We start from the raw sequence: 144,179 nt of genomic DNA on the forward strand, positions 1-144,179 counted from the left end.
CCCAAGGCCCAGGCCATGAGCCCCTGGCAGGGGCTGTAATTGGTGCCCCCCAAGCTGAGCAGCTCAAGGGACCCAAAGTGACACCATGGGCTTGGGGACACAAATCCACAGCCAGGCCCCAGCAGAATGCCTGGAAAGGCATTCCAGACGGGAATTTAAATGCTACATTTCCTCTCATGTTGAGGAGCAGGTTACTTCATCCCTCATTTGTTTGCCATCTGTCATTACTTCAGGAAAAATGTGTGTGTAACTCATCACCCCACACGCCCGGACAAGATCCCAAATCCAGTCACTGGGAGATGCAATTTCAGAATAATTACTAATTATAATGATGCAATTAGGGGGAAATTTGGGGGTTGCAGTTGTTGTTTCAGTTGGTAAAATCGGGGATAACCCTCCAGCCCTGATGGTTTTTTGTTTTATTTTGTTTTTTTTCTGTTTCTGCCCACACAGCTGAGTGCTCACATCTGTGATAGGAGCAGCTCATAACCAACGGCCACAAAAATGGGCCGAGAATATAAAATATCCCTCTGTTGGCAAAAAGTGTTCTCAGCTGCATTTGGGGTTTAATTTCCCTACAATTTGGGAGTGAAATTCTGTAGGTAAACCCCCATCATATGGGGATATGCCAAAGAATAATGGGCTGCTCTTTGCTCACCTGAATTCCACTAAGGGGAAATATGGTGACTTTTCTGATAGGAAAAAGAATGGCAAAAGCCTAAAACCCACTATAAAAGAAATGCAATGAACCATAATGTAACTTCTGGGTTTAGCTACTCCTCTACCAACAAAAAGGAAACACAGAAAAGCTCAAGTTATTGCCTATTTTGAAAATTTAGTTAAAACACATGAGCATTTTTGTAATCTCCTTGGTTTTTTTTATGGAATAGCCATGAAGATTGTAGTGTGTCACACACTGAGGCCAGAACATCTTTTCACATCTTTTAATTCCACCATTTAAATGTGAGAATCCTGCTGGACTGAATTATGCTCTGGTCAGAAAATTCTATTAAATTTACAGGACCAGAGGCACATTGTGATGACAATCTCCTGGGGACTTTTATATTTCATTGAGTCGATTCTCACTGGGTTTAAACAAAAGAAAATTCTCAACTAGTCCATGGGCTATTGAAGTCACCAGGTAACCCCTGTGCTGTCTGGCACACAGGAAAAGGTTTTGGGGTTTTTTAATCACCCCAGTGTGTTCAAAGAGAGAAAATCTCTCTCTTTGAGAGTTATCAGGAGTGATATTTGATAGCAGTCCCTGTGTTGAGCAATGGGGAGGCACCACCCCGAACCCTGAGGTTAGCATTTGTATAGACCATAAACACATCCATAAATTATTATATTAGAAGAATGTAAATACAATATTATATATTTGATTTTTAATAAGGTGTAAAACACACCCATTTAAAATTTTCCCTTTTGCCCTGTTTTAAATCTGATTTTCTGAACTGTTTTTAAAATATATATTGTATTTGGATCCTAAGGAGAAAAAATTGACAATATATTCTGGACTTGCAAGAGCAAAATGGGGATTACAGATCTACAGGAACAAGGCATGGAATAAGAAAATAAAGCCTCAGGAGAGACTTAAATTGGATATTTGGAGAAATTTCTTCACTGAAAATGTTGTCATGCACTGGCAGAGGCTGCCCAGGGCAGTGTTTGAGTCACCATCCCTGGAGGGGTTTCAGAGATGTGCAGATGTGGCACTTGGGGACAGGGCTTGGTGCACTTGGCAGGGCTGGGTTAATATTGGGACACGAGGATCTTAAGGAGTCTTTTCCACCCTAAATGATTCTGTGATTCTGGTGGGGAGAGCACAGTGCAAGTGACACAACAGAATTCAGGACTATTGACACAATGCAGATGTAGGGGGAGAAAAAAGAAAAAAGGAAAAGGAGAAAGAGAAAGAAGCAGTGAGATTTCATCAGCTGCACTTGTGGGGGAACATTTGTGGTGGTTTGTGTTTTGAAGGGCTCCTGGCTGGCTACAAGGGCTGTGTGCTCAGAGCTCATTTCTCATTGTTCCTGTGTGCCCTGCCTTGCTCTGCGTCTGGGACAATTCCACTGCCCAGCCTCTGCATTTCTGCCCTGTAATTAGGGGGGAAAATTGTTTATGTCATTTAACTAAATTTTCAAAATAGGTACTAACTTCTGACCTTTCCTGTGTTTCATTTTTGTTGGTAGAGGATGAGCTAAACCCAGAAGTTACATTATGTTTAATTGCATTTCTTTTATATTGGGTTTTGGGTTTTGCCATTCTTTTTCTCTTTAGAGAAGTCACCATATTTTCCCTCCTGGGTTGGAAAGCCCATGTGGATTTCCCAGTCCCACAAACAGCTCCTGCTGTTCACACTGAGGGGGTTATCACTAAAATCTGATTTTATGCTCTCTGGAAGGGATGGACACCACTCTGTGCCAGTGCCAAGGCAACAGAAAGTTGGTGCTTCCAGGGGGATTGATGGGCAAGAGTTCAGTCCCAAATCCTGGTCTGCCTCACACCATTTCAGCTGAGACACAGCACAACCCCACAAATTCAAATTTCACGTCTTCTCACTTGACAAAACTGCTCTGCTCTCAGTTTAAAGACATAACAAGGAAGAATTTAATATTAGATTTGCTGGAGAATTTAATATTAGATTTGCAGGAGCATTTCCTTACTCCCATAAGGAAATGCTAATTCTGCCATTCCTGTCAAACCAGAACTTTAATGTAACCTGATGTCCTTAGGAAATGAGAAATGGATTTAGGGATCAGAATGTGAGCCCCAACAAGGATGTAGATTTTGCCATGTCTCCTTCACTCCTCAGTTTCCCAATGTGGGAAGTGCAGGGTGACAAAATTTAGCTGGATCAAGCTTAAGGAATGGGATACAGCCAATCCAAAGGAGGCAAAATAGAAATCCCTCCTTGAAGCTTTCTGTCCAGCCACATAAATTACAGTAATTTCTAAATTAAGTTCTTGAATAGACAGAAAAAAGATGATAACAGTCAATCCATCTGCAAATGACAGGACACAGGAGAGGAGCAGAGAACCAGGTGGAACATGAAGTGTCTGTGGTTTTCTGCAATCCATCCTGCAAGTGGCAGAACACAGGAGAGGAGCAGAGAACCAGGTGGAACATGAGGAGTCTGTGGTTTTCTGGGTCCCAGCCACTGCTCAGAGGGATGCAGAGCCAGGCTGTTGTGTTATTGTGCAAATAAAAAGGCAAAGAGGGGGGTCTGCCTTGTAATGGAAACTGTGCTCAGGGGCCAGGCACTGCTGGGACTCCAGATGTCAGGAGTTTGCTCAGCATACCACAAACCAACATGAAATGTGAAAAATGCAGCTGGAACAAAAGGTTAGGCTGCCTCTCTCCATGCTGCAGCTCCCAGGATGGGAAGAACAACAAAGTCCCCTGGCAGCTGGGGCTGCTCAGAGCCTGCTCTCCCCACGGCCAGGCCCTCGGCTCACTACACAAGCAAATAGGGTTTGTCCCATCCCAGCAGTGCACAAACAGCCCCCTGCCAGGGCAAAAGCATCCTCTGATTTCCCTGCAGCCTGCTCTGTTCCCAGCCCAGCACCCCTGTGTCCCAGCCTGGGAGGAGAGCTGAGGGAGGCATTGCTGAGCTCAACAAACAGCCCTGAGAGCTCTGCTTTTCTTAAAGCTGCTGCAATTTTCCTCCAGGCTCGTGTTCTCCACCCAAGGGTCAGACTGGCTTTTATGGGGAATGTTAATGGTGGCTCCAAAGGTGACCAAAGGCGGCACCTTAGGAGAAACGAGCCTGAAGGGCCTGAGAGGCCTCACCTGGAGTGCTGTGCCCAGCTCTGGCCCCTCAGTTGGGGAAGGACCTTGGGACACTGAGCACATCCAGAGGGGACAACGAGGCTGGAGAGGGGCTGGGAACACAAACCCTGTGAGGAGCCCCGGAGGGAGCTGGGGGTGCTGAGCCTGGAGAAAAGGATGCTCAGGGCTGCCCTCATCACGCTGCACAGCTCCTGAAAGGTGCCTGTGCTCAGCTGGGGCTGGGCTCTTTCTCCAGGCAGCACTGACACAACCAGAGCACACAGCCTCAATCTGCACCAAGGGAAATACAGGGTGGATATCATGGAAAGCATAATAAAGTTCTGGAATGGCTCCCCAGGGAGGTGGTGGAGTCCCCATCCCTGGGTGTGTTTAACAAAGCCTGGATGTGGCACTGGGTGCCAGGGTTCAGTTGAGGGGTTGGGGCTGGGCTGGACTCAATGATCTTGAAGGTCTCTTCCAACCTGGTCATTCTGTGATTCTGTGAATTCTGAGTGTCCACTTTTCCTCCATCTTCATGTTCTCCACCCAAGGGCCAGGTTGGCTCTTATGGGCAATGCTATGGATGGGTTCTTCTGACCAAAATTGGTACCTGGTAGAGAAAACCTTGGGAGAAAACAGCCTGCAGGACCTGAGTGTGCACCTTGCTGTCCTGGTACTGCTCTGATCCTCCTGGATCATCCCTTCCAGGATGATTTGATTTTTGATTTTTTCCATTATGATCATCCCTTCCAGGAGAATGAGCCTTATCCCATTTCCTGCTGTTGGACTCAGTTCTTCTCACAAAGACTGCTCCCTAAAGCCTGGCCCATCAGCACAGACCTAATTATTGGTAAAGATGCAGAAAAGACAATATTAGGGATTGTCCCACTGAGAAATCAGGTATTGAGGTGAAAAGAGAAGGACTTGGGTTCTCTGCTCTGAAGGACAGTGAGATTTCAACACTTCAGCTCTGCCTCTAAATGGAACAAAGCCTTCTCGTTTTTAAAATCATATCCTGAATCTGGCTGTTTAAAAAGCCTCTTCTCTTCCAATTCCAACAAAAAATAATTAAAATTCAAAAGAGCACACTGAAAACTGTGAAATATAAAATCGAGGCAGGTAAGGAAGGAGGAAATGGCAATAATTTTTATTGTACCAGCTGTTATTACTGGTAAACAACAGGGCTTGGGGCATACAGCTCCTGCTTTAGGCCTGAAACAGAAACAGTCTTTGAATCCTTTCCAGATGCATCATCTGGCCTAATAAAAGATATGAGGTCTCCCAGCATGCCTTACCTCATTCATGTGGTGAGGCCTCTTCTGCTACAATAAATAATAAGAATAGGATATTTCTGTAAAAAAATTACATTTCAACAGTGTTAGAACCCCTTTCATCCAAACATCTCTCAAGAAAAGATAGCTGGTTTTGTCAAACTCTCTTTTTCAGCAGGCACTGACTTTCATATTCTGAATAACAATTAAATTTAGGAGAAGTTATCAGTGTTCCACAATAATACATAAGCATTGGCAAAACCCGGTGATAACAACTTTTATTTGGCAGCAACCAAAACTGGTTGGAAAAGGGTCAGAAAGAAGAATAAAAACAGATCCAGCAGAGGCATCACATAAAGCCTAAGGTCCTATAACAGGCAGGGCTGAGAAAAATGGTTGTTAGAAGAGTCAGCTGGCAATTCTTGCATCTCCAGCTGAATTTGGAGTCCCATATCTATGAGCCCAATCCAGTCCCCAGTGATCAGAGAATGCTCAGAGACTGAACATTAAAAAACCCTCCAAATTTAGGGCACTTCCCAGTTTCTGTTGGGTTTTATATTGGGTTTTGGGCAATTTATTGTTCGGTCATCATTGGTGACTGAACATTAAAAATGCCCCAAAATTAAGGCATTTCCCAGTTTCTGTTGGGTTGCTCTCCATACTTTAAAATATCTATGTTTATTTTTCCTGGCTTTCCTGGGATCCCGGCCAGGACAGGGATCTCTGCTGAGATCTGGTTGTTCTTCCTGACCCTCTTTTTATGCTCCATCTCAGACATCAAAGCCTTGCACACTCTTCCCACCAGAGATCCAGGCAAGTGTCCTGTTAAATTTTAACCCTGCCTAGACCCAAATTCCAAAAAGTCATCAGGGACAAAATCAACTCTCCTTCTGTCACCTCCTCCAGCATCAAATAATTTCAATATTACCCTCAGGTGGGCAGCAATTTATTCATTATCTGTGACAGCCTAAGGAAATTGAAGATTATTGGGTTTATTTATCTAAAATAGGAGTGTACACTTTGCTGAAGGGCCACAGGACAATACTGACAACAAGAGGAAACACTTGGAAAAGGAAATGGTTCTGGAGAGAGTTGCTGGCTTTGGGAAAGCATTTCCATTCTGCCTTCTCTCATGTGAAGGAGGGTAGAAAATGGAAACCATGTCCATGTTCCAAGGCATTTCAGAGTAAAACTGTATTTTCTGTGTTTCTGTGTTTCTCCAGGATGGAGGGATGGGGGAAGGACAGATGGGACACGAGGACAGGGTGTCCCCTCTGTGTCACAGAGCTCACCTGGGCATGGCTGAGGAACCACCGAGGGTCAGGACTGAGCTCACAGGACAAGTGACATCCAGTGGGGTTTGCTCCAGGCCATCTGCCCAGGGATGCTCCTCAGGAGCAGCCTCACCCTAAACCTGATCCTTGAGGGGGATTGCAGCCCAGTGCATCTTGGAGGGACACACAGCAGGGCAGGAACAGCCCAGGAGGTTCCCAAAACCACTGATGGGAACTCCCTTTGATGCCTTTTTGGGGCTACCTAAAAACAGAAGCTAGTCAGAATTAAGGGAATAAAAAGCAGTTCTGTTTATTGAAGGGCCTGCAGGTACATTTAGGGCAGACAAAGCCCCTCATGGCCTACACCCAAAATGCACAATGGCTCACAGGTTTTTATACTTTTATAAGTTTGGTCCATTTGCACATTGGGGGTTAATCTGCCAATCCCAGCTGCAGGTAATGAAGTCATTGAGCCCAAGTTTGCTCCCCCCAAGTCCCTTTTGTTCCCATCTCTGGGCCCTGAGGCAGTGAGGTGTCCTTGATTGCCAGGCCTGGAGAGGAATTGTTGTGTCTGCCCAAAATGGGAAAGCTGCAGCTGGCACTGGGTGTGGGGTTTGGAGTTACACACCAAAGAACTGCAGGAGTGCAAATAGATGGAAAATAGAAAAGCTAAAATCTCTTTTTCCAAAGGAGGAGAGGGAATGGGCTGGACTTTGTTCAGCAATGGGAGAAGTGCAGCTCAAGGGCAGCCCTGCCTGCCATGCAAAGGGATTCCCAAAAACAGCTTTAAAGTACTTTAAAACACTTTTCCTCTCTCTGATCATTCCTCACCCTGTGTCTGACACACTGAGCAACCCCACCTGTTTTTCTTTGCAGAGTTCAGCGGTTTCAGCTCCCAACTTTGTTCCTGATTGTTTCAGTTGCCAGTGAGTTTGGAGATGGCTTTGCCACTAAAATTGCCTTGGTGGCTTTGTAGCAGCTGTCTGTTCAGTGGTACCATGGGAGTCCTGGTAAATGTTTAACCATAGGGTTCCTAATAGGATTTCTAATATCTCATTACTTAGGGCTTAGATCTGCATTTCCAGCCCCAGTAATGTACAGACAAGCAATCCTCTTATCCCAAAGCTTATATTACAGGCCTCCAGACTGCACCTATTTCCTCAGGAACAACACGGAAAGAAAATATTCACTCAAATTTTCTTTCTTTTAAACATCAGGACCAATGAGGATGAACATCCAGCTGGAGCAGGTGGGGTTTTGACTTGTTCTGTGTTATCCCACCTACATTCTGAATTTCACAAGTCTCAGATTCACCCTTAGAGCCCTCAGTGCCTTCTGTACCTTTCTGCATGTACAGAACCCACATTATGATCCCTTGAGAATGGAGAGAAACAAATCATTTAATGAAATCATTAGCTCCAAAAGAGCTTAGGGAATATGTCCTTTTGAAAGCCAAATATCCCCAAAGCTGCTTTGCTGGAAGTAAAGCCCAAATACTCCCTTTTTACAAAGGGATCCAGCCCATATTATTGAGGAGCAGTTCACCAGTTAGATTAAAAATGGTTGTTTGCAATGGATTTGAAATGACAGACCATTAAATGCTTGATTGCACACTCAAAGAGAAGGATGAAGCACTGCTAACTTTCTTATCTGTGAGATCTAGTGAAAAGCTTCTGAGACACAAAGCTACATAATCTGCTTTAAATAATTCCATTAATTTGAATAGCAGATGCCTATCTAGCCTTTTAAGATAGCTCTGAAAAATTCCAATTTTGATTTCAGCATTTTGCATTTGTTGCAGTGGAAAATGATTTCATGTTTCTCCCCAAACCTAAACCAGGGTGTCTACACCAGTTCTGCATTTCTTGAGCCTGTTTTTTGTTATCTAATTTAACTGCTCTGTGTTTTCCCAGGAGATGCTGACTGGGGAATGAACAAGAAGCATCACTCCCAAAACTCAGAGTAATCAGAACATCATCCTCCCAAAAATCTGAGTGCTTCCCTGCTCCTGGGCACTTCTCCTGAGCTCCAGGAATGCTCTCAGGGTGCCAGGGCAGCTTCCAGAGCAGCTGTGCAGATGTGAGGCATGATGCACCACAAGCACCACGTGGACATTTGTTCTGGTTTGAAAGCAAAACCAGTGAGAGACTCCAAGTCAGAAATACAATTTATTAGGAAAAGGGAAAAGAAAACCAAAATACATGCTGTAGCCCCACATTTCTCTTCACAGAGAAAAGCAAGGCACAACTCTTCCCAAGAATATCCTTATCATTTGCTGTGCCTGTGTTTGTGCCAAAGTAGAATGCAATGAGGAGATTGTTTACCCAAAGTGATGGGGTTTTGTTTCCTTGTCCTGTCAGGGCCAGGTGTGTGTGTGTGTGTGTGTGTTGGGACTGTCAGGTGACAGTCACGAGATTCAGAGCAGTGTGTGCAGGGTTGAGTGCTTGGCAGACTCAGCTTAAATGTAATATATTAGTATATATAATTATTATAATATTGTGACTGTGTTCACAGGGGTCCGAGGAAGAGGGAAGGGATGAGGATTTGACTCCATGTTTCAGAAGGCTTAATTTATTATTTTATTATATATATTACATTAAAACTATACTAAAAGAATAGAAGAAAAGATTTTATCAGAAGGCTAGCTAAGAATAGAAAAAGAAAGAATGATATCTCGGACAGAGAGTCCAAGCCAGCTGACTGTGATTGGCCATTAATTACAAGCAACCACATGAGACCAATCACAGATGCACCTGTTGCATTCCACAGCAGCAGATAATCATTGTTTACATTTTGTTCCTGAGGCCTCTCAGCTTCTCAGGAGAAAAAATCCTAAGGAAAGGATTTTTCAGAAAATATCATGGCTACATAATATAATTATATATATAATTATATTAATATATCTAGTATAGAATAATATAGTATAATAAAGTGATTAATTAGCTTTCTGATAAGATGGAGTCAGATGCACTATTCTCTCCCCTCATCAGGGGTGCCCTGTGAATTCTATATACATGCAATAGTACAAAAGAAAAGCCAAAAAGTACATGCAAAAGTACAAAAGAAAATGTCAGAACACAACCTGACACCCTGTGGGTCAGGGTGTTGGTAGCAGTCCAGTTGGAATTGTGGCTGCAGCCCTCCTGGGGTGTCAGGTGTGGTTCTGCTGGAGCAGGGATCCTGTAGAAGGGTGCAGTCTTCCTCTAGGATCCAGTGGAAAAGACAACCATCCCTCTGGGAATCCAATGGGAGGACTGACTGCTCTCTCCCAAACCCCAGATTATATCCAGGTGGGGATGCTTAGCTCCTCCCCCCTGGGTGGAGCATTTCACAATGGGCTGAAATCATTCTGTGTATCCATTAAACAGAAATGGCTTGGGCTGAAATCATTCTGTGATATCCATCAAACAGAAATGGCTCCTGCAGGGAGCTATCTCTGAGTCATGCCAAGGCATTGATGGGCCCACTATCAGGAGATAAGGAAAAGCAATGCCCCTCCTGGTTCCAGCAGCTCTTGAGGATGGGAATAGAATACATCTTAATATTGTAATCTAGGACATTTTTCCATCATCAGAACATCTCCATTGGAAAGCTGATGATTGCTGCTGTGTCCAGGGCCTGGCAGGACCCCAGAATTGCTCTTTATTGTTAAGTCTTGTATTCTGCCTCTCCTTGTCTACATGGATTTTCTTACTACAGTGATGCTGAATTTAAATATTCCCATGGATTTGCTCACAGCCTTCAGATTAGCATTTCTTGGGTTTTTTTCCTTGTACTGTTCTTGCAGTCTGTTCTTCCAGCCGTTTGCTCCACATAAAACATCTCTTACCTTATTTGTATCATGCCCCCAAGTACTGAGAGATCTGGAGAGGAATTCACAAACTCCTGACATCCAGGGAAAAAAACAAAAAAGGCAAAAAAACCCCATCTCAACCTTAACAATATTTTTTCTTAACTACCACGTTCTCACATTTGTTTTTCCATCACACATGCATTTGTGTGTGCAGCTGCTGAGGTCACCAAAGGGGAAACTGAAATATTTTTAACTGCTGAATATCTCCAGTTCCAAATTCCTTGACTTAAAGGAAACCATAGGATGGCAAAAGGGGTGAAGCAGAGCACCAGCACTGCAGGTGACACTGGTTTAGTGCTGTTGTTTCTTAGCACACTCAGAGCTCTTGGGTGGACCCAACCTCAGGACAATTTTCCTTAAGGGAAGAGCATTCAGCAGCTTTTGCTGCTAAAACTGGGTTATTTCTTTGATCAAATAAAAATTTCATTAATGAAACTTGGAGTTTCATCTTAATCTGGGGTGAGCCCAGGCTACTTCCTACAAAATAATGATGGATGGAAATAGATTTTAAAAGTGCTTTGATTTTTGCTGTCCCGGATCCTGTTGGACACTGGGAGTAGTGTAGCACACAAAAACAGCCTAAACCATGAGCAGGACTGGCTTCCAAGGACTGCTGGTATTTGCCAAGGTTTCCAGGGCAGCTGCACCTCTCACCTTCCTCAGATTCACCGCCAGAGCTCACAGTTCATGATACAAACACCATCAAAATCAAAGAGCTCCTCACTGGCACCTCTCACAAATAAGATGATTATTTGCTGCTACTTCTTGTTTAAGAAGCTGCCAGCACCTCTGTCCTGGCTGAGATTTTCCACAGAAGATGTTGGCAGGTAGGGAAGGGTTTCCTTCTCCACAAACTCTTCTCCTAATGACACTGTGGCGGGGCCAAGCCCAGGAGGAAAATCAAGGCTGGTCACCTTTGCTAAAAGCAGCAAACTCAGCCCAGGAGGGAAATCAAGGCTGGTTACCTTTGCTAAAAGCAGCAAACTCAGCCCAGGAGGGAAATCAAGGCTGGTTACCTTTGCTAAAAGCAGCAAACTCGTCCCAGCACTGGGAGTTTGGAGTGTGAGCTTTCCCAGCAGTGGCACTGCAGCCACCCACCCCTGGAGTGACAATCCCTGGCTGATTCTGCCACCTCTGAGGCCAGGGGACGCTGAAGTGAGCTGGGAAAAATCCTTGTCCAGGGCAGCACTGCCACAGAATCCTCCTGATGCTGCTTCCCACAAAAAGCAGGCTCCCAGTCAGCCTCAGGAAAAGGGGAAAATGGGTAATTTATTTCATTTTAGGGGAGGGTGGATAATATTTCTTGTGTTCTGGGATGAGATTTCTGGACAGCTGGTGTTAGACATCATCCATCACGTGCTGAAGAGCATTTTTAGGAGGTGGGAATAAACTGCTGCAGACATTAACCAAGAGGAGCAGGTGCTTGACAACATTTAACCTTCTCAGAAAGCTCATGCATTTGCCAGCCCATTTTTTATGGCTGCTGAAGGCAGAGACAAGCAGGAGAATGGGGGAAAGTCAGCAGAGAATTAAAATATCATCAAAAGAAGGTTTGAAAGGAGCCAAAATCCTTCTGAGCACCAAACATCGCCGGACAGCAGGAGCTATAGTTGATATATATTATATAAATATAATTTGTGTTCCCTTTGAATCTTCATATGAAGCAAGAAGACATTTGCAGAAACAGCTGTGCTGCCTCCATTCCCTTCCCTCATCCTTCCAAGGAAATCATAAATCTTTTGAAGTTACAGCTTTGGGTTTCCAAGATTTTTGTGTGTTCCTGCCCACTGGTAAGGGTACAAATAATTACAGTGTAAGACAGAATATGTTTATGTCTCTGAGGGATAGGATCAATCCCAAACTCTTTGACTTTCAAACCCAGAATCACATTGTTCATTTTTATCTCAGTTATCAGTCTTCAAACAATCCAGTCTCATGAGGATTTTATGCCAGCTCATAAAAAGTTGAAAACAGTTTGGAATCTCAAACATATTTTTGTGTTCGAGTTCTGTGTCCTTTCTCTTTCCATGAATAGCTAATTAATGTTATCAGCTTTGGTTTTTTTAACTTATCTCTTACCTACAGGACTTTTATTTTAAGTGTTCTTATCAGAGCAAGGCAGAAATCATCTTTGCACTGGCAATCTCTGTAGTGTGGTGAAAACATTTCTATTTTCCTGCTAAAAACAAATTTTAATAATGTGTGCTCTGATTTCCTCATATAATTCCTAACAACCACTTTGCATCTGAACTTTTGGGAGGTCCTTATTCCAAAAGACATAAAATAAAGACTGCAAAACTTTTTGGCTCTTTCTAAAATGACATGGGGTCCCTTTTCAAAATAATTTGGTAATTTTGGGTACTCAGTTTGAGAGACTCTCCAGGTTTCCAGAGCACTGTGCTCAGCATTTTCCAGAGAGAAATCCTTTTCCCATTTACTGAGCACAGGCACCTGAAATCACAAATTTCAGCAGTCTTGGCTTTTCTATCTCACCAATAATTCAGCTTGCATTACAGCTACTGCTCCACTGATTCTTCTCTGCCAAGAATTGGAATAAATGCCCATTAGGGATTGAAATTGGTTTATGGAGTGGAGTAAGGACAGAGTTTTGGGGGGGAACTCCATCAAGTGGGATTTAAGCAAGTGGAGAAGCCACGGAGTAAATGGAGCATCCCCAGCCTGTCCCATGCTGTGGAATTGCCAGGAGCTGGAGAAATCCAGAGGGGCAGTGCATTGCTAAGAGTGCTGGAAATGAGACTCTGGAAACTGCCTGGAATTTCCACCCCCATGGCTCTGAAATCCCTGCTGAGTAACCCAAACCATCCACACCATCCCTGCTGGATCCCATGACCTGCAGCGTGCAGTCCATGAATTTTTAGGGTTGCAGGAACATGGTTTGGTGATTTTTAAATTACTTTAAAGTTGTTAATGACAGCAGAGGAGGGGTCACAGCTGTGAGCAGGAGCTGCTGCGGGTGAAGGGAGAAAGATGAAACAGGCCTGGCAAGAGCTGGCTGCTTTTATGGTGTTTGTGGTGAAATTCATGGCATTTCTTCATGGCTTCTTTGGTCTTGAAGACATTTCTTTCCCCACACACTCAGCTGCTGGGATACCCCCATCAAATCTGTGTTTTAAGTGTTTGAACTCCAAGCTGAGTTGGAATCCCTGTGTGTGGGAAATGGAAAACCAGAAACTTCCAAAGACACTGAAGGGTTTGAGCTGCAGCCTTGGGAGAAGCTTGGATTGATGTAAAAATAAAATACACAGATATTAGGCACAAAAATCATAAACTGATGGTTCTATAGTTGTAAGAATGTGCCTTAAGTAAGTGAGCAGCTGTACTGCTGAGATGGTGAAGGGTTTGTAGTGTAGGGCTGGGGTTGTGTGGAGTGAGCTGAGAGTTCAGAATTATAACAGAAGCATTTGTGTGCACGTGAGACAGAAGCCATTGGACAAAAGTATCCACAGTGCAGCAGAAGTGAGTAAAGGTGATGGGTTAGAAAAGCAAAATAAACCCTGTGGCAGCTGTCATTGGGTTAGAAAGTTCTGTATTACCTTGGAACAAAAAACTTGTGACTGCTCTTGAGCTATGGCCCAGTGTTTGCTCCTCTAAAACCTCACAGCCCCTGAGACTGATGTTTGTCTGAGCAATAAATAGTTTTTAGCCTGAAAATAGTTCCATCCCTTCATTATTGGCAGCAAAAATAGTGGGTAGCAAGATAGCAAGAAGTGGTTGAGGCTAAGGGAGTTGTTGGGGACTTGTTGTATATTGTATTTTTGCATCAATCCAAGCTCCTCCCAAGGCTGCAGCTCAAACCCTTCAGTGTCTGTGGAAGTTTCTGTTTTTCCTATTCCCACAACCTACCACAGCCAGTTGGAGTTCAAACATATAAAATACAGATTTGATGGGGATATCCCAGCAGCTGAGTGTGTGGGGACAGAAATGTCTTCAAGACCAGAGAAGCCATGAAAAACTGCCATGAATTTCACCACAAACACCATAAAAGCAGCCAGCTCTTGCCAGGCCTGTTTCATCTTTCTCCCTTCACACACAGCAGCTCCTGCTCACAGCTGTGACCCCTCCTCTGTTATGGACAATTTTAAAGTCATTTAAAAATCACCAAACTGTGTTTCTACAACCCTAAAGATTCAGGTTGTTTCTGACTCTATGGGGATCCAGCATGGATAAAAAAGGGCAGAGAAAATACTCAAAAAACTTATGGGAGGGTTTGGAAGTGTTTGAAGAGTGTTAAATCAGGTTTACAACCTTTAGCAGGGCTTGCCCCTTGTTGTGCACAGCCAGTTTGTGGCTGCCACGTTGTTCATGCTCCATGAAGCCTGCACAGGCACAGACACAAAGATTTCTGTCTGCAAATTCCAGTCAGGAGTGCTGCTGCCCTGGGACAGCTCCTGGTGTCACTTTGGGACAATTCCTCACACATCTGTGCCACACTTGCTCCTTCCACACCTCAATCTTCCCCTGTTAGGATGGGGCAGCGATGAGATGGTGCTGGGGAAGAGAAATTTCCTTTTCCAAACTGCTGCTGCTGCTTTTCCATTTCTGCCACGGGGCTGGAGCGCATGGAGAGCAGGAAATTACAGGGTAAGGATTGGAGAGACTTTTAAAAATTGATTTTTTTTATTTTTTACCATCCATAGAAAAGCAGTGCTGGCTGTCAGTGTGCTTTTAACATTAACCCCTGCTGGGATATGTATTCCTGAGTGTGTGCACATGTGGTGTTTGTTTGAGGGTTTTGCGACACATGAAATTATTTTTAATAACTTTATACAGACAGGAAAATGTGTGACACTGTGCTAATGGGACCATACAATCACTATCATCAGTAGAACACAACTCAACAGAGAAATACAGAATAGTTGTTTATTCTCCCAGTGAAAATCAATTCTTTTGTAGCTCTTTAATTGCTTTTCCCCTCTCCTTCCTGTTCTTCCAGCTAAAATTGATTTTAGAACTGCTTTTTCAAGGGGGCTCCCCTTTATGGCCAGTAGAAAAGAGATCATTACAACGGTCATAAAATGTCTACAGATATCCCATTTTTGGGGTTAGAGTTAGATCCCAACATAAACTGAAACTGCAAACCCATTGTGGAGGACGTCAATGTCTTTGCAAGGATACAGCTTGGAGAACTTCAGGGGAGGACAAAACCCACTGTGCCACATTTTTGCAAAACGAGAGCGTCTCACCCTCTCCCCAGGAAATTAATCAGAGTGCAATCAAAATATATTTCCAGCCGCTGGAGTTCACTTCCTCCCTTGTCAGTGTTGCTCACATAAACCTTGAACTCAAAGTGGTGTTGGCTGAGCAGCCACTCTCAGGAGCTGCATGAAGTGGCAGTGCCTGCTTTTATCCCTGCTCTGTGTGCTCCTGCTGGCTGGGATTGCCTCACACAGAAATCACACGTGTGGGAGGGGAAACAACACAGCACAAATCCCCCTTGTAGCTGATATTTACTGCAAATCAAGCAGCAACTTCCTGAGTGTCAGTGGGAATGATGCCTTGGTTTTTTAGCTTTTATATATTTAATTTATTTGCACTCCTGCAGCTCTTTAGTGTGTAACTCCAAACACCACACCCAGTGCCAGCTGCAGCTTTCCCATTTTGGGCAGACACAACAATTCCTCTCCAGGCCTGGCAATCAAGGACACCTCACTGCCTCAGGGCCCAGAGATGGGAACAAAAGGGACTTGGGGGGAGCAAACTTGGGCTCAATGACTTCATTGCCTGGAGCTGGGATTGGCAGATTAACCCCCAGTATGCAAATGAACCAAACTTATAAAAGTATAAAAACCCCTGACCCGTGGTCCATTTTGGGTCTATTTCTATTAAAGCTTTTCTTAATATTCACACAATAGTTATCTTTTTTTGTGAGACCTAATCAGTTCATTATCCATCTATAGCACTCAGCACCAGGCTCTGTTTGGCTTTCCCTGAAGCACAGCCCCTGCATTTCAGCACCACATTTCAGTACCACAGGATACCAGGGAACTGGTCCTGTTGCTTTCTGGTGTTTATTGCCTTGGGGGAAAGGCCAAATCAATTCAGACACAAAGCCCACGGCACAGAGGGGATTTTAAGGGACTTGCTGCCTGTGAAAAATGCCAATCACTTGTTTTTGGAATTTTAAAACTTTAATAGTAATAAAACGGTTATAAAAATAGCAATAAGTGAGGCAGTGGTGAGGCCTCACTTGGAGTATTGTATCCAGTTCTGGGCCCCTCACTTTAGGAGGGACATCGAGTCACTTGAGCGTGTCCAGAGGAGGGCAACGAGACTAATAAGGGGCTTGGAGCACAAGCCATACGAAGAGGGACTGAGGGAGCTGGGGTTGTTCAGCCTGGAGAAAAGGAGACTCAGGGGCGACCTCATCACTCTCTACAACTTCCTGAAGGGTGCCTGTGGTGAGCTGGGGGTCGGTCTCTTTCTCCGGGCGACAACAGATAGAACAAGAGGACACAGTCTCAAGTTGTGTCAAGCGAGATGTAAGTTAGAATTAAGAAGGAAATATTTCACAGAAAGAGTGGTCAGTTACTGGAATCATTTACCCAGTGAGGTGGTGGAGTCATCATCCCTTGAAGAATTCAAAAAAAGACTGGATGTGGCACTTGCTGCCATGATCTAGTTGAACTGTTAGAACATTGACTGGACTTGATGATCTTATAGGTCTCTTCCAGTCTTGAACTTCTGTGATTCTGTGATTCTGTGATATAATTAGAGTAATGATTATTTGGACAATTAGGATTTAGGATAATATAAGACAATAAAAAAAAAGAGCTATGGATGTCCAGGAATCTCCATCTAGGAAAAATAAACCTGAAAAAGGACCCACATTAACAGAGGATTAACCCTTAAAAGCAATAACCTGTTGCATATTCATACACCTCATACATGATGCATAAATTCCATTCAAACACAGAATTCTGTCTGGTCAGTGTCAACTTCTTCCTCTTAATCCTAACAGCGCCTTCGAGGTGGGAAGAAGTTCATTTCTTCTGATAGGAGAGCAATAAATTTTTTTTCTCTGAAAGATTTAGGTGTCCTGTGGCTGCTATCTCAGTGAGAGCACCTCATTCCTCCCTTTAAAAAAAGTATCTTCCATAGCATAGTTTCTGTTTTAACCTTATGTTATAACCTAAAACTATATTTACCACACTACTAAAGAGAATTAATACAGCATCACTTTCTAACATAACACATATAATATTCATTTGAATATTTGCAAAAAGCCAAGCATTTTTCACACTGCCAAACTTTAGAGCGCAGCACCATTGGAACAGGGGGCTGGTGGAAATGCAGAGCCTGCAGGTGACTTTAAAAGTTGTGTATACATTCTAGTGGAGGAAAAACCACCATATAGTAGGAGTAATAAAAAGAAATATCAAAATATTTGAAATATTGCACTACTGAGCTAGAACTAATGAATTTGCCTGACTATCCTGAGTAGACATTGCAAACACAGTCACAGTGCCAGCAGAAAACACAAAATGCTGGCAGGCTCCTAAAATGGCAATAAGTCTATTAAATGGCTCTGCATACAAAATCATTGTCAATTTTATTATTTGTATTTAATATTTAATAATATGACAATATCATTGTCATTTTAATATTTGTATTTTCAAACTGACATTAAGGCTGACACATGGGTGAGGGTAACCAGAAGGTGATGGCAGAACTTCCACTGGGGAAGGGTTTGTCCTGGTAATTCCAACATAAAGCCTGAATTAAATCTCTGATGGTTTTTAATCTCTTTCCAAACAGATATGCTGGAGTGTTTGGTTGATAACTGAGGGTATTTTTAGCACTTTTAGCATTCCTCTGGGTGTCTAGCATTGCTCTGAGTGTTACTCAGCTCTGCACATCAACAAGTTCACACAGCACAGCTCGTGTGAGTTCTGGGGAAAAAGAGATTGGCACAGATTTGAGGACTCCCTTTTCCAAGATTTAAAGATTTGTGATGTGAGTGATTATTTTAACTTGGGACCTCATGAGGAGATAAGGGGGGGATGACATTGCCTCAGTTCTTTGTAGAGAAGGATCCAAGTTTTGTTTGGCTGAAGAACACAGACCTCATTGAGAGTCCATTTATTGTCCTGGTTCAGTTTTCTGGTACTTTCCAGAGATCTCCACTGACTTGGTGGCAGAAATGTTCTTTCTATTTCTCTTATTGACACAGCTCCCCCAAACAGTGCCTCAGTCCCTTAGATTTAACCCCTAGAAATCCCCTTGTCTCAGAAAATCAGTCCCTATGCTCAGCTATGTCCTTGGGGATACTGCTGCTCTTCCAGCACACTGGTTTGAAATAGAAACTCTTACATTTAAAGTTTATAATTCTTTACATCACCTGCCTTACTGTATCTTAAAAAAACAAAAAATGCAGTGATGCTTTGAGACAATAACTCATTTTCCTTTGCTTTCCCTTTCCCTTTCCCTTTCCCTTTCCCTTTCCCTTTCCCTTTCCCTTTCCCTTTCCCTTTCCCTTTCCCTTTCCCTTTCCCTTTCCCTTTCCCTTTCCTCTTCTTTTCTCTTCTGTGATGATATCCAACCCTTTGAGGTGTGAAATCTAGGGGCACATTTTTCAGTCCTGCATTGAACAAACACCACCTTCCTCTCCAAGGTGCACCACAAACTTGGATCTAGAGAAGTACTACACGAATGAGGGGAGCTTTGATTTCAAGCTCCTTGACAGAGGAAATAAAATGTCGCTTCTTGCATCCTTAAACCTGTTCAAGAGCAGGTGGAGAGTGGATCTGGTGCTTCTGCAGTCATCTTTCAAGGATTTTAATGTTTTACTTCCCCTCTGGATGAGCAAGAAAGCAAAACTCATTCACACCAGGGAAACAAACCTCATTCACACCAAAAATATCTATATTTATCTATATCTATATCTATATCTATATCTATATCTATATCTATATCTATATCTATATCTATCTGTATATTTACATCTATATTATTCATATTTATAACTGTATTTATTTTATTTTTATATTATTTATATTTATATAATTTATATTTATTTTAAATTTTTATTTTATGTATATACAAAGTTTAAGTTTCTCCTCAGCAAATCACACTGCCTGAACACAGCTTGCTATCAGTTGCACAGCCAGGAGGAAATGCTGATGAGATTCAATTAAGTGGTACAAAAGAACTCTCTCCATTGACTCAATGCATTCCTGAGCCCATTTCCCAGGGATGAGATCCAATGAACCCTCAGAGGGCAATAATCAATGAATTGAGCACAAAGCCCTTTGGGTTCCTCCAGTTTTCAGTGTCTCAAACAGTTGTTTCTGAAAGATTTTGGGGGAAATAATAAAGAAGGGTCTGCACCAGCCCAAATCCTGGCACAAGCACCCTGCAATCAGGAAATTGTGTATTTCAAATGATGTTCAAAAAAAGTATTTTGTCTCTGAGGTACCACTGATCCCTTTGTGCTGTTCACTGATAACCTAAGAAGGGATTTAAAGGTAAAAAATAATCAACCCTATGTGGAACTGTTCTCTTTTCCCATGACTTTGAGGAGAGTGTTCTCCCTGTGCTGTGTCCATGAAAATTTTCTATTTTCCTGCTGTGAACCAATTTTATTGATATTTTAAAGGTTTTTCTGCGCAGAATTCATGTGGCACTGGGGCTGTGGGACATGTGGCTGTGGCCACCTCTGTGTGACACCTTCCTAGACAGCCACAGCAAGGTCCCCTGGCTTCCAAAAAGTGCCCAGCACACTGTTCTAGCAGGAGGGGGAAAAAATAAAACAAACACAGCTTGTCCCAAATTAATCTGACACGGTTTGCAGGATGAAAATAATGTTAACTGCATTTGGAAAATCATCTCCTGGCTACATCAGTAAACTGCAGAACGAGTTTATTGAATGCAAGGGGCTGCTTTGAAGCAGAGTGTGTGTTGGAGGAGGAAATTTTGAAAACTTTTTTGGCCAGCAGGAAAGGCTGGTGCTGGCAGCACATCTCCCAGGCATTGTCCCTGCTGGAGCTGGCTTTTGCCACTTCCTCAGCCACACAAGGCCTCTTTAGTCCCTTCTCTCCCTTGGCTCAGCGCTCTGATGAGAGGTTCAAGTCTTTTGTCCCTGCTATACTTAGTGCCTCTCCTTGTGTGCAAGTTTTATATCCCTTCCAGATGTTGTCCAAGCCCAATCACTGCTCTCTGCAGCCAAGACAGATGTAAAGCTATTTTTTAAAACACAGTCCAGGCCAACTTTCTTTCTTTGAGATGTAAAAATACAACAAAGCCTTATGAATGCCTTTTAATGCTTTAGAAATGCAGAAATAAGTGCTGTAATAACCATTAGATTATTTCTCATCATCTGTCAAGGCCAAATCAGAGCTCCAACAGAGTCACTGTGGCTGGGCTCCAGCTCAGTCATCACCAGGGACCTGCTCCAAAAACCATTGTCAAAGTCAACAAGAAACTTTCTCCCACTGAGTTTGGGGTGATTTGGATCAGGCTTCAAACTGCCCGAGCTTGCAGAGGCTGCCTTTGGTCCTCCCAAAGCCTAAATAAACACAGAGGGTGCTGCTGGTGGAGATGTTAACTGCAGAGAGCTCCACAGCACTGCCTGGGGAGTTTGGGCAACCAGGGCTAGAAACAGCTCAGTTCTTTCCTGAACTTTTCAGCTCTTTCTTTCTTTTCTTTCAGTTATCTCCTCTGGCTGTGTCCCTTTCTGCATCCCCACCTCAACAGCTCCAGTTCTTGCTGTATCCCAGCCCTAACAGGTCAGGTGATGGCAAAAACATTCATACGAGGGATAAGGAGCAGCAATTCAAGTGTAACAGCTGAAATAAATACTGAAATAATACTATAATACTGAAATACTGAAATAATGCTGAAATAATATGAAATACTGAAATAATATGAAATACTGAAATAATATGAAAAACTGAAATATCGAAATACTGAAATATTGAAATACTGTAATATTGAAATACTGAAACACTGAAATAATACTGAAATAATACTGAAAAAATAAATACTGAAATACTGAAATGAGATACTGAAATAATACTGAAATAAACACTGAAATACTGAAATTAATACTGAAATGCTGAGATACTAAATAATACTGAAATACTGAGATACTGAAATAAATACTGAAATACTGAAATATTTAAATACTGAAACAATACTGAAATAATACTGAAATACTGAAATACTTCCACATCAGAGCCAACTGTCCCAAAGCAGCAGAGAGATTTCATTGCTGCCTGACCCTGTGAGCACAGGCTTGTGCTGCTCTTAGTGTCTACAGGTGGAACCCTGTCTGTCCCCTGAACATCCTGATTTAAATTCCTTTGTGTGCTGCAGAGTTCCTTAAAAATATCTAAAAGGATCTCCTGTTGCAAGGAGCTCCTGGGAGGGAGAAAAGTGTGGAGTTTCCCCCAGATTATTTACAAATGTGCCAGGCTTCTCCTGCCGTGTGGGCAAGCTGGTGACTCACAAATCTCAGGGAAAATGTTGGATGGAGGCAGGTCAGGCTCTGTGGGGTGTGCCTGGGTGCTGGCTCCCCTCAGGGACATTTTGGGGTGACATGGGCTGGCTGCAGGTGTGCCCGTGTTCACAGGGGTCTGAGGATGAGGGAAGAAGTGAGGATATTGACTCCATGTTTCAGAAGGCTGATTTATTATTTTATGATATATATTATATTACAACTATACTAAAAGAATAGAAGAAAGGATTTCATCAGAAGGCTGGCTAAGAACAGAAAAGGAACAGAATAACAAAAGCGTCTGTCTTGGACAGAGAGTCTGAGCCAGCTGGCTGTGATTGGCCATTAATTAGAAACAACCACATGAGGCCAATCCCAGATGCACCTGTTGCATTCCACAGCAGCAGATAACCAATGTTTACATTTTGTTCCTGAGGCCTCCCAGCTTCTCAGGAGGAAAAATCCTAAGGAAAGGATTTTTCATAAAAAGACGTCTGTGACATGCAGATGCTATGGAGAGAGGGAGAAGTCTGGAGCATCCTGCTGCCAGCTCAGTAAGAACACCTCAGATCCCACTGGGACAGGGCTGCCCACAGGAGCAGGAATTCAGTGTCACCTGGGCAGTCTTGGCAGGAAAAGTTACCCAGGCACTGCAAGGGAATATTGAGGGTTTGAGGGCTGAAACCTTACCCATATTTCAGTTAAAAAATGGGTGTAAAGTGGAAGCTGCTCCCTGCAGGCCTGAAAGAAGACCTGAAGCAGTGGCACTGACAAGCATGAAACACCTCAACCCTGGTTCTGGCAGGATTATTAATAATCTGTGAGGATTATTGTTATCTGTGTTTTGTTTGCAGCAGTTTCCATGCTGCTGAACCCCCCAGCTCCAGTGCTGTGCTTGTGATGCTGTTCTAGGTGACACATAAACAGACTGGAGCTTTGATCATTCAATTTGTCAACTGCTTAAACAATTCCACAGTGTCATCTTTCATCCCAAAAGGTAGCTGCTTTTTGTGCCAAAAGGAAAACACAGCCTTGTGCTCAGTGTGGGTTGTTCCTTGGTTTTGCTTTTTGCTGCTTTTGATGTCTGGAGGTCAGACAGGAATGTACTCAGAGCAGATAAAGATCATGCCCTCAATAAGGGACCAGATTCAAGCAGTAACAATTAGACTTTTTTGTTGATAATTTGCTAAATTGTCACGGCTGGTGGTCATTGTGGGTTGCAAACCCTCAGGTTTGAGGTCAGTGGGGTCATAGCCAGCCAGGATTTGTGTAGGGGACATCACCTGAGTGAGGATGGAAGAGCTGCAGATCTTTCTCAAGTCACTGAACTGCACTGTGACATCCAGCTTCAACCAGATCTTTCCACTGGAGCATGGCACAGCTCTCCTCACAGGTGAGGCTTAGAGGGAGATTATGGCTCTGCCTCCAAACCACAGCACAGACTTCTCCTTTCCCAATTCCCCCTGGCACAACCTGGGACTGTGTCCTCTTGTCCTGTCCCTTGTTACTTGGGATAAAAGACTGATTCCATCTCCCTTTATTCAGGAAGTTGTAGAGAGAGGTAAAATCTCCCCTGACCCTCCTTTTCTCCAGGCTAAACCACCCCAGCTCCCTCAGCTCCTTCTCCTGAGACTTCTTCTCTAATATCACAATGACAGGATTAGTTTAGATTTTTAAATCTCTCATGGATCAGACCAAACTGAATTCAGGTGGGCTTGAAATCTACTGAAATGCAGGTCCAGGACAATTTGAGACCCAAATGCAGTGGAGTTTTGGGGGTTTCGGTCTGCACCTTGGTGGCTGTTAGTGTCATTTATTCCCTCAACTCCCTCACAGAATTGATTTTCTTCATGATGATTTACTCTACCAAACTGGAACTCTCCAGTAGAAATACATCTAGACTCAAGCATCAAAAATGTGAGAAGTGGTCCCAGGCATGGCTGGCAGTGCCAGGTCATGGAGTCTTGACCTTTTCCAGTGGTTCTGACCTTTTCCAGTGGTTCTGATGGTCCTGACCTATCCACTGCAAACAATCTCAGAGGCAGAAGACAGCCAGCCCCACTGCAGTGCCACCAGAGCTGATGGCATGTCCAAGCCCAGAGAAAAGCATCTCTGAGAGAAAAGGAAAAGGAGGAGTCAAATTGTGCTGAACAACTCTGAACAACTGAATATATCCTGTATTTTTAAAAAGCTGAGTCAATCAGCACCCACGCTGAACCAAAATGCAAGGACAATGGCACCATGATGAAGACAAGGACTAATCAAGTGCTAATCAGGAGCAAAATCTATAACCCTGAAGTAATGATAGGAGTTACTCATTGCTGCTGTAAAAATCAGCTCAAATATCATGAGCTATTACCTTTCCAAGGCACATGGGCAAAGAAAATTCCTGATTATTATGGTGGATTACAGGGCAATCCAATTATTATTCTCATCATAAATACTCTTTGTAATTAATGGGCAACAGAGTTAAACTCTGCTGACATGTTTTCTCCATTAAAACTTGCAAGCAGGTCATTGAAGATTTTGAGTAATCTGACAACCTCTGCACAATTAGCTGGGTTTGGAAATGCTAATTAGCTCTTTTTAAGCTCAGATCTTTATGTCTTAATAAACATCAGTGTTTAAGTTCCTTTTGCTGTGTGATTATCGCGAGTTAAACATTGGTTCACATATCATCCTTAAATTCACACTGAGCAATGTGGACATTGAGGAAATAAGCATCTGGGATGGGTTCATGATGCTTTGGTGGGGAAAATAAAAGTAAAAAAACCCTTTCAGCCCCATTTGGGGTGGAAAGGAGGAGGTCAGACCCTCTGGACTCAACATGTGTTTGACAGTGCAGTGCATGTGCCTGGTTTTGTTGTTGATTTGGTGCATTTTAACACAAAATTGTGAGTGTTACCTGACTTTCCAAGCTGTGTGCTCATGCAGTGAGGCACAGGACAAGACAAGATTGAATTCATCACTGGGATGGTTGCTTGAGGAACCATCATGGAACACTCTCCAGCAGGTGTTGCCTGGGGTCTGTGCCCTGGGTCTGTGACATTCCTGCTCAGTTCCATGTCTCCTCTCCCCACTCTTCACCTTCCCTGAGTGCCTGGGTTGGCTGGCTCAGGTGATCCCACCTGGCCCTGTGAGGGAGCACCAGTGATCTATTAAAAATATGGATATTGATATAGTACCGATATCTAACTATGATGGACAAAAACTCTCTAACAGTTTAGAGTTAGAAAGTGTATGTTTATTGTGGGATAACTCCCAAACACACACCAAATTTACAGGTGATTGCAGAGTCCTTTTATCTATACAAGTATTGAATACCCAAAATACAAATGCATATTCGTAACTTTGGTAAATCCCATTCCTTGCTTCTCATGGTAATTAGTTCAAAAGCCATTAAGCATGGTAATTAGTTCAAATGCCATTAAACATGTGTAGTTTGTTCCTTGAAATGGGTCGGTGGTCCCTTTCATGGGGAGGGGTCCCAAAATGAGGAAGTAAATCAAGTCTTCCTCCTTCTGACCTTTCTGCCTTTTCAATGCAAATATGACAAATGAACCCTTGGTAGAATTCCCACTCCTCATCTTCAATTGGTTTCAGAACAGAGGAGGCCACAATTGTCTTATGTTTCTACAAGTAATTGTCTTATGTTCCTAAAAGCCATTTATCAGTTTCTATATTCTTCATTATAAACCCAGCTAACCAAACATTGTGCTGACAAGCAATCAATTATTAGTTAACTACTAACTCTTAACTTCATCAAGGCCTACCCATTTATTTTGATTAACTCCAATAAAGCTTATCTAACTAAAATCTTAGCTCCTCAAAAATCTCTAAATTCCTTAAAGTTTACGTCTCACCCAACTGAGCAGGACTCCAGAAATAAGATCATCCTGGTCACATTTTTGAGGAGGCTCGGTGTCTCCACAGGTTCAAAACACACTTCCAGGCATTCCTGTTTGAAATAAATCCCACACTGGTGACCCAGACCTGGGCAGAGAGCCCTCAGCAGCTCCAGCCTGGCCATTTTCAACTTCTCTGGTCAACTTTGGTTCACCAGGGCTGGGGGGAACCAGCTGAGGGCACCAGATCCCTGCACTGGGGCTGCCCGGCACCATCTGGGGGAGGATGGGGGAAAATGGGGTGAGCTGGTCACAGGTGTCACCAGGCCCTGTGACAGGGGGTTAGCCTGACACCAGCCCCACAGCCTTGAAAGGATCCAGCAGCCCTGAGGGGACCCTGAAGGATCCAGCAGCCCTGAGGGGCATCTGCTGGCCCCAAGGGCATCCATCAGCCCCACTGAGCATCTGCCACTCCTGGGGGACCCCGCCAGACTGGAGGGGGATCCATCAGCCTTGAGGGGACTCGCTGGTGCCGAGGGGGATCCATCAACCCTGAGGGGGATCCATCAGCCCTGAGGGGACTCGCTGGCCCAGAAAGCATCCAGCAGCCCTGAGGGGCGTCTGCTGCCCCCAAGGGCATCCATAGGCCCCAAGGGCATCCATCAGCCCTGAGGGACATCTGCCACTCCCAAGGGGGATCCATCAGCCCCAAGGGGACCTGCTGGCCCAGAATGATCCAGCAGCCATGAGGGGCATCTGCTAACCCCAAGGGCATCCATCAGCCATGAGGGGACCTGTCGGTACCGAGGGGGACCCATCAGCCCTGAGGGGATGCACTGGCCCAGAAAGGATCCAGCAGCCCTGAAGGGCATCTGATGGCCCCAAGGGCATCCATAGGCCCTGAGGGGCATCTGCCACTCCCGAGGGGACCTGCCAGCCCGGAGGGGGATCCATCAATCCATCAGCCCTGAGGGGACCTGCTGGCCCAGAAAGGATCTATCAGCCCCGAGGGGACCCGCCAGCCCGGAGGGGGATCCATCAGCCCTGGGGGGACCCATCGGTGCCAAGGGGGATCCATCAGCCCCGGGGGGACCTGCCAGCCCCGAGAGGGATCCATCAGCTCGGAGGGGACCTGCCGGTCCAGAAAGGATCCATCAGCCCTGAGGGGCATCTACCACTCCTGGGGGGGACCCGCCAGCCCTGAGGGGACCTGTCGGTGCCGAGGGGAGTCTGGCAGCCCCGAGGGGACCCAGTGGCCCAGAAAGGATCCAGCAGCGCTGAGGGGCATCTGCTGGGCCCGAGAGCATCCATCAGCCCCACTGAGCATCTGCCACACCCGGGGGGCCCCGCCAGACCACAGAGGGATCCATCAGCCTTGGGGGGACTCGCTGGTGCCGAGGGGGATCCATCAGCCCTGAGGGCACTCGCTGGCCCAGAAAGGATCCAGCAGCCCTGAGGGGCATCCATAGGCCCCAAGGGCATCCATCAGCCCAGAGGAGAACCTGCAACTCCCGGGGGGACCCGCTGGTGCTGAGGGGGATCCATCAGCCCCGAGGGGACCCGCCAGCCTAGAAAAGCTTCAGCAGCCCTGAGGGGCATCTCCTGGCCCCGAGGGCATCCATCAGCCCCGAGGAGCATTTGCCACTCCCGGGGGTGGGATCCATCAGCCCTGAGGGGACCTGTCGGTCCCGAGCGGGGTCTGCCAGCCCCGAGAGGCATCTGCTGGCCCCAAGGGAATCCGTCAGGCCCGAGGAGGGTCTGGCAGCCCCGAGGGGACCCGCCGGCCCCGAAAGGATCCAGCAGCCCTGAGGGACATCTGATGAAGGGGGGATCTGATGAAGGGGGATCCATCAGCCCCGAGGGGACCAGCCGGTGCCGAGGGGGGTTTGTCAGCCCCGGGGGGACCAGCCGGTGCCGAGGGGCGGTCCGGGGGCGGGCAGGGGCGGTGCGGGCCCGGCCCCCAGCCCGAGCAGGGAGGGCGCGGCGGAGCGGCGGGCGCCGAGCTTTAAATGAACATTAATATCGCTCGGGGAGGGCAGCGCCGGTGGCTCGGGACGGGCGGCGGCGGCAGCGGCGGCAGCGGCACCTCCAGCTCCTCTTCCTCCTCCTGCTCCTGCTCCTCCTCCTCGGCAGGTAGGCTGTGCGCTGTGACCGCGGGCTCCAGCAGGACCCCGAGCCCGAGCCCCGCGGGGGAAACGCGCCCGGGATGCTGCGGGATGCAGGGATGCTGCGGGATGAAGGGATGCTGCGGGATGCAGGGATGCTGCGGGATGCAGCGATGCTAAGGGATGAAGGGATGCTAAGTGATGAAGGGATGCTGCGGGATGCAGCGATGCTAAGGATGCTGTGGGATGCTGCCGGGGCTCAGAGGGGGACGCGGCAGCCCCCGGGGGATGGAGGCTGAGCCGGCAGCTCCTCGCAGGGCGGCGGAGCCCCGCGGGGAGCGGCGATGGCCGGGAGCTGCCGCCTGTTGCCGGAGCTCGGGGAGGTTCCGAGCCGGCTCTCCGGGGCTCCCCGAGCCGTGCCGCGCTCCGCGGAGCCTCCGCCGCTCCCTGCGCGCTCCGTGCGGGCTCCGCGGGCGCTCCCGGCACCGCGGGGCTCTCGGAGCCGTGGAGAGCTGGAGCGGCCTCGCCCCGATAATAAAAGTTCTTTGCAGAAGGCGGAGTGGTTGATTTTCTTTCGTTTGCTCCCCGAACGCGTCGCGGTGCTCCGCTCGCCCGTGGCTGCGGGAACACCAAGTGTCAGCCCAGCGCTCCGCTTCTGGCTTGTTGGGAATGGGTTTAAAGCTTTAGTTTGAATTTCAGGGCATTGGAGAGCTTCGCTCGGTTGCTTTAGAACTGTATTTTCAACGGAGACGAGTGAACTTTAAAGAAAATCAGGTCAGCCATAGATTCCGGGCATCAAACCCCTTCAGGTCCCAGAAATAGCCACAGAAGTAGCGTGACCAATTCTTTCTTCATGCACAAAGCTTTTTCCTTTTTATTTTGGTTGGAATTTCTGACGGATACCACCGGAGTTCATCAACTGGATCTTTTCAGCTTACTTTAATGAAATAAGCACGCTTTCCAAGCTTGCATTTTGATGCAATTATATTAGTCTCCCTTGACTATACGAGGTTTGAGTTTCTAATAGAGCTTGTAGTTCTTAAAATAACAGTAATCTGTTTAGCAGAAGGTTTTTCTTTGTGCATTTTTGGGGTTTAGATTTATGGCAAGGTGAGGAAGAAGATGACTGAGAGGGAACATGGGTATGAGCTGTTATGGGGTAAAGAATACGCTTGGATATAAATGGAAAAGGTTCAGGGGGAACGTTTTATTTCAAATATTCTGCACTTGAAACAAGGCTGTTCGTAAGTTTTCGCATCTCTGACAAAGTCTCGAAACCAACATTGACAAATATTTATCTTGCAGTAAGTGGGTCAGATGATAACATCTTCCACTGGATCTCTTACTTCTGTATTGGACAGCTTTGGTTGCTAAGTAGCTCTGAATTGCTAATCCCAAAGTCAATGATGTCATAATGACATCATCACATCCTTTCACCTGATTGATTCTCAGAAGAGAACAGTAATGAGATTTGATATACATGTCCCATCTCTTTAATATTCTTCCTCTGCTTCAGGGGATTTCCTGACCTGCCTGGCAAATTCCAATGAATCACACTGAGCTCTAGTAAAAAGACGTTTCTTTTGGAGACGAGGTGGAACATTAAAGGGACAGTGGCTCCTCCTGGTCCTTTCAAAAGCTGAGGAACTTGGCAGCTTGTGTTTCAAATGTGGAGTTCTGGATGTGGAGGGCAGCGATTTAAAACTCTGGACTTAGTACATTTGTGTGCAGGTGTGAAAGTGGCTCGGGTTTCAAAGAGGATCAAGTCACGTAATGTGTGTGAGTCGGAGTGCTGGAGGTGCTGCAGGGGGCACAGAGAAAACAGGAGCTGTTTCAGCTGCCAAAATAAATTGCAATTCTAATGGTAAATGCATGAAATCTGCCAGGAATTGCCATGTTAAGAACGGTACTGAACGGTTCTGAAGACAGCTCAGAATTTATTTCTCTCTCTAATTAGGCAGCATAATTGGTAAGTTTGAAGGATTGTAACAGCAACACTGCCATCGTAGGGAACTCCTTGTAAGTGAGTTTTAAATCTTTAGAGTGTATGGAACGTGTGCAGAATTGATGGCTTTAGTTCCTTCTGAGGTTAAAGGCACAAATGGTGTCATTTGCTGATGATCAGCAGGGACTGCTGGTTGTCATAGCTGGTTTGCATTGTGTGTGTCCACATGAGCATCATCTGTGTGAACTTCAGGTGTTTTCCTCCTCAGTAGCTTTGTGATAATGAATTTCTCTACAGACAGCGAGTTTGACAGATTCCAGACAGGGCAGTGTTATATTTCAGGTATGCAAACCTTCCTTGGAGAAAGGGAGAAAGGAAAGCAATTTCCATTTGTTTTGTGGTTCTGTTGGTAAAGTGAAAATCTGAGCCTCTCTAAGAACATTCAGAGCCCAGCCTCACTTGATTGATGAATACCGTGGGCTGCTAAAACATATTTCAGAAGTAAACAATGATTTGTTGGCGTGGATGAGTTGGTGTTAATGTATTTACTGAAGGCACTGATTGCTGATTTTATTGCTGCTCCAGAGCTGCAGTGTTGGTGGCACTGTTAAGTCTAACACAGTAGTAATTGAACATGAGGAGGGGGAACGAGTGGGAGGGCGGTGGGGGAAGATGTTTTTGGCTGTGCGTTTGAATCTTTTCACCCTCTAAGTGCAATCCAAGCTCCAGATGCAAAAGGGAAATTTCTAAATAATCTGCAAGAGTTCTGCACTCCTCGTACTACACGCAGTGACAAATTTCCACAAGCTTTAGATTCTCTCTGGGATGACTCAACTACGAACAAGTGATTTGGAAAAACAATATTATCTCTGAAGAGAATCCTTGGTGACAATTTCTTTTCAAGTTATCTTAGGATTTTCTACTTACCATGATCTCTTCTAACTCATGCCTGCCTTGAACGTTGGAGACGAGAAATGAGTTTGGACTTGGGGATAAATCTGTGCCTCGCAAGTGCACGTTGGAGGGTCAGCTGTGACATTTGCATGGTTGTGCTTTGGATGTGCTGCCACATTTGGTTACATAAAGCAGAGCCTGCCCTGAGCTGGCAGGGCAGGGGTGATGCTGCAGCATCCCTGAGCTCTCTGAGCCGGTGACAGAGGGGGACAGAGCTCTCACACACGGGCTCAGCTCCTGCAGAGCTCAGACCAGGCAGCTGAGTGTCTGCTTGTGCCAATAGCAATGAGAAATTCAGCCTTTAGGTTTTTAAACCACAATCAATGTGCTTCAGAACCCGGCTGAGATGTTTTGTCCCCCTGGTTCCTGCCCTGTGGCTGTCAGGGTGAGGAGAGGCAGCGTTTCAGCCCCAACTTCTGCTCCTGTCCTCAGCTCTGTGTGAGGATGGAACCAGGCACCAGCTGGATTATTTGATTTACCTTTCTGCTTTTCAAATGTAGATCTTTAAGGGGAAAATAATATCAATAACAGCTTCACCTGTGTGGGCCTTTTCTAAGGGCAAGGCTGGCAGCTGGATATTTGAGATGTGTAGTGTGATAAGTGAATTCATCTGCAGCTGGATGTTTATTGATGGAGGAAAGTGACAGAACATGGACAAGAATTCTCCCTTGTAAACTAGGAAGTAAAATAATTAATAATCCCAGGAATCTGCAGCAATCCCAATGATCTGCAACAATCCTAGTGATCTGCACTAATCCCATTCCAATGATCTGCAACAATCCCAATAATCTGCAGCAATCCCAAAAATCTGCAACAATCCCGTTCCAATGATCTGCTGCAATCCCATCCGAATGATCTGCAGCAATCCCAATGACATAAAACACCCCCTGAAATTAATAAAATCACCCCAGATATTATATCTAACATTACCCAGTAGCTATGAAAATTCTATTTAAGACTTAAGTTAAGGAAACTGAGGTATTAATTTTTCCAAAATTTCTTTTCAGTTCAAAGTGGGTTCTGAAAGGATTTGTTGTCCAAAAATAGAAATTATCTAAAAATTATTCCTACAGTGAATTGTTAAGATGGAATTTTTTTTTTTCCAGTTTTGATCTTTGTCTACAAGTTATATTTCAGAAGGACAGTGATGTTGAGAGCAAACTCAGTACTGATTTCAGTCTGAAGTGCTTAGAGTAACCTTTGTGTAAACTGGATCTTTTCCGTGCAAAATGACAATTATTTGAATGTTTCACTAGAATGATGCTGCAATGAAAAACATTCAGTGAGAAATCAGTACTTTTTATACCAGTTGTAATCAGGAGTTTATCAAGTGCTGCCTACGCAGCTGAGGTTCATTCTGTAGTGTTACCAAATTGTGTAACAGGACTAAAATCTAGGATGGAAGAAAAAGCCATGTTAGTGGTGCATAAATACATCAAAAATTTTTCTTTTGAAAAATAGATGCTTTCATTTACCAATCAATGCATTCCTTTTAATACAAACTACAAATTCCAAAGGAAATTATCCCTGTCTGAGCCTGAACTCTGCTTGTGCAAGGAATTCTGATTCTTTCCCCTCTGTCTTTCTGAAATAAAGCAGACAAAACCCAAACTGCAAACTCTTTCTCCAGAGAGGTTTGCTCATCACTCCACAGCAGTGGGTGAAAAGTTTATGGAAACACTTCTAATGTGAAATATGACTTCTGTGATGCTCTGGGAGACAAAGGGTGCCTCCAATAATCCAATTAGTGCTGAGTTTCTGAGGTCCCCAGAATGAGGCAAGAGATGAGGAATCTGACTCCATGTTCTCAGAAGGCTGATATATTATATTATATTATATTATATTATATTATATTATATTATATTATATTATATTATATTATATTATATTATATTATATTATATTATATTATATTATATTATATTATATTATATTATATTATATTTATTATTTATAATACATTATATTACATTATATTATGCTATGCTAAAACTATACTAAAGAAAGAGAAGGGTACAGACAGAAGGTTTAACAAGAATGACAATAAAACTTGTGACTGACTCAGAGAGTCCAACACAGCTGGCTGTGATTGGTCATTAAATAAAAACAATTCAAATGAAACCAATCAAACATTCACCTTTTGGTAAACAATCTCCAGCCCACATTCCAAAGCAGCAAACACAGGAGAAGCAAATGAGATAATTATTGTTTTCATTCTTTTCTGAGGCTTCTCAGCTTCTCAGGAGAAGAAAACCCAGTGAAGGGATCTCTCAGAAAATGTGACAGTGACAAATGAGTTACTCTGAGTTTTCTGATAAAGCCCAGGGAGCCACTTTACTGTTGGTTGCTTTGGTCTGGGATTTTTTTCCTGCCTGGAAAGCAGTGGAGACTCATCTGGAGACTCATTTTCTTCCTGGGTGAGTGGAGACTCATCTAACAGCTGCCCAGAGAGAAAATCCTCATTTCTGCCAAGGTGATATTGCTGTGTAACACCTCCCTTGATTCCAGCCCCTCTGCCTGCCCCAGGCCAGTGTGCCCAGATGGAAGGAGGCAGCTGGTTAAAAACAAAAATCCCAGGAATGAAACACAGCCTCCTGTACAGCTGGTTAAAAACAAGGGTCCCAGGAATGAAACACGGCCTCCAGTGGTGGCCACAACAAGGGGGGCACTGTTTGGTGCCCTTCTCCTCCTGGGCTGTTTGGAAAGGCCAAGGAAAGCCTGAGGAGATGCTCAGGCACTCACAGCAGCACAAATCCCCATCATGGCACTGCTGCTGCCCAGCCTCGGCGCTGGAAATTTTGCATTCCGCATCTTTGTTGCCTTCTGTAAATGTTACAAATAGCAGGAAGGGATGGATAAAACGACACAGATGCTTTAATTATGATTTGATTACAGAGCAAGCAGAGGAGTCTATTCTGAGGAATATGCAATTAGAGAAAATTCTGAGGACTATCTAACCTTCCGAAATTAAAATTAACTGGGATTATTTGAAAGGGGTTTGAACATCTCTGAAAAAAAGAGATCATTCCTCAAGGATCCTGCTGCTCTTGTCTGCTGGATCCTCTCTGAATTGGCAGATGGGCTTCAGGGTAACACAATGTCATCTTCCTCAGCTGCATGTGCTGCTTCCTTCACCTCCCAATCCCATTTTATTCCCATTTTAGCATCACTTGCTGGTCACCTACAGGAGGGTGACACAGAGCATGGAAGGAAACAGCCAGCCCTGGGTTGGAGCACACAGAAAGGGAGAGAAGTTTGAGCATTCCTGGGTCACCAACAGAGTTTCTCCATCACACCAGCAGGAAAAATGGAGCTGTACACACTTGTGATGCATGTTCCAAAAGGGAAAGCGTGGATGGAAAATTCCATGCCTTTTCCTCTGGCAAATTATTGAATGGAAGGAAGTTATATGATTAAATATGTTAAGCTTCTCTGTGGGCTTAAATGGTACAAATGGGCTGGATTTAATTCCATTGATTCTGCTGGCTGTCGAACACGAGCAGAATTCCAAATCTGTGCCAGGGCTGAGGAGCAGGAGTGTGAAACCACTGAAATCTCATCCCTGCATGGGGATCAGGGCTTTCTCTGCTGCCCTGAGCTGGGTCAGCAGCTGCACAGGGCTGGGAGCAGTGGGTGAGCCTGGGCTGGGGGCACCAGCAGGGCACCAGGCTCTGGGGCTGTGCCCTGCACCCAGACGCTGTTGGGATCTTTTGCTTGTCAGAGTGACCCCAAGAAAAGTCAGAAAGTCTCTTTTCCCAGCCTGAGCTCTTGAAGAATGAGTCGGAGCTCTTCATTTCTCGGTCTCAGGGTTGTTTATTGTTTCTTATCTATAAAATTCTTTCTCCTGTCCTGCTGAGGTTCGTCCAGCAGGACAGTTCCAGGCACTCTGCCTGCCCCTGGGGTGGTGTTATGTCTGTATACTAAAAACTACATATACAATGTTTACAATAACTTCCCAATACCTGTCACCTATGTCAGACAGTGAGCTTCTACTCTAAACCAATCTAAAAGTGCCAACATCACAGCAGAAGATGGAGGCCAAGAAGAAGGAGAAAGGCTGGACACGCCCAGTTCCCTCCATCTTGCCTCCTGAGCTCCCATTCCAGAAACCCCAAAATCCACTTTTCCACCCCATGCTAACTTCACTATTATTCTACCTAAACTCGCTGATCTTCATCTAAGGTTGTTAATTTGTTCCATGGGTCAGAATCAAACCCACAGGTGTTCTGGGCTCTGTGCCGGGGTCTCTGAGCCCCCTGGCAGGGTCTTGGCCATCCTGGACAGCCAGAGGGATGTTCTGGGTTCCCACAAGCCACGACCCCTGGCAGCAGCACAGACCTCTCGTGTTGCTCTTTCTTCCCCTCAGTGCTTGACACATTCATGAGCCAGCGGTAAAAGGGCTTTTTTGGGGCTTCTTTTCTGCAGAACCTTTCCGTGTTTGCTGTTTCTGTTTGAAATCGTGTGTGGAGCACAATGTCAGCTCTCCAGCCTGGGGCAGCAGGGCCTGCCTGGACCCTCCTGCACTCTGCTGGGCTGGAATGCTTGTTGTGGGGCTGGGGAGGAAAGGAGAGTGGCTCCCACCTCAGCCAGCCCTGCTCCTGCACTGTTTGAACCATGAGACACCAGGAAATGGGGCTTTGGTGCTGCCTGGATGCTCTGGGGAGGGATAGGGTGCTGAGAGGGGCACAGCTGCTTCCCTCCATCCCCAGTGGGCATGGCTGACCTTGGCTTTGACCCTGCTCACCTCCAGAAGACCCCAGAGCTGCCCTGACAGGGAATGTGGCTGTCAGAGATGCTGCTCAGGGCACTCAGAGAATCGCTGCTCCTCCCAACAGGTGCTGAGCACATTTAAGCTCAGCTTAATTCAGCAGCCTGTCAGGCTCCTTTGTCACTTGTAAGGACATTTTCTGGCTTAGTGCCTTATTTATTTAATTATTTATTTATTTATTTCAGCATCTCTTTTTAGGAGCCTTCAAATCCTCCAACTTCAAAGCATTTGTGTGTGTTCCTACTGACCCATGTGTATTTCCCAGGGATAAACCCCAGGCTGGCAACTTAGGGATGATTTTTCAAGGGTCTCTTTAATAAATGAGGTTATTTATTTTCTGCCTGAAATTCCCTGGTTGGTGACTAAGGGGAACTTTGTATTAAGCTGTGCAGAGCATAATGATGTTGCTGTAATGCTTTGATGTGGAAATGCTTAAATGCCCCCCCCCCAAAAAAAAAAAAAAAGAAATGAAATGGTGTTATTGATGAGGCTTACTTAAGGTATCTAGGGACAGTTTATATCAAGCAAATATAGATTATACTATAAAGATTATAGATTTTGATAATAGCCCTTTAAAACTCTAATAGCAGACATCATAAAAAGGTCAAAATCAAATTATTTTCCTGGACCATGCTGCTGGTGCTTACAAGCTGAGCCCTTTTTCAAAATAAAGACCTGTGTGATATCAATTAGAGAGGCACTAATATTACAATAGATGTGCAGGGAGATTTGATTTCCTAACACCTATTACAAAGCTGCTCCTGGTGAAGATCCTGCCCGGGCAGGCTGTTCAATGTGTGGCAATGAAAGGCTGGGGTGGATTTGCAGCACGTTAGTCTCGCCTAATGAAGGAGGTTACATAAGAGTCCCTTCCCCTCAGCTGCTGGAGCTCTATTTCCCATGCCACTTCTTGCTTTCCATGCTGCTGATAGATTAGAAAAACCAGACTTCACTGCATTTTCTTCTTTTCTTCTTGAGGCTGATTAGCACAAAGCAGCTCTGAGCCGTGGCTTGGGCACCAGAGATTGTGAGAGCCTCAAACCGCCCAAATAATGGAGCAGGATGAAGGATGCTGGTTGCCATGGGAACAGTGCATGTGCCACACAAGATAATGGCAGTGCTGTGGTGCAGGGATCTGTGCTGAATATTGATTTGAGCTCCCCTGCATTCCTTGGGAGCGCTGGGCTTTGCTGGGTGTTCCACCTGGCGAGGCAGAGCAGCTCATCAGCTGGGCTGGGGCAAGGGAGAGCTTCCTCCTCTGGGCAGAGCTGGATTTTCCACGGCATGGGGGAAGGAAGAGCAGGAATTCCTGGGGAGAATGATCAGGGTCACAGCCTTTCCTTGTGGAGCTCCTGGGTGTTGAGCTGCAGTTAATGAAGAGTTGGATCTGAGGTGCTGCAGGGCAGTGCCCTGAATTAAAGGGACAATAAAACACCCCTGAAGCTGAACTTTCACCTGTGTGATGTTCCTTGTGGTGGCTGTCACCTGGACAGTGTCACTGTTCCCCTCTGTATCCATTCATGGTGGCACTGAAAAGTTCATTTTTGTCCCAGCTTGTCAAGGACGAGTCTAATTAGTGATAGAGCTGTGCAAAATTGGGGGATTAAGAAACATCAACTCATTGGCAGCCTATTATTATTATTATTATTATTATTATTATTATTATTATTATTATTATTATTATTATTATTATTATTACTATGGCAGTATGGGCCATTTCCCCAAGCTGGGGCAAGGTAAAAAAAAGGGTTTAACTTTTTAACTTGGGGGAAGGTAAAACACTGAAGTTTTAATTTGGGGGAAAGTGAAACATGAAGGTTTTCATTTGGGGGAAACTAAAGCAGGAAGGTTTTAACTTGGGGGCAAGGTAAAGCATGAAGGTTTTTGTTTGGAGCAAGGTAAAACATGAAGGTTTTAACTTTGGGGAAAGTAAAACATGAAGGTTTTAACTTAGAGGAAAGTAAAACATGAAGGTTTTTGTTTGGAGTAAGGTAAAAGATGATGGTTTTAACTTGGGGAAAGTGAAACTTGAAGGTTTTCATTTGGGGCAAGGTAAAACATGAAGGTTTTAACTTGGAGGAATTCCCTGTGAGCAGGATCACACTCGGTCCTGTTTTTTAGGTGAGTTTGGGATTCTTGCATTAAAATGAACAAAGCAGGATTGGTTCTGCTGTAATTTTGCAGCCTGAAGTTCTGGCTCCTGGAATGACAAAGAAACTCTAATTTTTGCTCCTCTAGCCCAGCTCCTCAGTAACAAAAACCAGCAAAACTTCCTCAGTGCTTTCTCTGTTTGGCAAGAGGCAGCTGGGGCCATTCTTGCTGGGCAGGATTGTGCAGATGAGGAAAAGCAAATTAAATTCCTCTCCTTTTCATGTTTTCCCCTCCAGGAAGGGTGATGCCACAAACTCTTGCTTACTTTCAGCAGGATTGCTGGCACTTGGCCACTTGTTAGAGGAAATATTGTGTAATTATGGACTTTAGCGGGTTTTGGGAAATAATCTGAATTTTTTCACACCTGCCTTGTGCTCTTTGGACCTCCTGGTGTTGTCTGGATCGGCCTTAAAAGCAGTGGACCTTTAGGAAATGTGAATTTCTGTGGCAGCTCTAATAAGATGCTTATCTTGAGGCAGAGATGGTGAACTTTAAAAATATCTGAGGTGTTATGTGTCAGAAATGTGACTGGGAGGACAGATTTAGAAATTCTAGGCTGTTGTGCCCTGTGGGCACGATTTGCAGGTTTGTGTGACTTTGTTCTTCAGCACAGGTCATGTCCAACGTGGTGCTCAGAGAGCCATTCAGTTTATTCTCTCCTGCTGGTTTTGCCTTTAAATCCTGCCACCACATCCCAGCTGAGCTCCCAGTTTTATTGCCAAAAATTCCAAAACCTGATTGTACATTATCAGCTCCTCTGGATTTCTGGGGTTTTGTACAGCCAGGACAAACTGAGATATAATTTAAGACATCTTTTGATAAGCAGGACACCTGCTCTGTAATGTACCAAAAGTTATATATTAGAGCACCTAAACACACTAGAGGGATTTGGTATGTTTAATTAAAGCCATTAGGGTCTGTTTTTTGTTTTTTGTTTTTTTTTTGTTAGTTGGGATTTTTGGGGTTTTTTTTGGTAATGTTTTAATGTTTTCTGAGTTTATGTAATAATTTTGCAGGTGAAAAATCTTAGTCTTTTTTAGAAACAAAATCCATTTTGGATTTAGGGGGTGAACTAATTAATGAACTTGGACATTAGGGCATGGCTTTAGATATCAGTAAGATTTCTGCCTGACTGAAACTTCCCATGCCCTGTGACCCATCCCTCCAGGTGCAGCTGCTGTGCACAGCAGGATTGGGATTTCTGGCCACCTTTGCCTGTAAATGCACAAATCCACACCCGGCACCATTTGTGTGTGTGTGAAAATGTGTTCTCCCCCTCTCCTGCCCTCTCCTGGCAGTGGTTAAGATGATTTCTGGGGTTCTGGAGCTCTCCAGCTCATCTCCAAGTGAACAGACTGAATGTCAGATGGAGATTGTGCTCTGGCCCATGCTGTGCACCCAGCTGGGAGTGGTTTGTCACCATAACGAGGTGACAATGTCGTTCTGAGCCAACCTGCAGCAGTGGCACAGCCATTGAGTGTCACTCGTTTGTTTTTGGGCTGTCTGGGCTAGTCCTGGGCAAGCAGCATCTTAAAGAAAGCTCAGCTTTAGATATGGGGCCAAGCAGAAATGTCCATAACCACACACAGCAGCCTGGCTGTATGCCCGTGGGGTTTTGTGGGGTTTTATGGGGTTTTATGGTGTTGATGTCTGTCAGCCTCTGCTCTGCACCCAGGAATTTCCCATACCAAAATGGTGCAACATTTGATAAAACCAGTGTTTATACTATGATAACTTCTCAACTGCCATTTTTCTGAAAAAGTAGACTTTGAGGGGATAAATCCCAAAGCCACGTGAAAGGCAGGGAACCTGGTGCTGCTTTTCCATGGAAAACCACCCCAATGCTCCCCTGACCCCACCTGAGCCCTCAGTGACCTCTCTTGGCTGAACTCCTCTGCCCTGGGAGGCACTGCTGATTGCTGCTGTCAGGAAAATTAACCCACAAACACCAGTGGTTTATGTCCAAAAAGAAACAGAGGAGTCCTTTGACTTTATCCCAATAAAGGGAGAGGCCATGGGGCACCCCCTGGGGTCTCTCCAAATTTTGGAGGACGCAGCCTCCTTTTTATCCCAATTTCCTGGCTGCATTTCCCTTCTATCTTTCCCCATTTCTGAGGTACTTGAGAGGCACAGACTTCCCAAAACACCTGATACCAGAGATTTCCCTCTAATGCACAACCCTTCCCTTTTCATTTTTAATTCTTACAGAATTTAGGCATTTCTCTTCCCCATTGTTTCTTTCATCTCTCAATGTCTAATTTCATTTATCAGCAATCTAAAGTTTATTTGTAAAAGCAAATATCTTTTTCCATTCATCAATCAGTGGAATCCTTCCCATTGTTTCTTTTATCTCCCAGTGCTGATTTTATCCACCTCCAGACCCACAGCTTGTTTGGAAAAACAAATCTGTTATTCCTCTCACTGGGGTGTGGTGCACAGCATTCTGTAATTCCCCCCCTGTTCACTGCACTAAAATTGGGATTATAAAGTAAATTACTCCTTTGTGGTTGGCCAAGTTTTAGGAGAGCAGATGTGAGAAAAAATGTGGCTTCTGCCCCTTTCCCAAACCACAAAAGCTCTGTTTGATGGCTGGAGCACAAAATTGTCCCAATGACCAGCTGTGGTGTTGAGAGAGGAATAAGAAGGAATATTTCTGGGGGAAACAGCAGGGAAGGGAGGCAAGTGTGTACCTTGGATAGTGTAGGGGGATAGAACATAAGAAAATAAAGATAGTGTAGAAAGTAATCTCACCCCTAAGGAACTACAGCTGGGCCAATTATCAAAGATCAAGAACAGGCCTGACTTTACCAGGCCACAGCTGTGACCAGTGAGGAGAAGATGCTGTAAAAGAGTGGAGTGGTGTTGAGAAGGGAACCGGGGTCAGTGGCTGCTTTGAGAAGGAGAAAGAGTCAGTGCTCTGAGGAGCTACCCATGAGAAACACTAAGAAGGTGTGAAACTTTTGTTATAAGGAGACAAGAGCATGGAACCCCTGCAATGAGATGCCAACAGATCAAGGGCACCTTCAGTCAGTTCTGGGATCCCACCAGGCTGGGTGGGATGTGTGTCTGCCAGAAGGCAGGGAGCTCTGCAGAGGGATCTGGCCAGGCTGGATCCATGGGCTGAGGCACAACAGGACCCCATGCTGGGCTGTGCCCTTGAGTGACAACCACAGCCAGTGCCACGGGTTCCATCCCAGAGCTGGATTTTGGATGGAAAAAGCAGTTTGTTGTGAGGGGATAGAATGTAAGAAAATAAAGATAGTGTAGAAAGTAATCTCAACCCTAAGGAACTACAGCTGGGCCAATTATCAAAGATCAGGAACAGACCTGACATTAACAGGCCACAGCTGTAAGCAATGAGAAGAAGATGCTATAAAAGAGTGGGGTGGCTGGGTGAGAAGGGAATTGGATCAGTTGGCTGCTTTATGAAGGAGAAAGAGTCAGTGCTCTGAGGAGATGACCATGAGAAACACCAAGAAGGTGAAACTTTTGTGATGAGGAGGCAACAGTATGGAACCCCTGTGATAAGATGACAAAAGGGCTTAAATAAACCAACAGGAGTTTGCCCTGCTTGTGAATCTGGCCCTGGCATCCTGATCCCTCCCCCAAGGAGCACAGGGAGGGTTTTGCTGGATCCCAAACACCACCAAAGGGGGCTGGCAGTGGTTGATCCCTCAGAATTCCCTTTGAAGTGCTCCCAGCAGCCTTCCAGAGGAGGCAGCTTTGCATGGAGACATGGTAGGATTCCATCTTCATGGCTGGCTGTGATTCCCAAACCCAGGCATGGCTGTGGGGAAGATCCTCCCCACATTTGCGTTCAGCCTCTCTGAGGATATCAATTTCCCCTGAGCGCGAGGACGGCTCTGCTTTTGCACAACAAGAGTTTCCAAGGAGGCACTGGAGTTACAAAAGCTGTTGCCAGGGGTCTCCAAGGCACTTGACAGGTTTATAGAGTGATGATCAACTGCTGGGGTAGTCCCAGTGGAAATTGGGTCTGATGGAAATAATAAAGAAGTGGAGGTGCTCAAGGACATCCACAGAAAGCAATTTGGAAGGGCCGTGGAACATTTGGATTTGTCTCAGTGTGATTCCTCCCACAGAAGGGAGCTGAGCTGTGACTGCTGGGATTTATTACAGCTTTATACCTTTTCATATGGAAAATTGAGCTGCAGCACGAGAGCCTGCTTCTGTCTTTATGCAGATTACATAAAAATAAATGGCTAACTGATGGTGGTAATATCTCGGGGAAGGTTCAAATGAAAATGCTCCAAGAATGTCTTTTATTTTACAGGAGCCTGTATATCTTAACAAAGTGATTTGGTAATAGACAAATATGCACCTGGAAAATGCTTAAATGGGCATTTAAATATGTCCCAAAATTTTCTGGGTAATTTTTTAAAGTCTATTTTAAATAAAACCACGCACACTATTATGTTCAGCTCACATCTGTGCCAGCACTGACAGTGGTAGAAAGGCAACCCCATTTAGTTTCTTTTGTTCTTTATGTAAGAACTTGCTGCCTTGTCTTCTGAGCAACACAAAAGCTGTTTTATTTCAAGGAACACACACTTGCTGAGCAAACCCCTCAAGAGATTGTTTTGCCTGTCATGACACCACTACATTTTCATTTGGCCACTATTTTTGAAGTTGTAGAAAACCTCAACAGAATTGCATTGCAAGAACAGAGCTGCTGGTGTTGGGATTTGCTTCAAGAGCTTAAAAAAAGGATTGCTGAGAGGTGCCTGAGGCATGGCAGGTAAATATGTGAGTACCTGGTGGCTAAAATCCAGGTGTGTTGTGGGCACAGGTGAATTATTTTCATTTATGGATGTGCTGATGTTAGAGGTGAGATGGAGGGGCAGGGCAATAATCTGCTTTTTTACTGAAATTCTTTGTATTCTGTCTCCCTCCAAAGCTTGTATAGCTTAATTTTAACCCCCACAACCTATTGTGAGGATTAATTGAGTTGATGTCAAAATTAGCTGCTTCCTCCATCTGAAAACCACACTGGTGAGGATGAACAGAGAGTAAAGCAAGCAGAATAAAAGTGGGCAAGTTTCTGAACAGGTTTCTGGTCTGGTTTCTCCCTGGGGGTGACCAAGGTGTGCAGACTGAGGGGAAAATTGCTGAAAGTGCCCAGAGATGTGTCAGTGGCACTTCCCTGGGGGACAGGAACACACAGAAATCATTAACTCTGCACAAGAATGGCCCCAAAGAGGGAGCTCAGAGTCATCCTCCGTGGGAAGCAGATGGGAACCATCAAGGCCACCCTCCCTGCCTGCCCTGGCTGCTCACAGGAGGCTCTTGGCAGCAGCAGTGCAGAAATATTTGCTGCTAGCTCCTGAAGCTCCCTCTTGCATCCTTTGGGATGAAGAATGGCCAAGGAGCCAAAGCCTGGGCAATTTTGGCCCTCATGCACCATTTCATTACACTTGGTCTGCTAATTTGTGATTACAAGAAGTTCTGCTGCACTTAATCCATCCCTCCCCAGCACGTAAAGGGTTTGCAGCTAAAGAGTTTGAACAGCAGCACAGATCAACCTCAGCTTGTGACACCTCAGTCTGCTCAATGCTTGCTTCTGGATTAGGAGCATAAACAAGCAAAAAAAAAAAAAACAAAACTGTGCAGAATGCTTTGGCTATCTGAAAAACCCCAAACAAACCAGCCAAGGAGCAAAAACCCCTAAGAATTGTTGTTTAAGAAGCAGCTCTGGGACAGGAGAGATTACTGCGCTCGTGTGGCAGCCTGCCTTGTGTGTGAAAGCAAAAGAAATGTCTGTGTGCAGCTCCTTCTGTTATCAGGGCTGGATTCTGCAGAGAAGGGCTGCTGGAAGGACATTTCTATGGGTGCCGTCCATTCTGTGGGCTTGTGTTACCCATGATTTTCTGGGGTGGTTTCTGTGGGAAGCCAGCCTGTGGATCTGCCACATCCCCTTGGCTTTCCTGGTTAAGATCACACTGCTTTGTCTGTTTATTATTTTTTAAAGGCATTTGCTGTGTTTGTGTATGAATTGATGGCCAGGGGTTGTTCTAAGCTCTGTTATGAGCTGGGATGCTTGTGGCACACAAAGCCTGCAAGATGGAGGCTTTGCACACCGCTGGAAATGAGAGGAAGCTCTTGGAGTGGAATTTGGGCAGCTGGAAGAGAGAGAAACGGGGTCTTTGCAGAAAGCCACAGCTCCACTGGCCTGGGTACCCTTCCAGCAGCGGACAATGCAGTTCTGTGCTTTTAGATGGTGATGGGGAGCATAAAATGTGGACTGGGTGGCAGCTGGGCTGCTGTGACTTTTTGTGTGGGAGGGTCCTTATTTTTCCCCAGGAAGGCTGAATCGGTCATTGTTCTCTCTGGAGGATGGGAATCACAAAAGAATGCTGCTTCCATTTATTCTCCTTGCAGTTTTAATTCAGTCCCAGCCACTTAATGTCACCACTGCTCCCACAAAATGCTTCCAGTTCTGGGACATTTAAATTAAATGTTATGAAATTAAATTATTGTTAAATAATTTATAATAAACTAATGAATTTATAATAAATAAATTATAATAAACATTATATATAATATAATATAATATAATATAATATAATATTATATTATATTATATTATATTATATTATATTATATTATATTATATTATATTATTATAAAATATATTCATATATTATTTATTAATTAAATTAAATTTTATTAGATTTATTAAATTAAATTAAATTAAATTAATTAAATTATACATCTGAAATCAAAATAACCTCCACCCAATTTAAACCAAGGCTCTGTATTTTGTTTGTGTAGTGGTGGCATCTTCCTTAAAAGCAGAGTGAAATTCCATCACTGGAATCACTCTGAAATACCCAGAATGAATTGTGTGTGAGGGTGCCGGAGGTGCCTTGCAGATAAAAGCCTCCAGCAGCAGGGTTTGTTTGTAGGAGCAGGAGTTCTGTGTGCCGTGTAGCAGTCAGGATTCACAGCTTTCCTGCAGCTCTGATACTCCAGCAATAAAGAGTTCCTTTGTTTACAGGAGAGGAGGGGGGGAAGGCACCCTCCAGGCTGTTGTTGCTGGCTCCTGACATGTGATAGAACACGAGCGTGCCTTGGCTTGTGGCAGCTCAGATTGGCACCTTCCCAGCGAGGGGAGATCTTCAGGGGGAGCTGGGAGCTGACGCTTTGTCATCCATCTCCCGTGATGAGCCCTGCAGAGAGCTGCTGAAAGCACTGGGGGATGTGCTGCATAACACAAACGGGATGCTGGGAGAGTCACACACAGGCTTGGTGCTCAGGAGCTGGCTTACACAAGGTGCAGTGCTGTCGTGTGGGGGACACTCCCCGAAATGGGAATTTCTTGGCTAATAAAAGCTCTAGTCCCATGGGTCTTATAAATGGTGTTGCCATTTTGGATGTGTTTGGCAGTGTTACCCCTCTCCTGCCCCCATCCACATCTTTCCTGTCCTGCCCCTCTCCTGCCCCCATCCACATCTTTCCCTCCCTATTCTGAGCTGACCATTAGGCCAAAACTTAATTAAACTTGGTATTTCTAACCCAAACTAGGCATTAATCACTCAGCGTGGGTTTTTTTTTTTAGTTTTTCTGAGGAGTCTAAGGAAGACAGACACCTCAATCCCACTGAAATGAACATGTGTGTATTTCTGAAGTATTCAGCCACACCCTTTAGTATAATTCAATGGTGATCTTTGATCAACACATTCTGAGTTACATATAAATATTTGCTATGAGATATTCCCATTGCCCATGTAATGTTTTAAAACAATAATGCTCCCACAGTTGTTTTTTTCTCTCTTAATTTTTTTCTCTCTTAATTAATTTTACCACTTGATACCCACCAGTGCTTCCACAGCTCAAGAGAACCCAACTTTCCTCAGCTTCCTCATTGAGGCAGGCAGTAAATTGCTGTGGATTTTGCACAAGTTCTCTTATCTTGAACAAACCTTAAGAAACAGAACACTATAAAAATATTCAAATACCATTGGCCCTGCTGAGGTGTGACAAGGTTTTGCCCTCTTAAGCAACGTGCCAGCTCTGCCCTATGTGTTTTTATCCCTTCAGGATTATTGGGAGAATTTGATACTTGTGTTGGTAACCAAACATAAAGGCCCTGTGGTTTGAAGATGGGAATGATGGCAGTGCAAAATTGGAGATATCTGAATGCAGCCTCTGCTGGTGGGAGGCACTTCAGCCAATGTTTACACCAGGAAGAAACAGTATTTGGAGCCTATTTGGTCTATAAATAAATATATTTTAAAAGGTAGGAGGATTTATTCTGCCTTCCCCGATGGAAAGCTTCATCCACAGCAGCTGCCTCCATGGGCCTGGATGCCCCCAGGATATCTAGGCCACCTTTAGAGGTGGTGAACATCTCCCAAATTCAGGGTGCACCTCACAGAAAATTTGGGAAGAACCTCTGGAGGTCACCAGGCTCATACAGGAGCCTGTGGGTTTGGCTGTTTGGCTGCATTTCACTGGCTCACAGACAAATGGCAATAAATCAATAAATTCTGCACATCCCTCACTTTCTCTGTTCCCCCCAGGCACACAAATGTTTGCAGCTACAGGGCAATGAAGATTTCTCTCCTCACTGTAATAACTTTATACCATGGTGTGCTGTTTGTTTGTTTAGGTTAAAATCCTCTCCCTTTGGTGAAATTCCATTTTCCTTCAAAGCAACACGGGCTCCCAGTGGAGGCTGAGGATCTTCACAGCTTTGCAGAGCCAAGGCCCCCGTGTGCACAATCCCCGCAGTCTGGCAGGATATTTGGAGCAGCTCCATTGCTGCTTTAGACTCACTCACAGGGGAGAACTCTTCACTCAGTCTGTGCCGTGCAGATAAGAACTGAGATTTTTCTGTGGAGAAATCCGACTTGTTCCGTTATTTTATTGCACTCAGAGGATATGGAATTAACTATAATGTGCATTATTCTTGAGGACTCCCATTTGCCTTGTTAATACCTGGAAGATGGAGCTCCAGAGGAGCCTGGGGTGTGTTGTTCCAACTCCATATTGTGCAATACAGAAAGATTTCTGTTCTTCTGCAGAGCCAAGGAATTGCTTATTGTCTAATAGGCAGAAACAGATTTTTATTTTGATTTCTTTGGGCAAAATGCAGTTTGGAAAGGAGGTTATTAGTAAAGAATAAAGAAACGCGGATTAATATAAAAGATAGCGTTATTATTTCAATCCAGGTTTTGCAGTGTTGGGCTCTGGCAAAAAAATAAAAGAACTTTGTGCCTTGGTATGAACAGGTGCAGCAATTGCTTTTGAAATGAGTCCAAGCAAGTAACATTAAGTCCTCATTTTACACCTCAGTGAGTGCTGTGCAAAGAGCAGAACTTCCCAGCAGCATAAGCAGATATAATTCCATTGATAGCTTTGACGCTGGGCCTGCTCACTTAAAGCAGAGGAGTAGTATCTGCTCACGCCTCAGCAAACAAAACCCATCCATTATTTAGGTCAGGACTTGTTTTGTGTGAAAAATGCATATTTTATGATTGGCTTTCTGCAAATATTAAAGTGAATATTATATGTGTTGTGTTAGAAAGTAATGCTGTATTAATTCTCTTAAGTAGTGTGTTAAATATAGTTTTATGTTATAACATAATGTTAAAATAGAAACTATGCTATGCAAAATACTTTTTTTAAAGAAAGGACTTGCACCAGATATCAGCCACAGGACACCTATCTTTCAGAGAAAGAGAATTTATTGCTCCATTATCAGAAGAAATGAACTTCTTCCTGTCTGCTCAGCCCTGAAGAAGCTGGTTAGGATTAAGAGGAAGAAGCTGGCACTGCCCAGACAGAATCCTGGGTTTGAATGGAATTTATGCATCGTGTATGAGGTGTATGAATAGGCAACAGGTTATTGTTTCAAAGGGTTAATCCTCCAGTAACATGTGTCCTTTTTAGGGCTTATTTTTGCCCAGAAAAGGTACCTGGACATCCATAACTCTTTGTTTCTATTGTTTTATATTGTCCTAATCCAAATTGTTCAAATTTTTATTACTCCTATTATATTACTATTTTTTATAACCATTTTATTACTCTTAAACTTTCTAAATTTTAAAAACAAGTGGTTGGCATTTTTCACATTTTGGGACAGTCCTCAGCCTTTGGAACACTTCCCTTGCCCAGGTTAATGCTGCATTCCCAAAAGGAGCCTCTGTTCCCCCAGCTCCCACTCCTGAGGCTGCAGTAGCCATGGGACCTCCCCTCAGCTGGGGCTTCTGAGGGCCCCAACAATGGCAGCAGCATTTGGCTGCCAGTCCTTCAGAACTTCCCTCCTCTGAAAAACGCCAATTACTTGTTTTTAAAATTTTAAAGGTTTAATAGTAATAAAATGCTTATAAAAATAGCAGTATACTTAGAGTAATAAAAGTTTTGGACAATTTGGATTTGGACAATATGAGACAGTAGAGACAAAGGGTTACGGATGTCCAGGTACCTTTTCTGGGCAGCATAAACCTGAAAAAGGACCCACGTTAACGGAGAATTAACCCTTAAAAACAATAACCTGTTGCATATTCATACACCTCATACATGATGCATAAATTCCATTCAAACACAGGATTCTGTCTGGTCATTGTCAACTTCTTCCTCTTAATCCTAACCAGTGTCTTCAGGGCTGAGCGAGGCAGGAAATTGTTAATTTATTCTGATGATAGAGCAATAAATTCTCTTTCTCTGAAAGATTTCAGTGTCCTGTGGCTGCTATCTTACTGCAAGTCCTTTCTTTAGAAAAACAAAGTACCTTAAATAGCATCATTTCTGTTTTAACATTATGTTTTTACCTAAAACTATATTTAACACACTACTTAAGAAAATTATTATGGCATAAGTTTCTAACATAACACATGTAACATTAATTTGAATATTTGCAGAAAGCCAATCATAAAATACACATTTTTCACATCTCCTAAGGGGAGAGGGAAGGCTCCCAGCCCGGAGGTGTGAATGCACTCCTGGGACCAGAGCCTGAGGAACACTTCCAGCTCCTTTAGAAAGGAGGCAGCTCTGTGAGAGCACAGTGTTCCCAGCTTGAAATCCTGGGACAAAAGGGGCAGGGAACCTTCCAGAGCCTGGTGCTGCTGTGGGGAAACAGCTCTGCCTCTGCTTGGGAGGTGGACGAGCCCCTGGGGAACTGTACAGAAAAATAATTTGGAAAAGGAGTCAGTGCAGAGTTCTGGGGACTCACTGTTGATGGGGCAGAGAGGTGGTTGTGAATGAGGAGCTGCCTTGGGATTCTCTGTGGCAGGTAAGGAATATATCTAATACATCTAATATAGCTAATATTCCGTCTGCTCCCTACTGCTTCCTTCTCTTCCCAACCAAGAGCCAGGGATAATGCAGGGAGTGGAAGGGAATTTTCTCCTCTGCTCCCCGTTCCTGTATCTCTCCTCCAGGAGCTCTGCATGAGCAGGGCAGTGCTGCTCACTGGTCTTGCATTAGGCTCAGCATTTTTCTTCAGAAATGATGGTGCTGAATAAGATCTTTTCAGTTTTATTTAAAAAATTCATTGAAGTAGCATGGCGTTTTGAGTATTTCTCTCAATGGTCCCAGTCACTGGACCCAGAAGAGTTCAGTGCTCGCTGGGGTTCACCCAGTTCCTGTGAAACCTTCAACCAGTTGGGAACATCTCTTTTTATGTTTTGGGGGACATCTTTTTTTATATTTTGCCTTTTTTTAATGGAAGCGTTTGTAGTGAAGCAAATTAAAAGACATTTCCAATAATGGAACCATCTCCTCCCTGGCAGGTTTCTCATGGAAGCATGGCTCAAAGTTTTCCTCCTGCTATTCAGCTGTGTTAAACTTCTTAATTTCAAGCATCAATCTCACAAGTTTAAAGCAAAACTTATCCATTTTAGTATAAAGAAAAAAAAAAAAAGCCACAGAGCTACATTTAAAGAGGGAAAGCACGTAATTCTCATCAAGTGTTGATTAAAGTCTTGAATAAAATACATATTTTCCTGTGCCATCACTGCTGTAGATTGTTAATAAAAAGAAAAGCAAAGCTCAGCTGTGTTCTCCAGGAGCTCAAGGAGGCTGCAGTTATTGCTTCCCATTAGGAAGGTGACATTCCCAGATAGATGGCCTAGAAAATTGTTTCCAGAGAGTGAGAAAAATTAGTTCAGGAGGGTTACTGAGCATCCAGCTCTCTGCTTTGCAACAAACTGCTGGGTACCTGGCAGCACATGGCACTGTGACAAGTGTGCAGCCTGGGGGGTGTGACAGAATGGGAGATGCTCCAAACACTTCTTCTCTTTCACATTCTGCCTCTGCTTGCAGAGCTGGGCTACAAAATCCCCATCTTTGGGGCTTTTTGTGGATGTGGATAAGCTGAGCAAGGATGTTCCATTGGTGCACAATAAATATGGTGCCTCATAATAATGCTGGGCTTGGGTTTCTGGGTTTTTTAAGTGATAGCATGTTGTTCTCATTTTCAAATTGTATGAATTAAATGAACTCTAAGACATTGGATAGAAAGACATTTGGCATTTGTGGGGATTTCTGTAACAGTTTTCATGTGTGGAGGGATCTTTTTCTTACCTAGAAAAACCTGCTTTGTAATTGGCTTTTTGCAAATCAATTTTTTTTTGTTTACTTTTGCTCCTAAATACAACAATGCACCTTATAAAACCAGTGCAAGGGGAAATAAACCTGAATTCATTATTCCAAAACACAGAATGGGAGATGCTCCAAACACTTCTTCTCTTTCAATTTCTGCCTCAGCTTGCAGAGCTGGGCTGCAAAATCCCCATCTTTGGGGCTTTTTGTGGATAAGCTGAGCAAGGATGTTCCATTGGTGTACAATAAATATGGTGCCTCGTAATAATGCTGGGCTTGGGTTTCTGGGTTTTTTAAGTGATAGCATGTTGTGCTCATTTTCAAATTGCTTGAATTAAGTGAACCCTAAGACACTGGATAAAAACACATATGGCATTTGTAGGGATTTCTGTAACAGTTTTCATGTGTGGAGGGATCTTTTTCTTACCTAGAAAAACCTGCTTTGCAATTGGCTTTTTGCAAATCAATTTTTTTTTGTTTACTTTTGCTCCTAAATACAACAATGCACCTTATAAAACCAGTGCAAGGGGAAATAAACCTGAATTCATTATTCCAAAACACAGAATGGGAGATGCTCCAAACACTTCTTCTCTTTCAATTTCTGCCTCAGCTTGCAGAGCTGGGCTGCAAAATCCCCATCTTTGGGGCTTTTTGTGGATAAACTGAGCAAGGATGTTCCATTGGTGTACAATAAATATGGTGCCTCGTAATAATGCTGGGCTTGGGTTTCTGGGTTTTTTAAGTGATAGCATGTTGTGCTCATTTTCAAATTGCTTGAATTAAGTGAACCCTAAGACACTGGATAAAAACACATATGGCATTTGTAGGGATTTCTGTAACAGTTTTCATGTGTGGAGGGATCTTTTTCTTACCTAGAAAAAGCCATTTTGCAATTGGCTTTTTGCAAATCAAATTTTTCTGTTTTACTTTTGCTCCTAAATACAACAATGCACCTTATAAAACCAGTGCAAGGGGAAATAAACCTGAATTCATTATTCCAAAACACATTTTGCTCCCATTCAGATCTGTTTGTCAGCATTTGGCACTGTCACCATGTGGGACTCTCCCTTCAGCCAAGGCTTGGAAAGTTTTAAATGGGAAGTAACTGAAGCCTCCCAAGCTGCTGCTGTAGGGAGTGAGGGAAATGAGGTTTTGTGTGCCATTTGTATTCCCCTGGGGTTCTGACCAGCATTTCAAACACAAAGTGAGGAAGAGATTTCCTCCTGTAAGTCCTATTGATCCCAGCTATTGTGAGTGGATTGTGGGAGCTGAAAAAGAGCATAAAAAATACCTGTAAGGACAGATCCATGAGGAAAAAAAAATGAGGCTTATAATTGTGGTGCTCATTATGAAGTTTGTTCTTTGATTTAACATCTTCCTGGAACCTGGGGCTGACTCCCAGTCACTTCTCGGGGGGAATTCATCAGCTATTTGTTAGGAAAGAGCTACCACAGGTCCACAGAATGCAATTACAAAGCTGACACTGTGCCAGGACTGTGGATTTATTTTCCAGAAAGTGCCAAGGCATCTTTCACAGTCACAGATCATGACTCTCACCTTTTGGATGGGACACGAGGCTGGTTTTATTGGGAAAATATGGCTGCAGAAATAATTTGCCCGGTGTATAAATAGCATCTGCATGTGGTTGTGTTCCTCAGGAGAAGAAGGGGAGCCAGCTGAGCTGCCAAGCAGCACAGATAAATTGTAGCTGGAAAAGAGAAGTATTGGTTGCAGGAGGACAGAGGTAATTGGAACCATATGTTGTTCCAAGCTTTTCCTCAACTGAGCAGTCATGTATTACAGTGCAAACAGCTGAAACTGCTCCACACTCATCTCTGAGATGTTTTGTGTGTTCAGTGATGGCCTTGAGTTCTTTGGGGCTGTGCAAATCCAGAAATCCTGGCTGTTCCCTCAGCAGGAGCCAGTGGCTGAGCTGCAGAGACGAGAGCCAGGGGTGAACTGGGCTGTGGAGCATCAGGGGCAAACAGAGCCTTGGGGATTGGCATCAGAGAGCTGGGTGAGATCTGGGAGTGATGGAAAAAGGAGGGGAAAAAACACTGCTCCAAGAGCTCTGGAAAGGGAATAGGATAGTGGGATGGGACTCGAGGGAGAAATGGGGAATGCCAGAAGGAGTGTGGGGTGCATTGAGGGACTGCTCAGCCCTGTGAGAACACATTTGTTCCAGAAAGTTGCTGGAGAATGTTTTCAGCAGGAAGCAGGGAATGTTCAAATCTGAGCAAGTATTCAGATTATTCTATGTAAATTTGACCTCTGGCTCTCTGAAGGCCAATGGAGCAGGACTGTGTAAGGCCCAGGAGGCACATTAGCAGTGAGCAGCATCCAAATGACATTTCAGACACTAAATACAGCAACTCCCTCTCCTCTTATACCCCATCTGTCTTTGTTCTGTCTGTCTGGCTAATTTATTGGAGTCTTGTCTTGTGACAGTTTATTTATCCTCATCACAGACTTCTTTCCTGTAGCCAAGATTTCCAGTTTGGCTGAGGGAAGGAATACTGCTGCAGTGCAATTCTCCATTTGTCTGAGAGATAAGCTACCAAAATCTCAATGTGCTCCCCTGGAGCAGTGTGGTTGGAGCCCAAATCAGTTCTTGACCCTCTGCTTTGTCATTAAAAGCCACAAATCATCCATGATTTGTGATCATTTCCTGATGTGAAAACTGAGAGGCTGCTGTAGTAGAGGAGCAGTGTTGTTAATCCTGTCCTGATAAAATGCTGTTCTATGATGGTAATTGCACATGTGGTGCAAATTTACTTTTGCTCCCTTTCCTTATTTCTTTGTTGCTGTTGTCCCATCACTGCTTCTTGTACATTTTTTCTGCTTGGCTTCATAAAATGAGATTCACAAGGGGCTAGAATGGAATGATCCTTCCAACCTGGAGAGCACAGCCAGGGGAGAAGGAATTGTTGGTGCTGCATGATCCACTTGGTAAAAACTGCAACAGATGCTGCTCCTCTTTGTCTGCAGATCTTCCCAAATCCAGCAAGGAACAAGGCAGCACCTTTTGGGCAGAACTAAGTGGGGAATAATTATATTCAGGCCTGGAAATTCCCAATCCAAGGGACTTCCTCCACCTCAAAACACAAGCTCTTAGTCCAGCATAGAGCCACCCCTGGCTGTGCTATTCCAGCACAGAGAGGGTGTCCCTGGATGTGCCTCTGCCTCTCAGTATTGCTCCTGCTCCCCTTTTTCCATCGCAGCAAAGGGGGTGAAGAATTGCCATCCTTGCTCTCCCAGGAAGGAGCTGATCCTCTCTCCCTGTGCTGTGTTTGAAATGCTGATGTGCAAACAGGGCAGAAGAGGAGCAGTATAGTAAATATTTTTGCCCGACATCCAGGAGGAATGATGAGGAGGACTCCATCTTATCAGAAGGCTAATTAATTACTTTATTATACTATAATTTCTATACTATATTACATTACATGTACACTGAATTTGCCAAGCACTCCACTGCACAGAATTTTGTGACAGTCAGCCCACAGTCCTGACACACACACCTGGAGTCAATTGGTCAGTGAATCAAAACACTCACACCAGAATCCAATCACCAATTCCCTTCAGGTAAACAGTCTTGCACAATGCTTTCCTCTTGTGAATGCAAGTGCAATCTTCCACAGGAGCAGCAAATGAGATAAGAATTGTTTTTCCTTTCTCATTCACGTTCAGAGAATGTGAATCCCAGGAATATTCTTGGGAAGTGACACCTTGGCTTAGATGGATTCAATTGGCCAATGAACCACAACACTCACACCAAAATCTAATTATTAATTCCCTTCAGGTAAACAATCCTCTACCATGCATTCCACTTGTGAACATATATAAGAACTGTTTTTCCTTTCTCTGAGGTTTAGAGAATATGAATCCCAGGAATTTCTTGGGAAGTTGTGCCTCGCTTTTCTCTGTGAAGAGAAATGTGGTGACAGAGCAGAGTTTGAGCAAAGCCTGTTCTGGAGACTTCCATCAGCACTGTGGGGTTTTCTGTGCTGAGAGCCCCTTTCCTCCCCAGGAATGTGAGGGCCTGTGGGAGCCTTTTCATGCTGCTCTCCCTCAGCTGCTCTGTTTGCCCCTGCCTTTGCCAGGCTGGCACAGGGGCTCTCTGATCTCTCACACAGGTGGAGATTGCTGGTGGAAACTGGGAGCATTCAAATTGTGCCTGGCAGTGCCCTTTGCATGGCAAATAATGAACATTCCCCAGGATGAAGTTTGGAGAAAGTGGGTGGAGGTGAATTTTTTCATTGAGATGAGGAGTGTGTGTGGTTGCTGTTTTTTTCCCCTTCTCTGCTTTTCCAGAGCTCTGCGCTGCATAACTGGAAGATATAATGGCTGTATGAATTGCTATTTAATCAGGGATGCTAATTAAGTCTTAGCTCTTTAATGCTTTCATGGGAGAGCTGTATATGATTTGCAGTGGCTGGAATTGCAGTTGCAGGCAATTAAGCTCCTCTTGGCTTTATAGAACCTGAAAGTGCAAATTTCTGAGGAAAATTCAGGGCTCAGAGAGATCCTGTCACCTTTAACATTTCTCTTGGACTGAGGGTAGGAGATGTTTGGAAAAGGAAATATTCTAAAGCAGCCAGGCAAGGAAACAGTGCAATCATTTCAGCTTTTAAGCAGCATTTTTGAGTGTATAATTACAGTAGTACATCCACTTTTATGGCACAGTTAATATAATTGAAGGTTAAATATAAAGCCCATTTGGAAAAAGAAATTTTGGTTGTTTTTTTCACTTGTTTAGTTTCATCCTGAAATCAAAAACAGTTTTGAGCTGCCTGTCTGCTGCCTTATCAGGCGGCAGAGAAGAATTCCCACTTCTGGGTGTGGGCAATTATTTCCAAACAAGTTGGTCCCACTAGCAAGTGGATGGAGACATTTAAGAAGTGGGACAAAATGTGTGGAACGCTTGTCAGGCTTGTGAAGAACTGTCAAACCAACCCAGGAGCTACATTTTCAACAGAGAGCAAGCAGGTCTGTTTGTGAGTAAGAACTGCCTGGAATTTTTAGGATTTGAGGAGCTTTAGTCCCCCAAGCGTTGTATTTTGGTAGCTGAGATCAGTGATACTGTGTGGTGGTCATCTTAATTTTTTATCCTCTGGGAGCTGCTTTTCAGTAAGCATGTCAGAGCCTGGCATCAAAAAAATGCCATTTCTGCATGGCAAAAGGGCCAGAAGGGAGAAGAAAAATGAAGAAAAAGTATTAATATAAAATAAAGAAAAATATTAATATCTCTCTTTCTTGATCAGAATGCTTCTTGGAAAGGCAGTCTGCCCTTAGGAGAAAGGTAATTCAGAGACATTTCAGATACTTGAGGCCTGAGAAAGAGAGCACAAGATGGACTTTTTAGATTGAAGTGTGGTCCATAATCACACTCCTGAGATTAGAGGGGTGATTATTTTAGAGAGTCCCCTCTCCTTCCCCCTTTCTGCTGCGGCAGCCACTTCTCAGCAGGGCAGCTGGAAAAGTGAGGAAGGAGCAGTGATGTCCTCAGCAGCATCTCCCTGAGCAAAGCTTGGTCTCTCCTACTCCCTGCAGGTTGGGCAGGTTCCCTTCCCTTGCCTCAGCATGTCCCTGCACTGCTCTGGCATTGTCCAGGTGTCCCCATCCCAGCACTGAATTATTTCACACCACAGCCCTGTGATGATGAACTGGCAAATATCCATGGAGGTAGCAGATCCCAGAGACTGTGGAAATACAAATGGGGCTGAAATTCCCTGGGCCCACAGATCCCACAGGCTGTGGCCACACAAATGGGGCTGAAATTCCCTGGGCCCACAGATCCCACAGGCTGTAGCTGCACAAATGGGGCTGAAATTCCCTGGGCCCACAGATCCCACAGGCTGTAGCCCACATAAATAGGACTGAAATTCCTTGTGGCAACAGATCCACAAATGGGGCTGAAATTCCCAGGGCCAACAGATCCCACAGGTTGTGGAAATAAAATGGGGCTCAAATTCTCTGGGCCCACAGATCCTACAGGCTGTGGCCCACAAATGGGGCTGAAATTCCCTGTGTCAACAGATCCCACAGGCTGTGGCCACACAAATGGCCAGAATATATTTTTTTTACAGATTTTTGCCCTCTGAGAACAGGAAATTCCCTGGGCCAGCACATCCCACAGGCTGTGGCCCACAACTGGGGCTGAAATTCCCTGGGCTCACACATCCCACAGGCTGTGGAAATAGAAATGGGGCTGAAATTCCCTCTGCCAACAGATCCACAAATGGGGCTGAAATTCCCCGGGTCCACAGATCCCACAGGCTCTGGGTACATAAATGGGGCTGAAATTCACTGGGCCCACAGATCCCACAGGCTGTGGCTACACAAATGGGGCTGAATTTCCCTCTGCAAACAGACCCCAGAGGCTGTGGCCACAAAAATGGGGCTGAAATTCCCTGGGCCAAGAGTTCCCACAGGCTGTAGCCCACAGAAATTGGGCTGAAATCTCCTGTGGCGACAGATCCCACAGGCTGTGGAAGTACAAATGGGGCTGAAATTCCATGGGCCAAGAGATCCCACAGGCTGTGGCCACAGAAATGGGGCTGAAATTCTCTGGGCCAACAGATCCCACAGGCAGTAGCCCACAAATGGGGCTGAAATTCACTGGGCCCGCAGATCCCACAGGCTGTGGCCCACAGAAACTGGGCTGAAATCTCCTGTGATGACAGATCCCACAGGCTGTGGAAATAAAAAGGGGCTTAATTTTCCTGTGGCAACAGATCCCACAGGCTGTGGAAGTACAAATGGGGATGAAATTCCCTCTGCCAACAGATCCACAAATGGGGATGAAATTCTCTGGGCCCACAGATCCCACAGGCTGTGGAAATACAAATGGGACTGAAATTCCCTGTACCAAGAGATCCCACAGGCTGTGGGTACACAAATGGTGCTGAAATTCCCTGTGACAGCAGATCCACAAATGGGGCTGAAATTCACTGGGCCCACAGATCCCACAGGCTGTGACCGCAGAAATGGGGCTGAAATTCTCTGTGCCAAGACATCCCACAGGCTGTGGGTACACAAATGGGGCTGAAATTCCCTGTGGCAGTGTAGCCAAGCAAATCCCCCAGCTCAGCAAGTCCCTGGAAATGCTCCAGTGGGTAATTTGATGAGCTTGTTCAACAGGGCTGTGTGTGGCAGCTGAGCTGGCATTTTCTGAGCCCTTTTAACTGCCTGGATGCTGGAATGCTCTGCTTGGTGCTGATTCTGTGTGATCTGGGATCTGCCCACCAGCACTCTGGGCTTTCTTTGTAAAGAATTTCAAGTGGTACCATCCTGCCTTCAGTCTGCCCTGGAGTATTTTCAATCAAATATGTAAAATAAAATGTAGAAAAACAGAAATGGTGGTTGATAATAAATGGAAGCTCTGTTTGCTTTGCATTTGAAACCTGTATTGGAAATGTAGAAAAGCAGAAATTGTGGTTGGTAATAAATGGAGGCTCTTTTGGCTTTGCATTTGAAACCTGTATTGGAGCTGGGATTAGCAAGATCCTTCCAGGTTTATTCTCTGCAAAGTTTATCCATGCACTGCTTTGATTTTTAGCTTATTTCCAGCCTGCCCCTCTTTTGCTCAACCCCACAGGTAAAGAGGGAAGTTGTTTATGACACAGATAATCAGAGTTCACATGCTAAAATCTCCCCAGAGATCTGGATACCCAATTGCTGCTGAGATGCTCATTCCAAATTGTGGGGACTGGTGAGATGAATCCTTTGGAGACTGCAAATTGCACTCTGATTTTGGGAGGGGAGGACAGGAATTGTGTCAGCTACACCAAAGTTCATGGTGACCTTTGGAAACTTGGATGTTCTCCTCCAGAGGAGCTCTGGGTGGGAAGAGGCTGCCCTTGGAGGTGATTGCAGCCACCTGAACCTCTAGAGCCTCTTGGGTGGGGTAAAATTTGTGGAAATGTGGAAAACTTTGTGCTCTGGAGTCTGAGACTGAATTCCTGAAGCAGAAATATGCTCAGGGTCTAAAAGCTTCACTTAAAGCAAGGTGGTTTTGTTTACTCTGAGAATGTATTCCCCACCAGAGCTGCTGTTTCAGATATTTGAATGTTGGACCAGGCTCCCATTCCAGTTCAATCAGCTCCTGTTAGATGGTGGTGGCCATTTCACCTTTCTTTTTTTCTGCCTTTGCTGTAAAACAGACAAATGTTCCTCCATTGATTTTTGCCCTCTGAAAGCTGCTCTAACACCCTGGCAGGAAGGAATTGCTGCTGCTGAGAGAACTCACAGGCATCATGCAAGATCAATGCCTCCCTAATTTGTTCCAGGGGGAAAATACATGTTTTTCTAAGATCTTCTACAGGATTTACCTGGAAATCCACTCCTGCCTGGAAAACATTGTCTGGGCAGTCCTGAGGTGCTGATGGAAGTGGAATGCATGGATGATCCCAAGGAGCCCCTGGGCTGGGATAAAGTGAAATCCTAGTAGCGAAAAGCATGGAGTAGAACATGTACTACAGCATGGCAGCAAAGGAATAGCTGCTAATCCATCCTAAATATCACTGGATGCCTGCTGATAAATAACATGCCTCATCTATTATCCAAAAGCACCTGAGAAGACACATTTTCCTGATTGTCCAAAAAAATCCCCGTTTTCAGGCTGTTTTCTCAAATAAATTAATTTATTATTGCATCTGTGATGGCCTGAGGGCTCTCTTCTCCACCGGAGAAACTCTGGCACAATAATCTAATTTGGAGATTAAGGGTCATTTGTAACACCTGAATGGCAGGGGTGTGCTCCCTGGGGGATTTGTACATTCCTTTTTCCCAGTGGAGATCCTCTCTGCCACCTCAGATTTTACAGGTGGGTAAAGGTAGAATTTCCAGGTGTGCTTCAGGAAACTGAATTTTTGCTGATTATCCACTAGAGATCTGGCCCAAAGCAATGTGAACAGAGAGAACTGAATGTTGCTGATGGCTCACACTGGGTTTTTTGTTTATTTTCATACATGTGTCCTTTATTGTGAGCTGGAATTTATAGAGCTTGAGGAATTTTAAAGAGAAGCACTGAGAAATGTCATTTCTTGGGTGAATCTGAAGCACTGATTGAGAAGTAGGGTGTTTATTACTGTTCCTGTTGTGCTGCCTTAACCCAAATATCAGTCCAGCTGGAGTTCTTGGAGAAGCCCAGCTGTGGAAGAAAGCTTGATTTCTGGTTTTATTACTGCTAATTTCATTAATAATGGAGCTGCTGTCCAGGAAGAGACTGAATTCCTGAAGCAGAAATGTGCTCAGGCTGTAAATGCTTCAGTTGCAAGGTGGTTTTGTTTACTCTGAGAATGTATTCCCCCACCATGGCTGCTCTTTCAGACATTTTAATGTTGGTTTTATCCATGCTCACAGTCATTAGTTTGCAAATGATGATTGAATTAGCAAATTAGATTATTAGATTCCTTCACCCTTGGCAAGTGCCACAAACCTTGCAATTGGAAGGCTGTGAAAGTCTGAGGGGGAGAAAAAATCAGTTACCAAAAAATGGGGGAGGGAAAAAAACACGAAACTGCAGCAAATAAGGTTTTGTCTGATGTAACTAAATGCATATATGAGTGGGCTTGCTTTTTTTTTTTTTTTTCCAAATGAGATTAAAGTGGTCTCAGTAGGAATGTTCAAATCCTCAAGTGTGGATCTGGAAAAATGTTTCCTGCTATGCTCTATCAGGGCAGGCAGATGAAAATAAAGCTGTCAGTCCTGCAGCTTGCTGCAGACTCATCCATTTTGAGAGCAAGGCAAGCACTGTGTGCACTCTTACCCAATATGAAAACACATTTTTCCTCCTTGAACTTCTTGCTGATGAACTGTGTACCTCTGGAAAAAAAGGCAAGTTTAACCTAATCTCCTCCAGGGGAAAAAATAAAATCATAACTCCCATGTGTCATATTTTTGCTCAAGTGGTTTATTATTCAAACAAATGGTGTGGGGGAAAATAACGCCCTCCTTGAGGAAGGTGTTTGCTTCCTAAGGCTTCATAGTGAAAAATATGCCCTAGAGATCAGGAAAATATGTTTGGTAGTGGCTGGGAGTAAATAATTCAATTTCTGCCTTAGAATGAGCAGCTGTCCCCTTAGAACAGAGATGATCAGTGGGTTAAAAAATGAGGATTTACCACTTTGGACAAGACCTGCCATGTCACCAGCAAGGCTCCCAGGAAGCTCTGCTCTGCTCAGGAGCTCCCCTGGCCCTGAACTCACCCAGGTGCCCTGTCCTGGCTGGGATCTGCTTCTCTCCTCATCCTGCTGCTGCTCTGGGCTCCTGAAATCCCAGGGAATTCATTCTGTTCCAGTGTGGCCTCAGCATCCAGAGGAGTTCCAGAGCTCCAAGCCCTTCCTCTGCAGCACAGACCAAGGGGGAAACTGTCCCAGATGCTGACAGTGGCTCTCAGGCTGCAGAATTAACCTTTGCTGCCTTGAGTTCTCCTGGAAGCCCTGCTGGTGCCTTATCTCTGTGTGAGTGATAAGAGCAGCAGGCTTTGAGCCATGGCAGGAGGCAGCACTTGGTGCTGTGGGGCTCCCTGACCCTTCAGATGGTTGGCGGCTCTGAGCAATGTCACTGCTGCTGCACGGATGGCTGCTGGTGAGCTTGCTGAAAATAAAATAAAATAAAATAAAATAAAATAAAATAAAATAAAATAAAATAAAATAAAATAAAATAATATACAATAAAATAAAACCTCAAAAAAAAACCCACAAAAAATAAAAAACAAAAAGAAACCCAAAACAAACAAAACAAAACAAAAAAAAACCCCACAAGTCAATTCCTTCACAAGGCAGGAACATGTAACTCTGTGTTTACACTGCAGCCAGCAAAGTGGATATTTTGTCTTATATTTGAAATTACTGACTTGCTGTGAGAAGCAGGTATTTGTAACATATATATCTCCCAAACAATGAGTTGTAAGTGGATACTGAAGGCATGCCTGAGGAGATTGTTCAATAGATTTATTTTGACCAAAGCAGCAAAGCTTCAAATCTTCTTTGCAGCTAGAAAGCTCCAGACAGGTGAAACCAAAATTCTGTTGATGGTCTTCAATGCATGTCCTTCACACTGAAAGTCTTAGTAGGATGCTTCAATATATTCAAAATAAACCTGTTTAAACTATCAGTGCAGTCAGGTAAAAAACCAGCCAGGTGGACTTTTAACCTTATAAATAAAATATAAATAAATATAATAAATATATAAAATAAATAAAAATTATAAATATAATAAAATAAATAAAATCTATATGGAAATATAAATAAATAAATACATTTTTAGAAGAAATAAAATTTATATACAATATAAATAAATAAATAAATATTATATGGAAAATAAATAAATAAATAAATAAATAAATAAATAAATAAATAAAATATCTGAGTGCTCTGGAACAAGGACACCTCCAGGAAGGGATCCCAAGTCCCCTCACCCAGGGTTTGCCATTGCAGAGAGCTGCAGGGAAATGAGGGCAGGGGCTGCAGCCAGACCTCAGCGCCACCTGGCCAAGCCAAAGTGGAGCCCCAAAGCCCAGCAGAGCCTTCCTGCCACTTGAGAATTCAGGTTTGCATCTCCCAAAGGCCAATTAGTTCCAGGAAGTTGATCTGAGGTGCTGCTGAGTTGCTGTTCCGGGAATTAGGGCCGGGATTCAGGGCTCCAAAATCCCCCCGAAGGCGTTTGTGCTCCCTTGAGAGCCATGCCAAGGGTTTGGAACAGACCCTGAGCCCCGTGCTTGTCTGGAGGGAGGCTGGAAATGCTCCTGGACAGGCGTGAAGCCTTGCCCTGCTGGCATTGTCATGCAATTGAGCCATCAGCCCACACCAGCAAGGGCTGCTTTATCCCCTGACCCCTTGCAAAATGCTCAAATTTCTATTCAGCCTTTTACTTTTATTGCTTTTACATTTCCTTTTTTTTTTTTTTTCAACTGAAAAAACCCCAAATTATTCTATTTATTTCCTACCCTCGGAGTGAGCGCCCTGATTGTTTGTCCTTATCACTTCAAGGCAGAAAGTTTTATAGATTTGCAAAGCACCTCAATATTGCAGCTTCAAATTCCTGATTTGACAGGAGGGGTGAGGAGGGGGAAAAGAATTTCTTGTTTCCATTTAAACTGCTTTTAGTTCAGACTGAAATCCCATTTAAACCTGAAGGTTTGGATTGAGGTTTGAGGATCAAAGAAAACAGAACAGATAGAAAATGTGGCTTTAGCTTGGAGCTATATCTGAAAAGGGTAACCTCAGATTCAGGGCTTTTCTTCTCTCCACTGCACCCCCTCCAAAACGGTCTGATTTTTGCAATTTCTCCTGCCAAGAGTCCTAACTGCATTAACATGTGCATGTGCCTGCAGCCTTTTTTTGTTTGCTTTGCTCTGTATGATAACTGCATGTAAGAATCACAAATGTGAAGCCTTTTCTTATTCAGAAAACAGGGGCTGTTTCAAAGAAGCCACGAGCTAAAACATGTAGAGGAAGCCCCAGAATTAGAATCCTTTGGATGAGCAGTGCTGGCAGCTGCTGTTGCCAGTGAAGAGGCTTTGTGAACCAGGAAACAGCATCTGCCAGAGCTGCCTCTTTTCTTCCAGGCTTGGGGAAGTGCAGGCCTTGAGCTGGGCTAAAATTGGACAAGGAGTTTTGTGGGAGTTGGTGGGGGGAAATAAAATAAAAATAAATTCCAACAAAATGTAAAAAATTCCAACAAAATTCCAACAAAATGATAGAAAATGAAAGAAGCTCGACTTGCACTAAGGTGGCACAGCACAGCCTCTAAAAAAGGGGAATAATTTAGCTCTGTTTGTCAGAATGTATTCCCAGCCCTCACTGTGATGCTGGAGCTCTGTGGATCCTGCCTGGTAGGTGGCTCTGGGAGCTGCAGACAGCTTCCCCCTCTGGATGTCACCCAAAGTGACTTGCCCAGTCACACAGACAAAATCTGATCTCAGATGTGCCAAGATGTCATCCCCTGAACAATAACTCAGCCCTGGCACTTCCAGGCAGCGTTTTCAACTTTAAGAGAAACTCAAATATCCCCAAAATCTGAAGCACTCACTGGAGGTGGCAGGAGAATCACAAGGGAGAACATCCAGAACAAAAATGTTGTATTTTTGTGGCCCAAATTCTGTTGGTTTTATCAATGATTTTGAAGCTCTACTTGAGTTTGAAGTGATCTTCAAAGCTCTATTTTTTCTTCAGCATCGCTCTACAGAAATTGTTTTTCTTCTCCTAGTGGCTTCATTCTTAGGCATTAAAGGGAAACTTGGGTAATATTTTTAAATCTAATGAGGAGAATTTTAAACATTGTTAAAACTTTGTTTCTCTCTCTCCACCTCACCCCCACAATGGTGAAGGTGCCCCTTTTCAAGCATCAAGAGCCTTTTCAGATTAGAGATCCATTTTAAGATAGTATCTGGTCTAAATTTGGCCTTGTTGGAAACTGGGAGCCATGTGGGAAATCAGAGGCTGAGGAACACCAAGCATTTGGTGAAAATCTGGGTCAGATTTGGGTCAGATTCTGTGGATTTTGGCCTTGGAATCTTGGTGAAACAATTCAGTGTTGCCTTGGCTGCTGCTCCCCATCAACATTGGGCTGTTGTGTGTGACGTGGGACTGACACAGAGCAGGATCCATTCACAGGCTGCTGATCAATAGTCAGTGTTTCCTTTAAATATGAGAAATCCAGGCTGCAGTGATGTTCGTCCTGCTGCGTTCTGACATGTGGTTCCACCTACTCTCACCCAAAACAATAACACTAAAAAATGGCACAGGAACAGATGGGAGCTGCCTCCAGCCCCCAAACAAACCAAAACCCTGGGGGCCTGAGCAGCTCATACAGAAGGCAGGCAGAGTGTTGGATATCCTGTTTTCACATCGTGTTTTCACCAAAGGAAATGTTTTACTTCAGGGATGTGGCACCTCCAAATAATTTGGGCAGTGTGTTGGTTCTCACAGGGTTCCAAAGCCACTGCTGAGCCCTGGTGCTGTTGGGGTTCTGTGCCTGTGTGGACTCCTGAGGTGTTAGAAAATCTCTTTTTTCCCAGCCCCATGACTGAAGAAGAAGTCAAGATTCATTGGTTCTGCTTCTCAAGGTTTATTTTTCCTTTTCCATTCCTTTCTTCCTCTGACCTGCTGAGATCTGTCCAGCAGGTCAGTCTGTGGCACACTGACCACCCTTGGGATGGTGTTAACATTTAATGCTAAGAACTAATTGTACTTTATTTACAATAATTTTCCAATACCTACCACCTATGTTAGACAGTCTGTCTCTAATCTAAACCAATCCAGAAGTGTCACCATCACAGCAGAAGATGGAGGAAAAGGAGGAGAAGAAAAAAAAAAAGAAGAAGAAGAAGAAGAAGAAGAAAAAGAAGAAGAAGAAGAAGAAGAAGAAGAAGAAGAAGAAGAACAAGAACAAGAACAAGAACAAGAACAAGATCAAGAACAACAAGAACAACAAGAACAACAAGAACAACAAGAACAACAAGAACAACAAGAAGAAGAATAAGAACAAGAAGAACAAGAAGAAGAAGAAAAACAAGAAGAACAAGAACAAGAACAAGAACAAGAACAAGAACAAGAACAAGAACAAGAACAAGAACAAGAACAAGAAGGAGCACGGGACAAGCCCGGATTCCTCCATCTTGCCTCTTGAACCCCCATTCTAAATCGCCAAAATTCTACTTTTTCACCCTGTGACAAATTCACTATCATTCTACTCAAACTCTTTTGGCTTGTAAATCCTCACACAAAGTTGGTAATTGTTTCCATGGACTAAAATCAAAGGCACAGGTGATTTTAACTCCGTGCCAAGGTGTCTGAGCCCCCTGCCAGGGTCTGGAATCACCCAGCGCAGCCAGAGCAATGTCCTGGGTTCCAACATCACTGCAGAGTGCCCAGGGCTGGCTCTGGCAGGTTTAGGCACTGGCAGAGCAGATGCAGGGCAGCAGCACCACCTTCTCCATCTCCTTTCCCTCATGGAACACTGCCTGCCAGCAAATTTGGCTCTGGCATGCCAGGGCATTCTCTTCTTTGGGAGGAGAAATGGCACAGAGCTTAGAGATTGGTAAAAATTAAATAACAAACACCTGTCACTGTCACGTTTTCTGAAAAATCCCTCGGCCAAGATTTCTTCTTCTGGGAGGGTGAGAAGCCTCAGCTTCTCCATATTTGGCTGCTCTGGAATGTGGTCTGGAGATTGTTTATCCAAACATGTGAATTTTTTGTAATTAATGGCCAATCAGCATCAGCTGTGTCATACTCTGAGGAGTCAGTCAGGAGCTTTCATTATCATTCTTGTTAAGCCTTCTGTCTGTATCTTTCTTTTTCTTTAGTATAGTTTTAGTAAATTATACTATAATATGATAATAATATAATATAATATAATATAATATAATATAATATAATATAATATAATATAATATAATATAATATAATATAATATAATATAATATAATATAATATAATATAATATAATATAATATATAATGTAATAATAAATCAGCCTTCTGAGGACATGAAGTTAGAGTCTCATCTCTCACCTCATCCTGGGGACCTCACAAACACCACAACCCCCAATTACTTACACTGAGATTTTTTTTTTTTCCCAAAGACTGTGATCCTTGCTGGAGCTTTTATGTGCTTTTATTTGCCTTTATTTGCTTCCAGGAGGCAAAAAGTCTTTCATATTTAGCCATTTGTACATGCTGGAGATGAAAAGAGGCCGTGAGGAGAGCGTAGCTGCGTTATTATTGAAGGTTAAGGGATTGCACTGGCACGCAAAGAAACTCTGCTCTAAATTCTGCTCCAGCCTCCTGCTTGGGCAAATTGCTTTGCCTTCCTGAGCACTTTCTGCTCCCTTTTTCTGGGCTGGCTTCCTGCACTGGTGTGTCTCCAAGGACGGGCTTTGTGCAGCTCCCTGGGCCCAGGAGCTCAATGCCCCCAAGGCAGGAAGTCAGCACTGCCCAACTCCTGCCCACTGCAGCTCCCCCCGGCACAAACTCCAAAAAGGACAAAAAAAGAGGGGCAGAAAACAGCGGGAGAAAGGGCTGGGTGGGCTCCTCAGCACCCTCATCTCCTCCCAGGCAAGGGGATGGGAGGAGGGGAGCAAATCTTGTGGTTAGTGATACCTGTGGGTGAGAATCTTTAAAGGGTGGGAATCTTTAATTTCTGCAGTTCAGCGCAGGGCAGTAAATCTATTTTCCCACTAAATTTGGCTTTGCTTCTGTGGCCAGCATGGACCAGCAATGTTGGGTGATTTCCTGGGTGTCAGAAAAGGGATAATGGAACTTGTTGGAGCATCAACCCCAATGCTGACTGGCGCCACTTGTGTCCTTTTTTTGAGCCTCTCCATCCCCAGATGTTGCATTTTCTAGGCACCAATTTTGTCCTTTCTTGAGCCTCTCTGTGTTCCATTTTCTACCTGCAAACCAGTGTGGCCTCTCAGGTAAGGCCTTGGGGTCTGCACAACAGCAATTAACACCAGCTAGGGCTAAAGAACAACACCCAATATACATAAAGAACAATGAGCAATTTTATGCAGCAATAACTTGTATTATCACCCTGCTCCATTAAACTTCAGAAGGATGGGAGTACAACCAGGAGTCCAGATAAATATGGGAATGTTGTGCCTGCTTTCATAAAGCATATCCTATTTACTGTGTGGGAGCTAGAAGTGAATCTGTGGTTGCAGTAGATGGTGATTATTCTATTTCATTATACTTACTAACTTTCATTACTATTAGAAAATTTATTACTATAGAAAATTTATTTCTATTTATTATTTATTGTATTTAATCAGTCTAGAAGCTAAAAATAGAAATTGTGACAAAGACAACAGTGCAAATAGCAAAGGAAACACCATTCCAGAAGGTGGGAATCACCAAAGCAGGCAGGTACTCCAGAGCCATTTGGTTCTGTTGTAAATTGCTAGAAATCTCTCTGAAGTTGGGCCCAAAATGTTGTGGTGTGTAAATATGAAGTAGTAGGAGCAGATGGTGCTAATGTGGGCTGAGGAGAAATACTCTCAAAATAGTTTGTGACCACCCCCAGCCTTGTTAGAACTTCTGGCATGGATTAGGAATTGGTGTTGATCACTGTAAAATCTTTGTGAGGGACTGGTTATCAGTTAGTATTCCATGATGAGTGGAAAAAGCTTCTCCTTCCAGCATCTATCATCTATTTTAAACAAAAATCTTACAACAAATTTTACATATCACTCCACGCTTGCAGGAAAATATTGTAGATTTTGCAATGGGCCTCATGCAGACTCCCAGGATTGTCAGGAAAATTTTGCACTTGTGCTTTAAGTGTGTTTTGCTGCATCCTGACCCTGATGTTAACCAAAAGAAAAAAATCCATTGTCTTTCAGAAATAACCTTGCTATGGGCTATGTGGCCAGCACTTCCCAGGATTTTGCATCTTGCATTTCTCCTTTGTTTCTCTTTTCTTTAATTTTAGTGTGGTATTTTTTCTTTAATTTTACAGTGGGTTTTTTTCCCCAGACTGATTACAGAATTGTTTATAATTGCACAACTACACATTTGCTAGTAAATTCTTTAGAAATATGAAACTTTGGGTTTTTTTGAGGATTAAGTGATTAATATTTATTTAAGGATGTAACCAGGATATGTCCTTGCTAGCAGCACTGTGTAAGAGACAAGCTCTCTCTGCAGGTTAGACCTTTGTATCTTTACATTAAGAGGGAATTTTGTACCAGGAGAGCTACAGAAAATGATAAATCTCATCACTGAACTGGACTTGGGCAGTAAATACCTGTTCTTTGGGCTCTCAGTTCCACAGATGCCTCCTCAGGAATCTCTGCATGCCACAGAAATTTGGACAGTTCTGGTGATGTTTTGTGGCTTTTGGGTTTCATCTTTATTTTCTCCTTGCATGTGAAGATTGGAAGACAAAGCTTTTCCTTCCTGGGGGTGGTGGGCCTGTTTCCAAGGCACAGTTAAATATAATATCCTTGTGATTTCTTTGGATTCCTGTGGCAATTTGTGCATCCCATGAGAGCCAGACAAGTGCTATAGGAAGGCTGCTACCCTAAATTTAAGGAGAGGCAAAGAGGGGTTATTTTTAGGAAACTATTTTCTTTCTTTGCCTCACATGCAGGCTCTGCTGTGTGGCTAGAGAGGAAATTTGTTTCCTTAGGGGTGAAAGCAGAGGAGCTTTCATGGGCTGTCTTAGAGCCTGAGGGGGAATTGTCTGGCAGGGAGGGACCTGGGGGTGCTGGGGACAGTGGCTGGACATGAACCCAGCTGTGCCCAGGGGTGCAGGAGGCCCAGGGCTGGGTCAGGCATGGAGAGGCCACAGGAGCAGGGCAGGGATTGTCCCCGGAGCTGGCCCTGCTGAGGCACCACCCCAAACCCTGGGGTCACTTTGGGGCCCCTCACAAGAGGGACCCGGAGGGGCTGGAGGGGTCCAGGGCAGGGAATGAAGCTGGGAAGGGGCTGAGGGAGCTGGGAAGGGGCTGAGCCTGGAGAAAAGGAGGCTCAGGGGGGACCCTGTGGCTCTGCACAGCTCCTGACAGGAGGGGACAGCCAGGGTCGGGCTGTGCATACCCAGGAACAGGGACAGGAGAAGGAAAAATGGCCTCAAGTTACCCCAGGGCAGATTCAGATTAGGGATTTGGGAAAATTTCATAACTAAAACGTTGTCCTGCACCGGCAGAGGCTGCCCAGGAAAGAGTCTGAGCCACATCCCTGAAGGGATTTAAGGGATGTGCAGATGTGGGGACAGAGGTGCACGGTGGGCTTGGCAGGGCTGGGTTGGTCAGGGGTGGGTGTGAGGATCTCACAGGGCTTTTCCAGCCTCACTGATTCCATGACAGTTCTGTCAACTCCCAACACCTTCCTGTCTTTTCTCCACATTGTGGGGAAAGGAGGGACAGAGGGAAATCCATTGGCCTCTTCTGCTGCTCCTTCCCAGCTTTGTCTCACCCTTGTTTGACTCAGCTCTGTCTCCCCACTCCAGTGGCTCCTTCCTTGGAAAACTTGGTGCTCAAAGTCTCAACTTCCCTCCTGCCTGGCTCCTTGGGCCTGAGGCTGCCCACAGCAGGAATTGCCTCAGGAATTGACCCTCAGAACTGGCTCTGGCAGCCCACAGCTGGATGTGCCCCACAGCTGGATCTGCCTTCCACCCTGACCCCCAAAGTGGCCCCTTCCTCCCATCTGGGGCTCCCTTTGGCTCCTCTGGCTGCTGCTGGAGATGCTCTTTGGGGCATTTAGGGACCAGGTGAAGGTGCTCTATGGGGGATTTAGGACCAGGTGAAGATGCTCTTTGGGGAATTTAGGACCAGGTGAAGATACTCTTTGGAGGGTTTAGGACCAGGTGAAGATGCTCTATGGGGGATTTAGGACCAGGCTGGGCAGGGAGCACAGCCCATCAGGCTGGGGAGATGGGATCTCATTGAGCTCCTCCTCAGCTGCAAAGATCAGAGGAGGTGGCGATGTCTGAAACCTGAACATGGGCTCCCCTCTGCCAGGCTTTAACTGAGCCACATCCTCCCCTTTTTCCTTCTTGTGCTGCTCTTTGGAGATCAGATTGCACCAAGGAACTGGACTCAGATGGGACTGGATTCTCCACATCCATGCAAAATTTGTTTTAAATAAAAATAGTTGCTGGATTTAGCTTGGCTCTGCCATCCTGCTTGGACTTGGTGTAGACTTGCATGATCACATGAAATAACTGAAACAGTAAATTAACCTGGAACCTCAGCTTGCAGGAGCAGCAGGCAGTAGAACAGGTTAGAATTGATTTTGGAATAGCAGAACTTGTCCAAGTTGTTCCAATACCTCCTTTCTGGGCTGTGACACCTGCCTCAGATTGGAGCCTTCCCTGCTTTTAGTGTGTCCTGGGTGGAGAAGGGCAAAGCTGCCTTGGAACTGTTGGGGTTTGGATCAGTAGAGAATTAATTGAGAAGAGCTTTCTCTGCTGTTTAACCATGGTGGTGCCTTGTCCTGATGAATATTTGGCCACCAGTCTGCAGCATTTTTGCCTGTGCACTGAGCCCTCCCTCGAGCCCAGCCCTGCCCTGTTGGGCTCCTTTCTGCAGGGCTTGGGGCCCAGATGTGCACAGGGATCTGACTTTGAGGTTCTGGTGCCTTTCCTGTCAGCACGGATTGGATTAAAAAGCTGTTTCAGAAGAGAGAAGGTTTTCCCAGGTTTAACTCTGCAGTTCTGGTTATTTCACAAATTTGTGCTCTTTGGGGTTTGATGAGGGGATGTTTTACAGGTGACTTTGGAACCAGCGAGCTGGGATTTCCACAAGTGAGCACTGGATCCCTGCTCTTGAGAAGTTTCAGGCACCCAAAATGGACAATTCTGCTTTTCTGTACACTAACATTCATACAGACATGTAAAAAATCAGTTTTCACATCCTACTTTAGGCACCACAGTCTGCAGAGTGCATCTGATGCATTTCCTTCCACTGCCCACCTTCCTGGCCCCATCCTGAGCAGAAATGTTTGCACAGCTGGTCATGCACAAATAGATATTTTGTTTGTTTTGGTCATGCACAAATAGAGATTTTGTTGGTTTTGGTCATGCAAAAATAGATAGAGATTTTGTTGGTTTTGGCCATGCACAAATAGACAGAGATTTTGGTAGTTTGGGGCATGCACAAATAGAGATTTTGTTGGTTTTGGTCATGCACAAACTGAGATTTCCCTGCCTTTTGCTGCCACAAGCAAGAGAACCTGTGAGAGATGACAGCAATATTGCTGTTCACTTCCATGAGCTCAGCTCCTCCAATCCACTTCTGTGCAGCCCAGGAGAGAGAAAACTGTCTTTGTGCGGTGGCCCTGCCTTTGTGGCAGTTTCCCCGGCAGTGGCCATGCCCTGGGCTGCTATGTGAGCTTGGCTCTGCCCCAGGCCATTCCTGCCCAGCTGGGATCCTGCTGCAGATCCTTGCAGCCCTTGGCTCAGGAGCCCTAGTAACTGAAGTCAAGGAGGCTCCTTTGTGCCCTGAGGAATGTGGTGGGAAGCTGCTGTGCCCTTCCTGGATGTCTTGGTTTGGAAAGACAGGAGTCTGCTAAGGAAGGCAGGAGCCTCTCCTGAAATGGAGAATGTAAACCCTCCCCATCTCCCCGAATTGCTATAAATTTTAAATTAAGGGGCTCTCAGGCAAAAAATATGGGAGCAGGAAATAACAGTTTAACAGGGAAAATAAAAAAAATAAAAGGATAAAATGAACAATGCAGTACACTCGAACAGCACTGACAGAGTCAGAACCCAACCTGACACCCTGTGGGTCAGGCTGTTGGTGGCAGTCCCATTGGAAATGTGGCTCAGCCCTCCTGCAGTGTCAGGGGTGGTTCTGCTGGAGCAAGGGGGTTCCTGTAGAGAAGGATGCATTCTTCCTCTGAAGATCCAGTGGGAAGAGAGGCAGCTGCTGTTCCTCTGTGGAATCCCATAGAGAAGCCGTGCTGGTGTCTGAAACCTCTGGATTATATCTGGGTAGCAATGCTTGGCTCCTCCCTCTGGATTATATCTGGGTAGCAATGCTTGGCTCCTCCCTCTGGATTATATCTGGGTAGCAATGCTTGGCTCCTCCCTCTGGATTATATCTGGGTAGCAATGCTTGGCTCCTCCCTCTGGGCTCACATCTCCCAATGGGATGCTGTAGTTCTTATCAGCCATGCAGTGACATTCAGTAGCTGTTATCAGCAATGTCCCCTCCGGAGGGAGGAGTGAATGTGGTCACTCAGAGAGAGAGATAAGGCAAACTGCCCACTTGACAAAGGGAATCTGCCATACAGATGGGAATGGAAAATGTCTTGCATTGAATCTTCAACACTCAGGGCTGGCCTGAAGGGATGGGGCAGCAAAGGCAGAGTTGTTTAAGGGATTTCTCCATCCTCTCCCCACAAAGGCAGCGGGTGCTGTACCTGCTCTGCTGCCTGACAGCTGCAGTTTGTATTTCCTCCTGCCCAGGCCAGCCCATGGAGCTTACATAAGTGTCTTTCTGTCCCATTCCATGTCAGAGCAATTTGAAATTTAAATCCCAGTGCTGTGGGATAGTGCCTAATGTGATTAGAGAGCGTGTACCCAGGGTCTTTGTGCTGCACTGCCCGTTCTTCCAGGTTTCTGTAAGTCATAAAGCACTGCAGTGTATGGAGAGCGTGGATTGCAGGTTAGACTCCACTTCTGCTGTTGTAATTTATTACCATTATTTCTTAGGCTTGGGAAAAGTTACTTTTCATAGTTTGGAAAAACCCCTAATTTCCAAACTGGAACTGAAGTATTTGTTCATTGTCTGAAGCTGATGTGCTGTGTGCCCATAAATGCACAAATGTCCATGTATGAGCCAGTGCCAGTAACAGCTGGAAGGATGGCACCAGCAGTGGTGGGGCAGCAAACTGCTCAATCCCCACCTGCATCCTCTAAAAGCAGCCTCTGCTGAGGCTCTGGGTTTGCTGCTGCCAAGGTTTGGGATACCTGTGCTATGTGCAGTGGTTGTGTTGTGGCATAAAGTGCAGCACATCCCCGGGTGATTGTTTGAAGCACTGTTTTCAATGCATTTTAACATAAAAAGCCCCAGGCTGCCTGCCAGGCATACATCACCCTTGACACAAATGTGCTGGGCTGCCTTAGGAAGTGCTGAAACAGGTCTGGGCTCCTTCCTCCAGGAGGTTCCTGCTTTATTCATGAAGATTTCCTAACTAACCCTCTGGTTTGTCTTTGTCACAAAGTCCTGCACTGGGCTGTTTCTCTGTGCACTCAGCAGAGGATGTAAAACCCTGCAGAGCCTGGGAGGGCTTGGGCAGCAGGACAGGCTCCATGCCCAGCACTCACCTGTGGGACCTGTTTGGAGATCTCAGGGGCTCAATTCCTGCTCCTCTCACCCTGTCCCTCTCAATCCCTATTCTTTTCAATCCCTGCTCATGCAATCCCTGTCCCTCTCAATCCTTGTTCCTGCAATCCCTGTTCTTCTCAATGCCTGTCCTTCTCAATCCCTGTCCCCACAATCCCTGTTTCTCCAATCCCTGTCCCCTCAATCCCTGTTCCTGCAATCCCTGCTCCTCTCAATCCCTGCCCCCTCAATCCCTGTCCTCTCAATCCCTGCCCTCTCACCCTGTCCCTCTCAATCCCTGTTCCTGCAATTCCTGTTCCTCCAACCCCTGTTTTCTCAATCCCTGTTCCTGCAATCCCTTTCCTTCTCAATCCCTGTCCCTCTCAATCCCTGTCCTCTCAATCCCTGTTCCTGCAACCCTTGTCCCCTCAATCCCTGTCCTCTCAATCCCTGTCCCCTCAATCCCTGTCCCCTCAATCCCTGTCCTCTCAATCCCTGTCCTCTCAATCCCTGTCCCCTCAATCCCTGTTCCTGCAATCCCTGTCCCTCCTGTCTTTGTTGCTCCATTCTAACTCAGGCCAGATTCCTGGGAGCAGGAATTTCTTCCTCATGATGAACCAAACCAGAGATGTGCTGTAGATCTCTTCAAGCAGCGTTGAGTTGTTGGAGGGAGATTTTATGTTGGTTTGGGTTTTTCCCACTCATCCTCAACACATTCAGCCTCTCCCAATACTTGGAAAGTCTGCTCATGGCAAAGCCCAACCCAAACACAAACTGCAGCAACAAGAACAAATCTAATCTAGTGCAGGGCTGTTTGTAAAGTCCCAGGACACCCTGGTGGGCTTTTTTTTCCATCCAGGCTGTGTTGGTTGAAAGGATCCACGATCAATTCTGGCTGTTGAGCAGCAGATGGAGCTGCCAAACTGCACATCTGGGGCTGCACCTGCAGCTGGCTGCAGCCACCCACGCATGGCCCTGCAGAAGGAGCGCAGCTCCCAGTTTCAGGGTGCTCTCCCTGGAGGAGCCCCCTTTTGCCACCACCATTATCCCAATTTCCTCCTGCATCAGCAAATGCCTTTTCTGGAATGCTGAGTACAGCTGGGAGTGCTGGGGTTGGGTCCACGACACTGGACAGGCGTGGGATGTGGAAAAATGGGAGATATCTGCACACAGAGGATGCAGGCAGAGATGGATTTTCCCTCTCTGAGTCCCACCATGACCCCAATTTCCTCCTGCATCGTGAAATGCCTTTCCTGGAATGCTGACCACAGCTGGGAGTGGTAGGGTTGGGTCCAGGACACTGGACAGGCATGGGATGTAGAAAACTGGGTTTAAAAAGGAGATATCTGCACACAGGGCTTGTGAGAATGCAAGCAGAGATGGATTTTCCCTCTCTGAGTCCCACCCTTATCCCAATTTCCTCCTGCATTGGGAAATGCCTTTCCTGGAATGCTGAGAGTGGTGGGGTTGGGTCCAGAACACTGGACAGGCATGGGATGTGGAAAACTGGGTTTAAAAAGGAGATATCTGCACGCAGGGCTTGTGAGGACACAGGCAGAGATGGATTTTCCTCTCTGAGGCCCACCCTGAAGTGGAACAGACAGAAAGGAAGGTCACAAGCACCATCCTTTTTCTCTCCTCACCCCAACCACACCTACAGCTGATTTTCTACAGCTTCCAGCCAAAAACTTCTTTTAATAGTTGCACATGGCTTTATAATCATGTAATGATCAAAAATGACAATTCAAAGAAAAACACAGCCTTTACATTTTATTTTATATTTTTTTTACTTTAACTTTCAGTTGGAACCTCAATTCCCCCTTCAAAAAATGTGTAAATAAAATTGTTGTTGATCTCTGCCTGAGCTTGTGCCCAGTGTTGCCAACACAAAGTGCAACTTCTTCACCCTGGCCAGTGTTTCATGTGCTGCACCTCTGGTTTGAGCACTGGGTGACAAAAAGGAGTTATCAAGAGAAAACAGACAATAAATTGGTTGTGGATGGGTCACAGAAGACATGAAAAGCTTTATTTCAGTAGGTTTTTTCCAGCTGTGTAAGCGTGCAGGAGCCACAAGCACTTCAAAAATGATTAAAATACCCCTGGTATTTTTATAATCCATATTTTTCATAATCCATCTTTGCTTCCTTGATTATTGTTTTATTTAGCTTTTGGAAGTGTACCTAGCAACAGCAATGGTGTTTTAAAAGTTTAAAATGGTTGGGAACAGAAATGAGGAGTGGCCATTGCAGGCTGCCATCTCACTGTGCTGACAATTTCAGCTTTGTCAAACATTTGTCTTACATTAACAGCTAATTATAACCACATGTAAAACTTGACATCATTACCCAGGATTAAGTGCCATTGCTTGATCTGATTTATTGTTTAATTCCTTTGGGAGCATTTCAGGGAAAGGTGTTTCAGATAAGAGAACTTTCTAATTTCACTACAAATCCACTGTTAATGGTGGCAACTGCTGTTTCTTGATTTACCTTTTTATAATTTCTTTCTGCAGATTCTTAAGAGATCTCTAGGGACAAAATATACTCAGAGAGATTATTTTGGTTAATGGCCAACAGTCTAAATTTATCATTTATTCACTATTAAACATGGCAACTTCTATCACTTGGTTGGTATTTCTTGAATTCTTTTTAGTGTAGACTTATAAGAGATCTATAGGGAAAAAGGATTATAAGTGGTCTTGGAGATTGTTTTGGATTAATACTGAACTTTCTAAATTCACTAGTAGCCCATTATTAAAGATGACAACTGCTATTAGTTGAAATTGTTTTTAAATTAATTTTGCAGACTTGTAAGAGATCTATAGGAAAAATTATAATAAGTGGGTCTTACTTGCTATTGCTTTGGTTAATAGTGAACATTCTAAATTCAGTTTTAATCCACTATTAAAGATGGCAACTGCTATTAGTTGAAATTATTACATTCTTTCTGTAGACCTGTAAGGGATCTATAGGGACAAAATGTAATCAGTGCACACTGGAGGTTGTTTTGGATTAACAGTGAACTTTTAAAATTGACTGTTTAATTTACCATTAAAGGTGGCAAGTGATACTTCTTAATTTTTTTTTAATTCTTTCTGTAGACACAAAAGAAATTAATAGGGACAAATATAAGGAATGGGTCTTGGAGATTGTTTTGGTTTAATAGTAAATGTTCTAATGTTTTGGATTAATAGGAAATGTTCTAAATTTATTATTAATCCATTATAAAAGATGGCAGCTGCTATTTATTTTTTTTTAAATTCTTTTGTCTGTAGACTCATAGAAAATCTAGAAAAAATATAATAAATGGGTCTTGGAGATTGTTTTCGTTACTAGTGAACACTCTACATCCACTATTAATGGTGGCAACTGCTATTCCTTGATTATTTTTTTAATTCTTTCTGTAGATTCCTAGGAGATCTATAGGAAAAATTATAATCAGTGGGTCTTGGAGATTGTTTTGGATTAATATTGAATGTTCTAAACACACTATTAATCCACTGTAAAGGGTGGCAACTGCTGTTTCTTGATTTATTTTTTTTTAATTCTTTCTGTAAACTCATAAGAGATTTATAGGTACAAAGTATAATAAGTGGATCTTGGAGATTGTTTTGTATTAATAGTGAACTCTCTAAATCTACTATTAATGGGGGCAACAGCTATGCTTGATCTGTTTTTTTCTTTTTTTTTAATTATTTCTGTAGACTTGTAAGAGATATATAGGGATGAAATATAATCAGTGGGTGTCAGTGATTGTTTTGGATTAATTGTGGATGTTCTAAATTCACTATTAATCCACTATTAAAGATGGCAACTGCTATTCCTTGTTTTTTTTTTTTTTATTCTTTTTTCTTTAGACTTGTAAGTGATCTACAGGGACAAAATATAATAAATGGGTCTCAGAGATCACTTTGGATTAATTGTGAGCGTTCTAAATTCACTATTAATCCACTATTAAAGGTGGCAACTGTTATTCCTTGGGGTTTGGGTTTTTTAAATTCTTTTTTCTGTAGACTCACAGAAGATCTATAGGGACAAAATACAATCTGTGGGTCTTGGAGATTGTTTTGGATTAACAGTGAACTTTTAAAATTTACTCTTTGCTATTTCTTGATTTTTTTTTTAATTCTTTTCTCTGTAGACTCATAGGCAATCCATAGGAAAGAATATAATAAATGTGTCTTGGAGATTGTTTTGGATTAGTCGTGGACATTCTAAATTCAGTATTAACCCACTATTAAAGATGGCAACTGCTATTCCTTGGTTGGTTCTTTTTTTTTAATTCTTTTCTTTGTAGATTCATAGGCAAACCATAGGAAAAAAGATAATAAATGGGTTTTGGAGATTGTTTTGGATAACCTCTGAATGTTCTAAGTTCAGTATTCCCATTATTAAAGGTGGCAACTGCTATTCCTTGGTTTAGTTTTCTTTTAAATTCTTTCCTCTGTAGACTCATAGGTGATCCATAGAAAAAAAATACAATAAATGGGTCTTGGAGATTGTTTTGGTAACATCGCAGTGAACGTTCTAAATTCAGTATTAACCCACTATTAAAGGTAGCAACTGCTATTCCTTGGTTTGGTTTTTTAAATTCTTTTTTCTGTAGACTCATAGAAGATCTATAGGGACAAAATACAATCCGTGGGTCTTGGAGATTGTTTTGGATTAACAGTGAACTTTTAAAATTTATTGTTAACCTACTATTAAAGGTGCCAACTGCTATTTCTTGATTATCTTTAAATTCTTTTTTCTATAGACTCATAAGAGATCTATAGGAAAGAATAAAATAAATGGGTCTTGGAGATTGTTTTGGATTAGTCCTGAACATTCCAAATTCAGCATTAACCCACTATTAAAGGTGGCAACTGCTGTTCCCTGGGGTTTGTTTTTCTGTAGACTCATGAGCAATCTATAGGAAACAATATAATAAATGGCTCTTGGAGATTGTTTTGGTTTAGCCATGAATGTTCTAAGTTCAGCATTCCCACTATTAAAGGTGGCAACTGCTATTCCTTGGTTGGTTCTTTTTTTTAATTCTTTTCTTTGTAGACTCATAGGCGATCCATAGGAAAAAATATAATAAATGTGTCTTGGAGATTGTTTTGGATTAGGTGTGAACATTCCAAATTCAGTATTAACCCACTATTAAAGGTGACAACTGCTATTTCATGTTTGTTTTTTTTTTTTTTATTCTATTTTCTGTAAACTCATAGGAATTCTACAGGGGGAAAATACAATCCATGGGTCTTAGAGATTTGGGGTTAACAGTGAACTTTAAAATTTACTGTTAACCCACTATTAATAGTGGCAATTGCTATTCCTGGGTTTAGTTTTCTTTTAAATTCTTTCCTCTGTAGACTCATAGGTAATCCATAGAAAAAAATACAATAAATGGGTCTTGGAGATTGTTTTGTTAACATCACAGTGAGCGTTCTAAATTCAGTACTAACCCACTATTAAAGGTAGCAACTGCTATTCCTTGGTTTGGTTTTTTTAAATTCTTTTTTCTGTAGACTCATAGAAGATCTATAGGGACAAAATACAATCCGTGGGTCTTGGAGATTGTTTTGGATTAGTCACGAACATTCCAAATTCAGAATTAACCCACTATTTTAAGGGTGGCAACTGCTATTCTGTGGGTTTGGTTTCTTTTTTTTAATTCTTTTTTCTGTAAACTCATAAGCAATCCATAGGAAAGAATATGTAAATGGGTCTTGGAGATTATTTTGGATTAGTTATGATCATTCCAAATTCAGCATTAACCCACTATCAAAGGTGGCAACTGCTATTCCTTGGGGTTTTTGAATTCTTTCTTCTGTATACTCATAGGGGATACATAGAAAAAAATACAATAAATGAGTCTTGGAGATTGTTTTGGTAACATCACAGTGAAAGTTCTAAATTCGGTATTAAGCCACTATTAAAGGTGGCAACTGCTACTCCTTGGTTTGTGGTTTTGTTAAATCCTTTTCTCTGTAGACTCATAGGTGACCCATAGGAAAAAATATAATAAATGTGTCGTGGAGATTGTTTTGGTAACATGGCAGTGGACATTCTAAATTCAGTATTCCCTCTATTAAAGGTGGCAGCCGCTATTCCTTGGTTTGTTTGTTTTTAAATTCTTTTTTCTGTAGACTCACAGAAGATCTATCATAAAATAGATCTATCAAAAAATATCATAAATGGGTTTTGGAGATTGTTTTGGATTAGTGTGGACATTCCAAATTCAGTATTCCCATTACTAAAGGTGGCAACTGCTATTACTTGGTTTAGTTTTCTTTTAAATTCTTTCTTCTGTAAACTCATGGGCGATCCATGGGGAAAAGTTCCAACCCGTGGATTTTAGGGCTTGTTTTGTAGGGATTGGTGGGTGCAGCCCCATCCCCTAGAGCAGGGCCCGTTCCTCCCACGATCCCGTGTCCATGTGTCTGAGTGTGTCCCTGGTGTCGCGCAGGTGGCTCCGGGGCGCGCTGAGGCTCCGCGCGGCGGCTCCGCGGGCCGGCCCTGCGCTCGCCGTCGCTCCCTGGTGCATCGGGTGGATCGCCACGAGCCGCAAAGCTGCTGTCCACGTGGACTGGTGCTGACATCTCCCGCCCCGCCGCCGCCAGAGCCTCGCCTGCCAAGCCCAGAGACATGGCCACCAACGGCACCAAAGTGGCGGACGGACAGATCTCCACCGAGGTCGACGCCTCCATCACCAACGACAAGCCCAAAACCTTGGTAGTAAAAGTGCAGAAGAAGAAGACGGACCTTCCAGACCGAGACACTTGGAAAGGGAAATTTGACTTTCTTATGTCCTGTGTAGGTTATGCCATTGGCTTAGGGAATGTGTGGAGATTTCCCTACCTGTGCGGCAAGAATGGCGGAGGTACGTTGGGCGGGTTTGTGGGGTAGGAGTCACCAGCAAAACACCAGCAAATCAAAACCTGGTTTGGAGAGATTTTTCATACATATGGTTGGGGACTTTTTGTTGTTTTTTTGTGGGGTTGCAGGATTTTTTTGAGAAGTTTTTGGGTTGGTTTTTTTTTTGGTTAATTAGTTGGTTTGGTTTATTGGGTGAGGTTGAGGTTGGTTTTATTGGCTTTTTTTTGTTCGTTAGCTATGTTGTTTTTAATAGTTTTTTTGAGTTTTCTGTTTTGTTTGGTCTTTCAGTTTTTGTTGTTTTGGTTTGGGGTTTTGGTCTTTTTGTTTGATTGTTTGCTGTGGAGTCTTTTTTGGTTTTACTTTGTTTTGTATTTTTGGGTTTTGTTGTTGTTTTGGTTTGGTTTTTTTATTTTTTGTTTGTTTCTTTGCTGTGAGGGGTTTGGGGGGTTTTTGGGGGATTTTCGATTTTTGGTGTTTTGGAGTTTTGTTGTTGCTTTGGTTTAGTTTTTGGGTTTTTTGTTTTGTTTTGGGGGATTTTTTTGTTTTTTTGGTTTGGTTTTTGATTTTTTGGTTGTTTGCTGTAGTGTTTTGGAGCTAGGGTTTTTTGTTGCTTTGTTGTTGTGTTTGTTTTTTGCTTTTTGTTTTGTTTTGTTTTGGGAATTTTATTGTTTTTGTTTTGACTTGGGGTTTTTTTGTTTTGTTTTGTTTTTTTGGTTTTAGTGCTTTCCACTTTTCCAGGAGGTTCAGAGCCATTTTGGATTGTGGAGCTCTGCTTTGAGCTCTGCCCTGAAGTTTATCCTAACTCCGAGCTGTCAGTGGCACTTAAAAGACCATAAAGTATCAGAGCAGAACTAAAGCACGCTGCCCTCCATCCCACCCTGCAGATCCCTCTCTTTTGGGCTGAGTTTTGAGAGGATTTCATGGGGTTTGTAGCTGACTCTGAGCTCTCCATAAAAGGCTGGAAAGCAGCCAGGGCTGGTTAAAGCCTTTGTGCTCTCCGTGAGAGGTGAAGGCAGCAAAGCCCACAGGCTTCTGGATTTCAGCTTTTTACTTCAACAGAAAATATTTAAACTATAGGGAGTTCTGGTTTTCCCTTTATTTTCACCTCTGGAGGTGCTGGTTCAGAAGTACACGTGTGATTTCCACTAAAAGTTACATTTGAGAGGAAAAAATCCCTGTGGGTTTCTTTTCATACGTAACAGGGATGGAAACTGGAAATTCACTTGTGTTTTTCCCCACTGTAACAGGCTTGTTAAAAATTTGTTTTTAGGTGCATTCCTGATTCCCTATTTCCTTACTTTAATTTTTGCTGGAGTGCCACTGTTCCTTTTGGAGTGCTCCCTTGGTCAGTACACATCTATAGGAGGCCTTGGAGTGTGGAAGCTTGCTCCAATGTTCAAAGGTACAGTATGGATTCCAATTCTTTCTCATTTGGTTCCAAATTGCAGAAGTTTCCCAAAATGCCAGGGCAAGGATATTTCTTTGTGCCTTTCATTTATATTTAAACCATGATTTTTCTAGAGAAGACACACTGATTTTCTGATGATTTTGAAACATGCTGGGCTATATTTTTTATTCTCCATTTATTCTCCATTTATTCTCCATTAAAAATAGCATTAGAATTGTAACAAACTTATTTTTGAGCTTCAAAAACTCTTGAGGGTTTCTCTAGAAATGCATGAAGACTATTAAAAATAGCATATCCAGCAGTAGTTGTCTGAGCAGGATTTGATGTGTTCACAGCGATTTGGTAAACTTTGGTAAATTTTTCTGAGCTGACAGAGATTGGCATCAACTGGTTTTTAAACTTAAATTCAAAAGCCAGGCACTTTTGGTAATTTCATGCCAAAATCCTTAAGAAAAACTCACTCCATGCTTTAAGTTTGAGGTTTGATTGGCAGAACCCCAGGGGTTTAAATCTCAATTCTGCACAGACCCACAGACCTCCCAAATGATGATTTTCACCCTTCTAATCCCAAATCCTTTGACACTTCTGAGCTCCTGAGCTGAGTTCTGGCCCAGCAGAGCTGCACGTGGTGTTACAAATTACCTCACCCAGTAGGACTGACAATTAGCACAGGGTGAGCTGAGAGTTTGTTGAGATTGGATTTTGCTCTGGGAGATTTAGCACTGGGAAAACGCAGGGAGATGGAATTGTCTCTCACAGAGAAGTGGTTTTGCTCGAGTTGCTGCTGTTGGTAGGGGTTGGTACAGCCTGGCTTTGCATTATCCTGATTTCTGTGAGCACTTCCTCCAGCTCAGGGTCATGGAATAGTTCAGAACACCCCTGGAGTGTCCACGTGGAGCAGAAGACACCCTCGTGGTGGAGCCCTGGCACGTCTTTGGTCTGGCTGCCAGCAGGCACTCTGATCGTGTCCTGAGTGCCTTGGAACACATTCTCACTGTGTGAGCATCTGCCACCTGCTCCTGTGGGGCTGCTCTGCCAGAGAATGAGCTGATTTAGCTCCTTTTCCTGGGAGTAAAACGTGCCAGGAACTCTCAGCAGGTGGGACTGCACCGCCGAAGGCTGGCAGTGAGCTCACGGATGGCTGAGCCATCACCCAAATAATCACCTCTGTGTAGTGGCCCTGCTGGAACTCTCACTCCTACAACATGTCCCAGTGGTGCCTGCCCCATGTGATGTGTTTGCCCTTCACTTGGAAGTTCCCTTGGTTTTATTTCTCTTTGTTTTCCTTGCAGGTGTGGGGCTGGCTGCTGCAGTCCTGTCCTTTTGGCTAAATATTTACTACATTGTGATTATTTCCTGGGCCATATACTACCTGTATAATTCCTTTACCACTGTAAGTGTGTGTCAGAGGGGATGGGGAATTATTTCTTGGATGTAAAGCCAAGTAAAATATGGATACACCACTAATCTGCCTCAGTGTAGATGTGTGAGGTTAACACAGCATGCACAGAAATCTGTAGGATAATCCATTCTTACTGAAAAAAAAACCCTATTTTGTAAAAATCCCTTTTAGTTTTTTTTTTCTCCACAAGAAATTTAGAGCAGAAAACTGAGCTTACAGGTCAGTCACTCCCCTAAGAAAAATTCTAGTGTACAACTAATTATTTTGTTTCTTCAGTAGCAGCCACACAAACAGGAGTTCTTTGGGAAACAGTATCATTGCAATGTGGCTTCATGATGGAGGGGTTTATTAAAGAAACCCCCATGGAATGGAAGGTCTGTGATTTGATTAGCTCTGAACTTCCATTCATTGTTGTTATTTTTGCTTTGTTTTCTTTCCTGTTTACTTTATTTTTAGCTGCCTTTTTTTCCCCCTCAAGGGTGATTCATCAGCTGAGTAAGTCCTGTCTGATCTGTGGGGTTTGGCCATCCAAGGAAGCATTCTTACATAAGTTGTATATAATTAATGCAGCATTGTTCAATTGTCTCTTCTATAAATTTTGCTCATGCTTGCTTGTTCTTGGCTTTAAAGGATTTTGCCTTGACCAAATTTGCATTAATTACTGTCTGGGAGTGACATGACCATTTCTGCTTTGTTGTCCTCAGAATTGGTATTGATGTGAAAGGTCAGGCAGAGTCTGGAAGTGTTTCTTGTGGCCCGTGTTAAATGAATATTGATTTCTAATTCCCTTGAAGCCTCTTCTCCTTGTGTATAAAGCATGCAGTTCTGTGAGAGGATTTCCCAACAATTACCATCAAAAAGATTATAAATTGTATTTAAATGAGGCTCATTCTAATGGATACCATGAGAAACAGGTTCTGCTCCTCACAGCTTCTGAAAGATGGGATGGACACATGCAGAACATGCACATAACAGATAGATATTTAATCTTTCTCCAATTATCCTCTGACTTGAGGGGAAAATTAAATTCTCTGATCAATAACCATCCCAATTTTGTTATCTCTTGTGCAACAAGAGGTACCAGGACCTCCAGGAGGTCCTGTGTGCTGTTTCAACATACTCTCATGGTGAGTGCATTGAATCCAGAGCATTTGGGCCGCAATTTTAAGGAAAAGAGGGAATATTTCCACACCTGCCTCCCACAACTGATAGGAATTGAAATAACTTTCACCCCGGAGAGATCAATGTCTGCAGAGCTCCAGGTGCTTTAGTTCTGCACTCAGCTGTCAGTTCTATCAAAGAAAGAGACACCTGAGGTAATCCTTGCTTAAGAAGTGTTTGACTCCAGGTTTTTGGTGCTCTCCCCTCTGCAGACCCTTCCTTGGAAACACTGTGAGAACCCCTGGAACACCGACCGCTGCTTCTCCAACTACACCCTAGCGAACACCACCAACATGACAAGTGCCGTGGTGGAGTTCTGGGAGTAAGCTCAGCATTTCCCTCCCTCCTCCCCGTGCATGCCCAAGGATCACCTTGCTGTCCTTCCTGTCTCACCCCCTGAATCCTTTGCCAAATGTTGTGTTGGCTCCTTGCAGACGCAACATGCACCAAATGACCGACGGCTTGGAAAAGCCCGGGCAAATCCGATGGCCCCTGGCAATCACCCTGGCAATTGCCTGGATCCTGGTGTATTTTTGTATCTGGAAGGGGGTAGGCTGGACTGGAAAGGTAAGATTAAAAAGTATTGTTAATACCTTTCAATTTAAAATGCCCATTTTGCTCAAATATTCTGAAAATTCTTGAGGTAAGAGGCGCCGGGGGAAGTTTGGCTGTCAGAGCTCATTGAAGGATTTAATTTGTGTTTTCTTGGATTAATACAGCCCCATGTTTTAGGAAGAGCTGCCTTCTCTCTAGCTAGGTCAGACCACAGCCTAAGATGCTTCACTTACAGGCCTCTTGTCTTGGCCAGGTACAAAATCACCTAAAAATATTCCTGCTCATTCCTGGGATGAATATTCCAGCTTGGATAGCACCAGAGTGAGGATGTAGTGGTTTGGTTCCAGCAAGAATTTTGCAATAAATGTAAAATAAATGCAAAATTCTTGCTGGAACCAAACCACTTCATCCTCACTCTATTGCTATCAAACCAGCTGGAATATTCAGAAGAACTGTGCAATAAATGCAAAATTCTTGCTGGACCTGGATATGTAAGGAAGTGTTGGGAAGAGCTGCTCCCATCTTCCCTCATGTGAGAAACATTTGAGGTCCTCTCACAGGATTTCACCCTGTGCTTCTTGGGGTCCGCCTGGCTGTGAATGGAAATTAGGATTTACAAATCAATTAAAGGAAATTATACTCTTGAGAGACCTTTCTGAATGAAAGGGCAGCAACATCTGCTGATGGTTGATGCCTTTCCCTGTCGGAAGAAATCCCAGGGAAATGAAAAGCCACAGCAATGGGGTTTGGTGTTGGGTTAGAAGAACTGAGGTCTGGTGCGGAGGGCTGGGATTTCTTCACACTGAGGGAACAGATTGTTGGTTTTTGACAAGAGGTTATAACTGTGACCCACCTTGAACTGTGTGTTGGACAGGGCTGAGCTGAGCTCAGAGCAAATCATCTTCTTTCTCCTGTCTCCAAAGCACAAAGAGGCCAAAAAGAGGGGAAGAAGAGGGCAGAAAGAGGGCTTAGTCTGAGTTCAGAAAGGGTTTCTTACAGGACCTCTGGAAAGGCAAGAAAGAGGAGCCTGTAATGCAGAGGAGGAGAGAATGGGAAAAATGAACTGCCAGATGTGTTACAAGCAGGATCCTGGTGCCATGATCCTTGTGCTTTTGGGACTTCCTTGTGTTAAATACCCAAAAAAAAAAAGTGAAAACATCCTAGTCCACACTGTTCTCTTTTCAGAAAAATAGGAAACAGCCACCTGCCTTTGGAGCTGGAGTTTAGGGAATTTTCCTGTAGGCACTTCCCAAACCTTTTCACTGAAAAATGCCTCAATTTTAAGAGCCATTCCCAGTTGCTGTTAGAGTAGTTTCAGGGAGCAAATACTTTGGATCATTCCTCCTTGCACACTTAACACTGTCTTCTTTCTTCACATCAGGTGGTGTATTTCTCTGCTACTTATCCCTATGTTATGCTGCTTATCTTGTTCTTCCGTGGTGTAACACTGCCCGGAGCAAAGGAAGGCATTTTATTCTATATAACTCCCAACTTCAGCAAGCTTTCAGACTCTGAGGTAAATATTGCATGCTGGTAAACCAAAGTTTCACTCCTCACTGCTCCCCTTTCAGCCATATGAGCTGCTCCTCAAGAGCAGAAACAGATTTTTTAAAAAAATTGTTTCCTGCCATCAGGTTTGGCTGGATGCTGCCACACAGATTTTCTTCTCCTACGGTTTGGGCCTTGGTTCACTGATTGCCCTTGGAAGTTACAACCCTTTCCACAATAATGTTTACAGGTAAGCAGATGACTGCACATATTGCAGTGCCACTTGCCTGTCTCAGCTGGAGCTGGCTTCTGTCTCTGTGCACAGATAATTGAAATATAGTTTAGTGCTGGATATTCACTGTTCTGTCTGGCTGGGGGTGAGATGTGTAACTGCCTTTACACCAAGGGGAGAGACTTCCCCAGCATGGAATGGAGCCCAGACTGGGAAATCCTAAACTGTGAAATCCTAAATCATTGAGATCTTTCCACAGGACAAAAATAAATAAATAAAACAACCCAAAAAGGATGAACATTTGCTTTCCCTGCTGCTTAAAGCCCCTTCCCTTTGTTTCAGGGACTCCATCATAGTGTGCTGCATAAACTCATGCACGAGCATGTTTGCTGGCTTTGTCATCTTCTCCATTGTGGGATTCATGGCCAATGTCACAAAGAGGCCAATTGCAGATGTGGCAGCATCAGGTACCCAAAATCTTTTCCTCTAAGCTGTGCATCAGGGTTTTGTTGTTTTGGGGGTTTTTTTTTTGCTTGTAGGTTGTTCCTGCAGCTGCTCAAAATCTCTCCTCACAGCTCCTCAGCTCCCTGTCCCCTCAGTCTCCCAGAAGGAAAAGTGTTGTCCCAACCCACTCCAGGCAGAGCAGGAGGAATGCTGGTCATGATGGGGTGGTTTTTAAACTAATATTTCCCAATTCAGCTGGGTTTTAACTCCTTTTCCCATTTCTTGAGGTTAAACCCTTGGAGGCAGATTCATTTCTCTCCCCTGTTCACACCTACACCTGTTTCATGTGGCTCTGTATCATGACAGACATTTTATTTAGGGCAGGGAGCTGTGGAGCTCTCCATGGGAGGATTCTGTTCTTCCTTGTGTGTCTTCCAGCTCAAAAAGCTCAAAAAGCAGCAGAGCAGATGGCTGCCCTGCCCCAGCTGGTGCACCAGATACTCACTTAGCAGTTCTGGCCACAGGGAGGGATCTCATAACTCAGAGCTTGGCTGCAGCTCGCTGGTGGGCAAAATCTGGATGACTGTATTAGCAAACACAAAACCCGCTGGAATATTCTCCTTGGTGAGAAAAGGAGAGAATTTAAGCGCTAGAAATAATCTTCAATAAATTACACATACAAAGAGATTAGGTGCAAAGTGATGATGGCAGGCACTGTTATTAGAAGCTGCTCTGGAAAGGCAGTGGTGTGTGAAATAAGCTTTTTGGATTTATTTCTTTGATACAGAAGGAGTTATATAAAGGCTGCACCTGCAAACACCACAATATTTTTACATCATATTAAGTACATTTGATAACAGATCTCTGAAAGATGCCCATGGCCACTAATTGCAAAGGATATTTAAAAATTTGACCTTTAATTAAGGCTTCTATTTCTCCTAGTAAGCTCAGAGGCTGGTGCCAGATTTTACCACCATGAGAGGTTGTTTTGCCATCTTTTATACAGCCTTATAAAACAAATTATATTATTAAAAGACACAGCTGCATTTCTATGGAACACCAAGCAGAGTAAAATTAACATATTTATCTGAAGTTTATTTTGCTTTTAGCACTGCTATTTGGAATGCTTTCTGAACTGCTTTCCAGTCATATCTGCTCTTGTTAGCAATTAATTGCTTCAAAATCCTCATTAGACTTTGACAATCCAGGTGTTGATGGTACCCTTGCTCCACTGGTTTGGGGGCTGGGACCAAGCACTTGTCACTGACAGGCTTTTAATGGAAACTGAAAAATCAGAGGCACTCCTTAGGTGAAACACACGAGTTTTAGTTCTGTGTCTTTATAAATTTATAGTTTATTATATTTATTATATGTATATATATTTATTATATAATAAATATATTAAATATTATATCAATTAATAGTTAAATATAAATAGACTATATAATGAATATATACTTATTATATAACAAATATATTAAATATTACATTAACTAAAAAGTAAATATATATAATTTTTATGTAATAAATATATATTTATTATAACTTAGTATATTTATAATATATTCTTTGTATTAATAAATTTATTTATTAAATTTGCTGGTTTTCCCTCTGACGCTGACCTCCAGCTATGCCACGAGAACAACAAAAAAACCCTTTTAAATAGAGTTTTAAAATAGGGGATTTTAATAGGGGTTTAACACTCTGCCCCCCATCTGCAGTTAGCAAGAAGAAGAATTAAAAATTTTGGTTATCCACAATGACAGAGTTTATTCAAATGTGTATTTAGAGGGAGGGAGTGGAGTGGAATAGCAGATGGAAATGCTGGGAAGTGACTTCTCCATTGCTGAGCTCTGTTTCTTTTCTGAGTGGTGCAAAGCAGGAGCAGCTGCTGACCCCATCCAGTGTTCTGCTGGTTGGCTTTGAGGGGCTTTGGGGTGTATTTATAATTTTTTTGTTGTTGTTTTGGCTGGTTCACTTTCAAAGCCAGGTGTTTGCAGTGCCCTGGTGGTCAGGGAGCAGTGAGCACTGAAATCCCTGCTCGGGGGCTGCACCCAGAGCCCAGCAGGAGAGAGGATCCCAACCCCGGCCCCTGACACTGATGTTGTGTCTCCTGTCTCTCCCCAGGCCCTGGACTGGCGTTTCTGGCTTACCCAGAGGCAGTGACACAGCTGCCCATCTCCCCTCTCTGGGCAATCCTCTTCTTCTCCATGCTGCTCATGCTGGGCATTGACAGTCAGGTAAAACTGGGGTGAAAATCAATAAAAATACAGATTTTCTGCCGCTGGGTGGAACCAGGTTTGATATTTTATTTGTATTTTATTTATTTCTACTAGGAGTATTTATTTTATAAACTAGGAATTATTTAATAATTTAGGATTATTTATTTTATAAATTAGGATTTATTTAATGATTTAGGATTATTTCTTTTATAATTTAGGATTTATTTAATAATTTAGGATTATTTCTTTTATATCAGGATTATTTTATAGCAGGATTTTTTTATATATTTAGCTTTTGTATTTTTCATACATTTGTAATCCTGCAGTTCTTCATTGTATATAAAGATTATTTATTTTATAAATTAGGATTTATTTAATAAGTTAGGATTATTTATTTAATAATTTAGGATTATTTATTTTATAATTTCAAAATCATCATTTTATCATTTAGAATTTATTTAATAAATTAGGATTATTTCTTTTATATTAGTACTATTTTATATTAGGGTTTTTTTAATAATTTTTTATAGCTTTTGTATTTTTCATATATTTGTAATCCTGCAGTTCTTCAGTGTATATAAAGACTATTTATTTTATAATTTAGGATTTATTTAATAAATTAGAATTTATTTAATAATTTAGGATTATTTATTTTATAGTTTAGAATTCATTGTTTTATGATTTAGAATCTATTTAATAAATTAGGATTATTTCTTTTATATTAGGATTGCTTTATGATTTTTTCATAGATTTAGCTTTTGTATTTTTCATATATTTGTAATCCTGCAGCTCTTCAGTGTATATAAAGACTATTTATTTTATAATTTAGGATTTATTTAATAAATTAGGATTATTTCTTTTATATTAGGATTATTTTATAGTAGGATTTTTTAATATATTCTTATAGCTTTTGTATTTTTCATGTATTTGTAGTCCTGCAGTTCTTCAGTGTATAACTCTAAACTCAGAGTGTCAGCTGGAAGTGGGGCAGGATCCCTGGAATAATCAAATAAAGGTCCCTGGAATAATCAAATAAAGAATAGGAGGCACTCAGGAAAGACTGAGTAAAAAGCAGATGCTTGAACACTTTTGCTCTTTCATGAACTGTTGGAAGCACATGAAAAATGGGCAGAAAATTTATTCTGCAGGCAAAAAGGAGCTTACCTTTGAAATATCCCCTGTTAAATCACAATGTTAAGATTAACTGTGCAGTGTTCAGCTGTGTAGGAGACACTGGGATATGTTTTACAAGATTTGGATGCCACAGGAGTTTCTGAAAGGCAACTCCAGAACTCAACACTGGAGCAAAAATACACAGCACACATTTCATTTTAAGATCTGGAGTTAATTCAGTGGGCAGTGGGATGGTTACTGAGTTTTGATGTGCTCTGAAATCACTTCCCAAGGGAAAGGATCACCAGTTTATTGGTTTAGGCTGTAGCAAAGCTCAGGTTGATATCTAACAACTGGAAATGAAGGAGGAGACTCAACCCTGAGCTTTGCAAATCCAAGATATTCTCTGTCTAGAACAAACTATTAAATAATTAACACATGGAATCATTAGAAATGTTGACTGTGACACAAATAAAAAACCACAGAGCATGAGAGAAAACTCTTTAGAAATAACTATGCCCAACAAAACCTTTTGTAAATCAGTGCTAATTTTAATACCGAGAACAGCCCCAGTGGCAGCACTCAGGAGAGCACCCTGCCTTATTTCACCCTGCCTTATTTCACAAGCAATATTTGGAGGATTTGGTCAGGGAAGTCCCCCCTGGCTGCTGAACTCTTGGATCATTTTCAGGAGCCCAGTCTGGGCAGATGTGTTAATTTATTTGCAATCAGCTGCAGTTGGCAAAGCAGCAGCTCCCAGTCCCCAGCACAGCCCTCCCAGCATGTAAAGGAATGTGGACTTACTGCCTTAGCACTGGACCTGTCTTCCAGGACTGAAAATCCATCATTTTCTATGAATCCAAGCTGCCTTCAGCCTGTGAACACAGAAAGACCAAGGAGGGTATTTTATCCTAGGAGATGAAAGGAAGCTGAAAATTTACACTTTTGATTTCTTTGTTTTTCAGTGAGTTTCAGGCTTGACATTAAAACCCACTGTTCATTCTGGGGGGAAACTGCTGTGAAAAATTGGGTCAGAAATATTCTTGAAAGCATTTGTCTCTAGGCAACTAACAGCAGAGCAAGGTGGTCTAATATTATTAAAAGGAATATGTATCTACAGGCTGTCATGCTCTCTGCATTTTCTGTCTGTCACTGAAACATTTCATCCACTCTAATTTACAGGAGCTGTAACCATTGATTGAATTCTACTTGCTCGGCTGAAAATTAATAAAACTTTACTCATCGTCTGGTTTTCATATTCCAGCCACCATAATGATAACATTTATCTGAATATATACACAAAAAAAGATTCTGGAGTGTGGTCATTTGGAGGACACAGCCTCAACAAAAAATGTTTTCTAGGAATACAGAGAATATTTTATTTATTACATATGAGAATCATATGAGAATCTTTAACCTTCTGCGTGAAGCACCAATCTGGTTAGACTTTGACTGTGTGTTGGCTTTCTTTTGTATTACACAAAAAAGAAGTTTATTTTGTAAATCACATAAAAAAGAAGTTTATTTTGTAGGATTGAGGCACCAAAGCCCTCAACTGCAGGTTCATCATCTTTATTACAAAAAAGAGCCGTTTTTGTTCACAGAGCAAAAGCAACAGTTCATAGCTTGGGATTTTGAGTGTTCCTCGAGCTGGAAATCTTCTTGCACAGATTTCAGCCACCATAATGATAACATTTATCTGAATATATACACACAGAGGGGCTCTGGAGTGTGGCCATTTGGAGGACACAGCCTCAACAAAAGTGTTTTCTGAGGATACAGAGAATATTTGATTTATTACATATGAGAATCATATGAGAATCTTTAACCTTCTGTGTGAAGCACCAATCTGGTTAGACTTTCCCTGTGTGTTGGCTGTCTTGTATCACATAAAAAAGAACTTTTTTATGTGATTTACAAAATAAACAAGTTTATTTTGTGGGATTGAGGGATGAAAGCCCTCAACTTAAGGTTTATCAACTTTATTACAAAAAAAAGAGCAGTTCCTGTTCACAGAGCGAAAGCAACAGTTCATAGCTCAGAATTTTGAGTGTTCCTCGAGCTGGAAATCTTTTTGCACAGATCTCTTTGGACAGAACCAAGGATATTCAGGAGCAGAGCTTCCGCTGCAGTCAAGCGAATTTTCCCTTCTCGCTGGACGGCTGCAGCCTCAGGCCAGCCAAGGGTCCAATCACAAACTGCTCCCCAAAACTCCACGCTGGGCTCTGCAGTGTGTTTTGTGTCCAGCTGGGCTCTGCAGTGTGTTTTGTGTCCCTTTCCCTGCAGTTCTGCACCGTGGAAGGGTTCATCACTGCCCTGGTGGACGAGTTCCCCAAGCTGCTGCGCAACCGCCGCGAGCTGTTCATCGCCGTGGTGTGCATCGTGTCCTACGTGATAGGGCTGTCCAACATCACTCAGGTACTGCTCCCTGGGGCTGCCCCTGCCCTGCTACACCATTCTCCTTCCCCAGCCCAGCCAGGAATCTCTGCCAGCCCCCGGATTGTCAGGGATTGGCGCTCACCAAGGTTTGGGCGGTTAAAGTGTAGAACGCACTTTAGATTTTAGCTTTGATATTTTTATTTGTATTTATCATTTATATTAATATAATTCTTTTATATTAGGGTTGTTTTGCTTTTATATATTTAGCTTTTCTATTTTCCATCTATTTATACTCCTGCTGTTCTTTAGTGTAAACTCCAAACTCCACACCCCGTGTCAGCTGCAGCTTGCCTGTCGATGTTGCTCACATAAACTCAAAGTGGTGTTGGCTGAGCAGCCACTCTCAGGAGCTGCATGAAGTGGCAGTGCCTGCTTTTATCCCTGCTCTGTGTGCTCCTGCTGGCTGGGACTGCCTCACACAGAAATCACACGTGTGGGAGGGGAGAAAACACAGCACAAATCCCCCTTGTAGCTGATATTTACTGCAAATCAAGCAGCAACTTCCTGAGTGTCAGTGGGAATGATGCCTTAGCATTTTAGCTTGTATATCTTTAATTTATTCGTACTCCTGCAGCTCTTTAGTGTGTAACTCCAAAGCCCACACCCAGTGCCAGCTGCAGCTTTCCCATTTTGGGCAGACACAACAATTCCTCTCCAGGCCTGGCAATCAAGGACACCTCACTGCCTCAGGGCCCAGAGATGGGAACAAAAGGGACTTGGGGGGAGCAAACTTGGGCTCAATGACTTCATTGCCTGCAGCTGGAATTGGCAGATTCACCCCAATGTGCAAATGGACCAAACTTATAAAAATATAAAAACCTGTAAGCCATTGTGCATTTTGGGTGTAGGCCGTGAGGGGCTTTGTCTGCCCTAAATGTACCTGAAGGCCTCTCAATAAATAGAACTGCTTTTATTCCCTTAATTCTGGCTGGCCTCTGGTTTTAGGTAGTCCCAAAAAGGCCTTACCTGGGTGTCCCCTGCAGGGCTCAGGGCACAGCAAAATGCACATCCCCACATTCCTACAGTCCTAAAAGTGGCAGCTGGAGATGTTGACTTTGCAAACTTCTTGAGGGAAATGATTAATTAATAAATTATTATTAAATTTTCAAATAAAAAGGAAAAAGCAAATTGAAACTTTTCCAATTAAACAGCAGCAACCTTAATTTTGTCAGGATTGACCTCAAGCCTTAAAAAAAATTAACCTGTTTAATTTACACTATTAGGCCCCTAATCTACCCACTGCTACTAGTTTGTATGTTACATTTTGAAGCTGGAGGCCTTGCTCTATTTTTCATACTTTTTTTTTGTTCCATTTCAGGGTGGAATTTACGTGTTTAAGCTTTTTGACTACTACTCTGCCAGTGGAATGAGTCTCTTGTTCCTTGTATTCTTTGAGTGTATCTCGATATCCTGGTGCTATGGTAAACAGCCTGTTTGTGTTTTTCCCTGAGCTTTACACACCCTGAGGATAATTCATGCTCTGATCCGTGGTTGATGTGCATGTGCTTGTGCTGGGGGTGGAACTGAAACTGGCTTTGGTTTCTGTGGATATAATTCAAAGTTGGCTGTGGAAGATGCTGCTGCCTTTTAAACATCCAGCCAAGAGGCCTGGGAGCCATGAAGAGTTTCAGGAATATTAAAAGGGTGATATTCCATCTCTTTTCCTATCCCACTCCCTTGGGAAGCCTGGATCTTCAGAGGTTTTGGATACATATTGTCTCAGGACTCTTGGGATTTGTAATATTTCGTTTTTCCAGAAACTCTCTCACTCCAGGTTCCTGCAGTGAGCCAGGCTCTTTGGTCAGTTAGGGAATAATCACCTTAAATATCCACAACCTGAACCCAGCAAATGGAAAAATACATCAAAACTCTCCCAGAAATCACAGAATATCCTGAGCTGGAAGGGACCCCACAAGGAGCTTAAGTGGATGGTCCACACAGGGCTTGGAATTGTCAGCTCCAGGCTCTGACCATGAAGAAATCAGAGCCATGGACTGGTGAGAGACACAGCTTTGGGAGAGCAGCAGCAGCAGGATGTTGCTCACATTAACTCAGAGTTAATGTAAAATTAATCAGGGGCCCTCTGATTTCAGCTCCACTTCTGCCCATCCATGGTGGGCACTGCAACAGAGCTGATCAATGCTGGGATGGGTTTGAAGGGTTATAATTGTAAATTACACCCTAAATTTCTCATCCTAATATAACCTAGAGTTGGAATCAATCAAGGGCGTTTCTTGCATCTGACCTGCCCATGTACAACTTCCTCATTTGGCATGGGAATAAGTTTGCTAGTCACTATTTAATAAATTATGATGTGGAAGAGTGAGAACAGGTGATTTTTGGTGCTTTTGAGCTTGCACACTTTTTGCCTTGAGGAAAAGTTGAGATCTTTGTAGAGCTTCCAAATATAATCATAACTTATGGCTATATCTCTCAGAACCACTGAGCTTCCCATCAACTCCACTACCTGATATGTTTCTGTGCTGTTTCTTATTTCTTCACCCAGGTGTTAATAGATTTTATGACAACATCCAAGAGATGGTGGGATACAGACCCTGCATCTGGTGGAAACTCTGCTGGTCCTTTTTCACTCCTATCATTGTGGCAGTAAGGAACAAACTTTTATTTTCTGGTTGAAAGGATGTAAATGAGGTTCATATTAGTTCTGCCCTCACTCCTTTTTTAAGGATTTGAGCAATGTCATTGAAGGCAATAGCCAAAAAACATTCCAGGAAGATTGTGCCCCAAAAAGAGAAGCCATAATTTTTATTAGACCTCTGGAAATGCTCAAGAGGTTGATTGGCAAACTTAGAAAATTGTAAGGAACAAATTTTGACCCTTTTTTTTTATGTGTGGGTGCTCTAAAATAGAATTTAGCAACCTAAAACCTAAATTTTCCACATACACAAAAATGCCAACATTCTGTAAACTGAATTCCTCCACGAGCCCTTCTGGTGACAGGGCAGGGTTCTAAACTCATGTTCTTCCCTCATGGCATTCTGTGGTATGTATTCATCATTTTCTACTACATTGCTGTGGGTTTTCTGGCAATCTCTGCAAAGATTCTGTACTGGAAACCACAGAACAGCTTTTTCCTGATTCAGAACTTTACCCAGTTAATCCCATTCAGTACTTTGTGAAGTAGTAAGCAAAGAAATGTAAATGTACTGCACATACACTGAACCCAGATGCAATCTAACAAACTATTACATATAAGCCAGCATTTACCCAGAGAAAAGCAAATGAGGAGCACTAAAAAGACACAGAAATGTGCTCATGTTGAGGGTTCCTTGAGTCCTCCCTTCCCAGATCAAGGCAGATTTCATTTTTGTGAAAAACATAAAGGCATAAGAGATACATTTTATTTTAGTGGCACAGAAGGAAGGTGCCCAGCATTGTCAGACTGGCCAGATTTGTCAAGTCCTCAGCAGAATGTGCTGCCCAGCCCAGCTCAGGGCAGGGATAAGAATCTGCCTCTGGGAATTTGCAGGGAATTTGCAGAGCAGGGATGAGAATCTGTCTCTGTCCTGCACACGGGCTCAGTCTGGGATCAGAACGAGCATCCCTCTCTCCTGATTCACTTCAGCAGGTTTTCCTGGCTGCTTTAGCCATTTGAGACAGACCAGGACAGGAGATTTTCCTGGGAATAGCCCATGGAATTCTGTGTCTGCAGGGCATCATTGGAGAACAGCCCAAAATCAGCCCAAAATCACAATGGGGACATGTACGTGGCGCCATTGAGCAGCAGCACCCACGTTGCTTTTGGGTTCCAGCTATTCCCAGGATCCCTGTTGGGTTGCTTTTGGGTTCCAGCTATTCCCAGGATCCCTATTTTCCCCAGCAGCCCCTTTCCCTCTGGCTCTGTGAAGGTTATGCCAGGAATTTTCTGCTCCCAGCAGCACACCTGGATTGTCTGAGGTGCAGGTTTATATGTGAAAACACAGCTTTGAGGTGAAACATTCATTTTGGCAAAAGGCATCTTGGGAAGCTGCAGAAAAACTCTTGAAGCCGGAACACTGTGGGAACCTGACCCCAAACCCTCCCTTCTGCTTTTGCAGGGAGTGTTCATCTTCAGTGCTGTGCAGATGACCCCCCTGACCATGGGCAGCTACGTGTTCCCAAAATGGGGCCAGGGGGTGGGCTGGTTCATGGCCCTGTCCTCTATGGTGCTGATTCCTGGCTACATGGCGTACATGTTCCTCACCCTGAAAGGATCCCTAAAACAGGTAAGTCTGCCTGTCCCAACCCCCTTGGTGTGGTGTTTGTGGGGTGCCCAGGTGAAGGGAGGAATGATGAATCTGACTGCATGTTTTTAGAAGGCTAATTTATTCTTTTATTAAGATTTTATTAAGATACTATATTATATATTAAGATACTAATTTAAGATATTACATTTATATTAAATGATAATGTATTATATTAATTTTAATAATGTTTTATAAGATTCTATCTTATGTATTAAGATACTATTTAAAGATTATTATATTATATTATATTGTATTATATTATATTATATTATATTGTATTGTATTATATTATATTATATTATATTATATTATATTATATTATATTATATACTAAAGAATACAGAAAGGATACTTACAGAAGGTTAAAAAAATAATATTGAAAACTCCTAACTCCTTCCAGATCCTCAACTCATCTTGGCCCTGATTGACCCTTAAGTCAAAACAATTCACGTGAAACCAATGAAACAATCACCTGTGGGTAAACAATCTCCAAACACATTCCACATGAGCACAACACAGGAGAAGCAAATGAGATAGGAATTGTTTTCCTTTTTTCTCTGAGGCTTCTTAGCTTCCCAGGACAAAAATCCTGGGCCAAGGGATTTTTCAGAAAAGGTGACTGCCACATATTCCACATATGAGCATAACACAGGAGAAGCAAATGAGATAGGAATTATTTTCCTTTTTTCTCTGAGGCTTCTTCGCTTCTCAGGGATTTTTCAGAAAATATGACTGCCACACCTTGGCACCTATGCAATCAAAGATTGCTGGGCACTTCTTTCCTGTCATCTATTTCCCCCTCAGTTATTTTGCTTTGAGCTAAAAAAAAAACAAAACCCAAAACATAAAAGTGCCAGCCAAATAGAAGAGAGTGTCTGAGCCATCTGTTGCTGAGCACAATTCCCCACGTTCCACAGGCTCCTTATCTCTGCTCTGGCAGCTGCAGACACTTGGCATTCCTGCTCCTCACACCTAGAAACCAGAGGAGAGGTTGGCAAATTATGGAAATTTGTCCTGATTAATGCCAGACACGCGGCCGTGGATTGTGGCAGGGGATGCTCTGGGGAGCTGGAATCAGAATCAGGGGCTGAGCTCCAGAACTCTGGGATTGCAGAGTCTGCTCAGTGACCCTGCTCTGCATGCCCCTGATGGTCCCCAAGGCTGCAGCTCCTGCATTTCACCTGCCCTGCTCCTCTGCAGCTGGGAGGGAGGACATGGAACACCTTGGGAAAACTTCCCTTGAGCCTTTATTTAGGGGATTTCTGTGAGCAGTCACTTAGTAATGAACATTAGGGGCTTTTTCTCATTGCTCTCCACCTCTCTGACTGCTCCTTTTTTAAAGAACGTAACACTTCTCATGGAAGACAGTCTTTTTTCACTCAGTTTTTATTTCACTCAGTTTCTATTTCACTCAGTTCTGAGGTCCTCAGAGATGTGCTGCTAAAGGGCTGGGAAATATTGACCCCAACATTGCCCCACACACCATTCAGGAACCCCCCACAATCACCACACCTCATTTTTTCAGTCTGGGTGGATCCTCAGTTTTCCCTCTCCAACTCCTCCTGTACATCACAGCCAGATCTCCAGCCCAAGAACTGAAACACTCTGTGGTTGTGGCAACCAAAGACTGTCAAAAGGAATTTGTCAGAACTTCTGGAATATTCTAAAATCAGCTGACAGAGCCATCTTTGCAAAGGGCTGGATGATCTTAAGCAGAATTGACGAGTGATGCCTCATGAAATGCTCAGATCTGGATCCAAATATTTGTCTTCAGCAAATTTTGAAGGACTCAGTGAGGCTTTAAAGAAGTCTGCACAAAAAAAATCTGGGTTTTGATTTTTTTTTTTTTCCCTCCCTGCCTGTTCTTAGCTCCTACATTTTGAATAGATCTCCCTTGGTCTTATGGAAACTTTTAGGTGCAAAAGGAGAACTGTTGCCCTAAAATACAGCTGCTCTTTGTGGAGGGTTGTGTGAGACCATGGTAAAAGTTCCTCATCTCAGCCTTGTTGTGGATTGAGATCGTATTTTTGAAAGCATTGATAAATTATTATTATTAAGTGAGGGGAGAGCCTGCACCAGTGAAAGGCTCTGAGGAGCCAAACTGGGATTTCTTTTGAGATAGAAGAGAGATTTCTTTGAGATATATTCTCTGCCATGAGCTGGGCAGAGAAGCTGAAGGAACAGAGAGGACAAAAGGATGAGGAAAGACAGAATAGGAATAAAACATTCTAAAACACTCTAAAACACTGGTTTATCCCTGGAGGAACTCTCAGTTCTCCTGGGGAGATGCCCATCACTCTGGTGCCCAGCACTGCTGCCCACTGCAGTGCTGGACCCTGAGCTCACAGCAAAGCCTCTCCTCATTTATTTTCCCCAGGAAAGCTCCTTGTAGGCACCCAGGGTTTTTCAGCTCCTCCTGTCACCTTCAGGACAGAGCTGGAATTCTGTTTAGTAGAAGCGGCTCACTGCTGGTCCCTGGCAAGATAGGTGGCTGTAAAGAATTGTCTTTAAATATTTAGGAAAAAAAAAAAAAAGAAGAATAAGGTTAGAAAGAGTTTTTTGGCTGCCTCACATTTACTGTTGTCCTTTGAACAGCGCATCCAAGTGATGATTCAGCCAAGTGAAGACATCACCCACCCTGAGAACGGGCCAGACCAGGCCCAACAGAGCAACTCTGCCAACAAAGAAGCCTACATCTAAAATCCTCTCTCGTCCAAGTACCGCTCCTCCTCCAGAAAAACAAAAAATATGGTTGAATATGACCACAAATTCACATCTGAGAATATAATTACCTACCTCTAGTGGCAAAAAAAAAAAAAAATAAAAAATACATATTAAAAAAAAAAAGAGGAAAAAAAAACCAACAAGGTCATCTCCACTCCGAGGGAATCGCCATGGGTTCGATCCAGCCGTCGCGAGCTCAGATGTTTGACAGTGTTTTTGTGTTCTCCAGCAATCCACAGACTGTTAATGTTTTTATCCTTTCACAATGATAGTTGCATACCTTGGAATTTGTAAATTGATGTGCCAAGACCTTTTTAATCTACCTTTTAGCACGACTATTTGAAGTTTTGTGCTGCTGATTTTTAGTAGTTGATCACTATTTCTTACCGCTGAATCCCAAGACTGTTATTTCTGACTTTGCAGGGGTAAAATTAAGTTTGGAGTTGTTTTGTACAAAAAGAGAACGGAGTATTTTGTAAACAAGTGATTTCCAGTGCAAAAGTCTGCCCTTGAAATTTGCTCCAGCTGAGGCCATTTGAGGGGGGAAGAGACTCTTCCTTCAATTAACAGCAGGCACAGCCTTTATAAACATTCCTAGTGCAAAAATTGAGTTGTTTGTGGCAGAGCAGCCCAGGCCAAACACGCTGGCTGTGCTCAGCCTTTCAGGGTGACTTTCAAGCAAGGTCATAAATTTCCTTAAAAGCACATATCTTGCTTCTTATAAAAAGAAGATATCTGCATTAGAATCAATGTTAGAGGCATAAATACGACTTTTAACTTTTTTAGCAAAGCAATAGCCGAGAGCTCTTAGAGATTCCCAGGAGTAAAATACAAAGTATTTGCCATTCAAGCTCAGACTCCCTGAGCTTTTATCATGCCGTTATCACTCTACTATTGCATTGCCACCGAAATAGAAACCAAACCAAGATAAAAGTGAGTTCCAACGTAGGGCTTGATTGAACCTGCCCGAGAACTCCCCCAGCTCCCACCCCAAACCCCAGCACCTTGAGAGCAGTGGGATTTCCATTTCCAGGGGCTGGGTGGTGCTGAGGGCACGAGGGAGAGCTCTTTGGTGCCCTGCAATCCCACTCTGGGCTCCGGCCAGCCCCTGGAAGTTCTCCCCGTGTGGGGAATGCAGCGGGAGCCCCGCTCGGCATTTCTCGTTTGGCAGCTATAAGATAAGACAGGCACGGAGGCTTTTTGTTTTGTTTTTTTTTTTTTTTTTTTCTCCTTTGGGAGGGTGATGTTTGATTGTAAATGACTGTGACAGAACTGTGCAATGAAAAACATGCTTTTCAGCAAACTCTTTTTGTGCACCGTACGATGTTAGATAGCACAATTTATGTAGAACTACTACGTGGAAAAAAAAAAAAAAAAACATGTTACCTGTGAATGTTGGGTTTTTCGTTGTTCTCGTCTGAAGGTGACAAACATGTTCTTGCAATAAGGTATTATTCTCAGAATGTCAAGCACATTATGTAGAAATAATATATATATATAATACACACGTATTTCAAACTACATCCTAAACTCTCTGAGTATGTTGGGTAGGTTCTAAACTGTTTCATACCTAGGTCAAATGTAAAATACTACGAGATCTAAGCTCCATCCTAAACGGCCATAGCTGAGATGCAAACGTCCTGTAAGTCTTTGGGATTTAGAGGAACCCCTACATCCTACACAGACATCACACGTGATACATCATACTTGTGAATTTCATTAGACTAAGGGTAAAAACTCCGACTTTCTCTTTATTGTTTAATGTAACCGAGTCCCATGTTGTTCTAAGAAAAATGCAGTATTTAATGTTTGATTGTAAACAATTATGACAGATGTTTGACAGACCTGCTCTTTAGCAAAAAGCTGTACAAACGTTATCACATAGCACAAACTAGTGTTGTAGAACTACTGTGTGTAAACTGTGAATAGCTGTATCTTTTTTGTAGTACTTGCCCTGAAAAAGAAAGATTATTGTATGATCATATATGCTTTTTGCAATAAGGAAATATCCAACACCAAGCAAATCTATCTCTATATAAAAATATATATGTAATATATACATATTCAAAAATATATACAGAGCCTGTTTAAAAGAGTACAGTATTATTTAGTAAATTGCAACCTGTTCTATGGACCAAATGTAAAATATTTATAAATTAAGATGCATTTTAAATGTCTATAAACGGTGTCATAATTAAAGCACGATTGTTATGTAAGTTTCCAAGAGTTTAGAGGAAAAAGAATAAAGGTTATATTATACATTAAATCCAGAATTTTGCAGTCTTTCATTGGGCAAACCCAATCTGTGCTATTTTCCAGTTCCAAATGTGTCATTTATATAAAAATATCTTTTAAATACCAAAACGCTGTATCCCACTTGTGGTGTGTATAATTAATCCATGCTATTCCTACAATGTAATTAGTATGTGCATACATTATACAGGGAGCTTAAGAGGTGACAGTTAATAGCCCTTCCTGGCATCCTGCTGCTTTCATTCTCCTGCGGGAAGATGGCAGAGCGAGCTCCAAGAAAAGGAAAAAAACGGATTTTGGAATGTTTCGGACGGTTCCTCGGGTGCAGTGCTGTGAGCTGCAGCACCTCCCTGGTTTTGGAGCCCTCCCAGTGCTGGATACTCCCCAGGCAGATGATCCATGGCCCCCAAAAGCTCCGTGCTCCTGCCTCAGCTGCCCTGGCGGGGTGGGAAGACGAGGAGAAGACGCGGAGGAGAAGAAATTGCGTCGCGGCTGCCCCGCCGCTCCTGGGCTCGGGATTTAATTATCTGCCTGCAAAACTGGAGCAGGGCTCCATGCTGGGGAAGAGCCTGAGCAATTAGAGGACCTGATTAGAATGGAAAAGGCTCCCCAGAGAGGCGTCTGGAATCACAGCCTCCAAGCACCGAGCGCTGACCTTCGCGAGGAGCGCACGGCGAGGGCGCGGCCGGGAGGGGAGGTCCCAGACTGTTCTGGAAAAGGGGAGGCAGCAATTTTGGGAATACAGAGGGAAATGAGAAGGAAATGGGAAAGAAAGAGGCCAAGGGCTTTGACTGCTGGCTGGGGGTGGTGGGAGGGCAGGGGGGCAGCAGGGGCTGAGGAGCAGGAAGCTACTTGGAGGATATTGCGTTAGCGCTGTGATATTTCCATGCTCTCCTGGAGGAATTTGCTCTCACCGTGCTGCAGAAATCCCAACAGCAATTCAACAAGAAAAATGCAAATAAGGTCACTTCTCCCCTCCAGGACTGCTGGATGCCCTGGGAGAAATCCATGTCCTTGCTCGTCAGGAGTATTAGTTCAGCTACACGTGCTTTTATTCTAAAATAACGCTGTGTTGCTTTTGGGGGTTTTTTGTTTGTTTTAAGCCTGATTATTTCTGTTTTGTCCTGCTCAGGCCACTACAGCATTACAATTAACTGTTAGAACTGCTCAGCCCCCAGTGCTGGCTGGTTCTTGGGGGCTGGAACCCAAAGGCAGGGTGATGCCATGGCACAGGGCAGCGGCTCCTGCTGCCAGCACCCCTCTGCGGGCACTGCCCAGCAGGCAGCAGCAAAAAGGGGCTGCACTCAAGCACTTGGACATCCACCTCTTGATCCCTTTCCCTCCAGGATGGGTTGGCTCCACTCCCAGGAAGAGGAGCCCGGGAGGTGTTGCACAGCACGGACAGACACCCACGGACAGACACACAGCAACACCAAAACCTCACTCCCAGCACACGAAGGGATCAGCTCAGAGCTGCAGCAGCTGCCAGCCCCTGTTTGCCTCTGCCAGAGCACCACAATTACCACTTTCACTGCTCAGGAAGGAAGGCACCAGCCTTTACATCCCAAAGGCTCTTTCCACTCCCCCCTCTTGCTCTCTTTTCCCAGTTTCTTGCCCTGCTGGGGGTGTTTAAATAAACCAAATTAAAATAAGATGGGAGGACAGGATTTACCCATACACAATTTTTCTTCTGCAATTTAAATTACTTCCTCTCTTCTTCCTACAAAGTTAAAAAAGTTCAAAAATTAAAAAATAAAAATTAAAGCACAAGTGGGGCAAAGTGAAACAAAATATTCATCCCTCCACAGAGCTTGGTATTCTTAAGCAGCTGGTCCAAATATTGCCACTTCTCATTCCTGCCTTTACAGTTTGAGGCCGGTCAATAATTACATCACTCTTTCCTGCTGACAATTAATGGAGAATGGGCAAATTTCCTCTGTTTTCACAGAAATCCCGTTAACTTTTAGCGTTGCATCATTGTGGTTTGTTCCTCCTTCTGACCACACATTACACTGGTGCTGTCATTCAGGATTTGTCGTTATTTTTTAAATGTGTGGATTGGTGAGAGAGATTTTTTAGCCTATTTAGAAGAGCCTGGAGTGCCAGGACACTGGGAATGGCTTCACACTGGCAGAGGGCAGGCTTAGGTGGGATTTTGGGAAGGAATTCCAGCCCTGGCACAGGTGCCCATGGAAGCTGTGGCTGCCCTTGGATGCCTGGGAGTGTCCAAGGCCAGGCTGGAGCTTGGACAGTGGAAGGTGTTCCTGCCCATGGGATGATCTTTAAGGTCCTTTCCAACCCAAACCATGCTGTGATTCCACAGCTCCATGATTTTGCAGCTTCGCATCTGATCACTTTTCCCCCCAGGTTTGCGAACGGTCTCACATTCAGCTCAGTGGCAAATCCTGAGTGATTATTTTGGACTCTCAAGCAGGCTGAAGTAATCCTGTGAGTTATTTGTGAGTCATAAGTATATGCTGGTGCTAAATGTGTCCAACAGTGCCTAAGAGAAGGACAGGATGCATCAGGCATTGTCACCAGGACAAAAATTAATGTGTTTTGCCAGCAATGGTGCTTTAGTCAGGCTGCAAGAGCTGCTTGCTGTGCCTTTGGGGATCAGCAGCTGAGAGGTGGCTGCAAACAAAGTATCAGAGGGTAGAAAATAGCCAAAATGTTAATGTTCAATTGGAGGGAGTCTGGAGTTTCCCCTGCATTTCACCCACTTAGTGCTGGAAGGGGAATAGATGGAACAGAACGAATCACTGCCTAATTCCCTTACATTGTGCACTTCTTTTCCTTATAATTATTCTAAAGCAATCTGGGAATGTCTAAAAATGTTTAACATACAAAAAGAAGCCTTGGAGGCTTGGTTTAGTCTAGGAAAATGTTTTCCAGGCCCCACTGGCACTGTCATTCACTGGCCACACCTTGTGCAGACACAGAGCTGCCGTCGCATCCCAGTGCTCCCTGTGCCGTGCCTTTGGGGATCAGCAGCTGAGAGGTGGCTACTAACAAAGTATCAGAGAGTTGAAAACAGCCAAAATGTTCATGTTCAATTGGAGGGAGTCTGGAGTTTCCCCTGCACTTCACCAAACTGGAAACTTAGTGCTGGAAGGGGAATAAAACAGAATGGAACGAGTCGCTGTGTTATTCCCTTACATTGTGCACTTCTTTTCCTTATAATTATTCTAAAGCAACCTGGGAATGTCTGAAAATGTTTAACATACAAAAAGAAGCCTTGGAGGCTTGGTTTAGTCTAGGAAAATGTTTTCCAGGCCCCACTGGCACTGTCATTCACTGGCCACACCTTGTGCAGACACAGAGCTGCTGTTGCATCCCAGTGGGTGGAAAGGCTCCTAAAAGGAACCACAGCTCCTGCAGGGCAGTGACCCTGCTAAAACCCCAACCAGACCCCACAAACAGCAGCTGCCCCAGCCCTGGCTGTGCCTGAGGAGCTGCTGATCCCAAAACCATGGACATATTCCCAAAAACCAGCTGCAGTTCCTGCTGCCCTGAGCAGGTCCCAGAGGGCTCCTCCAAAGCTCCACGGGCAAAATCTCTGTCCCAGCACACTTTCCACCCACTGAACATCACCTGGTGGATGGAAAGCTGTTTGGTCCTGCAGGAACAGCACCAGCTCCCCTGGGATGGCTGAGGAGTGCTTTGGTGAGGGGTAAAATAAAAAATCTCTCTGTGAATATGAGCCACACCGTCAGGTTGTGTTAGGGAATTATTTCTAGGTCATTTCAGTTCACTGCGCTGCACTGCAAACTCTGCACTGAATGAATGACCAAAATAATTAATCAAAACACCGGGGAGAAACACCAAGTCACACTGCAGGCAACAAACTCTGCCTAAAAGTGACAGAGCTCAGCGCTTTTTAACCTGCTCCCTCCCAGCTGTCACACAGCAGCAGCTCATGACCTTTCCTGCTGATTTTCCCCAGATCCAGCCTCACTCTGAAGGGCTCAGGGTGACCTTTCCCAGCCTGGCCCCTCCTGTTTCGAGCACCCTGTGTCGTGGCAGAACTTGCCTGTCAGGATCTGCTTCAAACCTACCAATTTAGACTTGGGTGTGCATTAAAAACTGCGGGAATCCACAAAATCAGAAGGTTTTGGGAAAGCTGCAAAAGGCAGGCCTCAGAGACTGCAGAACTGTGATTAGAGCTGAGCAGCAGCCATGAGATTGGTCAGCAGAAAAATTATTTAAAAAGTGGAAAAGCAAAGACAAATAGAATAATGGTTTATGCATTAATGCTTGTCTCGAATAAGTCTCTAAGATGCTGAAAAGTTTATCTAGTGAAATATTAGGAAGTTTTAAGCTCAATAATGGAGCTCTGTGCATTGTGTTTAAGGCTTACAAGTGGGTATTGTATTCGAAATAAGCAAGCATTGTTTAACCAAAGGTACGTGTGCTTATAGTGGTTGGATGGAACTACTGTCAATGTGCTTCTGCTTTGTGTGATTGGCCAAAAAACTTCTAAAGTGAGTTGTAACATTAAATTCTGTGTCTGCTGCCTGGGATGTGAGCTGGTGGCATCTTCCCATTGTCATAACCATGGAATGAGGCTGATGCTGGAAAATAAAACAGCTCAAGGCACGTTCCACAGCAGCCCTGTCCTGTTCGTGATTTTACATAGCCCCTGGACAGTGATAAAAACCCTTGTGCCTCACTCCTGCCATGGTGCTGAGGCAAATGGGTTCCAGCCCACATCCCCCTGCAGCCACTCACAGCACTTGCTCTCATTACTTGCTCCCTTTACGTACTATTTCATGGGGCTGCTGTGGGATTTTGAGGAGAAAAAATACATAGATTTGGATGTCTGCAAATAAATAATAAAATGCCAGCTTAAAAGCAAATGGCACAATAAAACAAGTCTGGAGAACATCAAGGAACCAACCCGCTGCCTTTTGCTGGTGGAGAAGGGGAATTTTGCTCAGCTCCATCACTCAAAGCCATTCAAGTGTCAGCAAGGAACATTGTGTGTGTCACTTTTAAGCTTCTCACTTTCACAGAAAACTTGCTCAAAAATGCTCAGAGAAGTTTTTTTCTTTGTTCTTTACATGCTCTGTGTTACTTACCATTCAATATTTAATGATCTGTTGTGGGTTTGGCTCATCTTTTTCCTTTGTAAGTCACACTCCTCTCCAGGGATTTCTGGCTTGTTTTGTACTTTCACACTCTGCTCTGATTTTTCTTTATCTCATGAACCTTGATTCTCCAAGATTATGCAACTGGGACTCATGGATGTGAGGTTATTTTTATTTACTGCTGGCTTTTCAGGAAATGTTTCATTCCAAATTCTCCAAGATCAGTCACTGCTGTAGGAGCAGCCTCATTAGCAGCTTTCATCAGCCCAAAAATGCAAATAAGAGAACAGCACCACCACACTGTGACCTTGTTCACAGGGGTCTGAGGATGAGGGAAGAGACGAGGATTTGGCTCCATGTTTCAGAGGCTTGATTTATTATTTTATTATATATATTATATTAAAACAATATTAAAAGAATAGAAGAAAGGATTTCCTCAGAGGGCTAGCTAATAATAGAATAATAAGGAATGATAGCAAAGGCTTGTGGCTTGGCCTCTCTATCTGAGCCAGCTGACTGTGATTGGCCATTAATTAGAAACAACCACATGAGACCAATCACAGATGCACCTGTTGCATTCCACAGCAGCAGATAATCAATGTTTACATTTTGTTCCTGAGGCCTCCCAGCTTCTCAGGAGGCAAAAATTCTAAGGGAAGGATTTGTCATAAAAAATGTCTGCGACACCACACCGCTGTCCAAGTCAGAAATCCCCATTTTTCCCAAGGAGCACTCCCTGCTCCAACATTTTCATTGTCTCTTTTTTGAGCATTTTACCAGTTCTGCAAAGGCCACTTTTCCCTCTCCACCCTCACACAGATTTCCCCTGGTAAAGGAGGGATCAGGAATATCCCGTTCCAATTCCCATTCCCATTCCCGTTCCCGTTGCCATTCCCATCCCACTGGGTGATCCCAGCTGCCAGGATCCATGCCAGGGCACGTGTGCCAGCCTCTCCTGGGGCCTGCAGGCAGCTCAGGGAGGCAGGGAGCAGGCCAGAGCCCATGGTACATTAAGCAGGAGAGTTGGGAGTGTGAAGCTCAGTGGGCTGTCAGAACGATGTTCCCGCGGCGCTCGCGCAGCCCGGCTTTCTGTCAGGGCAGGAACAACTGCCACAACTGCCTGAGCCTTCAAACCAGCCAGGGACATCCTTTTTGGGACTGATGGAGGCCGGGGGGGGGGGGGGGGGCAAATAAGGAGGGAAATTCACCTCCCTTGCAGTCCGTGGTGGGTCCATATGCTGGGGTGGCCAGCAGCCTGTGGCTCCTCTCATGTACCCCAGGGATGGGCAGCTCGGACAGAGTGGACAACATTCCTCATTAAAATCACCAAATTCACACCTCCTGGCCACACACTGCCCTCACAGTGCCCTGGGAATGTCCTGATGGGTTTTAAAGGGTGGCAAATTCACAGAATCACAGAATAATGAGGTTGGAAGAGACCTCTAAGATCATCGAGTCCAACCTATGCCCTAACACCTCAGCTACAGCACCAAGTGCCATGGCCAGTCTTTTTTAAACACATCCAGAGATGATGATTCCACCACCTCCCTGGGAAGAGCATTCCAGTACTTTATTATTCTTTAGGTGGAGACCTTTTTCCTAATATCCAGCCTGTACCTTCCCTGATGTAGCTGGAGACTGTGTCCTCTGCTTCTGTCAGTGCTGCCTGGAGAGATAGCCCAACCCCAGCTGAGCACAGGCGCCTTTCAGGGAGTTGTAGAGAGCAATATGGTTACATCTGAGCATCCTTTTCTCCAGGCTCAGCACCCCCAGCTCCCTCCGGGGTTCCTCACAGGGTTTGTGTTCCCAGCCCCTCTCCAGCCTCGTTGTCCCCTCTGGATGTGCTCAGTGTCCCAAGGTCCTTCCCCAACTGAGGGGCCAGAGCTGGGCACAGCACTCAGGGTGTGCCCTCAGCAGTGCCCAGTGCAGGGGCAGAACGACCTCCCTGCTCCTGCTGGCCTCACCATTCCTGATGCAGGCCAGGAGCCATTGGCCTCCTTGGCACTCTGCTGGCTCATGGTCATTTCAACCAGCACCCCCACGTCCCTTTGTGCCTGGGCACTGTCCAGCCACACCATCCCCAGCTTATAATGTTGTAGGGGATTTTTGTCACCAAAATGTAGAACTCAGCACTTAGACTTACAAAACTCCATGTTGTTGGACCCTACCCATCCATCCAACTGATCTAAGTCTCTCTGCAGAGCCCTCCTTCCTTCCAATAGATCAACACAAGCTCCCAGCTCAGTGTCACCTGCAGATTTACTAATGAAGGACTCAATCCCCTCATCCATGTCATCAATAAAAAAATGGAGCAGAGCTGGCCCCAGCACAGAGCCCTGAGGGACAGCACCACTCTCTGGGCCGTGCCATCCAGTTCCTAACCCAAAATCTGAGCTCAACCAGTTGTGTTTTAACCTCACCACCACTTTGACAACTTGTCATTTGCTTTATCTGCTCAAGGAATATTTACTTTCCTTATTTCCTTATTTCTTTATTTCCTTATTTCCCACTGTCACTGGAGCAGCCCAGGGGTCTTGGCTAAGCCAAGCTCTCCCTCCTTCAACACTGCACAAACACAAAGCCATGAGCAGGGCTTGTCTTTCCAGGGCTTGGCTTTACCTGGGCTTTGGAGGAAGGGCTGAAGATTCCTTCACCAGGCTCTGTCCATCTGTGAATAACAAATCCAAATTCTGAGTGAGCACACACTCCTATGGCAGGGGGACATCCCAGGCTGGGTGAGGACAGGCCCAGGTGACATCCCCACCAACTTCATCCTAATGGACAGGGAAAGAGAAGCCTCAGCACACAAAGTGCTCAGCATCTTTTAAAAATAAACCCCACCAGGTCCAGCTTCCAGTTCTGCTTTCCACAGGGATCTTCCCAGAACTTTGAATCTTGTTATTTCAGACAAAAAACCATCTTCACACACATCCCTCCATGAAATCTTGTTGAATCCACAGGATTTATGCCCCCTGGATGTGGCAAATACTCAGTATTACTGCACACCTCCCACACTCAAGGGAATGTCCTTCCCAGAGACACCACTGGTGGCTGTGATGACTCAAATGAGCTCCTTTTTCCTTCCATCACTCTAAAGTAGCATCAGGTTTTTCTGCAAAAGCAGCTATTTACCCACTCTGCCTAGCAGACTTTAGCAAAAAGGCACTGATGTCTTAGGATTTTAGCTTTTCTATTTTCCATTTATTTGCACTCCTGCAGTTCTTTGGTGTGTAACTCCAAACCCCACAGCCAGTGCCAGCTGCAGCTTTCCCATTTTGGGCAGACACAACAATTCCTCTCCAGGCCTGGCAATCAAGGACACCTCACTGCCTCAGGGCCCAGAGATGGGAACAAAAGGGACTTGGGGGGAGCAAACTTGGGCTCAATGACCTCATTACCTGCAGCTGGAATTGGCACATTAACCCCCAATGTGCAAATGGACCAAACTGATAAAAGTATAAAAACCTGTGAGCCCTCATCCATTTTGGGTGTAGGCCGTGAGGGGCTTTGTCTGCCCTAAATGTACCTGAAGGCCTCTCAATAAATAAAACTGCTTTTTATTCCCTTAATTCTGTCTGGCCTCTATTTTTAGGTTGCTAGACTTCTCATCAAAACTGAAGGATTTTCCTTTCATTTTGCCCGTGTGCTGTTGGAAAAATGCCTGAAAATTGCCCCAGAAAAGGCATCAGCACCAACACCATAATTCAGTAATAATTGTGATTCTGCAACCAGATTGTTTTACACCCAACATGCAAGATAAAACTGCTTTAGGAACTGCTGGGCTGATTTTTAACCTGGAGGCATCAGTTGGACTTGAGGGGCTGCAATGAGCTGGTTTAAGTGTAACAAGCATTTCCTAATGAGACAGATCTTAGTGATTCTGTTTCCTAAGGCTCTCCAGACCCACATTTGCCCCAGAAGGCAAAGCAGCAATGCCAAGAGCTCAGGGAGAAGCGTGGATGTGTTTATGGGATGAGGTTCTCAACACCTTTCCCACCATGGGTAAAAAAGTTTGGGTCAGGCCTTTAAAAAAAAGAACAAAGGAGTGACCTGTTTTCCTTCTCCCAGGGCTGAGCACATCCCCCAGGGCAGCTCGATGGAAATTGCAATTATTGCAGAGCTAAGAATGGCAGCGTTTCTGATTAAAAATGAAAGCCAGTTTGATGCACAAGAATGGGTATTAGACCACTTTGTACTTCTCACTAATTATTACATCATGAATGGCTGGTTTTATTTTTTAGAGGAGTCAAAACTACAAAGATTTCCTTATGCAAATATTTCCTAGCACTTTAGAAATTAATTGGAACAAAAATATTTTGAATAAATTATTGCAGATGACATACTTTTTTAAAGATTTATTCACGGCTAAAAAGAACCTTTATTTTCCCTTGAAGAATCACAGATAAACATGCTTTTGATACACATGTCCTCATTTCAAAGTTAAAAATTACTTCCAAAAAATGAAATTGTTCAGGTATTTATTAGGATGGGCTGCCCTGGGAGGTGGTGGAGTCACCATACCTGAAAATGTAAAGAAATTTAGCATATGTGGCACTTTGCATCATGGTGGTGTTGGTTTGAAGGTACTTGGAGCTCTTTTTTAACTTTAATGATTTTCTGATTTTCCTCTCTGCTTACTAATGAGGAGAATTAGCAGACAGTTAATTTAAAAAGGGTATTTTTAATTCCGAGAACTTTCTAACAGAGCACCACATCCTTCTGTGATAGAAAACATCAGAGGCAAGGGGCCACAGCAAAAATGCAGCTACAGAGTGCAGAGAGGGAGGCAGGGCTGAATTTAGGAAAAAAAAAATCCTGGAAAATTTCACTTGTGCTAAACAGGGAGCAGGAATGCCAGTGGGAAATTCCCCCTCTCAGGGGAAGGGTGTTTTCTGTGCTAAATGCAGAGGATCTGCTGTGTGGGCAGGTGATGACAGCAAAATCCAAACACAGGGGAGCACCAGCTCTTCCAAAGCCTCTTGAGAAGCAGAAAATCAGGGGAGGAGGAGAAAAATCTGCTCCAGGATCCTCCTGGCTGGTGACAGCACTGAGAAAATTCCTATAAATACATATATATATATATAACATATATAAGTTATATATCTATTTCATATATATAATTTGTATATATATACAAATTCCTATATATATACAAATTATATTTATAACAAACTATATTTTTATATATATACAAAAGTATATAATTTGTATATATATATACAAAAATTCCTATAAATACGTATATATATATAAGGAAAAATATATATTATATATATAATATATCTATTTTACATATATGATTTATATATCTCTTTCATATATATAATTTGTATATATATATACAAAAAATTCCTATAAATACGTATATATAAATATATAACTAAAAATATATATTATATATAATGTATCCATTTTACATATATGATTTATATATCTTTCATATATATAATTTGTGTATATATATATACAAATTCCTATATATATACAAATTATAAATATAACAAATTATACTTATATATATAATATATAATTTGTATATATATATAAAAATTCCTAAAAATTTGTATATATATATATAATATATATGAAACTGATGAAATATGAAACTGAAATATATATTATATATATATAAATATATATGTATACACTCATTCCTATAAACAACCTTTTCCTTGAGACCAGGCAATGTGGTTTGGGGGTCTTTGGGTTGATTTGTGAATAATTAAAGATTGCCTTGGATGTTTTCTCCATCCACCTTCCCATGCGCAGATTTTTCTTCCCTTGTGCAGATTTCTTGCAGGGTTTGCCTCTAATGATTTCAATTTGGGCATTTTTAGGAGCTTGGAATTCCTTGTGAGAAAACCTACACTGATGGATGTTGGCCAAGTGGTAACACCCCTAAAAACATCTGTACAAATCAGGAATGTGTGCAGGCAAACTCTGTATGTCCAAAAAACCCAGATTCAACAGGAAATTGGGAAAACACACTGGAAGTTTTTCTTTGTAAAACATGAACAACTTCACCAGCAGAATAGGCCTTAGGAAGTGGATTTTTTTGGCATTTTCTGTGTTAGTAACAAGCCATCAGTTTCATGCAGGGTTTGCAGAACCTCGGGGCTGCTCAGTCTGAACTTCTCCTGACCTGCCCACAGTTTTGTTTTACTTGGTTCAGCTGTGACAGCAATTTCTCTGAATGACCAGATATCTATGGATAATCTGGTTTGGTTTTGTTATCTTGCTGTGCTACAAACATAGTTTTATAGCCACAGCAGTAATTCTATGTGAAAAGGGTTTTTTAATGACTTCAATGCAAAGATAAAATGCGGAGAAACAGGGGCCTGGTGCAGCAGTGAGAGCTGGAGCCACAGGAGGAGGAGAACACAGGTGGGATGGTAAAATTTGGGATACTAGAGACCTCCAAGGCAATAAACAGCTGACCAATACTCAGAAATGCAGACCTAGAGATGAACAAAACAAAAAAAAATTAAAATATGTGAAAGGTACCAGGTACAGTAAATTCAGATGAATTGTGGAGCTGCAGTTCAGGGAAGAAGGAAAATTAAAATGTAAAAGCATGTTAGCAAATATGAAAAATTACCATAAACTAATCCTAGAGTAAAACAGAAGAAATCATCACCTCCATCTAGGCTGTTGATGACCCCTGAATGAGATCATTGGGCTCCCTCTGGGAATGCAGTGGAGAAGAAAGCTGCTCCTCTGGGAATGGAGTTGGAAAAAGGCTGCCCTGGTGTCCCAAACCTCAGATTATATCCAGGTAGGAATGCTCGGCTCCTCCCCCTGGGTGGAGCATCTCCCCATGGGATGATGGAATTTTATTGGCCATGCAGGGACACTCACTGGCCATGGACAGAAGATAACTAATAATTAATGGCCCATTAACAGAAGAGGTCTCCTGGATGGAGGATTGGTTGTGGAAGAGATAAGGAAAACTGCCCAATGAACAGAAGATACCTGCCCTACCTGGTTTTAACAGGTGGCAATAGAATTATATATAATAAACGGCAATAGAATTATATATAATACACACCCCCAGCGCTGCACCCTAAGATTCTGGGGAATTCTGTTTGGGACCCCCTCCCCAGCTCACACCAAATCTTGGTCACCCCAATAGGTCACTGCCTGGAAAATCCCTTTCCTCAAAATGCAGCAAGCAAAGGACCAGAATATTCCTTCCTAATGAAAAATGAAAGGTGCCTGATACTTCTCAATATCATGGCTCTAAACAGGATTAAAGTTCAGAACTTTTCAGGAGGGTAAGAATTTAGGAAAATATAGATTTTTTTCATATTTTTTACATATTCTGCAGAAGCTGAGTGAATCCATTTCCCACAAAGTGTGTTCAACTGGCCGCTGCAGCAGCCCAATTGACTTCATTAGTCTGTCTCAGAGCCTTCTTGTTTTGCCTACCAATCAAGATAATCACCCTGTCATATGAGCTTTGCAGCTGGGACAAATTGGAGGTCTTGGGAAGCAGCTGGGGATGCAAACCAAACCCCACAAAAGCTTCCTTGGAGTGTGAGCCTCCATCAGTTCTGTCCTGAAGCCGAAAACAAGTCCGAAAGGTGAAGAATTTCCATTTTCTCCTGATTGCTCCTTGCTATAGGCAGTTGCACTCACCCCAACCTCTTCAGGGGAGCAGAGAATTGTGCTTTGACCATCAGAAATTTTCTGGGATATTCAGATATTTCATTTTTATATTTTCTCTGTCAGTCCTGAGTCAGATCCCCCAGCCCTTTCTGCATTGCTGAGAGCAGGAGTTGAGGGACCTGCTCAGGAAAGTCCTGGGATCAGCTCTGGACTTTGGGATCTGAGAGCTTTAAAGGCATTTCCCACCAGATTTTTGCTTTTCTCAGATGCAGGAGAAGAAAGTCCCAATCTGTGTGGAGAGCAGAGAGGCAAACAGAAAACACCATTCCCTCTCACAGAAAACACCATTTTTTCTGTTAAGCAGTATTTTTGTAGTGGCAATGGCTTCACTACCCCCCTGAAACTGCTGAAGTGATAAATCCCATTAGTTTCCCTCTATGTGTAATAAATCTTGGCTTGAAATTCACATTCATACACAGCAAGGCACAGATGGCTTTGAAATGTTCGTGAACTCTGTGAAAATCTGAAGAATTTAAATTCCTAATAAAACACAGAGCAAGTCTAAGACTCCTCTGGTTCACTCGTGCTATTATTCCCTGTAACTTGCAGAAATTTCCTGTGGAAAATCTCATTTTCTGGTGAGCTGATACAAGGGCACAGAAAGGAAACCATGTAACTCTTCAGACTTTGCCCAAATCCCATTGTTTTTATATTTAACATTCATTTATTTCACAAATATTTCCCTATGATTGGAAATATTTGCCCATGACAAAGTGCAGCCAGTGAAATAAAATTCATGGGAAATAACTTCACAAATCTTCCTCTGGCACCTGCAGGTCCCAGGGCCTGTTTGAAAGGAATCTGCCCTTTCCCCACACCAGGCAAGCTGTGCTGGTTTTTCCAGGGCAGCAAAAGTGGGGAAAATAGTTTAATTTCTGCTCAGGTTGCTGCTCTGCAAAGCCCCAACACCAGAATTCTGCCTCACTCTCATCTGTGGGCTTGCTCATGGTGAGGCAACTCCACAGAGTTCAGCACAAATTCAGGTTTCCTCCTCACCAGAATTTGTCTGGATGATGAAAAGAAAATTATTTGGTTGTTTCACAGAAGTTCAGCGGAACTGAGACCATGGAGGCAAACACTGAATAGCACAACCTTCTAAACTAAAGTGAAATTTCCCAAAATGTTCCCAGAGAGCTCCAGGAGAAGATGGATCCTGCCCATCCAACTCTGGGGGATGATAAATTCCAGGATGCTGGGATCAGGCAGCCACATGTGGGGTTTATAAAACCTTCTGATCTTCAGCTTGTGCTCATGTCTTTGATTTTAAACCAAGTTGTTCTGTTTTTCCTGGCAACCCCTTTGTTTTAGTTAGAAACTTTAACATGGCAATGTGACATGTATTTAAAATAAATAAATGGCAGATTTAATTAATCCAGGATAGGTTTATGAATGGAGCAGATCACACTTTTTTAGCTCTTATTATTTGATCAGCCAACTTAATCTCAGAGAACACTTGCAGCTTCTTACTGCATCTCCTTTCATCTTTCTTTTTTTTGTTATTTTTAATCTCAAGCCTTTTGTGTTTTATAACCTCTTCTGCTAAGTAAATCATAAATACTTTGAAGAGTAATTTCAAATATTTCCTTATAATCTTTTCTCCCTCCATTTCCATTTTGCTGCTGATTTCCCCCTTCACATCTCAGCAAAATCCAAAACCTGGCAACAGAAATTTTTGTTGAGAACAATATTCAACTAAAAGAACATTTTTGTTTTTATTCACAAAAGAATATTTTTCAGAAAGCCTTGCAGAGGAAAATGTAAGTGTTCTTCACCTTCCAAGCCTTGTGGCATGGAGCTGACATCACACACACGAGGTTCATGGCTGAGACAAGCCTCCAAGCAATCCAGCAAAGATTGAGGACACACCAAGGTCAAAAGAAAAGGAAAAAAAACCCAAATAAAATAATACCAGAGAGGCTCGCTCTGCTAAAGTATTTAACTGCAGACAAAGAATCCCAAAACCTGCAGAAAAATGAGATATATCTGGATAGTCTCGGATTCAGGATGCCCTCTGAGAAAAAAATTTGGTGCTTAATTATTTCATCTGCAGAAGGCAGTTTAGATAAAGCAGAGTATGACATCACTCAGCTAAATCTCTTAATGATATCAGCTTACACTTTAACAACAACTATATTTAACAGAGCACACTGGAGATTAAAGTGATTTACTGGAGTTATTTCTGAAAATACACTGGTTGAGTTTAAATCGGAATTGTTTATATGTAAATCTGGCAGAAAAAAAAATCTTAACAAGCGAGGTTTGCAACATGAGAGGTGAATGAAACTGGATGGCAGTCCCAGGTTTTAGGTGGCCCAGAGTTAATGGCTCTGTGCCCTTCTGCAGGTGCTGCTGCCGGGGATAACAGGGTTGGAACAGGAATCTCTCCCATGGCAAAGAGGAGCACTCGGGTAGAGCCCTCCAGGAGTGGCAGCTGGGGACAGTCAGCCTTTGTGCTGTGAGATGTGTTAGGATTTCGGCTTTCGTATTTTTCAATTCCTGTGCTGTAACTCTAAACTCCACACAGAGTGCTAGCTTACTGTCTTCACATTTAGGTCAGATGAAAGTGTTAATTACACACAGGTGCTGCCATGCTAATAAATTGTGCACATTATAAGATATACAACAATTCCTCTCTGGGCCTGGAACTCCAGGACGCCTCACTGCCTCAGGCCCCAAAAAGAACAACCAAAAGTGAGTTAGGGGGAGCAAACTGGGGGTGAATGACTTCATTATCTGCAGCTGGAATTGGAGCATTAACCCCTGATCTGTGAATGCCCAAACTGACAATTGTGTGACAAACTCGTGCCCATGGCCCACCTTGGGTGCAGCCTCTGGAGGCTGTGGCTGCCCAAGCTGTTCCTGCCGCAGGCTTTCATCAATCCCCACTTTATTCTCTGAACCTGCCTGGCCTCTGCTCTGGGGGCACCTCCAAGGCCTTACACTCTGCACACAAATCCTTGCTTCCCAGAGCTCCAACCCTGCCTGAGCTCAGGGCTCCAAGGCAGGCAGTGAACCCAAAGGGCCAGCCCAAAGTCTGGGCACTTCCTGAACGTCTCTTTGGTCTCCTCCTAAATCCTTAAATTGTACCAAAATTCCAGGTGAGAACTCAACATTGTGTTTTTACCTTGGTAATTCCCAAATCAAATGGCTCCCATCAGTGAGAATTCCCTGGTTCCAAAAATCAGGCTGTAGGGAAGGGCTGTGTGAGGAGAGGGCAATGTCTTGGCATTGGCTGCTGCTGAGGTGCTGGCCTGGTGCTCTCCCTGGAGAGGGAAGGCTTTGGAGAGGAAGGAGCTCCTCATCTCCCACCCTTCTGCCCAGTCCTCCAGCACCAAAGCAAAGCTCAGGCTGCCTCAGAACAACCTGAATTCAGAGTGCAGCACAACATCATCCTGATCATCCTTCCCCTTCTGTAGACATTGTCTACAGAGCTGGAATTCCAGATCCCTCCCTCCTCCACAAAGAACATCCAGTGCAGGCAGCTCCAGCTGTTATCTTCTCAGGATGTGCAGCTCTGTACAAAGTTATATATTTTGACACATTTTGGAGTAGATTTTACCCTTTTTTTGGGGTGATCCACCCAAACGCAGGTGCTGGCCTCTCTGTTGAGAGCCCTTCCAAGCTTCTCACAAATGGCAGCACAGGGTTTTCCACATGTGAGGACAAATTCCAGCCGTGGAAGGAGCTGGAGCTGCTGGAGAGAGCCCAGAGGAGGCTCCAGGATGGGCAGAGGATGGAGCAGCTCTGCTGGGAGCAAAGGCTGGCACAGCTGGCATTGTTCACCTGCACAGGAGAAGCTTTGGGGTCACTGAATTGTGGCTTTCCATCACCTGAAAGGGCTGCAGGGAAGATGGAGAGACATGGGGAATAGATTTGTAGAAAATTTTAAAAATTTGATAGAAGGTTTACATTGTGTGTGTTTGTATGTAAACTTTGAGAAAAGAAATGTTGATTTAGAAATGTTCTAGAATAGGAGAGATATTGTTGGGAGAGAAATGGAACTACAAACAAGACATCCAACAGAGAGACTTTGGACAAGGGCATGGAGTGCCAGGAAATTGGGGAATAGCTTCAGACTGACAGAGATCAGGGTTAGATGGGGTATGGGGAAGGAATTGTTCCCTGTGAGGGTGGGCAGGCCCTGGCACAGGTGCCCAGAGCAGCTGTGGCTGCCCTGCATCCCTGGCAGTGCCCAAGGCCAGGCTGGACAGGGCTGGGAGCACCTGGGACAGTGGGAGGTGTCCCTGCCATAGCAGGGGTGACACTGGATGAATTTTGAGGTCCCTCCAACCCAAACCATCCTGTGATTCCATGAAAATTACATGCAGCTCATCTTTGCAATTGCAGGACTATTCCAGACTCACTAGAAAAAAAAAGAAAATATTTATTCTGACATTTCTTAGCAAGCAAAGAAGTGGCAGAGGAAGAAGTGCCAGGGGCTGGGGAAGGGTTTGAGCTCAGCATTGGGTCACTGCTTCCTGCCCAGCCAGAGCTCGTTGTTAATCTGCTCAGTGCTCCCTCCCAGGCTGCCAGCACCAAGTGTCCTGCATGCAAATAAACATTCTGGGCACCTCCTCTCCCACCTCCTGTTCCAGCTCTTGCAGGGGAGCACCTGAATTTCAGCTCCTGCATTCCAAAAAAGACCCGAATTTCAAACAGCTGTGCTTCATGGACTCACTGCTGGTTAAAATCCATTTTATAGCCGTTTCTGCAGAGTTTTGCAGGCAACCAGTGATGTTCTGTGCAATCAGAGGCCAACTTAAATCTACTATTTCTGCTGACACTTGTAGAATAAAAGTTGCAGTGAGGGGAATTTTATGCTTCGAGTGTGGTTTGGATGGTCTCAGCTGTGATTCTACAGCTGAAGTTATCTGACAATAAAGAGCCTGGAACAGATACTTTGCCTGGCTTTCCTCCTAAAATTCCTGAGGGGTGAGCCAGAATTTCTCTGTGCCCACAGAGGCTGGCAGGGTGACACTAAAGTGTCATCTCCTTTTGGCACCTGACACAAACCAGGAGAGTGCTGGAGAGAATTCCATGAAATCCAGACCCCCAGCCCTGACCCTTCACATGGGATTTGTTAACCAGGTGCATCTCCTCTAATACCTGAGTAGAAGCATTTTATTCATTCTTTTTTATTCACATTTTTTATTATTCACTCTGGGAACCCTAAATTTTTATTATTTCCAGATTATCACAACAATTCATCAGCTGGGCGCATCCTGCTAAGAGAGAGAGAAATTACTTGTTTGGGGGAAAGAAAGGCAGAAGAGCTCCAGCAAAAGGTTTCCTGGCTCAGTCCTAAAAGGAGCAATAAGGGCAATAATTAATTCCCTCTCCCTTCCCCCTGCACAGGTTGCTCCCCTCCAGTTGCCAGGCAACATTCCTGCCTCACAAGCTCTGCATCCCCCACCCCAAAAAAAAAAGGGAAAAAAAAAAAAAAGATCCTGCAGGGGCAAAATTATACTGACAAGTCGGGAGCGTAAAATTTTTGCTGTGCTGCCTCCCCTCTCTGCCGTGCTCAGTGCCTTTCACAGCACATTAAATCTCATCTCTGCCCTCTCCAGAGCAGCACAGACCTCAGGAGAGCAGAGCACAGCCAGGCTGGGCTCAGAAGAACCCCCAGCCAGGAGAGAGCTCCCAGAGCAGATCCCTCCCTGCTGCTGCTCCAGCAAACCCTGCACGCGCCGCGCCGATCTAGGCCAGGTTACGGACACACAGCTTTGTGTGTTCTGCAGCAGTGGCAAATCCATTTTCTTTACTCCCCTTATTATCAAAGGCTTTAAAATTTGACCATAAAGCAGAATTCCTCCAGGCTGCAATTTATTCCTAATGCAAGGCCGTAGCGCTGCCTCTCTCTCTCTCCTGTTATCCACCCACACAGACTATGAACATCTTAAAGAAATAATAAAAAATACAATTCACTTAAGCTATTCAGCAAATTCAAAGTTAACCCCTTTATGTGCTCCTCTATTCCTGTGTAATCCAATTATTTGAGGGGAATCTCACAGGACTAGACTTGGAAAAAAAAAAAGTTTACAACTTTATATGTAGAGATATGTTTGTTTAGAAAAAGACCAACTGCACTGCTCTGCTTTCCTTTAGCAATACTTATTCCAGATTTTTAGGTCCAGATGTCTCTCCCAACCCTCAGGATTTCCTGGAAACCACCATAGTGCCAAGCTTCCTTTAAAAGTACCATAAAATGGAAAATATTCCTGTGCTTTGCTTCACACCAGTGCTGATGCCTTCAGCAGAACATTTGTCCTTTCCTGCTCTCAGACCCCAGTTTGGAAACAAGTTGGAGCATTTGAGCCTCAGTTTACCATCAGTAAAACACATGGAGTCCTTTGCTTCCCTCCTTTATCCAAATTGTTCAGCAGGGAGATTGACTTTGGCTGCTATTTCCATCAGATAATACATATTTGCCAGCCAGACTATCTGTGAAACAGTCAAACTCCATGGCAGGTTTTTGCCAAAACAAAATTAAAAGAGAGAAAAGGATGCAAAATAACCAAATATTTCATTTCAGAATGAAGCCAACAGAGCATCTCCAGAAACAAAGACCCAAAGACAAATTTATCTAATTCAAGGTGCAGTTTTCTAAGGGAATGGTGAGATTTTCAAATCTCCTGGAATTTCAAGGTGAGGCAGTCATGGCTGAATGAAATATTGGTATTTGGCTCTGAATTACTTCTTGAAAAAAGCAGGAGAGGGCAGAGCAGTGGATGTGGTTTCAGCTTGGGTGTCTGTGACACCACAAGGACCAGACAAACTCACTGATGTGGATTTAGAACAAAACACTGCCCCACACTCTGACCCTTCCTACAATTAGCAAATCTCCCCAGTCCTAAAGTTAGAGCCTCCAAAGGCTGTGGAGGACAGGGTGTCCCTGCAGTAGTCCCCAGTTCAAACCTTCTCCTCTGTAAATGCATCAACAGGGACCTGGGAGCTGCTTTGGGGTTGAAGGTTGTCACAGACAATTTTATGAAAAATCCCTTTACCAGGATTCTTCTCCTGAGAAGCTGAGAGGCCTCAGAGGAAAAGAAAAACATTGATTATCTGCTGCTGTGGAGTGCAACAGGTGCATCTGGGATTGGTCCCGTGTGTTTGTTTCTAATTAATGGCCAATCACAGTCAGCTGGCTCGGACTCTCTGGTCAGTCACAAGATTTTGTTATCATTCCTTTCTATTCCTTTCAAGTCTTCTGATAATTTTTTTTCTTCTATTCTTTTAGTATAGTTTAATGTAATATATATCATAAAATAATAAATCAGCCTTCTGAAACATGGAGTCAAGATTCTCATCTCTTCCCTCATCCTGGGACCCCCTGAGAACACGACCACAAGGGTGTTCTGCCCACAGCCATACAAAATGAAGATATTCTGCCCATATAAAATGAATATATTCTGTTCTCAGCTGTGCCCAGTGGGCTCAGCCTGCAGGCCCAGAGAAACATTTCATTCTGTAGTGGTTATTCTTCTTCAATACAGCACTGCTGTGCCTTACCTGGATGGGGATAAATCACACAGGCTCCATTTCCTTCGTGGTGGAAAAGCTAATTTTTTTTTCACATAACTCCTTTTTATGCAGTTTTACAGACCTTGTGTGGGACTCCAATTTTTTAGTAGTTGTGGTGGTTTTACACGAGAGACATTTAGGGAAGTGAGGTAAAGCTTCTAGCTACTAGAAGACTAAACATGCTTTTGTGAAAAATACATGGTAAAGAAGAAAGAAACTTCAGAACTACTTTTTTATCTTCTGATTAGTAAAGAAGTAACATGCCTTGAGAATTTATTCCAATTCTTATTACTCTTTCTTTTAGTTACTGTTAGTAAAGATTTCTTTGTAAGTATTAAAGTTTTAAGCCTACTTTACCTTTCTCCTAATGCTATCTTAAAACAAGAATTAAGTATATTAGTAATTAACCAACACCAATACTTTAATACATTAACCAAAAATCTCAAAATTAGGAAAATCTCAAATTAAAAAACCAAAACCACTACACAAAATTAGTGTTTCCAACTGGTTTCAAACTGAAATCGCCACAGGAGCTTTCTTGCCAATTATTTTATTGGTTATTAACAAGTTTTTATTCTGTTTTGATTTGTCACTCAAAAATCACAGTGTGTACATGCAGGGACAATTGTTTGTGGGAGATAATTTTCATTTTTCTATCTGATGGTGTGAAAACAATTCATACAGATGCAATATTTTTTATATATTACTTTTTTTCCTCAGGAATAGATTGTCATGTTGCCAAACTGTTCCCACCAGGATTGCTTTCACATTGCAAAATTCTGGCTTTGACAAGGCCAGCCACTGATTCCAGGAGAGCAGCCTTGATTTTATGAAGCCTTGCTTTATGATTTTTTATCTTTATAATTTTTCCTTTTTTTTTTTTTTTAATCTTTATGATTTTTCCACCTTATTGCAACACACCTGCTCACTCAGTGAGAGGAGAACATAAATCTCACTCTAGAAGAGGAATAGGCATTCAGTTCTGAGAGCTTCATGGTTAAAACTGATGTTTGCAGGGGAAAAAAATGTGTTTTCCCAGCCACACAGGGGTGCAGTGCATTGTTCAGCCTGGTTAAAATGCTCTTTAAAAGCCTCCAAAGGCTCCAATGATGAAGAAATGAGACCTTCAGAGCTAATTTAAGGAGATTAGAAGATGAGTGGCTTTAGGTAGGGAGAACTGAGAAATACACACACACACAAAAAAGCAGACTTGGGGAGGGAGAAAGTGTTTTCTTCAAATTGCCACCCATATTAGCAGGACAAGAAATTAATATCTGTCTGAACTGTGCTCTCAAATCAAATTTGATTGAGAAATCTGTTCCTCACACAGATCTCTCACCAGCTGGCAGAGGGACAGTGCTGTTCAGTTGTACTCAAAATATTGCTTTGTTTTTAATATTTGTTTTCAGTTATTAACATAATATCAAAGGGGCCATTAAAAGGTCACATCCCGTTGGTGCAATTTATCTCAGGATGTGTTCAGCCCTTAAAAACATGGATATTCCACTATTTACTCCAAGTTCAGCTCCATTGGGAGGTCTGGACACCAGGAGATCCCAGGCACCAGGAATTGGTCCCAGAGGAGATTATTCCATCATTTTCTTCCTTCTTTAATGCCTTTTGCTATAAATATTTGCAATTACAGAATATCCCCTATTCCCAGAGCATTTTCCAAGGTGAGCCCAACTGTTTTTTAGGACTGCCACTTATAAAAGTCCCTTCTTATCTCAAATACTGCATGGTTTTGTTTGGTATTGACCTGAAAAATATTGGGATAATGAATTCCCAGCCTAAATATTGTGTGTTTTAATTTACTGGGTTGTTCAGCTGGTCAATTCAAACCCTCTCTGTACAGGTCTGGCTCTCTTGGTGGGATGCTGCTTTCCAAACCTGAACAACTTGAAATGCTCAAAAATGGGTGAAATCAGGAGTTTTTTAGTACTGTTATTCATCCAAATTTAACAAAACATTACTGATCATGAGCAGCAATTATGCCTTAATATGCAAATCAGAGAGCTGTGGAACAGAAATCCAACCCAACCCTTTTATGCACAGAAATATCCACCAAGTTTCTTAATTGTTAATTATTTCATTTGTCAGTAAATACCATGAATGCTTCTTTTGACACTTTCCATGTTCTCCTGTGAGCTCCACACCAGCTTTTCCTCAGTTTATCCCCATTCATGGATCAGCTAAAAATTCTCTCAGATGAGGATTTTGTGTGTATAATGGGTTAAATAACAAAGCCAAGAAGTTGTGGGGTTTATATTTAGATAGATATTTAATATTTAGACAGCAACTGGAAAGCAAGAATTGGCTAACACAAAATAAAGGACTCCTATGTCAATATGCATTAATTTGCAGCTTAATTCAAAGATTTCTGTTGTTAAATGTGCACCACACACTGTCAGGTTCAAGTAGTAGATGTATTTAGAGTTAAAAAAGCAGATCTAGAGGCACAGTGGCACCATGGAAGTGAGGAGAGCCATTCTCCAGGGAGATAAAATTCAGAGCTAGGGTGTTTTTTTATTTTTATTATTTTTGGTGTTTAAATATGGCCTGGTTTGAACCCTTCAAGGCTGCCAGAGAAGGGCTGAGCAGTTTCACACCAGCCCAAGGAGACATGAAGGAAGTGGCATGTGCCACTTTGAGGGGACACTCTGGGACAGCAAGGGCTGGGCACAGCAAGCAGGAGGAGCAGCTCCAGCAAAGCCAGACCTGACAAAATTCATTCCTTCTGACCTCTTTGTTCTGCCACTGACACTTATCCAGCCACTGCAAGGGAAAAAAAGAAACCACAAAGCAAACAAAAACTGCCTCTGCTGCTCTGCAAGGACATTTATTGGCTGGATGGCAGCTGCACCAACAGGTGAAAATGAGCTTTTGCTGCTGCGCTGAGGCTCTGGTTTAATTTGGCACAAAATCTCTTGCAAATTAAGCAAATGTGGCACAGCCAATGTCCCTCATGTTTGGCCGTGTCCACAAACTCAGCCGCAGCTGTTCTGGTGGCCTCGCAGGGCCAGCAGGGAAAATGAAACACAGCCACAACTGAGTCACCCCAAAGCTTCTCCTGTGCAGGTGAACAATGCCAGCTGTGCCAGCCTCTCCTCCCAGCAGAGCTGCTCCAACCTCTGCCCATCCTCCTCTTCCTCCACATTCTCTTCCTCTTCAGCCTTATTTGAGTTTTTCTTCCATCCAGGCTCAGTCTTACCTGGCAGCAACAATAATCCTGATCACCACCTTCACTACAGAAACTGGGATTGCTGCATGATGCTCCAGGCACACAAACTCTGCTTTCTCCTGTCCCACTGCTCTCATTTTAGGCAGTGGTCCTGTGCAAAAATTTGCCACGATTGTGGCTACAGGACATTGGGGAAGGCTCTGAAATCCCCAGCTTGGGTTTAAGGATGGATTTTTGGGCCTCACAGAGGGTTCTTGCAGCCTCTCAGGCTTCAGGAAGGATTTTTGGGGCTCAGAGAGGATTCTTGCAGCCTCTCAGGCTTCAGGAAGGATTTTGGGGCTCCCTGAGGATTCTTGCAGCCTCTCAGGCTTCAGGAAGGATTTTTGGGCTCACAGAGGATTCTTGCAGCCTCTCAGGCTTCAGGAAGGATTTTTGGGCTCACAGAGGATTCTTGCAGCCTCTCAGGCTTCAGGAAGGATTTTTGGGGCTCCCTGAGGATTCTTGCAGCCTCTCAGATTTCAGGAAGGATTTTTGGGCACACAGAAGATTCTTTCAGCCTCTGAAGTTTCAGGAAGGATTTTTGGGGCTCACAGAGGGTTCTTGCAGCCTCTCAGGCTTCAGGAAGGATTTTTGGGGCTCAGAGAGGATTCTTGCAGCCTCTCAGATTTCAGGAAGGATTTTGGGGCTCCCTGAGGATTCTTGCAGCCTCTCAGGCTCCAGGAAGGACTTTTGGGGCTCCCAGAGGATTTTTGCAGCCTCTCAGGCTTCAGGAAGGATTTTTGGGCTCACAGAGGATTCTTGCAGCCTTGCTTCAGGAGAATCTGTGGCACCTGGCAGAGCCTGACATGGATGTGCACCAAACCAGCTGCTGTCCCCAAAGTGACACACCAAATGCAAGCTTAAGGCAGATAATTTAAAAAGCCAGGATAGGTTCATTGCTAAGTATTGATTTTTATATGTATTTCTATTTCAAATGAATGCATTTTAAATATCAGTTCTTGTCTGGATTCTTCTGGTTTGTATGTTACCTTGTCTTTGAACTCTCTTCTGCACTGCTCTTGCTTAGCTCAGTGCTGGGAGTTGACCTTTTATTGCAATGAGAAACAAGGCCTTGGGCAAGGCAAGTACAAAATAAATGGACCAAAGTGAAATCTGATGGATTGCTTGAGTTATAACATCAAACTGCTAATGCAAACGTTATTCTTCATAAATCATTTCACTTTCCTAAATTTCCTCTGTGTGAGAGTAGCCTTCACCTCTCAGAGCATAATATTCACTGATGATTAACACATATTAAATATAATTGCAGCCTGCCCCTGTGAAGGGCTGGTTTAATCCTTCCAGAGGAGCTGGGAAAGTGTTCTCATCTTCAAATAGATCCACGTCCTTCTTCTGTGACCCCAGCAAACCACCTGGAGCTACACGGCACTGCTGTGTGTGCCTTGCAAAGGCAGCAGTGCTGGGGCAGGCTGCTAGCTGGGCAGTTCCTCTCAAAGGAAAAAGAAGAATATAAAAAAATTTAATTGATTTTAGCAGTGGAATTCTTTCTGAGCTATTGAATAAAAGCCACCCTGGTGATAAATTTCCATTGCAGGGTTGTGCCAGGTCAGATGTTTGGGCTTTATTTCATTCTTTAAGTTGCTTCCCAAAGCTGATGGGGTAGGAGGGAGGGCAGTGGCAGTGCCCAGAGAGGACATCCAGCTCCTTCCTGCACTGATCCTAAAGCTGTGGGAGCAGGGCAAGGTCCTGCTGACAGATTTACACCAAGCAAGCCCGCAGGCGTGTGCTGAGAGAACACAGGCTGCACTAATGACATGAAAATAATAAATTGGGCTCCATCTTTTACGCTTTTCCCATTTTAGGGATGGGAGCACAGGATTTCTGTCACAGTTTTGCAGAGGGTACCAAGCAACTCCCTGCAGATAACTCAGACTTTTAGAGGGTTTTCATCCTTCAGGTCAGATCCTGAAAAAGCCATTGGAGACATGGTGCAAAGGGAGCGTCCGACAGGAATTTCCAGAAAGTTTCTTTCTCCAGAGGGCTCGCTGCTCAGTTGCAGGGATAGATTTTGAATCTCCTCACAGATCAGAGCAGCTCGCAGCAGGATTTCCCAGCTGGGAAAGCTCCAGTGCAAGGATCAGCTCTGTAGCACATCTAGCACTGCATCTCCTTCCTCTCAGGACACAGAGGCTTCCATATTGTAATAACTTTAATAATTAAATCCATCCTATGTATCTGTAAGAGTTCAGGCATTGTCCTGGTTTCTCCCTGCACACACTGACCAGGGTCCTGCAGAACTGCTCTCTCACAGCCCAGACTGCTCTGAACAGCTTTGGTTGATCCATATCATTATATCAATATATAAATGTTTGGGATCTGGCACAAACAGCTGCTTGTAGCAGGGCTTTTCCTGGCAGCAGGGCTATGGGGAAGCAAGCTGGGTCCTTTTAGAGCCACTGGAATAGTCACAGTTTGTACCAACAGCCAACCCCTCACCTTGCATTGCTTCTCATCCTCCTGGAGAGGTCACTCAGCCTTTCCCCAGTGACATCTATTCCTGCACTGAGCAGCACCAGCTTTGGAGCCATGCTCAGCCCTAAACACGGGGTGTCTACAGCCCCAGAGCCCTGAGAATCCTTATTTGCACCACACAGCACTGGCTGAAACTGTGCAAGGGAATTGAAACTGTGCAAAGGGAATTGCAGCTGTGCAAGGGAATTGAAACTGTGCAAAGGGAATTGAATTCATGGAAGGGAATTGCAACTGTGCAAGGAAATTGAAAGTATGCAAGGGAACTAAAACTGTGCAAAGGAACTAAAACTGTGCAAGGGAATTGCAACTGTGCAAGGAAATTGAAAGTGTGCAAGGGAATGAAACTGTGCAAGGGAACTAAAACTGCGCAAGGGAACTAAAACTGTGCAAAGGAACTAAAACTGTGCAAGGGAATTGAAAATGTGCAAGGGAACTAAAACTGTGCAAAGGAACTAAAACTGTGCAAAGGAACTAAAACTGTGCAAGGGAATTGAAAATGTGGAAGGGAATTGAAACTGTGCAAGGGAATGAAACTGTGCAAGGGAACTAAAACTGTGCAAAGGAATTGAAATCATGGAAGGGAATTCAAAGTGTGCAAGGGAATTGAAACTGCAAAGTTACTGAAACTGTGCAAGGGAATTGAAAATGTGGAAGGGAATTGAAACTGTGCAAGGGAATTGAAACTGTGCAAAGGAATTGAAACGGTGCGAGGGAATTGAAATCATGGAAGGGAATTGCAAGTGTGCAAAGGAATTGAAACTGTGCAAGGGAATTGCAACTGTGCAAGGGAATAAAACTGCAAGGGAATTTAAAAAATCATGGAAGGGAATTGCAACTGTGCAAGAAAATTGAAACTGTGCAAAGGAATTGAAATTGTGTAAGGGAATGAAACAGTGCAAGGGAATTGAAACTTTGCAAGGAAATGAAACTTTGCAAGAGAATTGAAACTGTGCAAGGGAATTAAAACCATGGCAGGGAATTAAAAATGTGCAAGGGAATTGCAGTTGTGCAAGGGAATTGAAAGTGTGCAAAGCGAATTGCAGCTGTGCAAAGAAATTGCAGCTGTGCGAGGGAATTGCAACTGAGCAAAGGAATTGAAATTGTGCAAAGGAATTGAAACCATGCAAAGGAATTGCAACTGTGCAAGGAAATTGCAGCATCAGCACTGTTCTTTCTCCAGATTTCCTCTGAACAACGAAGCCATTAATGACCTCATTAACCCAATATTCCCTTGAAGCCCAGATTAAGGTTTTGCAGCCCATGTTTGATTCTCCTGCCCAAGTGACCTCTCTTTCCAGCACACAGCTTCTTGCTTGTCATCCTCGTGGTGTGAACACTGACAAGAGAAAGTGGGAAACCACTGTTGAACCCCAGTGAAAAGAAATTCTAATGAGGTGGTTGAAAACAAAATTGGATCCATTTTGTTCTGGTCACCAGTCAAACAATTTTCCCTAACTATATTTGAATTAGTTTGTATCTCTTTTCCTCTCCACAAACAAAAAGGCACACTAATAAAACTAAAGTGTGCTCCCAGGTAGGTATAGATACATTCATTCAAAAATTTTAAGGGATTGAACTGACAAAACAAACCAGCAGAATATATTGAAAAGCTTGGAAATCAGTTTGAGGAAATAACTCGAATAACTGAGTGCTTGCTTACAGGTACAAATCAATAAAGCCTAAAATAATTGATTTACAGCAGCTTTGAATTATTAGCTACAGCCAGAATTGTCAGTTTAGGTAAATTTAAAGAACTCAAAGTTGTTCTCAGTCAATAAGTTTTCCTTGATGCTGGGAAACCAAAGTGCAAATCTCACCAGCAGTTAAATAAATAATGATTGGGTTTGGTTTATACACAGCAACTCCTCAAAATCACACTGGTAATATGTGATTTCCTTCTGTAGAAAGCTCATAGAGCTGACACAATAAAGTGGTTTAATCAATGTTGATTTAAGGGAAGCAAGGATTTTAGGGAGAAGAAAACACATTTTTGTGCAGGTTTAGCCCAGGAGCTACGATAAAGAAAAACACTCATTTTATGTAAAGCCCTCTTTAAGACTGCAACAAAATAAGATTTTAAAGTTGAGGATGAACCTCATAACAGCCAAAAAAATTAACTCCTAATTAAAAAAAAAATTATTTTTTTACCAAAATGCAGAATTGCTTGTGGTGCAGCTACTCCATGAGGGTTGGAGTTATTCACTGGCCTCTCTTAGATCTCCAAACAAAAATTAAACCCCAGATGGTTCCTAAAGAACCAGCAAAGACAATTTCTCCTCTAAAAATGCTTAGAAAGACAGAAAAAAGATTTTTAAAATCTCCTCATTTAAGCTAATTCCTTTGGGAAGTTCTCCAGGGCTGAAGGCTCTGCTGTCCAGTCCCAGCCATGCCCTCCAAACCCAAAGGGTTTTTCTTCCATCAGGGTTATTTAATAGACAGAATCCTTCAATCAGCTCCTTAGACATGTTCTCCCAAATCCCACATCATCCCAGTCGTGTCTCAGGCTATTTCCATCTCTTTTCTGGATCGCTTTGGACTCTGTCAGGTCCTGGCACATACAATACATTTATTTCCTGTAATATTGGACATTTTCCTGCAGCAATTACTTTCAAAGGCATTTCAGTGTCTGCCTGGATCTGTGGTGAGTTCTGGGTTTATTAAGGTGGAAATCCAAGTGAGCTGCTGTCAGGGAACAGCAGAGTTCAGCCTGCCCTTACAGTGCAGAATTTCAGTGACCACACTCAGCTAATTCCATGCTTTATTTCTGACTTAATTGGTCCTGATAATTGATTGTCCTCCTGTGCTGCTCTGCCTTGTAAAGTGCTGCTACAGGTGAGTTATAATTATGATTTTTCAGCATTAAATAGAATTGCTGGTCACTGGATATTGTTTCAGCTTGTGTTAAAAATCTGCTCTCCATCAATTCCTCAGACGAGTCACAAAAATGTGGAATTTATTTACCTCCATAGTGCCAAAGGTGAGGGAGTGCACCTGGTGGTTCCTCCCAGCCTGAAACCTGAGTCACCTGGGACAGATCCTCACCATCCCTGATGGAAAATAAGTTCCACACCCCTCAAAATATCCCAGGATTTACAGCAGGCATTGGCAGAGCTCCTAAATATCTGCTGAGCTCAGGGCAGGGCTCCTCCTGCCATTCCTGCTTTGCCTCTGCTTCTCAAAGAGATATAAAAGGGGAAAAGGGGGGGAAAATGCTCCACAAACAATCTGGACAGACCCCCAAGGTGTTTGGGTCCCTCAGTTTCACCTCACTGCCCCTTTTCTTCCCAAGCAAAGGGAAGAAAATTTTATCTGCCACCAGCTCCCAGATTTTGCCATTTTTCATGGCACACATTCCTGGAATATCACAAATTAAAATAGCAAGGAATCACAAAATATCACCTGGTCATAATTACCCATTAGGCAAAAAAAAAAAAAAAAGATTGATTTTTTAATATTATATATTATAGTAGATATTTTAGATTTCTTTCCGAAAGTATCCAAAGAATTAAATGGTATACCCAATGATTTATGAGACCAAATGAGCCCCATGCAATGATTATTGTACAGCTGCCTCACTGGATTAAATTCTCCTTCTCCAATAGGGGGAATTTAACAATTAAATTATTATTTAATTAATTTAATTTAATCAATTAAGTTATCATTTATTTTCACCTGGAAATGAATCACCTTCCATTCTTCCATGGATAAATATTTCAGAGGAAGCCTTGCTCATAACCTGTTTTAAGTTCACTATTTTCAATTTAACACAGAATTAATTCAAGAAGACCTTTTAAGCTTCAGATAAAATAAAAACACATAAATAAGACAAAAAAGCAGAATACCCAGACAAAACCTCGAGGTTCTCAGTCTCCAAGGGAATCTCAGGAGAAGGATTTGGGATTTGGTTCCTCTGCAAGGACACAAAGTGAGTTTGAGGATCAGTGCCACCAAGACATGCCAGTGCTGACTGGATATTGACATTTCTCTGTGCTCTTGCTCTGAAATCAAAGCACACATTTCAGTATTTTCATGTCTCCAGTAAGGTGATGTCCAAATGCTTTGCATGGACAAATTACCAGCACCCACAGCTTTAGGCTCCCAGGGCTTTTGGGTCCCTTGAATTTTCCTTTCCTCTGGATTGCACGTTCAGCACGCCAGCATGAGCGGAAAATCACTTTTTTCTTCACTGTTTCACCTCTTTCTGGGAAAATGGTGGAGCATACTTATGAAAATTAAGATTTTATTTAACCTGTGAAAATTAGCTTTTCCTTTTAACCCCTTTGCTGCCTTTGCTGTTGGGAAATAAAGCCAGATGTATTTGAGGGCAGCATTGTGAACAATTACCCAGTTACCAGCACGGGGTCAGCCTGGTCCTCCTCCACTTGCTGCAGATCATTCCCTCATTTTCTCTGGCCACGTTCTTTTAGTTCTGCATTATTTTCCAGCCCTTGGAGAGCAGTTCCTGCAGTCTCCCTTTCAGAGGTGCAGAATTTTTCTCCCTTGGTGCTCCAGCCTGACCTCGGTCCCTCGTGCAGCCCTCCAAGACACACGTGGCTGCTCAGAGCTGTTTAATTAAAGCCTGCAGGTCCCTTCTCAGCATCCCAATTCAGCTCTTTCGGCTGCTTCTGGAGGAGACTGAACTGTGTGGCCTTCATTTTCCGAAAGCCTCCAATCTCCTAATTAGGCACACGATGTGAGAAGCCAGAATTTCACAAAATCCATCAACGCTTGAGCACTGACCTTCTGAAACTCTACCCATCAGCTTCCAAGGCCTTAGGGTTTTTAATTTTTTTTTTTAATCTAGCCCTTATTTCAGCAGCAAAATCCTGAGACAGTTGAGCAGCAGAGGTGCTGTGATTTTTCAGGTATTTTTGCAAATACACACACGAGATTTCAAGTCTAGACACAGCTTTATTCTCTGTACAATATTTTTTATACCATTAATTGTACAGACTGAACTTAACTCTGGCTGTGAAGAAACACAATTAAAATCACTCCTGGGATAACACAAATGAGTGCTTGTCAGCACACAAAGCATGAGGCATTTAGGGAGAGAGATAATAATTAGAATTAATCTAAGAATGCAGAATATGTGAAAGGAGCAAACCATCTGCTTGAAACAAAGATGGAATGGAACAATGAGAAACCTTCTGAGAAAGAGGGATATTCAGAAGGCTAAAAAGGAGGATTATATTTCCCATCTAGATTTTACCACCACCCCAGAAGGAGTTGTTGTAACCAGAGAACCAAATATTACATTCTGGCTGAATGGTGAACCCTGCTTGGCTTTGATAAGAAAGAAGTGTGACTGCAGCACTTTCTTGGGAAAAAATGGGAAACTGAGTTACCCAAAGAGCCAGTTTGAATAATCTGTAGTTGAATGAGCTGTGGAGTGATGCAGCAGCACTGCTTCAGTATCCTCAGTGGGGTCAAGAGAAGGAAACCACTGTGAGTACAAAGCACACGGATGAGTTTTCTTGACTCCAATGACGCCTTGGGAAGGCTGCCCTAGAACAGAGGCTGGGCAGAGTTCAAGAATAAAGAAAGGATTTATTAAAAGGATCTCTTCCATGGATCCACTCTTGGGCTGCACCCAAGATGAACCAAAATGGTCCCCAAATGAACCCAAGATGAACCAAAATGGCCCCAAAATGCACAAGCGCTCCCGGGGTCTCTCCCTTGGATCAGTTCTGCTCCATTTGCACCTTGCAGTTCATTGTCCCATTCCAGCTTTAGCCCCTGCAGTCCCACCCTGCTTGTTTTTCTCTCTCCAGCCCACGGTGTTTGTGCTCCTGGGCTGAGGTTTGGATCATTTGTCCTTGGTGCCCAGCTGGAGCAGGAATTGTTTTGTCTCCCTGCTCTGTGCACAGAGCTCACCGTCCCCTCGCATGAAGCTCAGACCCACACACTAAAGCAGCACAGAACCCTAAAATATAAAAGCCAAACCTGAGGCATCACCAAGTTGGATTAAAAAGCAAATTCCCATTGGAGAGGAATCTTTCTTGTTACCAGAAATGCCTGCAGAGTGCAGCTGTGCAAACTCCTTTATAACGGGGAGCATCTGCCTCAAGGCAGAGCAAGAGCAAATCCAAACCTGCAGCATTCAACATGGACACTTCTCCCAAACAATTGCACTTGGAGGTGTTTACACATGAAAAATCCAATTGGCATTGCTCCTGAGGGTGTAAAAAGGGGGGCTGCAGGCTCCAGGGGCTGAGCTGGAGGAGGCAGGTGGGCTTTGGATGGTTAGGGGTGGCTGCTCACCAGTCCTGGGTGAGATGAGGACATAACAAACACCTGATCACACTGCTGATTCCTGTCCCTGAGCTAACAGTCCCCTCCTGCCTTATTAGATTGATATCTGGGGAGAAAAAACTGCTGCATGTGGTGTTTTTCAGGGCTAGACAACCCTCGCTCTACATGCTTGAAATTAGCACATCAAGGCAGGGAAAATTAATTAGCAATTTGGGGCTTCAGCTGGGAAAGGCAGCTTGACCTCAGCTGGCTGTTCTGAAGAGGTCAGTTTTATGTGGCCGTTGTCACACAGACCTCAGACACCGTGGGAAGAGATCCCTGGATTTCTCCTGGGCTTGGCAGTGCTAATTCAAACCCACAAAATCACCAGGAAAAGTGCATTCTGTTTATTGGTCCCCCACCTACACAGGTTATACTCATCCACTTCCACTCTGTGCTCCTTGCCTATCAAACAAGAATAATTCCCCACTGGTGAATAGTAAAGTTTAATTAACATTTATGAACTACTGCCTAATGTTCATGTGGAATTAAACAGAAAGGACTGATAATGGAGAGAATATACAATTCCAAACAAAGCTGAATGCAAAATGTAGGGCATGCAGTCATGAATCTCATTTTCCGCTTATGCCTGGCACAATTTGAAGGACATTTTTAGCCTGCTCTGTGTGGAGGAGGACAAATACTATGCAGCTTTAAATAAATATGTGTTTTTAAAAGAGGTGTCTGTGGGACCAGCTGGGATGTTATCCAAGGAGGATAGAGTGGGTTTCTTTATTCTTTCATATCACTTTATTTCTTCATTTTCTCTTTCAATAATGTTTTATTTTGTTTCTTTTCCCCACAGTCTGTGCTGGTATCTCAGCCCACAAAGCTTTGCTCAAGTCCAAAGGGCTGGGCTTCATGAGCTGGACAATTCCTGCACGTGAGAAACCCAGACCAGCAAAAAGCCCCGTGCCCAGGTCTGGAACACGAGCGCATCAGGACAGATCCCAAACTCAGAATCACAGGAACCAAATGTGGGATCCAAGATCTGCCTGCTGCTTAGCAGCATTCTCCTGATGTCACCCAAATGGCGACCTCAGCATCAGAGATCTGCACGGGGACCATCTGATCTGGCTGCAGACAAAACTCCACGGCTCCATTCCACGCCGGCTCTGACGGCACCATGGGCAAGGAGCTCGTTTGTCTCCTGAGAAACTCTGCATGTGCCTGGGAATTAGAGCAATAATCTGCTGAAATTGTCAAATTCTGACCTCACAGATGGAAAGGGAGGTGGCCACAACCCAATGGGGTTTGCAGGGCAGATATCACAGCCCCATTGGGAGGGGATGGGATAGGGTGGGCAAAGAGCAATTCTCTCCCTTGGGCATTCTCTTCCTTAGCCATCCTTTGCTTTTCTCATGCAACACTTAGCTCTCATACTCTATATTTTTACCCTTTTCATATTCTGTATTTTTACCCTTTTCATATTCTATATATTTTTACCGTTTTCAATTCTATATATTTTTACCCTTTCTCTTTATGAATATATTAAGTTGCAGAGTGCCAACATTTTTTCTTTTCTCCCCAGAGGATGTCATAGTCTGTTTTCTTCATTAAACAGCAAAACTGAAAAACCTTTCAGATGTAAAATCCAAACTAAGTTGCTTAATGAGACAAAAAAGCTTAAATATTTCATATCAGATATACGTTCCAATTAAACAAATAAATTACATTAAATTTTGTCTTTTAACTGGAAAGAACTTATTTCATTCAACATCAACTTCTTATGTAGTGTGAAAAAGGAAACAGAGGGCCACATTTCATCCTTTCTTGCAGACCTTTGAGTGTGGAAAGTACTTAAAGAGGCTGGAAACAAATTCTGCTTGAGGCATCCACCCAAGAAGAGTATTCTTGTCATCAGGCTAAAGAAATTCCTGGGTGCTGCTGAACAGATTGAAAACAACAAGGAATGGAAGAGGAAATGAAGAGAAAATGTTCTCCACCTCTGGGTTTTCCCAATCAATCCCCAACTTGATTCTGAATATCCTTCATTGTGTTAAAACCTGAAAATCTGTCCTTTTCACATCAACATTCTTCCACTCATAATTAAACAAAAAGACAACTCTTGGCTCCCTGAACACTATAAAATAGGCCAGAACCATTGTCCCTCTCTAATCCTAAACTTCTGCAGCCAAAAGGCTTAAAGCAAAAAAAAAAAAAAAAAAAAAGCTCTTCTACTATTTTTTAACAAATCCTGCTGCTCACACAGACATTAGCATACCTGAACTTACACTTGGAACATAAACAATCCCTTCTGGTCTTGGATGTTTTCCTAGCTTTCCAGCCTATGTAAAATCCAGCATTAAACTCATCTGATAAATGCTTCCTTAAATATTTATTTCCTGTATTTTCTCACTGGCCCAGCACAAATCTTCCCTTGTGTATTTTTCAGCTATTCCAAAGCTGTCAAATACAAATCTGTCCCCAGTCAAGCACGTGGCAGAAGTCAACTGTTTAGTGGCCATGAAATAGATAAAGGAAATATTGGAGCAGCTGCTCCCCAGCTGGAACACAGCTTCAGCAGGTATTAATGACAAAAATGGCAATTTTGGGGTAGTGCCGGCTTGACTCTGCCATATTGCAAAGGCTGACCTCAGGATGGCAGCTTTGGGAAAAAAGATGTCTGTGATGGTCTTGCAACAGGAAAAATGTCATAAACTTGGTAGTTATTTCTAGCAGGATAACTGTGGGAGTAAATGATTTTATGGGATTTTCATGGAGTCACAGAATGATTTGGAAAGAACCTCAAAGATCATGGAGTTCCAAACTCCCAACAAAAAACCAACAACAAAACAAACCAAAGAAAATCTGTTTTGGTGGAGTTCACAATTATTACAGCCCTGCTGGGTTTCATACATATACAGAAAAATTTAATAATCAATCCTGCTAATGAATAATAATGACTTTAATAATGAATTGAAAAATTATTTCACGTTGGATTGTGTAAAACCAAGTTCTGTGCACTGATTCCCCATCAATAATCAACACCATTCACAGCAGCCTGGTCCTTTGGTCAAACAGGAACCCAGAGCTCTCGCCAGCAGCAAGGCTTCCCTGTTTTCTCCTTTATAAAATTAAGTTTGTTAAATCAAAGTCAGCCCTGAAACCCAGGCCGTCCCCACAATGTGTTTAGGTTATACTGCATGAATTAAGAAACAGAGAACTTGAGAAAAGCCAACCAGGTGATTCTGAATTTATTTATAGTGAGCTGCAGTGAGTGCCTGGATCTGTAATTAATAATCCACTCAGGACAAAGAACCCCGTGTGCCTCTTCCCTCCAGGAGAGCCAAGCAAGGACCAGGCAAAAGGCCTCTGCTTTAACTTGCTAAGTTATGATTTTATATCTTTTTAATTTCAAGAAGAATCTAAGGGTTGATTCTCAAGTCATTAACAATGAGAGCTGGAAACTGCTAAGGTGTTTTTTATGTACTGTTCATCTGAATGTTTATAAATCCCTGCTGTCCTCAGAACATCACAGAGAGGAAGCCTGACACTGCCATGAAGGTCTGGCACACCTTTTTATGACTTCAGCAGTTTAAAGCTCAGCTGGAATTTCCTTCCCTACCTTTCCCCATTCATTCCATCTTCTCCCAGCCTTAGATTCTGCCTGTAGCCAAAGCAGCCCTGCTGCTTTTACCCTCCCATCCCTGAAGGTTTCCTGCTCTCACAGGTGTCCCCTGAATACTGCAACAGGTGAAAGTGAGGAATCAGGGAGGGATTTATCCAAAATTCCTCTTTGCATTGCACACACTGCTGCTGAGCACTGAAATGTGGGCAGCCTCTGCCTCGCCAGCCAGCTCCTAAATAACACAAGAACAAACTCTGGAGGATTGTACAGTCTCTGATCAAATTTAAAATAGATTGCTGGGATAAATACTGGAGGCAGTGATGGGACTTTAAATGATCAAACCATCAAAGCAATCTAAAAATAACCAACTGCAGCTTGCAGCCACTCCATTTCAATTTATAGCTGAAATAATTGAGGGGTCCAATTATTTCCAGGTTGCATGTTTGATTGCCTGCTCTTCACATTGTTGTAGCTTTTGTGACATTTTATAGCAGAAGAAAGGAACCCTGCCCATCTCTCCTTTACTTAAAGGAGCAGTAAAAGGAGAACCTCTGGTGTTTAAACCTACAAAAGTCCTGGCTTGTTCTGTTGTAGCAGTTGGAGATTTTGGGAAATGAGGCAGGGAAGAGGGATCTTTACAGAGGTTTGCTGTTAACTGGGTTTTTTTCTGCCATACTTCAATGGCCCAGCTTTGCAGGGGGAAGTGCTTGGCTTAGAACATGAGGCATTGCAGGGGTTTGAGTTCTGCTACAGCAGTCCCAGTACTTGAGAGGGGAGATGTGGCCAAAATATTTCCCTATAACTCAGAACACCCAGGCTCCTGTCCCATGGAGTTCCTCTAAGTTCTACACCACCTCTGCATTCCCAAACCATAGAAAGAACATGGTTACCAGTGAATAAACCTTGAACATGCACATCAATAAAATTAATATCATCGGTTCATGGCCTGTATCCCTCAGACAACAAACCACCTCCACTAATCCCATTGAAAAAAAACAAAATCTCACCAGTTATACAGAAGGTCCACAATTTCTAAATCACTTTGTCCTCTATATTGCTTTTTTAAGAGAGGAAGAAAATCCAAACAGCCTATCTGCAGGTCCAGCAAGGTGTATTTTTCACCTCACCCAGACTCACAGAGTTCATTAGAGGAAAGGAGATGCCACACAGACCCCACAGGATGCCAAGAAAGAATTTGAGCGCAACAGGTGGAATGTGATTCCAGAGGTTTTGGATGCTCTACACGGCAAACAACACATCCTCCTGATGGCTCAGGTTTTGGCTTTTATATTTTCAGGTTCTGTGCTGCTTTACTGTGTGGGTCTGGGTTCACATGAGGGGACGCTGAGCTCTGTGCACAGAGCAGGGAGACAAAACAATTCCTGCTCCAGCTGGGCACCAAGGACAAATGATCCAAACCTCAGCCCAGGAGCACAAATACCGTGGGCTGGAAAGAGAAAAACTGCAGGGTGGGACTGCAGGGGCTAAAGCTGGAATGGGACAATGAACTGCAAGGTGCAAATGGAGCAGAACTGATCCCAGTGACAGAGCCCGTGCCTGCTCGTGCATTTTGGGGCCATTTTTGGTTCATCTTGGGTGCAGCCCTGGCTGGGCTCTTGTGCTGCCCAAGGTGGATCCATGGAGGAGATCCTTTTAATAAATCCCTGCTTTATTCTGTAACTCTGCCCAGCCTCTGTTCTAGCTCAGCCCTCACAAGGCATCACTACAGGCACTGCTTTTTCTTTCCTTTGGGACCAGGGACTGGTTTTCTGCTCCCTTTGCTGATTGTGGCAGTGATGTTCCCCTGCCCATTGTCTGTCACAGAGCAGAACCTGCTCCTCCCAGTGCCCTGCCCTTGAGCAGGGCTGGCAGCCACAGCCTCATCAGGGATTCAGCTGGAGAAATGCACATCTCCCTTATCACTGCTCTGGACAGCTGCTGATAAGGCATCTTGTTCCCCTTGTTGTCTACAGCATAGCTCCTAATTTGGGATTATTTTTCCTCTGTACTATCAAATACCAAAAAAAAAAGAACTTGCTGAGGTTTCAGTTGTGCCTCTTGGCACCATGTTGGCACATTTTATTGGGGGAGCATGACAGAAATTAGAGTTGAAACTCATACAAACAAAACCACCTTCCTCCTTCCTTGCACTAGCTTCTCATGCCAATATTTAGATCATTAGGGATCCTGTCTTATTCAGGAATCACAATTCACAGTTAAAATGAAGCTGATTTAAACCCCTGCAGCCCTTTTCCCCAGATCTTGAAGTCAAGCCTTTAAGATAAATGCTTTTCCAGACTTGGGCAATTCTGCACCACTTCTACATCTCCCAGTCAAGGCAGCAGCAAAGCCATCAGCTCTGAATTTTGTCTGAAGCCCAGCACAGCCTATTTGTTGCAAGATTCAGCTGAGAACATTTCCCTGGAGTGTAATTCCCATCAGTGCCCTACACCTTCCCAGTTTATTACCATCACTGCAGCAGCTCTGCCCTGCTCGTTGCGTGTAGGCTCAGGCTAATGGGATGTGTCACATTGCACAGCAGTGCTGCTGTGTGCTCAGAATCTGCACAAATAAACCTAAAGAGAGGTCCCGAATCAGGACACTGCTGCAGGGCCAGCCAGGATGTGTTTGAGACGCACCACGCTGTCAAGGGCTGCAGGAACACCAAGGAGATGGCTCACGTTAACAGCACTGGACAAGCCGTTTTCTGGCCACTCCTTGAGCCATCCATCACGGGGCTGTTGTGTCAGGACTAAATCAGAGCTGATCCTCTCAGCATTCTGAGCCCTCTGAGTTGTTGTCATCTCCAACGTGTGCAAATTGCACAGGGCACTGTGGGTTTTTCTGTGCCAGAGGTGAGCGTGAATGAACACAAACCCAGAGCACATTTGGAACAGGACACCTGTAAATACACACCAGAGTGACTTTGCCTTCAGCTGCACCTGCCTCCATGGACTCAAAAAATGCCTCAATTTGATGAATCACTCCCAAAAGCTTTGCTGCAAGGGAAAACAATCTTCCAAGAACTTCAGACTCTGACATGAACTCCTAGAAATTACATCTTCAGGAACTCTCCTTCTGGGGCTGCTGGTGAGGAGATGCAACTTTCATTAGCTCTGTCCGTTAAGCAAGACAGGAATAGTCTTATTTCTTATAAGAAAGAAATAAGAACATGAAATAGTATAGATAGATAGATAGATAGATAGATAGATAGATAGATAGATAGATGATAGATAGATAGAAAAAACATATATCTATATAAATATATATCTATATATCTATATAAATATATATCTATATCTATATAAATATATATCAATCTATATATCTCTATATCTAGATAGATATTTAGATATATAGATATATAGATATATAGATATATCATCCTTATATATATAGTCTTATATCTATAATAGAAAGAAATAAGAAATAAGAAATAAGAAATAAGAAATAAGAAATAAGAAATAAATAAGAAATAGTCTTTTTTCTTATAAGAAAGAACTTCTTTCTTGCTCTATGATCATGTTGTTCCAGCGAGTATAAAGACAGAAATATTTGTCTTTTCTCCCTCACTCCACATCTGAGCATTTAAAAATTCAAGTCATCTTTTGTGCAGTGCTTAGATCTGTGTAAACAGCCTTGCTGATTATTCACTTTATCCATGTCCAAGCAGAGCCCATTAACCCTTCAAAGGGCAGGAGCCTCTCAGTGCTCTGCCAATGTGATAACACATTTTAGGAGAAGCTTGTTCTAAGATAAATTTGAGAAAGGTAAATCCCAGACTGATTTATAATTGCTTTATTCAAGATACCACAAGACATTTAAACAGCTTTAATATATGGCACAGATGTGCTGAATGTCTGCTTGTGTAGAGTCTGAGACTTGAAATAAAGACTAAACAGTGAGTGTTGGGTGACACTGTGGGGCCAGTGCAGAATCTTCTGGAACAGGAGCAGCTCTGAGCCAAATGTTCACTGCCCAGATAGGGTTAAACAGATTTGTGATGATCAAAGGACACTTCCCACCCAGGCTATAAAACATGTAGAATGAACATATACAGGAGAGCAAGATTCATCCAAGCAACAGAAGCATAGATCTCCATCAACAAAAAAGGAGACAAAGCAGCAGGCTACAAATATATTTTCCAGTGGATGGTTTAGTGCAGCATGCAAGAGGAAGAACACTTTATTCATAACTATTAATTTGAAATGAAAATGAAGAGGAAAGCATCTGAAGGACAAAATTAGTTTCAAGGCTAATCCTTCCTGAAGGTCTTTTTCCTGTTCATTTTCTGGCTTGTATTTTGCTTTCCTCTACACCAACTCTTCCCCAAAAGCACTGTCTTTTGGGAAGATCTGAGGTTTTAAAAGTTATGTTTGACTTTAAAAGATCCAAACTAGTTAGACATCATAAAAAATGTGACACATTTGAATATAGGGTTTGGGGTTTTTTCATATTTAAATCACAACAGCAGCATCAGGGCTCTGTGACCAACAGCAACCTGATGGCCTCATCTGGAAAAGGCCAAGGTTTTTTGGGAGGATCTGAGGTTCTAAAAGTTGTATTTGATTTTAAAAAGAACAGAACTAGTTAGGCAGCTTCAAAAGGGTGACACATTTGGATATAGAGGGTTTTATTTCATATTTAAATCACAACAACAGCAGCATCAGGGCCCTGTGACCAACAGCAATCTCTGCCTCAGCTCTGAGGGCCTAACCTGGAAAACGCCAAGATTTTTTGGGAGGATATGAGGTTTTAAAAGTTGCATTTGATTTTAAAAATATCCAAACTAGTTAGGCAGCTTCAAAAGTGTGTCACATTTGGATATAGGCTTGGGGTTTTTTTTCATATTTAAATCACAACAGCAGCATCAGGGCCCTGTGACCAACAGCAACCTGATGGCCTCACCTGGAAAAGGTTTTTTTGGAGGATCTGAGGTTTTAAAAGTTATATTTGACTTTTAAAAGATCCAAGCTAGTTAGACAGCTTCAAAAGAGTGACACATTTGGATATAGAGGGCTTTATTTCATATTTAAATCACAACAGCAGCAGCATCAGGGCCCTGTGACCAACAGCAATCTCTGCCTCAGCCCTGAAGGCCTCACCTGGAGAAAGCCAAGGGGTGAATTTTGTGTAAATAAATCGTGATTCCAACCCATTTGAAAACATGCCCTGTAAAAATCAGCCTCCAGAAAGAGCTTGCTTGAGAAGCTCGGATTTGTTGGAGAAAATTGCTCTGTGGGGGGAATCATTTCCCACCTTGGCAGGGCCAGGCTGGCAGCGCTGCTCGGTCCCTCAGAGCATTTCCCTGCCAGGAGTGATGTGTGCACTCAGGGAAACAAATGGGCTGAGAAAATACCACATTTGGGAAAATAACCAAGTTTTTGTGGATGGAAGCTGTGCAGCAATTTCCCAGCAAGTCTTCCCAAAGGAAAAGATCAAAGTGGAAACCACTGCAGAGATCCCCGCGTGCTTTGTTCAGTGCCAGCTGTTGGGCATGGATTTTTAAAGGTGTTTGCCTGGTTTTTGGGGGTTTTTTGAGCCACCCTAACAGGCCAGTGAAAGAAAGTGCACTGAGGATGTTGCTGCTGTTTATTTTGAGGCATTTTGGGATGGAAGCAGTAGTGAATGGGGCTGGAGGTGGTGATGTTGAGGGCTGGGGAGCAGGTCAGAGCAGGGGCTCCTTGTGTGCCAAACCAAAACCAAAACCAAACTGGGACACGCTGGTATCCATCACTCCAGCATCTCTGCTCCCTCAGTACATGTGAGAACTGAGGTCTGTGGAAAATCAGAACCTTTTTATTTTAAAATAAGGTTTTTTTGGTGTCCAGCTCCCATGGACCAGGAACTTCTCGTTCTGCTGTCAGCTACAAATACAGAATATCCATGAATTACAGGTACTACTGACAACACAGCTTCTAAATACTAACAAACTGTTCTAGAATAACTCAGAACATGCTTCAAAATTATTATTGGGCCAACATTCACCCTTCTGCTTCTTCTGTCTGCATGCCCCAGTTTTTGTTTTACTCCCCAAAGGGTGGCTCTGTACACAGTGAATGCACCTACAGGAACTGCATTTTTCTGGAAGCAAGCCAGGCAGATATCATGCAGACAGGTAACATTTCATAATTATTATTTAACTGCCACTTTTAGCTCTAGTCTCCTCCAGACTGAAGGCAGTGCTTTTCCAACCAGGCAGCAGCAATTTCTTCAGCCGAGCACCACTCACCAATAGACTTGATTATCAAGAGATCATCAGATGCTCTTTGTGAAGCAAAAAAACCCAGCTGAAATGGAGACAAAATTCACTCAATTCACTTTGGCTGCTGCTGGGTCACCTTTGCCTTTGAGGAAAGAACTCCAGTGACACTTCACTGACACAGACTCATAAAGCCAAGCACAAAGAAGGGAGAGGAAAATGAAATATCACTACCTCTCTACCACAGCCCTTCAAAGGGTCTTTGCAGCACCAAGAGGATAAAAAATTCAATCCCTAATGAAGCCAGAGCTTGTCAAAAGAGTGTCCTGTCCCTGAGGCTCTCTGTGATCAGGAGCTGTGTGGTTCATGCCAGGTGGAAGAGTTTTCACAGAAGAGAAGAGCCGAAAAGCCTCTTTGGAAGGTGAGAATATGCTGGTTGGCACACCCTGAGACAGAGGGAGGAGCTCAGTCCTGGTCTCTCACATTATGGATCAGCCAAGAGATAGATTAGTCCTAAAATTAAAAAAAAAATAAAAGAACAGTAAAAAAATAGAAATAGAGAGCTACTACTCAGTTTTGTAAATTATACTGAAATTTCCCTTGTTCATATCCTTCTGTGTTCCTCCTTGGATCTAAATGGAAATGTTCATTTGAGAATTTCATTTCAGGGGAGTGAATTAAACAGACCCTAAACCCCCTCTAGCAGAGGAGGAGATGCCCTCGAGCTTCAGTCTTTCCCTACCTGCCTCAAAGCAAGGTGTCCCCCATAACTCCTCAATAAAATAAGGAGTAAGACAGAATGAACTGCTTTTTCAGAGATGTTTTCGTGCA

The 144,179-nt window shown here is 43.4% G+C and overlaps 1 protein-coding gene across 2 annotated transcripts; it reads left to right on the plus strand.

Moving 5' to 3' along the window:
• Positions 1–27,471: 27,471 nt before the first annotated feature.
• On the plus strand, positions 27,472–101,302 carry SLC6A1 (solute carrier family 6 member 1). Of its 2 annotated transcripts, none has more exons than XM_059480004.1 (15): positions 27,472–27,602; positions 79,192–79,605; positions 80,872–81,003; positions 82,302–82,402; positions 83,785–83,894; positions 84,007–84,139; positions 85,509–85,643; positions 85,762–85,865; positions 86,190–86,314; positions 88,419–88,531; positions 91,913–92,044; positions 93,384–93,486; positions 94,572–94,672; positions 96,124–96,291; positions 98,908–101,302. In XM_059480004.1, the coding sequence occupies exons 2-15, from the start codon at positions 79,371–79,373 to the stop codon at positions 99,010–99,012; spliced, it is 1,797 nt and encodes a 598-aa protein (XP_059335987.1). In that variant the 5' UTR covers positions 27,472–27,602; positions 79,192–79,370; the 3' UTR covers positions 99,013–101,302. The 2 variants fall into 2 exon arrangements, with proteins under 2 accessions (XP_059335987.1, XP_059335986.1); XM_059480003.1 differs by lacking the exon at positions 27,472–27,602 and adding an exon at positions 48,518–48,649.
• The last annotated feature ends 42,877 nt before the right edge of the window (positions 101,303–144,179 follow it).

This window comes from Ammospiza nelsoni, chromosome 11, assembly GCF_027579445.1.
Source record: "Ammospiza nelsoni isolate bAmmNel1 chromosome 11, bAmmNel1.pri, whole genome shotgun sequence".
In the NCBI taxonomy this organism is placed as follows: domain Eukaryota; kingdom Metazoa; phylum Chordata; class Aves; order Passeriformes; family Passerellidae; genus Ammospiza; species Ammospiza nelsoni.

Bases quoted from the DNA above. Each gene is read 5' to 3' on its own strand.
- SLC6A1 (XM_059480004.1), top strand. From the start codon at position 79,371: ATGGCCACCAACGGCACCAAAGTGGCGGACGGACAGATCTCCACCGAG. The intron at 82,403-83,784 runs GTAAGTGTGTGT...TCCCCTCTGCAG, and splicing joins TGTATAATTCCTTTACCACT to ACCCTTCCTTGGAAACACTG. The intron at 88,532-91,912 runs GTAAAACTGGGG...CTTTCCCTGCAG, and splicing joins TGCTGGGCATTGACAGTCAG to TTCTGCACCGTGGAAGGGTT.